The sequence below is a fragment of the Diplotaxodon limnothrissa genome, linkage group LG18 (assembly GCF_057381915.1).
Source record: "Diplotaxodon limnothrissa isolate DT_005_m linkage group LG18, D_limnothrissa_male_GT1.1, whole genome shotgun sequence".
Lineage (NCBI taxonomy): Eukaryota > Metazoa > Chordata > Actinopteri > Cichliformes > Cichlidae > Diplotaxodon > Diplotaxodon limnothrissa.
The window spans coordinates 13,363,276-13,470,558 of NC_140613.1; the positions used below are offsets into that span (position 1 = coordinate 13,363,276).

A 107,283-nucleotide genomic window follows, 5' to 3' on the forward strand; every position below is an offset into this window, starting at 1 on the left:
TTTGTGCATTTAATGAGTTAGTTAATTGTCTGATAAGGGAGATAAACATTAATGGGCTGCAACTAATGATTTCGTTTAATTGATTAACCTGCCACTTTATACATTAGTAAATTTACTCTTTAGTCAATAAAATGTTAAAGATTCAAATTGCAGTTCCCCATAGCTTAAAGTGACATTTCCAAACTGATTGTTTTGTTTGGTTCAAGAACCAAGTTGACACAAAATAATGTTTCACAATATCAAAACAAAGTCACAGTAAAACATTTTAGTCTGATGTCACAGCTAATGTATACTGAATCAAAACATAATACATGTTTTTTGTTGTTGCTGCTATTCTGAATTACTGTAAACTGAGCATCTTTTGATATTGGACTGATGGTCAGACAAATCTATTGGCTGCTGTGATCATGACAAATTAAAAAAGTAACCTTAGTGGATACTGAAATTATATATGAAATTATTATCGTGAACACTAGACTAGAGCGAGTCATGAGTGTTCTGATGCAGTTTAACCTTGACCACTGTTTGTGCCAAAACACGTATGGAGCCGTAAGACTTAGGATAAAACATTCAAAAAATTTTATCTTACAAGAGCTAAAATAAGAAAGAACCAGATGTTGCATGTGGGACAGGGTAAATCTTTAAAAAATGAAATATGAGGAGAAACATTGACTACAAAGAAGACATAACCTGCCCTGCCCATTAGTGCATTATAAGGTGAGAAGCATAATTCCATGCATCAACCTGGAGTAGAAACAACAGTCACTAGTGTATATAGGAATCTCTGTGCCACTGTCGAGCATCTCTGTCTCTATCTCTATCTCTACCTCGATCCCTATCCCTGTCCCTTTCCCTGTCCTTATGTCTTTCTCTATCCCTATCCCTGTCTCTATCTCTGTCTCTTTCTCTTTCCCTGTCTCTGTCCCTGTCTCTCTCCCGGTCTCTGCCTGGGTAGTGGTGGTAGCTGTGATGGTTGTGTGCAGTATAGTGATCCGTTGTGTGGTGTGTCCGTGGTGGAATATGCTGGTGATGTCTGTGCTGCCGGTTGCGCTCATTGTGCTCCTGTTCGTAGTCCTCCCCAACATATGGCTGGATGTTTCCACGATGATGTTGGTGGTGGTGGTGGTGATGGTGTTGGTGGTTACTGTTGTGATGATGGTGGTTATGAACCCGGAAGTTACAGTAAATCTCCTCCTCGTCCTCCTTTAGGACATCGTCCACCTCGCCATCCCTCTCCTCGGGCATGTACCTTCGAGGAGGCCTTGAGGCGTAATCCCTGCTCGACTGTATTTCCATGCCACCTGAAGTCTGGCTGTGCTGGACGTGGCTGTGGTGCTCCGTCCGCCGGTGGTGGTGGTGATGGTGATGGTGGTGGGTGTGCTGGGGTCTTTTTGGCTCAGTCTTCAGGAGCCGCTCTTCCTCCTCTCTCTGGCCCTCCTCAGCGGTCTGCTCCTGAGCCGGGACTGAAGGGGGCTCATGGTCTAGATGGTTCTCCCGTGAGCCTTTCCTCTTAGGGGCACCTGACTTCTTGCTTTTCTGCTCATCCTAGGAAAAAAAGAAAGAAAAAACATAGTGTTTTCTGACTAAATATAACCATTATATCACAGATTATACATCTTACAAATTTAGGCCAGGAAAAGCTTATGGACAGATCTTTATGAAAGTTCTTTTTGTATTATAAATTATAGAACTTGAAATGGTAATTGGGGCAAAAAAGTTAAAAATATGACTTTTAGACGAAATATTCTCATGAATTAAAAGATAATTGTGATTACATTAGTATAACTGGATCACTGGTTTAAAATGGTCATTCATGATGGAAACCATCATTTTATCTTAGAATAATATTTATCTTCTTATATCTAATGATCTGGTCAAAACTGTCGCTGTAATTGACAGATATCTTATTTTTGCATGTAGTGGAGGGTGGAGAGCTTAAATCCTCCATTACATTACAGGTCACGACTGTTTAATAAGTATTGCAAAGATCTGTGAGACATTTATTTTGATGTTTGACTTTTATTTTCTTTGTCAGTATTTTGTCCTCAAAAAACTATTTTCAGTTTGGTGAATAAAGACAAAGTTTCCACATTTACTGTAAAAACTACAACTTAGTATATGCACAAAGGTAGAAATGGTGCTGTTTTATTTAAAGCTCAATCGTTGAAACTGTATAGATGTGCGCAAGCATGAGCCTGATTTCCATAGTCAACACTCCTTTTTTAAATCATTTACATATTAAACTGTTTGCACCACAAATATTTATTTTAATCAGTTAGGACAATGGTAAAAAAGAAATGCAACTTCACCAAATGTTAAGAGATTCATCAAAGAAGAGAAGAAAAGTACATGTGTTTTAATTGATAGCCTTAGCTTGGGATAATTAACTTAATTAAATAAAAGTAGGTCAGCCTATCAATCCAACTATTGCCTTTTGTTTGTATCTACTACAGTATTAGTCTATCTTCATATAGTCTGTGTTATTTCTGTTTTCTGTCATTTTCCCAGGAAGTTTCACAGCACTATTAAGTTGTTTCTACATAGATTACACTATAGTCATGATAAACATGGTACTAACTACTCATCTCCACTGCTACACGGGAGTGACAATAGAGTCTGAAAATATCTCACTCACCAGAGGTAAGCCTATCTCATTTCTTCAACTTTCCAGTGAAGTACGATGAGAGGAAATGAAATGAAAGTGTTAGATGAATTCTGATGAGATTATTCACAGTTCAAACATTTATTTTCCACACTCAGCTGTCTTTCTAATACATGAGATGAATGGGATGAGATTAGATGAAAGGAAGACTTTACATCTGTTTTTTCTTTGTAGTTTTTCTCTGTACTTGTTTGTGTTTTAAGTACCGGTATTACTGTAGGACTGGCAGGCAGTGTATTCTCAGCCAGCTGGGCCACCACTGCGTTGGCAGGCTCCATCTCTGGCGGATGAGTGGCTCTCCAATAGGACTCCAGGTAATCAGCAATGTGCTCACAGGCATCCGATAGCTGGTTTTCATCTAAGATGACATCAAACATTTCCTACAGGAAATGGAAAAATTCAATTGAAAAGTGTGTAACAGTCAGGAGACAAGGGCAAATCTGTGGTTATTTTTGAGAATCACAAATAAGGTCTAAATGATGTTTCAACGGCACACCAAAATCGTCAGATATGTTGTTGTTGGGCCCTCAGCAGTGCCACTGGAAATAACACATGTAGTATATATTCATGCACTAAAGTAGTCACAATTCTGCCAACTTTTCTCATCTGCCACTAGATGGCACTCACTGGTGGACATTGAGCAAGCTTGTCTGCTGCCACAAGCTGAACATTGAGATGTTTGGTCTGAGACTTCCCCCTGGTCTTGATCAGTCTTGTCAACACCTGTTTGTCAGGAATCAAGAGAAGGAGGAGAATAAAAGAGGAAGTGAAAAAAGGGACTTGCATTTTAAAGTTTCTCTTTATTATTAGTTCAAAATATTAAACGAACTGAAATAGTCCAAAGTTCACGTTTAGAAAAATCATGTCTCATCGGATTCCACAGTCTTTTCCGGTGAAGCTTACTTTTGGTGAGGAGATCTTTACATAGACAAGAATTGGAGCTAGGGAGGTCTTGGACACCTGCATAGGGTGGTTGACGGTGTCTGCGTCTAAAATGACCAACTGCAGACTGCGGGCGAGCTCAAAGATACGCTCCACCTCCCCTTGGATCTGAGCTGCAACACCAGAAAGCAAAAGCAAGACTTTAACATCTAAAATCCAGGAAAGTTACTCTGTGCATGATTAAACATTTTAACATGTACAACAATAACGCATCTTAAATATAACTTGTTTTTAGGTTCCGGATGTGTATCAAGACATACCAGTGACTTATCAAGACTGTATCAAGACAATACTTTTATATATTTTATGGGGAGTCATTCAGGCTTGATAATGTACAAAAAATAAATGTCAATATTAGTTTTAAGCACATCTCACTGTCACGTGCAAAACCACAGACACTCTAGGATATGTGCTTATTTGTAATTATTGTCATCTTTTCTCTGCTATACCATTTCTAATATAGAAAACAAAAGGTACGCACACTCACTTCACAAAACACATCAGCAGATTAAAAACTGTGTTTATGAAAAACATGCCATGCTTAATAAAACTTCTTTTAAAGGTTATTTGTTTTCATTTCTGTGGCAGCACGGTGGTTAGCACTGTTGCCGCACAGCAAGAAGGTCCTGAGTTCAATTCCAACATCAGGCCGGGGTCTTTCTGTGTGGAGTTTGCATGTTCTCCCCGTGTTTGCGTGGGTTCCCTCCGGGTACTCCGGCTTCCTCCCACCGTCCAAAGACATGCAGCTTGTGGGGATAGGTTAATTGGAAAATCCAAATTGCCACTAGGTGTGAATGTGCGAGTGAATGTGAGTGTGAATGGTTGTCTGTCCCTGTGTGTTGGCCCTGCGACAGACTGGCGACCTGTCCAGGGTGTACCCTGCCTCTCGCCCTATGACAGCTGGGATAGGCTCCAGCGCCCCCCACGACCCTGAAAAGGATAAGCGGAAGCGAATGGATGGATGGATGTTTTCATTTTCTTGGTGAGCTAATCCACGCGGTGAGTAAGACTTGTTACACTCATGGGAGTGTATTTAAAGACTGGCCACGAGAGGGAGCGTGAAGCAGGGCATACAGAAAATGTGGCTGCTTCTGTCCTTAATGAGTTATAGTGTTCACAAATAACAGTGAAGCACATGCATATCTCTCAACCCAGCAAACTGAGAAACTTAATAACAGTCGATTTCAATTTTAATGACAGTGAAGTCCACAAGTCAATGGCTGTATACATACAGAGTGTTAAAAAAGTGGCAGCTGAGACAGATGTGATGAGGTAATGATAGGAGAAGGAAAGTGGAGCATTCAAAAACACAAGGACTACCAGTGCTTTCAGTCAATACATACCGGCAGCATCTGGGATGAGACAGCAATGGGAAAGACAAGAGTAGAGAAAACCAAACAAATTTTTATCACGCTTCTGTCTGATACCAAATATTTACTCTTCTAGGAAAAGGCGAGATTTGCACTATCCTAGTGCACAGTGTCACTGGGACAAAGACATCAAATCCACAGTAAGTTTCCAGTCAATATATAACCATAACTGACAGACAACAGACTGCTTTACGCAGATCTGATGTCAGTGTTCTCATCTGAGTCTCTGTCATATTTAACTATTCATTTCAAACTCTTTGTCTTCATGGCAATGGATAAATTATTCTCTCACATTATGAATTTGGAATAATCTTTGGACCATATATAAAAGCAAACTCTGTGAGCATGAGCCACACTGTGTTAATGGGGTAAAGCAAGCATCATATCAAACCTGGGTCAGACAGTATTGGTTTCCTATTTTATCCTAATTAGGTTTCCAAAAGTTTTTTGCCACCAGAGACCAAAAAAGTGAGTCCCAGAACGCTTAAACAATTAAAGAAGTGTAGTCAGACCACTGTCGTTTGAAATGATTGATTCATTACAGCAGCAGACAGTTAAAGGTTGATGTCCATGCTCTGAGCTCATAGGGATGCTTCTTTATCACTATGTGTTTCACATTAGAGTGATAAGTTAACATGCCCTGGAGCCAGAAGGTGGATGCTGGGGTGGTGGAGGGGTTGAACTTGCGTGCAGGGAAGCCATAACACTGACATGTCAGAGGAAGAGATGCTAAATTGGGACATTGTGTTTTCATATATGATGCATTTTGAGTGGCTGTCATGATTTTCTCCATCTGTTTTTGTAATTGATTTATTTTCTTATTGCTACTACTGCTTCAGTTGTCTTTATGCTGTGAATGTCAACCAGGGAAGCTGTTCTGGAGATGACAGACGGCATACCTAAATTGGAGCGGGTGTTGGAGCGATCCATTAAGGCCTTTTTGCCAGGGTTGTTGAGGATGGATCGTTTTGCCAGTGAGATATCTGCTGTTACCCGCGTAATAGTAATTCTGGAGCAGAGACAAAATAACAATCATGATTACACAGTTATGATTTTTGTTGTTTTATTTTATTTTGGGGTTGTTGTTTTTTTTTCAAATAAATTATGTGATAGATTATGTGAAGAATTAAATCAGAACTTACCTGCCTTCAAATCGATGTTTTAAAAAGTCAAATAGTGCTTTTTGCATCATATCTGTTACCTACAAGAGGGAAACAAATAAAGTTACTCCAAATTCAACAAATAATACTAGAGTTTTATATTTCTTCAAAAGTCAAATTAAGCTCACCTCTAAGCCCTTCAGTGATGGTCCCATTAGAACCACAGGGCGCATTGTAGGCACTACATCATACATAGCCACCTGCTCCCCCTGTAGCAAAAAAAAAAATTTTACAAAAATCCCCCAAGGTTAGATTTTTGCTTATGAAACAAGAGCTACATGAGGAACCACTATACCCATCATCTAAAGGCTAAAATTATCTTATTTTTATGAACAACCTCAAAGTTTGATAATGCATGATGATCACAAGCTCAATTTTGGCTGTACTCAAATGCTTAAACATATAAAGAAGAATAACTTATTAACATGTTATTAATACCACTTTGAGCATTAGATTTTGTTCTCACTTTTTAGCTGGTCATATGAGATAGCAACTTAGAAATTCATGAACTATTTTTTTAGCCCGTAATATACCAAGGTGATCTAAATGCAAGTCAAAAGTTCAGTTGGCCAGTGTCACGGTCCTGGATCGGTGACCCAGTGTTTTGAGTTTTGTACTTTTACTTTTGATTTTATCATGGATTATGACTGTTTGTGTTTTGGTTTCTGTCCTAGTATTTCTAGCTCCCTGGTTCTGTAGTACTTCCTGAGTTCTAATTCTTAGTTTTTGTTGTTTGGTTTCCTGGTGTTAACTCTGTGCCCTTCTGTCCTACATTTCAGGTCTCGATGTTCTGCCTCCCCAGTCTCTGTTAAGTTTACGTGTCTAGAGTTCAGTTTTACTTTGAAGGTCTGTGTCTCATGTCAGTGTTTCTAGTTTTGCTTCCCTTTGGTCTCGTCATGTCTCATTTCTCCCAGCTGTGCTCTCCTCCTGTGTCTCATTCCCCTCATTATTCCCCAGTGTATTTAAGCCCTGTGTTTCTCTGCGTCAGTGTCGTGTCGTCCCTCATGCTGTGTGTTTCCTTGTGTGCCTCTTGATGAAGTTTATATTTTCCAGCTTAGTTTAGTCCTGTATTATTTCCGTGTGTCAGCAATAAAGCTGAATTTTGAGTTATTCCCACGTGTTGGGAGTTCTGCATTTTGGGTCCTCTTCCTGCCTATACACAGCTGAATCATGACAGCCAGTTTTACTGACACTGTCAGTCCAATGGACAACACACATATCCTTGCTTTAGTCTGAAAGTTAGAACAACATTTGTAAAATGGTACACAAGACAAAACCAAAGCTTCTGCATTCAAGAATTCACTGTATGCAGTGAAAATATGAATAAGATAAAATCAGTTGTTGTGTTTCTAGAAAGCAGTGTTCTTTATAATGAGGATCGATGGGCTGAAACAGATGTAAACAGAGTGTAAACACTTTCGTCACTTACCGGCTTCTTTTTCACCTGCTGATTGGCTGCTTGTGCAGAATGACAAAATCGCACACGTTCCACAGTTATTATGAATAAAAAAGCAAACATATTTATTGTTACTCCCTTGTATGCACATACTGACCTTGTGATGGAGGAGTATATTTCTTCGAGTTCATATCTTGAGCTACCTGAGATGCAGCTTTGCTAAAATGAGAGGAAATCTCTGATTTAGTTTAAGTCTGCAACAACCAAACGCTGATTTTACCACACTCTGAATTTCAGTGCTTTAGTAATGATAAAAATAGACCACCATGTTTCTATGCAATGAAGGATTTTGGTGCTTAGAGACTGTGTGTCTATTTATAGCATAAGACACAAATATATGAAGCTTAGAGGGCAAATTCCTCAAAGTGGTTCAGCGCAGTTTCCACCAAAGCAGCATTTTTAAGATTCTTTAGATGTGTTACAGTCTAACTGTGTCAATCAATGAGCTTTTGCCTTCTGGTGAGGGGGGTGGGGGTGCAACCTTTTGAAGTAACAAAAGGAAAATATAGTCATCTCCGTTATAATTTACTACCACACATGATGACATGAAACAAACTTAAGTTAAACAACATAAAATACATAAAATAACTAATGTCATTCATACATGAACACACTAAATTACTAAAAAGTAAGCTGGGAAAGTGTATGATACAAGTTTTAAGTCAAAATGTTATTTGCATATCACTACAGCAAACTTGTTTACCAGTCTGGTTGATAATTTTTTTAAATTGAAAACTTATTATTCCACACCAGTAAAAAGACTTTAGAATTGTCTTTTTGTTTTTTAAAAAAGGTCCGCTACCGAGCCACCACCCGCAGACAGGCTGATATCACAACCTTTCCTGTTTTTTTTTCGTCTTTGTGCCAAAAGTATCAGTGTATACACATTCGAACCAACACTGTTTCCTCAAAGTCTCTCTGCTCCAGCAATTTTATTTATTTGTGGTCAATTTAAAACACAACTTTTGCATTGAAATTCCTGCATAAAAACCCTCATGAAGGAAATGAAAGAGCATCACGATGTACATACTTGGCTAATGCCTTGGCAGCTTTCCTCGCTTGGACTTCTCTTCGGATAAGAATGGTTTCCAGATTGACTGGACTGGGGACGAAGCCCACCACACCATCCTCCTTCACCGGCCGTCCGAGCCACCAGTCATTGTTAAACTTCTGCTCATTCAGAAGAAAAAAAGAAGAGCGGACATTTAAAGATTGATGTTCTCATGTGACATTATTTTTATCTGATGATGTTAATGGTCCAATTTAGCAACTGTAGCTTTGCATTTTATGTTATCTGTCTCTAAAGATTAACCCAAATCTTAATTAACAGGTGTCAAGCTTTGGTAAATGGCCTGTATTTGTATAGCGCTTTTCTAGTCCCTAAGGACCCCAAAGCGCTTTACACAACCTGTCATCCACCCATTCACACACACTGGTGATGGCAAGCTACAATGTAGCCACAGCCACCCTGGGGCGCACTGACAGAGGCGAGGCTGCCGGACACTGGCGCCACCGGGCCCTCTGACCACCACCAGTAGGCAACGGGTGAAGTGTCTTGCCCAAGGACACAATGACCGAGGCTGTCCAAGCCGGGGCTCGAACCGGCAACCTTCCGATTACAAGGCGAACTCCCAACTCTTGAGCCACGATCGCCCCATAGCTTTATCAGCTAAACCACAGCACATTTCAAAATGTGCGAAAAGAAGAAGAATGCACCAAAAGTACGCCACTATCTGGACAATTTGGGATGTTGTGTTGCTTCTCCTCTTTGGATTTCTTTTCCGTCTCTTGGGTTACATTCCATCAGTTTGTTGTCATTTTGCTTCTCATTTTAAAATCCGTCTGGTTCTGCCCTGTCAGTTAGGTCCTTTTAACAACCCCCATTTGTACTGTTTGTAATTTTGCATGATATGTGTATTTGTGTTTGTTTCAAACCTCTTTGATATGTAGGAAGTCCCTGGCCTCAAAAGTGACAGCCTGGCCTGGTACAGGGACGTTGTCATCGTCTGCTGGCGTGTAAGAGAAGTTGCATCGTACAGCAAATGCCACAGGCTTGTACTGGGAATACAAGGCAGGAGTTATGATTACTAATAAATCATATTATATACAATACAATCTACATCAGGGTAAGAGAGTAACCTTGTGTATTCCATTTTACAAAAGCTAAAAGCTAAACTTTTATAAATATGACATTTAATGAATTAGGTCAGTAATAATAGGTAAGTAAAAAAATAGTAGGTTAAAGTTAAAAATACAACCATTAGTCAAGAAAAGAGAGTTACTGTGATAATACCACAAGCTGTAACGTACGACCAAACAAGTCACTGATCTTTTATCCTTGTATTAATATTCAATCCTATTTTACTGTATGTGAAGTTGCAACTAACTATTAGAGAATTTCAGAATGTTGACTTCATTCCAGTGTTTTAACATCATTAGATCATAACATTTATCAATCTTTTCTCCCTTTTCTACATTTTTTTTAATTAAGGGGTGTGGCTAAACTGCATAACTGTGTCAAGTACAATTGGCTGTGTTGCCAGCATTTTGTGTACATACACAAATATGTGGCCTGATGCACATATAAATCAACCTTTTGACAGATGTTAGGAAAACAAGTATAAGTTTAATGTGAAGTGCTATATTTTAGAAATATAGCTTAGACACAAATTCTGGAAGATTCTGCATTTCAGCTGTATAAGACGAAGCTACTGATGATTAAATTCCTGTTGTCTGACTGTCATAGGACACGATAATGTTTTGTTTGATTTTTCTTCCACCAAAGGGATATGTTTAATTTATGCTTAGGAAAAATGACCTGTTGCTGTTTCTTCTTTGTTGCACTGTAACTACTGTATGGTTCCTCCTGACCGAAGGTTGGTGTTGTAATCCAATCAGAATCAAATGTCAGTGGCTTGTCATTCAAGCTGCTAATTACTCCACTTTGGAAAGATTAGAGACTGTGGGAGAGGCTGCAGGGTCAGCAGGTGACAGGTCGGGTGTCTTTGCCGCCTTAATTACAAAGCAACAGTGGGAGCACATTAAATCTGTGGGGGAGGATTTAATTTAATATACAACACATCAGCAGGGTCTGCTTAAAGGGCAAAAGAGAGGAAGTCTGCTATCAACTGGGGCTTTAAAAAAATCACATCTCTAATGACCTTAATTGTGATAATGCCCCAAAAGGAAAACCTCGCAGATTGTATGTATGTAAGCCAGACTTAAAAATGATAACCATATGATATTACATTCATAGTATAATACCAGCAGGTTCAATCGTTTTACCTCATCTTGACTATCTACATATTGTGTTTATTATATACACACTGCAGAAAAATGTTGTTCCACTTATGGAACGCCAGGACTGCCATAATGAATTAATTAAATACACCATTAAATAATTAATTAAATGTGTCAATAATTAATTAAAATTGGAATTAATTAATTAAATAAATAGTTATGACACATGTAATTAATTAATTATTGACACATTTAATTAATTATTTATGTATTTCACATTTTAATTAATTATTGACACATTTAATTAATTATTTATTGACACATTTAATTAATTATTTATGTATTTCACATTTTAATTAATTATTGCCACATTTAATTAATTATTTAATGGTGTATTTAATTAATTCATTATGGCAGTCCTGGCGTTCCATATCCACTGTTGTTCTGAGGGCAAAGTAATTAATCACATATCAAATTTAAATGTTGTTGCATTACAATATAGTTTGTGTCAGTTAAATTGGTTATTTTGCTATCTTGCTAGAAAGCATATGGCTGAAGATGAAAGTATTGTAATTTATGTGAAGCAATAATCAATATCCTTGGTCATCATCCTTCTCCTGGCAGTGAGCACATAAAGGAACGACAAGGATGAAGACTGTGATGACTCATTTCAGTAGAAGAATATTGCTTCGCTAATCCAATGTCCTGATGTGTGTGTTTCATGTCTGTGATGTAATCATGTCCTTGAGAGCAGCCTCTCTCAAAAATGAGTCTGTAAGAGCCACAGTGGGTCAGATCAGGTGATACATGATGCAACAGAGCAAAAGTACCTTTGCTTTCTCCAGCTGCACCTGGGCGTTTCTTTCCTCAACGACACCTGTGTCCTTATGCTCTCCCTGCAGGAGATACAAAGGAGGAGCAATTAGTTTGATCAATTCACTGTAAATAAGACAAGAGAGGAATGCTGCAGAAGGAGGACAAGAAATTACATATTTTCTGCTGCAGTCATTTCAAGGGTGGTTACATAGTGGAGGACATATGAGACATTTAAAATGTATTTAAATCAATGCAGCAGCAGCAGCAGCAGCAGCAGGGTTACAGTCCAAGCATGGTTCAAATTCCAAAAACACTGGATTCAAAATAAAGACCTTAGAATAATAGAGAGGAAAGCCCACCAATCAGATATGAGCAAACATGTTGCAGCAGTGGAAAGGAAAACATTCATATTTTAAAATTCAATCCAGTAATGCAACTCAGCAGCGTCATTAGTTAGCCATACTCTTTCTGACGAACAAACAGCATAATTGACATGTCGCACTTTATTTTTTAAAGTTTCTCTGTCCTAGTCAAAGTCGAATCTATTCAAGTCATGTAGGGTGTTCCAAAAAAACGAGAGCTGCAGTTGTTCAGCAAACGAGAGCCAAAAAGGAATCGTTAAACAGCAGAGTTTTAGCAAGAGAAAAAACTAATGTCATAATGAAAGTAACAGGAAAACCCTTATGGAATTTAACCAAACAAAAGAAAACTACAGTAAATAAAATATTGCCTCACAATAAACTGTCCCTTCCTATACTTTTGCCTTCTCAACTGCATGGACTCTATCAGTTACACGGGTAAACAACATAACATAAACGACATAATATGTTATATATTATTTTTACAGAATTTCAGCAACAGAAAAACATTCTCTTATTCTACCTTACTTGTCTTGTGTCCCAGTTGCTCTTGGGTCAGTCCTATCAATGCAAATATGGATTTATTACTAACGACTAACAGCTGATTCCCAGGAAACACAGATGCAAAAGAGAAACTGATCATGTGATCAATAATTGCAATAATTAAACAACTTATCAATTAGTTTTCAAGAAACTTTTGCATGTAATTCTGCAAAAATGTAGCAGCAAACTCCCCCAGGGACACCCAGGTTTATGCACCATGTGTCCCTAAGATTAGATTGTCCTCTCAAAGACATGGTAATTAACGCTCTCAGTGTCATAGCCAGGAGGTGGCAAAGCCCATCGCGTCAATCTGGCACTCATGATACGCACTCGCATCCCAGAGTCGCAAATCAGGTCTGTTGTTGAAGACAGTCTGCTCTGCCTGATGCATTTAGATCATGCGCCCTTGGTGGGTCAAAGTCAATATTCTCAAATCTAATCTGAAATTGGTGGTGCACAAAGTGATTTTTGTATTAGGTCCCTACCAATGATATAAAACATTAAAATTAGTTTGCAAATGTTTGCTCTGCTTCATTTAGATGCTCTTTGACTTGTTAACACATTGAAAATCATACACAGCTAAATGGTGAAGTAATAAATAAGCTCAATTATGGCAAGCCCAATTTTTACTCTTTAAGTGTGCGTGTGTGTGTGTGTGTATGTGTGTGTGTGTGGGGGGGGGGGGGGGGGGGGGAGAGATATGTGTGTATTCACATCATTTATGTTAATGAGAGTCTGGGGAGTGAGTTGGAGGGTGGGGTGGGCTGCTTTTAACTATGTAAAGCACTTTGTGCTACATTTTTTGTATGAAAAGTGCTTTATAGATAAAGATTGATTGATTGATTGATTGAATCCACACCCCACTCCTAGCTAAAGTGTTTTTTCTGCAAAAAACTGGAATTGCAACTCCTCGTCTTCCAAAGTGAAATGGAGAGTTGCTTTTGCTTGCCCGCTGCCCACCCTGAGCAATGCTCCCCACAGTGTTTCCACTTGATCACAGTAAAGGGAACAATTACATTCTCCAGCAAACATTGCAGTCAGCTGCAATACCTGCCTCCTCGAAAATCTAAGAAAATGTCGACATATTTTAAACATTTAACATGAAGACTTCTACAATCCACTAGTTTATGGCTGTTCATATGATTAAGACTTTTTTTTTAAGTAATTGAGAATATAGGCGGCTCACTGTGCAAACCCAAAGAACCTTTTTTTTCTGGCACACCTTTACTCTACCACCTGCTCCCCCTCTCCATGTTATTCTAAATGAGTGCACACTGACACTACTGAAACACTTATGATGATGGATTATGCACCATGTCATTACCATAGGCCAATTTTTACTTCTGACCTATCTTCAACTCCAAAATGGCTTAGCTTTAAAATGAAATTGAAAGAGAATAGCAGGGACTGCAACGAGGAAGGAAAGCATGAGGCGTGAGGGAAGCGACTGAGAGCGCTACAGTGCTACAAGAAGAAAACAAAGTAAAAGAAAAATATCTTCAGAGAGAAAACAAAAGCACATTCAGTGGTGGCACAAATGTGCACATATTTGCTCATTGGAAGGGGGGACACACACACGACTAATACTCGAGAAACAACAAAAGTATTGATCAAAGAATCACAAGGACATAACGTATCAACGTACTAGATTGCTGGTAATTACACATTACAGTTATGAAAAGCTGGTGGATGCAGTAGAGACAATGTCAAAACAGAAAATTGAAAATCAGAGAGAAGGAGGAAGTAAATCTCCCTGGGGCACAATTACGCCCAGGCAAGGATTTTTGTTTACCCATGCCTGGCAAAGACATCTGGTCGCACAGCACCCAGCTCTCCTGTGAGCCAGTGTCACCCAGCCAATAGTACAAAACGCCCCCGCTGAATTATTAAGCAACACTGAACTACTGCTGATGACTTTACGAGAATGAGTTGAGCTCTCCAAGAGAAAGGAAGCAAAAATCAATAATATATATATATATATATAATTTTGAAAGAGATTGTAATTAATATCGCAAGTTAAGTAACCTTTTACTTTACAGTTCTGATTCACATATTTATTTAAGAGTTTTACATATGTGGGGAAGATCTTAATGGACATGTCTGTGGTCTGGCATAACAGTTACAGTGTGTGATTCTAGACTCTATTGCAGATGAAGACTGTGCCTGGTTTACTTTATTCACTGTGTTGCTGCATTGAAGCCATGTAGATAACTGTACCTGCTTGAACTGAAACATTTTCTCATTGTGTCTCATAATTATTGGATTATTCTCTCAGATTTCCCAACCTGTGCATAATCTGGCCCCGGCCTCTGAAATGTGAAGATCTGATCTTTTTCTTTGAGATAAATTACATTTAACTAAATGTTTAAAAAAAAGGCTTTTGTTTCATTGTGTTATTGTGATTTTAAAGATGTGATCAATTCAGAAATCTTCACATTAATAGATAATCATTAGTTCATTAGTTGTTACAGTCCTTTCTCTTTTGATATTAAATTGAATCAGCTGAGTTAAAAGAAACTGCATCTTTGTTGACCAATAATACCCAGACTTCCCTGCACAGTATTTTCTCTCTATCACTAAACTTTTCTCTTATATAGGTACTCCAAGTTGATTTTTCATTCCACTCTTTCAAAGTCTTTACCCTTAACTGATCCCCTCATCATTTCATTAAACCCCCTTCTTTCTTCTCTTTTGTCCTTCTCTCTCTCCCTGTTGGAGAATCTTTTTAGACCATTACTGTGATTACGTGGCTTAGAAGGTGGGCAAAGGAAGGTAGAGGGCAAGGATGACGTGAAAAAAAGGAATAAAGGCACGCTCTCTCATGTGCTACCTGAAGGTGACTCCTATTCTGCTGAAAAGTGTTTACACAGCTCTTTCAGCACACGCCAGGAGAGTGCATTAGGAAAGGAGCATCTGATTGGGGAGATGGACTCCATCCCCAAACCTAAATAATCAGAACCATCGAGTCACCAGGAGCCAGCTGGCTGCCCTGGAGTTCAGATGCTAATCCAACATCAGTGTAAAACATCAGCATGAAAGACAGGAAGCAGAAGTTAGTTAAACTAAAGATGCTTTTTGGATGAAGATAACTTTTTTATAGTTATTTTAACTGCTGAAAGGATGAAAGAAGTATCACCCTTTTAATATATTTAAAGAGCAGCAAAAGATTTGAATTCTACCATTTAGAGCTCAGTTTTTAGGGTATCTTTTGGCTTCTTTTAGCATAAATATATAGTGTTTGGGCTAGACATTAATATGTTAATTGGACAAACATGAGTGCACTAACACTAGTAAAATTCTAGCCCCCTAAACAGCAGAAAAGGACACATCTTAAATGGATTTATGTGATGGAGTACCCATTGTCAGCTCTAATACCACTTCAGAAGACAAGCAATTTACAGGACAAAACCCAGAGAAGTAAAACATAGTTATTTAGGAAGGTAAGGATATAGTTAATCCTATAGTGATTTGTTCAAAGCATTCATATTCATATGGGGAAACTTTTTTTTGGTTGATCTCTGGTTGTGTGAGTATGGAGATTTGCTACTACCTCCTGTACCCTCCCATGCATTCTTGGATACTCCTCGGGTACTGCTGTGATCTCACTCGTCACAAAAAAGACATCTAAGGCTAGGAGTTTCCACTTCAATGAACAAGACCAAGGTGAACAAATCTGTGGTGCCTTCATCCCTGTGGCAGTTAACTACTATAATTAGAGCCTTAAGTTTGAGAAGAGAGCTCAAACACTTGGCAGTTTATTATAGGACTGTGACTCCAGCATCATTCACTGACATACCACACAATGCAAATGAAAATTATGACAGCAGGGCTGAAAAAATGACAGTATGGTAATGATAACAGAGTTTTAAAACCACCCTGTGTATCTCATGTGTGATGGTGAATTGGTTGTTGCTCTGTCCACAGCTGAATAATCACAGGAGAAAGGCATCAGTGCAAACTCTGCATAAAAGCCCCCAAGGACAATACTGAGAAGAGATTCAGCATGCCCACAACTCCCAGTTCCCTGAAACTGCATACAGCAAAAACCATCAGGACTTTTACATTCTCAGGCAGCGCCACAGTAATTCTTTTCACTCACAGCTCACTTAGACAGCAGGCTTTGATATATTACTTTAATCCAGCTTTTAAGAAAGTAATGATACAATTCTACTGTTGACATGAATCCAAATTTGAATTTAAGTCAGAACCACAAAAGACCATCTTGAGCTGGGCAAAAATCAGTGGTGATAGCAATGAGTCTACAGACCACATTTTGGGTACTTGTAAAGCTTCAAGCATGTTTTTTGAAAAATTGTGATGCTGCTGTGTCGGTAAAATCATACAGAAAACAAAATATAGATGAGTCACAAATAAAAACAAAAACTAAAAACTAAACAAAAAGCAATGTGTTGGACCTTTTAACCCGCCTCTGAGCCATTGCTTTTAGTTAAAGGATGGCTTTGCCCATCTTTCAGCTTTCACGAGATACTGAGCAAAGTGTAACTATTCATAGGAACCACAGACAGTTTTTATTTCATGCTACACTATAGTGTGGGCTTACATTAAGAAGTAAGCTGTTGCTCCTATATGCAGCCACAAGAGCTTCAGTGCGATTTGGCATTGGCTCTTCAAGTCTCTGGAATTCTGCTGGAGGGAGAAACACAATTCTCCATCCATCCATTCACTTCCGCTTATCCTTTTCAGGGTCGCGGGGGGCGCTGGAGCCTATCCCAGCTGTCATAGGGCGAGAGGCGGGGTACACCCTGGACAGGTCGCCAGTCTGTCGCAAGGCTAACACACAGGGACAAACAACCATTCGCACTCACATTCATACCTAGTGACAATTTGGGTTATCCAATTAACCTATCCCCACAAGCTGCATGTCTTTGGACGGTGGGAGGAAGCCGGAGTACCCGGAGGGAACCCACGCAGACACGGGGAGAACATGCAAACTCCACACAGAAAGACCCCGGCCGGATGTTGGAATTGAACTCAGGACCTTCTTGCTGTGCGGCAACAGTGCTAACCACCGTGCCACCGTGCTGCCCGAAACACAATTCTTCCTAAAGCTATTTCCTTTTTAATGTTTGTGGTGCAGACATGTCAGTCCAAACTCTTGCACGGGTTTTTAACTAGGTTGAGATTTGATGACTGTGATGGCATTAATACAATTTATTGTATTCCTACTCAATAAACTGTTCCACAGCTCCGCAGTGCAGTGGCTTACACATTTTCACACGAGGGAAGATCCCCAGGAAGAGATTGAATCCCTTGCGAGTTGCTTTAGGAAAGTAAAAATCAGCCCAATCATAAATGGTGGACCCCTGCCTGGTCGCTTGGATCTCCGACTACCTCACCGACAGACCACAGTACGTCAGGCTGAAGGACATCACGTCTGACACAGTGGTCAGCAGCACAGGAGCACCACAGGGAACTGTGCTGTCCCCTCTTCTCTTCACCCTGTACACCTCTGACTTCTGCTACAACTCTGAATTATGCCATATTCAGAAGTTTGCAGATGACACGGCCATCATGGGGTGTATCTGGGATGATCAGGAAGAGGAGTACAGAAGTCTGGTGAGGAACTTTGTCGCATGGAGTCACACAAACCACCTGCAACTCAACACCTCAAAGACTAAGGAACTGGTTGTGGACTTCGGGAGGTCCAGAGAAGGTCCACTGCCGGTTCAGATAGAGGGGGAGGAGGTGGAGGTGGTCAACAAGTACAAGTACCTCGGGCTGTGGGTGGACAATAAACTGGACTGGTCATGCAACACAGAGCACCTGTATAAAAAAGCCCAAAGCCGACTGTACTTCCTCAGGAGGCTGAGGTCTTTTAACATCTGCAGGAAGCTCCTGAGGATGTTTTACCAGTCGGTGGTTGCTGGAGTACTTTTCTATGCTGTGGTGTGCTGGGGGAGCAGCACAGCAAAGAGGGACTCATCCAGGCTGGAGAAACTGATCAGGAAGGCTAGCTCTGTGGTCGGCATGAAGCTGGACACTCTGGTGACAGTGGCAGAGAAAAGGACATTAAAGAAACTGATGGACATTATGAACAATGCTGGGCATCCTCTGCACACGGCCATAAACAATCAGAAGAGTCTGTTCAGTGACAGGTTGCTTCTCCCCAAGACAAGAACTAACAGACTTAAAAACTCCTTTGTCCCACACGCCATCAGACTGTTTAACTCCTCTCTGGAGGGGAGAGGGAGGGGAAACAGGAGGACAAAGGAGGGGGGAACAATTAAGCTGTAGTGCCTCTGCACCTCACTGTACAATACCTTGTGCAATACTTTTTGTAAATAGTCAACAGTGCAATAGACTCAATACTTGAAATGTGCAATTCACTTGTATTTTTATTTTTTATTCCTATTTATTCTATTTATCCCCTTTGTATATTTTATTTATATTTGTCTCTGTATTTATATATGTGTGTGTGTGTGTGTGTGTGTGTGTGTGTGTGTGTGTGTGTGTATATATATATAACAATTCTGTAACTGTAACTTCGGTCGTTGCTGTGCTTTTTTTGGAAATCGAATTTCCCAGAGGAACCCACCCGAGGGATTAATAAAGTTCTATCTTATCTTATCTTATCTTATCTTATCTTAAATGTGGGAGCTTCCTGCTATAGGTGACGCCTTGTAAATAAGAGAGAGGCTTAAAGTCACTTTATACAAACCACTCAGTGTGCTATGGATGACATCATCCAGGAAGAGACTATTCGACGTTCCAAATTATTATGCAAATTGTGTTTAAGTGTCATAAAGATTAAATAAGTTGTTTTTCAATTAAACTCATGGATGGAATTGTGTCTCAGGACTCTTTTTATCACTGAAATCAATCTCGGACACCTATGATCATTTGTTTGCCAGGTGAGCCCAATTAAAGGAAAAACTACTAAAGAAGGATGTTCCACATTGTTAAGCAGACCACCATTTTCAAGCAAAATAGGAAGGAAAAATGATCTTTCTGCTGCTGAAAAGCGTGAAATAGTTGAATACCTTGGACACCTAATGAAAACCTTAGATATTTCACCAAAATTTAGGCGTGATCACCATAATGTAAGAGATTTGTGGCCCATAAAGGCACAATGAGGAAGGTTTCTGCCAGACAAATACATCAGATTAAGCAGCAAACACATATTTGAAGCTGCTGGTGCCTCTGGAGACCTGCGAAAATCAAAGTGTAGGATCCTCCAGAGACTTGCAGTTGTGCATAAACCTTCTATTCGGCCACCCCTAACCAATGCTCACAAGCAGAAATGGCTGCAGTGGGCCCAGAACTACATGAAGACTAAGTTCCAAACAGTCTTGGTCACTGATGAGTGCAGTGCAACCCTGGATGGTCCAGATGGATGCAGTGGTGGATGGTTGGTGGACGGCCACCATGTTAGAACAAGGCTGCGTCGTCAGCAAGGAGGTGGTGGAGTCATGTTTTGGGTTGGAATCAGAGGGAGAGAGCTGGTCGGCCCCTTTAGGGTCCCTGAAGGTGTGAAAATGACCTCTGCAAAGTATGTGGAGTTTCTGACTGATCACTTTCTTCAATCCTGTTGAGAACCTTTGGAGCATCCTCAAGCAAAAAAATTTGAGGATGGGAGGCAGTTCACATCCAAACAGCAGCTCTGGGAGGCTATTCTGACATCCTGCAAGACATTCAAGTAGAAACTTTCCAAAAACTTACAAGTTCCATGGATGCAAGAATTGTAAAACTGCTATCAAATAAGGGGTCCTATGTTAATATGTAACTTGACCTGTTAAGATGTTTTTGATTGAAATAGCTTTTGGTGTCAGTGAAATTGATCTACTAATGCTGCAAATTCAACAAAGGATCATTTTCAATTCTCTACAGCCTATAAAATCTTTTGAAACTCTGTGTGCGTAACAATTTGGAACAGTGCATTTTAAGTTTTTTATTTTTGAAAAACATACTGTTTTCATTGGGAGTTTTGTTTAGTAACATTTGAATTATACCCTATTGGTCGATGACTCGAAAATTATGCCGACTGTCATTTGAATTGACTATTTAGGAAAAACAGAGAAAAATATCATTTGCATAATAATTTGGAACGCCGTGTATTGCAGATCAGACAGGATGAGGCTGATCTTACTTCAGTTCAGGATTTCAGGATTTATATAGTACGAATTCACAATAACAGTCATCTCAAGGTATTTGCAGCAATCCTTACATCTACAGAGACAAATGGATTAGAAGAAGGTATTGCTTCTACAGACAGCACCATCAGATACCCCAAAGAGGTCAATGGTTCTGTTTTTGATTTTGATTTGTCACCTGCCTAAAGCACCTGCCAAAATACATTAAAACATAGCGAAAGTAGAGTGAAAGTTGCCACCACAAACGATGTTGCACACACCCAACTGCTGACACACACAGATAAACATATTGCCATCCCACTTCTAGTACCCTTTACTCATTACTCAATGGAGGGACCTGCACTCATCTTCACATTTGGCCTTCATTTTGGCCTCAGCTATAAAAGTGCCATGGCTCTACGGGTGCAGTGTGGTTAGTTTGACAAAATCTGTCAGAGAGGCATATAAATACCTGACTGACATGCTCTAAACTGCCTATGTAGACACTGTTGCTGCAGAAGGTATCTCAAGGACCATATTTTTCCATGACAATAGCGGCCTTACTGTTGCAGCACTTGGAAATATCTTTCTACTGCAGCTGTTTAAAGTAGATGTGCTGGTTTTGGCTCAGAAAGCATGAGTGTAGAGTCTGTTGGTGAGTTTGACGTTTTTATCTTGTATGAGTCAATGATTTTTTTTTTCATGAACAAGATCAAAGATGTAATATCTTTACTCATATCACACTTTTGATCTGTGCATACATGCTGGGATGGTTATTAAAAGCTTGCTGCTGAATAGAGAGCCATGCATCAAAAAGGACCCAAACATAGGCCTCTTCCCCTTCATTACAGTTTATTGTTATCTGCAGAGCAGGTCAGTGATCTAATTGTGACTAATTTCCTGTCGGACCACCAATGAGGCGCTGGCAACAAGCCCAGGTGTGGTGAAACATTTGTCAATTTTTGCCAATAAATATTTCCTCATATTTTTTTCTGTAGGTGAGGAATAATGGAACTCAGCTCTCTTACACCCATCTTCTTCTGCTGTTCATTTTTTACTTTGACATCCTATTCTGTATATTGTGATGATTTCTTTGCTACTGTATCTCTTGGTCATTAACAGCCAGTTCATTTGCATGCAGTGAGTGTTCTGATCCTGTTTTCTCCAAGCCCTGTCTAATCAGCTGCTTTGCATCATCTGTCTGAAGGAGACTGGCTCCATGCCCTCTCCCTGATGCTACCATAGAGCAGATACGGCCGGGCTGGCACAGCTATCTTTACTTTGGCACGGATCTCCGTCTGTGGAGTTTAAGGCTGCATCACATCTCTTTAGATCTCAAATTATAGATCAAAAGAGGCAGTAAATCAGTACCACGGTAAATGTATTTTAATTCATATATAGTTTGTTAATGTGGGCTTTATCATTATTATGGCTGCTGATATTGCCAGTAAAAATAAAGGGTAAAAAAAGGTTGCTGTTGCTGCAGTGAAAAATGTAGAAACTGTAGAAATTAGATTATTAGTAACTTAATGGCTCCTCCAATTCAGACAGATGTAGACAAAATCTGATGGCTGATACATGATCACATATTTAAGGGCCCATACTGAGCAAAGAGGAATAACAACCAGCAACATTCCAGCTTGTCAGGAGCTGAAATGTCCTAACCACGTGGCCAATGGATCATCCATAGTTTGAATACTAATGCTATATTAGTTGTAAGTGGGTTTTGAGAGAGTAGGCTTAATTTTCATGTTACAAGAGAAATGAGTTTTACATACTGTAGCAGACCAGTCCCCATCCTTAGCACACAAGAGGATACAGCATATTTGTTAGAATGAGAGGGTGGTGCAGTGGTGGGGTGGGCATCCTCTGCCTGTCTCCCACTGTTCAAATGAAATTTTAAGCTGGCTGCAGACGTGGATGTGAGAGTGAATTGTTGTTTGTCTCTTTATTTGAGCCCTCTGACGGACTGGCGACCTGCGCCCCGCCTGTTGCCTATGAGAGCTGGGATAGCCTCCAGCCCCTGTGACTCTGAATTGGATAAATGGAGGGAAATGGATGGACATCTGTTAGATAAAGCTCTTCACCACCGTCATCTAAATTTCTGAAACTTTTAAAGGCACACTCAAGTTTCTGGCAACACGTGGTGGCAACAGCTTTTTTAATGCAAGCCCACAACTTAACCATACTTCTAGAAATTCTGTTAGGACATAATTTCTAGAAACCAGAAGAATAGGAGCATGATTTTTTAATTTCCTGGAGAATCTGTTAAAAGAGGGTAAAAAAAAAAAAGGATTCACACGCAAAAAATTTATAAATTAGATTCCAACTGACATTGGATTTTTTAAGATATCTGATGTGTGGAGAAAACCTAATATAGAATAGAATAGACATATTCTTTATTTTCCCTCACTGAAGGAAATTCAAGTGTTGCAGCAGCAAAGTGACAGGCAGATTGAGCGGGCGGATTCACACAAAAGTAAAGAATATAATAATAAAAAATTCTGAAATAACAAACAGTACAGTAAGTATGGGATATGTCATGCTTCTAATTTTTTGCGTAGTTATTCTTTGGTTCTGCTAAGATCAGCTGGTAGCTGTGAAGAGTCAAACACATTTCATGAACAACAAAGTTGCAGAGCGCCCTCTGGTGGACAATCTATGTAATGCCAACACTCACTGTTGAAGGGTGTTTCAAGATCATTTATCAGTCATTACTAATGATGACACAAATAGATCGATATGACCAATAGTATGAGCCCACTAACAAATTGTTCAGGCTCTAGTATAAAGTGCTGAAAGAGTCTTGAATCACTGGACAACAAATAAACATAGGGAACTTATAGTAGTAGTCAGTGCCATCAACATGTCATGCTGAGAGAAAGAAAAAGGCCAACAAAGAAGAAATATCACTGAACAGTTTAAGATGGGCTTGCAGTTTCGTATGGAAGATTTTGGGATTACCCCTAAACTCCCTGCTTTATTAGCAATGTTCCAAACTACATTTAATGGCAGGATTTCATTTCATTCATGTATTCTTTTTTTTCTGATTTCATCACCCTGCAGTGTCTAATTACAGTTTGTAATTGCAACTAAAGAAATTAACAAACATTATTTGATTAATTTTTTTTTTAAACGTATGAAGAAGAACAGGTCGCTGCTCTGCTATGCCTGGGCATGAAATTAGAAGTCATCCTGCAAGAAACACATTGTAGCTGCTTAAATCTGTGGGAAACATTAAAACATACTGCAGAAAAAATACTCTTGGAGTGATTTAGAAAAGGTGGCATTACAACAGTTCTGATTCCACTGCTTGCAATACTCTTAACTCTATCAGCACTGTGTGCAGCACATGTAGCAGAGCATGCATCACAGCTGGACCACAGTTGTGTCCTAATATTAAGCTGCTAACCGGTTTGTGAAGCTCCTCTACCACCAACACATCAATATCAAATTTCTTTTCCTCAAAAATCTGTGTCTGTATCATCCTCATAAATCCAATATTGGTTAGTCTTTAAAGAGTAACATCTCATCACTCCGTCTCATCACTTTGCAGTTAATGATTACTCATTCATCAAGAAGTACAAAAAGACAAAAAAGATATTTGCTCATATTGAGTGTGTGTGTGTGTGTGTGTGTGTGGGGGGGGGGGGGTTATAAGCATAAGACGCAATGTGTATTTGGATCCTTTTCTATCTCTGTCTCTCTCTCTCTTTGGGTCATGATTGTCTTTGAGTAAGGAGATTAAGATAGCATGCGTCAATCCAGGATTTAGAGGCAGAGAGACAAATGCAAACTCCTCACAGACAGCCAACACTGCAGCTTCGACTGGATGTGCTCAAGTGCTCCCTGACAGTCATCAGATATACATAAAATAGAAGCATTTGTCGTATCTATATCACTTAAATCCTGGCTTGCCGGGCCCCCGTAATAGATACATTTCATCTATAGTTCACAGAAATCTCTCTGCTCTTCTGCTCTGCACAACGCTGTGATGCAACGTGATTAGAACTGGCGTGCCGAGAGGTGTGCGCATGTGTGGGGATTATAAAATATCATTTTGCCAGCCACTGGTGTTCTGATCATTTCTCACTTAGTTATTGCACAAGTACTGAGCAACCACTATCACTGGAACGTCACTCTATGAGCACAAAAACCTGACATCAAGCTAAACACAAAATAAAATAAATATAGAGTCGTTTTTGTTTTATTTTTAAACTGCAAAAAGTTTGATGCAAACAATAACATTTTAAATTTGGAAACAGCCCCAATTTCACAGGAAACAGGTTTACTGATACTTCTGGAACTTTCCACACAGCTCCACATCTTATTACTCCCCTTCCTGCCTGGAAGGAGAGCAGGTATCAGCATGTAATGCCCCAGTAACAACTACTAAGAGGCTTTTCCTATTCTAAGTAACAAGCAGTGGGCCAGCACTAACTAGCACTGCAATCCAAGAGAGTAGGCCAGCCAAAGTCTTCCTGCGATGTGTTAGTATTACATCTCCAAAAAAGGAGAAAAATATCAGCTTTGTTAAACCAAGAAGCGTATGTCCAAACACTTCCTCCTGTTCTAAAGGTATCCATGAACCTTTGAAGGTATATTTCCAATTATTTTGGCCACTACAGCTAGCGTGTTAAACTATACTTCATTTTACATATTCTGCAGCTACAGAGGAACATTAGTATTTGAAGTAATGTTTCTAGCCACCATGCAAATGGTATTCACTTTCCTATAGCCATTTTTGTTTTCCGGCAACTACTGTCTCTCACACTCCCTGCCCACTCTGTTTCTCTAACTTTGTGTTTTGTTAGGTAGTAGCACAGTTTAAAACAAAAAGGAAAAGCTGTATGTCACAAAAACAATGAACCTAAAGACCAAAATATAGAAGAAATTCTTATAGTTGCTTCTGGAAATGTGACAGACAATACTGGCACTGTATTTTGTAATATGAGATATTAGAAAATAAATAAACAGAGACCAATATGGCTAATGATTAAACGTATATTAAACGAATACCCCCTAACATCGTTAATTAATGTTACATCACCCTCAAGCTGTTTAAAAGACTGAGAAGTGGGTGCCTCACTCTGTGAAGTTTACCTGAATACTGCAAACTGGAGCTTGGTTTCATAACTAAAACAAAACAATGCATGGACTGCACAGCATGTGCAAGAAACACAAAACCATGCTGCTGATGGCGTGCTCTACAGCTACAACACGTGAAGTGAAAAGAAAGCCAAACAGGTGCAGCACATAGTTTGGGGTTTAATACCACATGCCACAAAGTTCACCGCGAGTACAAGAGTCATAAATGAGAGGAAAAAGCTCGAGAAGAGATTTAATCCATTCGATTTTCACAGACTATTGGTTATGCAACCCTATCTGAAGTCTGTTTTTCAGCTGGACATATGACATGATACAAGCATGCGGATATGCATCTCTATCTGCCCTGCGCGCTGTTACATAGCGAGTGCAACGATGTGGAAAGGCCTCACACAAGGATTAACGCCCAGTGCAACAGATGGCGTATTCTCCAACCCTTCCTGTTCAGCACACGCGCACGCGCACAGATATGCACGAAAAAGAAATATCTGAAATGTTACCTTCTTTTTGGGCGGCATGGCAGTTAAAGGTGTCCTGTAGCGCTATTCCAAGGCTGTAACGACCACTTCAAATCACCATTCACCTGGCTCCAGTAAACAAATGGGCAAGGATGCCATGAGAGTGGTTCTCCCTCCACTCAGGTGGATAACTCCAAAGATGCTCTTCAGTGCAACAGATACGCGTGTTCCCTGCGCGCCAGTTTGAGCGTGAGGATGCAATTTCTTCTCAGAACCGCGACGCCGAGGACACCACCGGAGACTGCGAGAGTTGCGTGAAGGGTTTCACTTAAGTCGCTGATGTGAGTTGAATGTAGTTGCCCCTTCCCGAGTCCTGTGGGTATTAAAGGCTTATTTCTCCGTGCGGCATCTGTTACGCGGCACACCGCTCACTCTGACCTCGGGCACCAAACACACCAGGAAAGTCTCCAACCCACCCGAGCTTTCTATGAGTTCTAAATAACGGAAAGTGAGGAAAGTCTTACTTTCTTTTTCCCCCTTTTATTAAAGAACAGGATCCATCCTGTGTGCGTGCTGTCCCTGATTAGTGTGTGCGTGTGTTCCTAGGGTTTGTGTGCAAAAAAGAAAAAAAAGAAAAAAAAAAAACAAGAATTGGAGTGTTATAATGGCATGGCTCCAAAATAGAAAGATGGAAATTTAAAAAAAACACGCAGACCATAATTCCATTGTGCGCCCGATTTACAGCATGGAATTACAGACAAACAGAATTCATCATCCAGAGAGCGCAGAGAGACTCTTTCATCACATTGGTTCGGTGTCATTATGTCACCACTAAAACTCGATGCCAAGTATCAGCCACACACAGACGCTGCTTCTTTTGAAGCTAAATCGACAGAAGGTTTGCAAACCAGTTATTAACTATCTTGTATATTATCCATATTATTTCGTCATTTTAAATAGTGTAATAGCTGTTTATTAAAGATCATTGAACACAATGCCAATTTACTTTTATTGCTTAACTATTTTGCTGATAATACCTCTGATTTGAAAAGGTTTATAATTTAATTTTATCATTCTGTCTTTACGCATTGCATAGGACCTAAAAACAAACAAAAAAAATGTATACTTCCTCTTCCACTGTTTAAAGGTAAGTAACAGTGTTTGGCCCATTTGTCACCATGGCTTGCGACCTGGACAGCTGGACAGGGGACATGAGCAGATGGGCGTGTGGTACCAAAATCTCCAGGGAGAGCTTATAAGGAGAAGAGGGACAAAGATGGGAGTGTTACATAAAACTGAGAATAGAAAAGAAAATGCAGACCTGTAGTCAGCTGATCCAGGTTGTGACTCTATGGAGAGATGATAATAAATCCTGGGTCAGATGTACATCTGGGCTCTATACACACATAAACACACACAGCTCTTGTCCTTGTCAATATCTATGCTGCTGATCAGAGGTCAGACAGCTGCAGTCACCTGAGCTCTAACAGACTTTGGCCTTTACTAAACTCTGATCTGTGACACCTTAAATCTCCTCAAGCAAGAGGAGGTTCCCCTGCAGAGCCAATGAAACACTCCAACAAAGTGAAAATTTTGGCTGAAATCATCATCAGTACAGAGGGGGTCAGGAAAGCGATATGACAGTGAGTGTTGACAGACATCTGCAAAACACTTTGGAGGCTCCATCCTGGTTTGGTGCTGCATTTAAGCCAGTAGTTTGGGGGATCTTGCCAAAATAGATGGAATTTTAAATTCAGAAAACAACAGATGGATTTTGAGCCACCATGCAATAACATCTCGAAAGCGTCCGAATGGCAACAGTTTCAATTTTCAGCATCACAATGATTCAAATGTGCTGTTAATGCAATAAATTAGATAGAAAAAGACAATGTGCAGCACTTTTAGACATGGATTTGCCTCCCCAAAGTCCAGACTGTACACTAGTAAAGCAGAGTGGGAACAAAAGGCAGCCAACATCCCCAAAAAAGTTTTGAATGTCCTTCAAGAAGCATGGAGAACGATTCCTGCAGACTACTTCAAGAAATGACAAGAAAGTTGCCTAAGAGACTTCAAGCTGTGATGAAGAATAAAGCTAGTCACACCAAACATTGCCGTTCAATCTGCACCGATTTCCCATTTTCCTAGTAAAATATAAAGAAATGAGCTCAAGACTTGTGTACCATACTGTAGCTCTATATAAACACTACTTTCTGTCTGCACATTAATCGGGACCATAATTTACAAAATGAAAATCATGTTGTATTAAGTAAGAACTGAAAATAGAAACTGAACCCACAGCGGTCAAAGATCAAGTGACACGAGCTATTTTTCCCAGAACTTTTTATACAACCAGATTTCTTCAAAAGAATTGGCCAGAATTTTGGCCATTAGACAGATAACAGTCTCTACAGCATACACTGGTTTCACTTATCAGACACAAAAGCTACGTGCAACATGTCTATACTCTCTATAATACCGCAATATTTTTTGGACTTACAGACAAGGATAACATTAACCTTTTCTTGTTTTTTCCCTGAACTATCAAAGCCTTTAGAATAATGTTTGGCAGATTAAAAGAGATAAAAACTAGTTTATTCTGCTGCTGCCATATACCCAGTAAAAACATATATATATATATATACATATATATATATATATATATATATATATATATACACAGTATATATATATATATATATATATATATATACACAGTATATATATATATATATATATATATATATATATATACACAGTATATATATACACAGTATATATATATATATATATATATATATATATATATATATACACAGTATATATATATATATATATATATATATACTGTGTATATATATATATATATATATATATATATATATATATATATATATATATACTGTGTATATATATACTGTGTATATATATATATATATATATATATACACACCCTCCACATCCTCTCGAGCTCTTCTCTGAGCCCTTGGTATTTCTCCAGCTTCTCATGTTCCTTCTTCCTGATATTGCTGTCATTCGGAACCGCTACATCGATCACTACGGCCGTCTTCTTCTGTTTGTCTACCACCACTATGTCCGGTTGGTTAGCCACCACCATTTTGTCCGTCTGTATCTGGAAGTCCCACAGGATCTTAGCTCGGTCATTCTCCACCACCCTTGGGGGCATCTCCCATTTTGACCTCGGGACTTCCAGGTTGTACTCAGCACAGATGTTCCTGTACACTATGCCGGCCACTTGGTTATGGCGTTCCATGTATGCCTTGCCTGCTAGCATCTTGCACCCGGCTGTTATGTGCTGGATTGTCTCTGGGGCATCTTTACACAGCCTGCACCTGGGGTCTTGCCTGGTGTGATAGACCCCAGCCTCTATGGATCTTGTGCTCAGAGCTTGTTCTTGTGCTGCCATGATTAGTGCCTCTGCGCTGTCTTTCAGTCCAGCTTTGTCCAGCCACTGGTAGGATTTCTGGATATCAGCCACCTCCTCTATCTGCCGGTGGTACATACCGTGCAGGGGCCTGTCCTTCCATGATGGTTCCTCATCTCCATCCTCTTTCTTGGGTTTCTGCTGCCTGAGGTATTCACTGAGCACTCGGTCAGTTGGGGCCATCTTCCCAATGATCTTTTATTCTTGGATGTTCCTTGTCTCATCCTGGACTGTGGTGCTGACACTCACCAGTCCCCGGCCCCCTTCCTTCCGCTTAGCGTACAGCCTCAGGGTGCTGGACTTGGGGTGAAACCCTCCATGCATGGTAAGGAGCTTTCTTGTCTTTATGTCAGTGGCTTCTATCTTCTATCTATCATATATATATATATATATATATATATATATATATATATATATATAGTCACAGATTTTTTTAGTGTTAAAATGCAGAAATATAGAGCACACATCTTTCATCTCACTTGTCATCCACTCCTCCACACATAAGTTCATGTGCACATGTGCTTTTACACATACATAAACAAAGACCTGTCCATAAGCTTCTTTTAACCTTTGTGTGTGTGTGTTCTGTCAATCTGGAGCTGGTACTGTGGGACTGCTGAGCCAGAGATGGACAGCATGCATAATTTTCAGGCAAGACTAGACACTCCACCCTCCCCAATGTCCACAAACCCACACACCTCCCCTGAACTAAAATAATAAATAAATAGATAAGAAAAGACTGAAAATTTTATTTTTGGTAACAAGTGAACAGAACCAAAATTTTTAATCATCAATACTGGAAGCCTGGTGAACACAAGTTAGCCCAGAGTGAACTTTACAGTTATTTCCATTCATCGATTTCAGCCCAGTCAGTGTCTTTTCATACGTTGTTGTCAGTCTATGCTCTGACGGTGTACGACTGACACGGCAGGATGGTGCAAAGCAAGCTGAAGAAGAGCTGAGCCTTTTATCACCACACAGCTGTTGGACAAACCAAAGCAGATGTGCAGAAGAAGCATCACCGACAGTGAGTTTGTCTTTTGAATATACAAACCAAACTCTGATATACTGAAACTTCTACACGCATCATTCCTTAGAAAATGCAACCGTAGACGACAAATTTCAAAGCAGATAAGCCTGACAGAATTGAGAAGCATTAAACATTGAGCTGAAATAATCTGCCTCCCCCCATCACCCTACCAGACAGGCAGTACTCACCCAGGACACATTTTTGTTCTTGAGCAATTTTGACATGACTTGCAGGTGAAAAGGTCAAGAACCCGGCTCGTGATAAGCTTAGCATCCACAAAGACCCAGATCTCAGTCCACCTTCAAGCGCGATAGCCCGTTTGGAGATGGAGACAGGATTTTCATTTGACATCCTCTGTTTCCCCCTGTGCCAACAACCCTCACCAGATTTACATCTGCCTGGAGCGTTGCCCTCCAATCACACCCGGCAGAACATGCTCCAAAACTCAGTCAAGAAGGAGGAGGAGGCGTGGGAGTGAGACAGAAACAAAGATAGGATGACTCCAAAAGTGCCCGTCAGAGGCAGAAATAGCACATGGAGAACGTTCTTTCATTCGTCCACCTGAATCTCACTGCTCCTTCTCTTTATCAGTGGCTTCATCTTCATGAAACCTGTATGAATAACTTAGGAGGGACTGATGCCCCCATCCTTGCGATGCTGGTGGTTGGATGCTGGTGCCAATCCCACCCTTCTTACAACTGGGAAAGAAGAGACTGACAATGGAATACGAGGGATAGGGCAGTGAGTGTTTTAAGATGGAGGGAGAGTGAGTTAGGAAGGAGAAGGTTATGAAGTGGAGGAAGCAGTACAAAGAACTGCAAAGACACAGATGTGAGAGTCGGTTACTGATCCCTCGTGTGAGATTAAAGAGGAAACATTAAATTGGCTGCTGTGAAATATCTCATTTTTCTTCATAACCTGCTAAAGCAGGCAGCAGTGAGAGTACTATAAGAAAGTAAAGTTCATCGGGAGTCTTGAAATCTTGAGATGAAAATTCCACTGCTCACACTGCACTGAACACCTAATGCAGAGAGAGGACTACAGGCAGCGCGCACTGATGCTCACTGTCAGACCATTAACCTGCTGACTGCTGCTTATTTTGAGACTCTGCAGTTCATTTGCACTGCTGTATTGAATCATGCATTGTGTGACTAATCTGGCTACATTTACTGGATACACACAGCACAATATGATCCACAGCACATGCTGAACTCAGTCAAGTGCAGTAAAAATACATGTAATACATGTGCAGGTAAGCACTCAACTGTAGTCTAAGTAAGAGTCAGCAAACCCATATGTTTAAGGCGAGCAGTTTGGATTTTAAACATTTGTTTTTCTGCTCCCTGGAATTACAACAACTTAAGAATGTTGAAAACATTCGTAATTCCAGGATACTATGGGGATAGTAGTGGATACTACTAAACATTCACAGGATTTTTAGTAGTATCCACAATTATTAGTGATAACAGTGATATGCAGCCTCCCCTTGTGTTTGCTTCTTCTGTCCTTCTTTCTTCTCTTCTGTTTCCCTCGCTCCTCCCTCGCTCATCTCCTCTGTCTTTCTTAGGGTGGTGGTGTAACCCCACATTTAAAGGAGGCTATCTCCAGCAACCTCAGATCCCTGCTCTTTCCCTTTTGGAATGCTGATCCTGGTGTTTTTGTTGCTTTATTTGTTAGTTCATCTTTGCCAGACCTCCAGACCTTTTATTTATTTTACTTTATATTTTAAAAAGAACTCTTTCTGGTAAACTGAAACTCAGTTTAAACTCTCTTTGTATGCTGGGGAATCTGTGATAAGTAGAAAACATCGTTTTTTTCTGACTGTGGCTGAAAAGATCATTTAAAAATCCCGCATGCAAGGATACCGCGACCCATGACCCTCAGAGTACAGCTCAGATAATAGGCATGAAGAGGTTTAACAGGTAGTATCACTGAAAGCAATACAGCTGCTGCAGACAAAGCAGCAGTGTGAGTATGCATGTGAAAGGAAAAGCACTACACAGTAGTTTAATATTAAAAGTGGGCACTTTAAGTGCTTCAGTCAGTAGAGCTGGAAAAGAGTTACTATATTAGTAAAGTTTATCCTATTTGAAGCCAGGGAAGAAAGAGGACAAATATGCTGACCGTGTAAGTTAATAGATTTATCAATATCACAGCTCTGTCAATTAAGACACAGGAGAACCTGATGGATAATATTTGAGTATTTCATTAAGTTAATGTGTAAAAAACAGTTGTAGTTTTTATGCTTTCAGCTGCAGACTTGTTTGAGAGAAAAGAAAGAAAGAATATAAAAGCTGAGGTCAAACTTCGGCCACTATGTGCAAATCTGAAACGAGATCAGCAAGTACAAATAGATGCCCAGAATTTGGGTCATATATTAATAGCTGAAAATACAACTGTGGTCAAATTTTAAAAAGAATTATATTTCTCATTGATAGTCCAACATTTGATGGTATTAAAAAGCTTAAGAACCTCCTACTCTAACCTGCTCTGGAGCAGGTCATGTTCACAGTATGGGTCCGTGTGTGACGCACCATCATGCTTGGCCACATTATGTGATTTAATTTTGTATATTGTCTAAGTTTTCATACGTAATTTTGTTAAAGAAAGACTGTAATTTTATGATTTTTGTTGAAGAGCCAACATATAGCGCGATCCTAAGTTACGCCACAAGGGGGCACTTCCACTCTAACGAGACAGCGAAGTGTGTCGCCCATCTTTTTTCAGGTTAGTAAGTAATAAAATCACACATTTGATCCATATAATTAAAATACCAAGTAAAGGTTTGTTTGTTTTGCTTTTTGGAATGTAATGTGTTGCTGCTAGGACAGTAGCAGCAACACATTACAGCAACACAGGACACCCTGTTCTTCACACAGGGTTTGACAGGACAAACATTCCCGCTCCGGGAATGTTTGTCCTGTCAAACCCTGTGTGAAGAACACATATGATTGTTTGGTTTTTGATTATATTATTTGAGTTCATTCTGATTTTGAGACGAAGAGATTAAGAAGTGCTGGTAACACAGGAAAACACACTACCTGTCGTCACTATCATTTAACTGGTCTGTTCAGGACCAAATATAATCTGTCAGTCGATCTGCCACTAGGGGGCGTGTTACATAAATTACTGTGGTGATATTCCCTGTAACAACAGAACTAACTTCATGCTGCAGACAACTTCAGCGTTAAATCTGAAATTACCCAGGTAACAGGAAGTCATAGTGGTATCCAAGGGCCTTTACTGAGGACACCACCTAACAACATCAAATAGCATTTTTAGCATTCTAGCCTGTGTACATCAGAGATGCATGTTTGGGAGAAAACTGCTTCCTTCTGTCTTTAGTAATTTATGGTCCACTAAGCTATTAGATTCTTGTGTAAGACTCTGTGTGTAACACCCATTCTTAAAAAAAAAAAACAATCGTCAAAAATAATTTCATATTTTTATTTAAAAAAAAAATATTGTATTGATTTGACCAAATGACCTCGAATAATTTATTCATTATAACTTTCCTTCAGTGAACAGTGCATCTATGTTTAAATACATAAAAAAAGAACTATATTTGAGCTGAAGGGTTTTTTTGGCCTGAAGAGATACTCGAGTATGAATCACAATGCCATCGCCTCCAGTGAAGGAGGATATAGCAGCATGAGTGAAGAAACAAGTCAATACCAACCACGGCTTGCAGCGTGTTCACCGAATCCAAAAGGTTTTGATTGAACGTTATAATCAATGCCCACCCTAGCACAGTATAGATCTGTGGTCCTTATAGAGTCACTTCTGCAATATAAAAAAGGAGCCAAGAGTTCATGTTTAATGTTGGATTCTGTGCAGAAAATAAACCTAAAGGTAAAAATATAATTTGAAATGTTCAGAAATGCTGTTGGACTAAAAAAGGGGAAACATGCTGTACCAAAACCATATCTTGGCATGTGTGAGAGCCGGTAAATATGCACTGTTATTGTGATCTGTTTTGATTATATTAGCATGAGGAAGAGTCCCACTGAAGAACTTGTGAACAAGAAGAAATAAAAACAGAAACTTCTGTGTCACAGATAAAAAAGTGACTTTATCTGTTTGTTCAAACAGATCTCATAAAGTGAAAAAAGCGAGCCCCAAACATGTGAGTGTTCAAGTTTACAGCAGGAGTATCCAGGCAAAAAGCACGGCTGCTACATCTATCATTTAAAGCTTTGATTCTCTGCCAGAGCTGGTTTTAAATTCCCCTTGTTTTGAATATCAAAACCCACACGAGTCAGCTCAAATGTAAAAATGACTTTAACATGCATTCGTTTTGCCTGTTCCACAACCCTCAGTTTAAAATTTCACCAATGTGATAATGAATGAATGATGATGTGTCCTTGCATTAAACAAGCCCTAGTGGAATTATTATTTAAATGTGTTTTTATTTACATTTACTTTCAAGGTTTCATTTGTTAATGGGTTCCTTTTTTTGGTAAATGACATTTGGTTGGTTAAAGCAGCCAAACAACAAAATATTATGCTCATGTCGTGCTAACATTCAGATAATGTACAGTAATGAAAAAAGTAATGTCAATGTAAGTGAATGGGCACGATACTGGGCTGTGAGCACAGGTCTCATTAAAGGACATCGGGAGTTGGTTTCTAACAGTTTGGGCAGGAACATGCATGAGTACCCTCCTGCAAGTAATTCTCTAGGTCTAGCAGTGTGCCTCCTGTGTAACAGCCAATTTCCTGGTATCTCCCCCACAGTTGCAGTGCTTTACTGATAGAAAGTGTGGTTGGTTTGTCTGAAAGAACTAACTGTGGAAACTGTTGTACCAAGTGTGAAATAAATAAATAAATGAAATGAAAGTTATAAGACTCTGCTGGGAGACACAGAAATCCTTGGAAATGGACGTGTGGTTCTGCCAACCTGGAGTAGCTACCATATCTGTGCAACCTGAATGGGATACAGCTACCGTCTCATGCTACCAGTGTTGACAAGAACCCGAGCAAAACACAAAACTAGAGAAAAATCAGTCAGGAGGGATGAGGAAATAAGGAAAAAAAACAGAAACCATTCCTTTGTGGGGGATTGTCTTTTTGTTGCCTCTGCTGTGCACCTGTTGTCACTTCCATTTGCACCAAAGCAGCTGTGGATTGAAGTGGTTCCTAGACAGAAATACCTGAAGTTTAACTGACGTTATGTTACACTGATGATCAAATGTTCCCTTCATTTCTTTGTATGTATCGTTGTTTTGATTATATATACTTTTAAATTAATGCTTTTATTTCTAAAAAAAACCAACTTTAAGTGGAGAGGGAAGAATAGGGAATTTTAGGTAACATACAAACCGATTCCTGAAATTTATTTTGTGTTTTTAAGGTTTTATCACATTTGCGTAATGGGGATAAGCATGCCTTGCCCTTCACCTATTGGCTAAGCTGTTGTGACTCTCAGTGTAAAAAATGGCAGCCACTACAGAGAGAATTGTTTGATATCTAAAGATGCCCATAACCTCCTTCTTAGAGCCAGATGAGCACTTAAAACAATCCAGCTTTATTCTACAACACAGTGAAAATAAGAATTTAAATTGACTAATGATTCAGTTTCTTTGCTATATATATTTATTTAAAACGGTGACTGCAAAGACAAAATATAAAAAATCGACCACTTAATATTTCCAAAGCCTTGTTAGTAGAATTTGGATGTTTCATCTTAACTTAGCTTTTAAAACAGTTTACAACAGTTCAAATTTCTTAAAAATAATGCAAGATATTGCATTATCTTGCTAAAATAAGTAAGGCCTTCCCTGAAACATGCATTTGGGGATAGCAACATATAACGCTCAGAATCCTTTGGGTCAGAATGTATATTCTGTGTTAAATCAGAAATCTATGCTACTGTATGTATACTATGACAAATGTAATAACAAAGAACATTCGATTATGGAAATTGTATATTAGAACATGTTTATTTGGTTATTTATCGATCTGATTATTGAGGTGGTGACTTCTGTGATTTATTCTCCAACCTTTATTGGCCCAGCAGCCTCCGGCCTGTTTATTTATTATAAAAGTATTTATATCTCACTCACTCAAGTGTAATTAGCACCCTGACACATAATGTATCATAGCAACATGAGTAAAGATAATGCATGAGTAATGTAGTTTCTGCACAGAAATTAGAAAGAGTGAGTGCATCTACAGAAGAGATTTTGTAGAACTGTGTCTTAGTTCGTTATATTTGCACGCACTTATTTAACACTAGGTGCTAAACTAAGCCTGCAAACACACACACATGTCAATGAAACTACGCTGAATGTCGGGAGGATGTGTCACTGCTTTTACCCAGCCATGCCTTTCGAGTCTGTAAGCTCCTTTCCTGGCTCGTTGCTGAGGTGGGCACACATTACATGCAGCACTACAGTACGTGGTAATCTGCGCGGCTCTGCGCTGACAGCCTATTGAGTGCTGAGGGCTGACAGTAAGCCTGTTTCATGTAGGAATGTGGTTAGGGTGCTCTGCAGTCAGCGCCATCGCACAATGCACAACTCTCACTCCATCGACTACAACACAACTAAACAGAGGATACACAGAGACTGGATAGAAGGAGATAGGAGGGCAAGTGAAGAGAGAGTTAGATGACAGGCAAAAGCACGAGAAAGAAAAACAGGTGGATTAGAGCGCTGTAGAGGCTGGAAACTGTCCTCCCTTCTCATCTCTGTCATTGAGAGGACAGTAAAATTGACTTGCAATTAGATAACAGCACCTCTCTGTCCTCCTCCGCTTCTCAGCCAGGACATACGATGTGAGGAAGACGGGAACTGTCATGTTGTATCACTTAATCATCTTAATTTTGAAGACAATTTTCACACATTGTTTACTTTACTTGCTCAGTGACCAAACTGTTGCCTGGGTGGGAAAAAAAGGAAACTCTCCATTACCTGATATTCCATCTTTTGGTACGGTGCTATTAAGTCCTGTACTGGAGTCAATACGCTGAGCTGTTTGACATTTTCACCATCTGGTAAAATGCAGCCCAGGTGAAAACTTATTGTTACTGAGAAATGAACAGCTTAGCAAATAAAAGGTTGCAAGACTCATGCTCACAGCTGCTTGCAGGCAGTAATTCTGTCATGCTTATTCGTTGCATATGAATGACAACCCTGGATATAAATATGAATGCATCATCGGCATTTCTTTTTGCAAAAGTATACGATAAATCCACACACCACCAAACAACTCCAATGTTGCTATGAGATCAAAAAGATGGGATGGATGCTGTAATGGTCACTTACATAGGTGGACTGCACTCTCCGCCAGTGTCCCAGCCCACAGCAATACATCAAGACATCTAGTTGGGGGGAGAAAAGGGGACAGGCTGATGAAGCCTCCGGGATGGGTCGTTTCAGGACAGGATCTTCATGAGACAGGTGATCCACCTAATTGCAAGCTCATCAGGGAGTTTTTTTGTTTTGCTTCTTTTTTTTTTCTTAGGGGGAGGGATCCCACAAAAGAAAAAAAAAAGCCGAGCTTCTGTGTCCACAGGTTGTCGCAGGAGAGAGTCACCTGGGAGTTTAGTGGCTGGTTCTATTCACAAGTTCAGTCCTCAGATGAATCCAGGGGATCCCGACGGCAGACGTCTTGAAGCATTTTCAAAGTCACGCACTTTGCGAGGAGCAAGGATCCAATCTATCGTGAATCCTGCGAAACTGTCCTGAAGACTCGGTGTGATGTGCAGAGTGTGTGCGAGGTTTCTGTGTGTGCTTCTGTTAATGTGCGCTCACCTCATCTTAAGAAGGACAGGTGGTTCTTTTCCCATCCTGTGTGTGTTTACCAAACCTCACCCATTTTTTTGTCCCAGCTCACCCTGTCCAAAAAAATTAAAAACCTCCCATTCAGCCTCCCCCCGGCTTAAGCCCTCCGAATGGTCTTGCTATAAAAACTAAATATCATTTTCTGCTGTGTCCCTTAGTGCTTTGCAGCCTCACAAAATTGTCCAATAAGAGCACTTGCATCGCTCCACATCCATCTTTCTTTTTTTTCCTGTCTATCCTTCAATGTAAGCCCACCCTGGGAGTGCAGATTCAGAGATTTTTAGCTTCAGCGTGATTCCTCTTTTCTCCCTCCTCAAAGAAATGCCAGCTCTATGGCTCCTCCTTCAGTATCTCTCCCTCTCACTGCACACGCTGCTTTGCTCTCTCGAGGGTCGTCTTCCATCAGGGGCGTTCCTGCTTACCTGAGTCACTCTTCGCACTCCTGTTGTTGCTGTGCATGCACGTGTGTGTGTGTGTGTGTGTGTGTGTGTGTGTTTGTGTGTGTGCGTGTGTGTGTGGAGGCTGCAGCTGAAGCTCACCACTCTCCCTCTCTCTGTTGCCATGCTAGAGCAGGTAACATTCGGCTAGCGCAGGAGACACACAGCCTGAATTCAAATGCGCTTCCAGCCTCTCCGATTTACAAAACCTCACCCCTCCCTAAACACCACCCCCCAACTTTCCTCCTCCCCGCCATCTCTCTCTGTTATCTGTTTTTTTCCTCTCACTCTATCGTATTATCCTCTTTTCTTTCCACAATATCCTCTCTCTGTCTCTCTTTCTTTGCCATTGCTTCCTTTTGTGTCATTTTCCCTCCGATGTCAGGGTTTTTCCATGTTATCTTGAGACTGGGCTTAGAAGGTACAGGAAATTACTCTGTTTCCATTTGTGACAAAATATGAAGACTTTACAATTAAGTTTAAAAAAAACTCACTGAAATCAAGAGAGGAAAATCTGTGTATTTATCCGTACTATTACCATCCATTTCCACTTTAGACAAGATTTTAGCAAGTGTCAAGTGCTCAAGTGACATCAGCATGCAAAAACAAGTGTGGAAGATCCTTGATGGGAACTGCAACATTTGCATAAACTCATAAATAAAACTTACTGCTGATGGTACAGTCCAAATATAGACAAAACCCCCCCAAACTTAAAAGATTTAAATCTTTTATGATTTACTAATGAATGTGAGTTAAGCCAGTAAAAATGCAAAACAGTGTACCATGCTAATATAAATACATCTTTATACAGGTATTTATCCATGTTTTCTAACAACCCATTGCATTGTGGGAGCAAAAAACCCAAAAGGCAGAAAAAACACTGCACACTGACATGTTTCATTTTGATCTTGGACTCTACCTGATGAAATATCAAGACTTATATTTTTAATTAAAATCACAACGACAAAAAACAAAAACAGAATAATCATATTTAGAACATTTTGTTTTGAAAGAGTCGGTTTAGTCAGAAGTATTTTTGAGTCTGAGCTTTATATTTAACATGTGAACAGTCAGGCACAGTTTGATCAGTTTGTTCCTGCCAGTTTTTAACCTCAGGCAGTCTAACAGTGGGTGATATGACTAAATACTAAGGTTAGCTGCTTGCGTCTCTCAAGACTGTTGGTTTGTTGGTTGGTTATATACTGCAAATAATTTTGACTGCTTACAGATATAAGCAGGAATAGTTTGGGGTACTATCACAAGTTTTGTAATGTGTTAATTAAACTACAGCTAAGAATCACAAGATAACCCAGCCCTCATGACTGGGAATTACTCCATATGAGTAAGCAAGTGCAATTTTATTTGTATAGTACCTTTCAAGAAAAAAATCACAAAGTGCTTCACAGAAGCTAAAACATTAAACAATAAAAACAAAAAAATAACCAAAAGCAAGTTTAAAAGGATGAGACCAGTCCAGAGATCTCAAACTCAAAGGGGAGTCTGGGGGCCTCTGTCACCTTTCGTTTTCAGCCTCATATGATGGACAGCCAGCAAGCCCTGATCACATGACCTCAGGGACCTGTTGGGGATTAACGGATGTAAAAGATCTCTGATGTATGGTGGTGCTTTACCATGCAGAGCACTGAATGTCAAAGTCATGATCTTAAAGTGGACTCTGAATTTAATAGGGAGCCAGTGCAGCTTGATCAGCAGAGGTGTGATATGCGAGTACTTGGAAGACTTGGTCAGAAGCCCAGCACCAGCATTCTGGACAACCTGCAGACATTCCAAGGAGGCCTTACATAAACAAGAAAACAAAGAATTACAATAGTCCAAATGAGATGAAACAAATGCATGTAACAATTTCCAGTTCAAAGCGTGACACAATGGGACTCAGCAATATTTCTCAATGAGCAAACCAGAGATTTAACGTGAGTGTCCAAAGTCAGAGCTTATTAGACATTTACCAGGCTTCACGCAAAAGCCAGGCTAAAGTCCAAAGTTTTCATTCATTCTTTGAGATTAAAATGCAAAGAGCAGATTCATCGCTCTTAGTTTACAGTCTTAATTGTTAACTTGAAAATGACAAACTGTGTTGATCCATTCTTTGAATTATTTTGGTTTAGCAGCAGTGGAAATTGATAAAGAATCAACCTGACATTGTACGATACATGGGAGATACACCAAGATACACCAATTCAGGGCTGGTCTTACCTAAATTCAGGGCAGATGGGGGACACAAAACTAATCCATTTATTCCATATTTTGTAGAATTTGTCTTTCCGAATTTTTAAAAAGAATGTCAATTTTTCCATTTTAAATATTTCGAAAACCACATTAAACCAATCCTCAAGTGTTGGCGGAGTTGGATTTAACCACTTTATATGTACCTAATGTAGTTTTTGTAAATAAGTTAAACATGCTGCATTATGTAACACATTGTCAAGCCAATGAGTTAATTTTATTTTTTTGCTATCAGAATGTAAAACAAAAGGACTAAGAAAAAGGGTTTTGTTTTTTTTTTGTTTTTTTTTATTTTCCTTTTCTCTTTTTTTGACTAAATAATGTCAATGCACTCTATTGTAACAAGTCCCTTTTTTTTCTTCAATAAAAATATAATTTAAAAAAAAGGAAATTGATAAATACTCACTCATAGCACATTTAACAATGGTAAAATTAATGCAGTTTAACACAATCCACACAGTGTAATCGCCACGGGCTAAAGATGGAAAAGTGGTCAGCATCAGAAAGGGAGGAAATATAACTGGCTATGCAGCTAGCTTACGCCCTTGTTGTGTAGCTGCGCTGAGCAGGATTTTTCTTTCCACAGCTTCAACAAAGATTTAGGGTAAAATAGGAACTTCTTTATTTGCAGTTTGTGCATCAGAAACTAGTCAATAAAGGAAAGTCTTTGGATATAGTTTTGAGAGACATTTGCAGATAGTAAAGTAAGATATGAATGGAACTATTTGAAATTCCAGTTTTTCTTGATTGCTTCATTGCTTGGCTGTTTTGGCACAGCGAGGATTCTCTGAATCTTTGTGTCCATTTTCTTAGCGACTTATTCAGTTCAGGGTTTCAGAGGGATGGCACCTATACTAGCTGGAGCCTATATTACTGGGTAAGAGGCAGGGTACAAACTGGACACGTCACCAGTCTATCACACCCTCACATTAACATCTTTTGATACTTTAGGCTCACCAGTTAACCTGATATGTATGTTTCTGGACACTGGATTAAGAACCCACAGGCACAGAGAAACTGTATAGACCTGTGGCGTCAAAGTAACTGTGATTCATCCTCTAAATGCATCTATAAAATTAAATTAAACATAATTAAAAATCATAAATGAATATGTCTTTACATTGTACAACCAAAAAAATCACCATTTTAGAGGCAGTATGAAAAAAAACTTTCCATGTATACTATCTGGACCACATATTTCTTCGAGCAGAAGATTATTTCCTCCTGTTATAAGGAAATTGGACTTTCAAGCCAGACAAAACTACTTAACAAAAACTATTTTCACTGTGCTGAATATGAATTTTAAAATGCCAGAATTATTGCAAAGCCTCTCTCTCAGCAGACTTGATGGGTTAATTTGATGGCAGATAAATAAATAAATAAATGAAAGCCTGCCTCAGAGAACTCTCCATCCATGAATGTGGATCTTAGGGCCTGTTCTTCGTACCTCGCTAAGTAAGTTAGCTGGATTAGATTGTTGACGATTTCGCGTGATCCTGGATCGTTCGGTTCCCCGAAGCTCATCCGGGACTTGCTGTCATAGCAACAGAGCCGTAAGCGTAAACCTGCTCGGGAGCAGGTTTACTTTATGTAAACAGGATTAGATCGCGGCCACGCAGGTATGTCCGCTTCATTTATACGAAAGCAACAGCGATATTCCACCACTGTTTCACCATAAATAAATAACATCAATGTAACTAAAGATAATGCAGCACTTGATCCTTTTATTGATGTCACACAGATACATACAGGTCATTTCCTAAAAAAGGGAAATGTACTATTAACATTCTATTACATGTATGTGATTATTACAGATGTAATTCATATTTCAGAGTAGTAATTGCAAATTACTTCGTGTAATCAAGATGAGAGACCACGGCTATAAAAGCGAAGGTGGATTTGGGAAGCCTGTCGCAGCCATGTCCTGTCCGTTTACGCGAGCCACCCATTGAGGAAGGTGCAAGATTGATAAGGAGAGTCCTCAGAATTCAGCGCATATTGCGGGACAGACAGGATCCTTTAGCTCAGCGCGACAGTGTGCTCATAGAGAGATATCGATTTTCCCGTGAGGGTATTATTCACTTAACCAACTTGTTGACGAGGGGGTGCAGGACCACCACCTGTCTTTTTTTGCTCTGCCCTTTTCTTGGTTGCTGTTATGAACAAACAAACAGATTATTTCAGGGTCTCTTTCCAAGAGACGAAAAGCAATATAAGTGATAGATATTACCATTCTGTAGAATACTCTTATATTCCACTTTTACTTGTTCCCATGTTCTAGTGGGTCCTGTTGTGGCTCTAATGTGAAAGAGGATAAAATATAACATATTATAATATAATGTAATATAATATTGGATAATATAGTGTAATATAATAAATCTACCCTACCGCCTACTGGTGTTGGCCAGAGGGGCCGATGGCGCGATATGGCAGCCTGGCTTCTGTCAGTCTGCCCCAGGGCAGCTGTGGCTACAACCGTAGCTGCCTCCACCAGTGTGTGAATGTGAGAGTGACTGAATAGTGGCATTGTAAAGCGCTTTGGGTGCCTTGAAAAGCGCTATATAAATCCAATATATTATTATTATTATTATTAAATTACTTACGAGTTTAATTTGTCAGCAACTTTCTGCCAGCCCTCGCTCCTTGCTTTTGCAGCCTTTGCAGTGTTCCCTTGCGTTCTGATTTAACTCTGAAACTCCTGAAATCCCTCACTCAGGAGTTCTTGCTCTGCTGCCGAAAAATACCGAGCCGAGCGCGCTCCTTCGACATTTTCGCCGACCAATCAGAGGGTTGCCGATCACTGTTTCTGCTATCGATGCGTATCCCCTTTTACGGCACCCAGTGATCGCACATTACTTCATCCAGCTGTACTAATCGTCAACAGCAGGTGTGTTCGGGGAACCGGATTAGCGCGCTCACGGTTAGCGCGATGGTTTGGTCTTGGATGTTTCATTTGATCTTGGATGTAGTAAGCGACGTACGAAGCACAGGGCCTTAGTCTCTTATTGCAAGGCTGTTGTGTTTTTGCTTTGATCATTTCGAGCATTTAACCAATGTCACAAGGGAAAGAAAAAGTGCTCTCCATCCTGCCAACATGACGTATTGCAACATGGTCATAATCACTCGAGCTGCACTAATGCCTTCTTGCAGATTATAATATGAATCATTAAAGAGTAGGCTGATGGTGGCTATGGGGAAATTAAGGGAAGATAATTTTAGTTTCCATACCGGTAAATGAAAGCAGGCCAGCTATGGTCCCTCACTGTGAATCCAAGCTGCTTGTCTATTGCCCTGTCATTTGTACATCATTAATAACACCTTCAACAAATCTTCTCTCTTAGTGTGGCAACAGATTTACAGCTCAGATTTATCAGCAGCAATTCAGCTGAATCCATTCATTTCTTCCTTTCTTCACTCGAGAATAGTTGCTGGTTTGAAAATTCCCTTAAACAATTAGTCCTGCAGCCCCGGCTCATGCATCAGAGGAACAAAGACCAAATGCACCATGGGTATAATTCTGTCAGGTTTGTCCGGTTGGAGGACTGCCGATTACAGTAAACACCAACAACAGCTCTCTGTTGTGTCACAACAACAGATACACACAGAAACATGCACACATGCATATCAAGGTTCCAGTCCACTGAGTTATACAGCCATAGAACCATATAAACTACCGCTATGCCTTCATGCTATAAACAAAAGAAGAGGGGAAATGCTAATTTGTGACATCCAAGGACAGAAGAGGCAGCACATAAAATCCAAGACTTTTCGACTTCTTAGTTTTTTTGCATTTTTTTCCACACTTAATTGTTTCAGATCATCAAATACATTTATGTTATCCAAAGATAACTTGAGTAAATACAAAATGCATTTTTTAAAATCAGAATTTTATTTATTAATGGAAAAAGCTATCCCCACCTCCACTGTTAAATGTACTAGCCACACCCAGGCCTGATAGCTGCCAGATCACTTAAATAGGCCCAGAAGGACGGCCTTGCCTGCCTTGCCTCAGTTAAGGTCAGAGTTCATGATTCAATATATAAAAAGGCTGAACAAAAATGGGATCCATAGACAGAGGTGGGAAGTAACAAAGTGCAAATACTTCCTTACCGTACTTAAGCATAATTTCCAGGTATCTGTACTCAACTTGAGTACTTTTTTACTTTTACTTCCTACATTTTTAAACAAATATCTGTATTTTTAAAACAGGCTTGTTTCTTTTGCTTTAACGCATTTGGGTCGAGCCTCCAAACATCAAACCAAGCCTAAACAGAAACACATGAAAGGCAATCCTGTTCATTTCTTTATCACCAGAGGATGGTGCATAGTCGGAGGCTAAAAGAGGAATGGGGGGGGTTGTTGTTTTTGCCACAACACCCGAATTATTGCAGGTGTCTGTACGTTGCGGTAATTCAGCATCTAGCTAGTCCTGACTTTTTTAAAGGGAGTGACTTTTTTAAGTGGCCGGTAATTTCAAATGTAACGTTTCTATCAGCTCAACAACCATCAGCAAACACACAAACTGTTTGTGTGTAGCTTGTTACACAGTGTGTTGCTAGCTAAAGGTCCAGCTGCTGTATTTCACAGGGAGAGAAAAGAAAGAGCTTCACTCAGAGATGGAGAAAGATAAGAAAGAGGACAGAAGAGGAAGAAGAAAGGCTAGATTTAAAGGTAAGGATGCTCAGTGAGATTTGATAAACTTGGAAATTTAAAGCTTATGTGTAAGTCCTCATGCTTTTAAATGTTTAAATGTCATTTTTTCATATTGTGAAACATGCTGCAAATCAAACTGAAGTAGACTAACTGCTACTTAAAGGTTGCATTAAAATCCTCTGTAGGTTAGTGCAGGATAAACACATTAGTTTGCTCAGCTGTGATAAATTTAAAGTAAAGAATAGTGTGTGAGTTGTGCACAGTGGCTGTGGTTTCATTGTCAGAGTTAGGTAAGTGTAGCAGAGATTCATTTGAATTTTAGCCCATGATGCTAAGATCCACTCCAATACAATTAGTATGGATGCTGATTAAACATCCACAGTATTGTTCTTCTACTTCTCATCTTCAGTACATTTCTTGTACGCTATCTCCTTTAACACTGTTCAACTTAGAAAAAACATTCAACCACCATTAGATTCCTCTTCTTTTAGACATGTGTGCTTGTATTTTTCTCATTTTTAACTTTTATATATTTTTTAAATTATTCAACTTTATTCAACAAAAATTTACAGTGTATTTTCAATGGGAGAATTCAAATTCTCATTCAACTTACTCCTCTTTCAACTCTAACTACTTCCACATACATTGACCGACAGACACCATTCAAACTGTAAAATGAAGCCACGACATTGAACTATTCAGGTTGTATTTATCTTTTTAATATCTTTTATACTTTTTCTTCAGTTCCAGTCACCGTTTCTGAGTTTATAATGGGTGTGTATGGGACGCAATGTTGGAGGTTAGAGTGAGACAGCTCAACTGCTTGAGTGGGAGCAGGGGAAAAATTGATCTTAAAAGTTTAAACTGCTGCTGCTGTGTCCACAGTGTGTGGTGTACAGCCATCATTTTACTCTCAAAAGGTAGCCATCGTTGTTCCCTTTCATCCAATGTTATTGTTATTGTAATGGATGTTATGGTTCTTTCATAAATGCCACCAATGCACAGCCTCCTCCATGGAACTCTTCCACAGAGTCCAGTGATATTATTTTCTCATTATGCTAATATAGCAACTAGGTTCACAGTTAGCTTTGCACAAAAATAGAAACATCCTCGAAAGAGCTCATTTTTACTTTCTTACTCTGAGTACATTTTAGTACTTTTTTACTTGAGTAAATAAGTTGAATCAGTACTTTAACTTTTACTGGAGTGTTTTTTAACAGCAGTATTTATACTTCTATTTAAGTACTTTGCCAACTCTCCAATAGGAGAGTTCCAAGGAGAAAACTGTTGCTGACTAAAAAGAACACAAAGGCTTGTGTAACATTTGCCAAGAACCATATTGATGATTCCCAAAACTTATGGTAAAATATTCTTTGGCCCTTTTTGAATTCAAAGCTGTTTTAGATAACGCTTCAAATAAGTGTGCAAATAATTACCCACAGGCATATTGAAATGGCTGCCAAGTGGCAAGACGTTCTTCAGGAGGAAGTTAATCTGTGTGGTCTGTGTGGATATTTCTGCCAGATGAGGATAATAGCTGTAGCCTAGAAGGACTCATCAAAGATTTTGTGGACCATGAAAATGATTATCACATGCTGTGATCTCCACGATTATTAAATCCCAACAAAATCAAACGTTCAAACAATGTTTAGAAGCACAGCATATCTTTTGGAAGAATGGTGTTTATCTTTTTGGAAGCTCTTGATAGCCCAGATACTTGTTAAGATGTTTTACTTTTTGCCTTTAACAAACTAACCATCTGTTTATGAGAATTCTTGATTGGATGCCCTGTGGCACTAATTATCTGACCATTACTGCCACACAATTTCTTGAGACAAATTCCCAAAGATTGAGCAGTAAGCCACTCCATCTGAACAAACAAGATATTTTATAAAGGATGTCCAGGTGAGTATGCTGTATAATAAAACTGTACTTATCGAGCAAAGACAAAGCATCAGCTCTTAAATCACAAGTTTAATTACCTTGTCTGAAATCATCATGCTTATCACCTACTTGACACACCCAGAAAGTTTACCGAACAGTTATTTATTTCTAAGTTAACTTACCTTCATTTGTTTATTTGTTGCATTTTTGAGTGGGTTGTCCATCCATGTTCTTGCACTAATCTAATTCTGGGTTGTGAGGGGAGCTGAAGAATATCTCACTTGTAGCAGGGCCAAATACACCTGGACAAGTCACCAATCTGTCGCAGGGCTAACACCATACAGACAGTCAGTCATGCCCATGTTCACACCAGTAGTCACTTTAGGATCACCAATTAAGCAGCTATAAAACCAGCTCCTAGTTTACATTTGGGAGATAAACACTCTCTTAAGCTTATGCTTAAAAATGTCATTATAGTTAGAGCTGGACTGAACCAATAGGCTTGGGCAGCTTGGGGGCTTCCCATGATGAACTTCTTTACTTGTCTATTTTAACTCTATTTTCACTTTTATATACCACTACTGTATTTAATGATTAGCAGTTATTACACTCTGGTGCTCTCTCCATAGTTTGCTTTTTGTCCTGTTTCACTTTGCTCTCTTCTCTTTCTCCTCACCTCCAACCAGGCAGATGGCCGCCCCGCCCTGAGCCTGGTTCTGCTGGAGGTTTCTTCCTGTTAAAAGGGAGTTTTATCTTCCCACTGTCGCCAAGTCCTTGTTCATAAGGGGTCATATATTTGTTGGGGTTTTTTCTATAATATTGGTCTTTACTTTACAATATAAAGTACCTTGGGTTGACTGTTTTGGGAATTGGGACTATATAAGTAAATTTGAATTGAAATGAATCTCTTTGGGCCTCACAATGAAAATTACACTTTGAATTCACTTCAGAATCATGTGTTCTTCATCTGATATAGCGCATCAAACCACTGTCAATCCACCTAACTTTGTCTCCTTTAACAAATAAATAAAATCAGATTAGCTTTGAAGTATTTACAGAATATACACCAGTGTCAACATAAAGGATTGTTTTTCAAGGTTTTATTCAAAAGAAATGTAAACAAATTTAGAGTTAAAATACAAAACTAAGCAGATAAACATTTGCACCAATAAATATATTTTAATCAAGATGAGAGTTGGCTTACTTTATACTTCCATCTGTACACCTGTTTTTTAAACAAAATTCGGAATGATTTTTGCACTTTGGTTTGAATGTCCTTTTAATGCATTAGAAGCCAGAAAAATTCAAACATGCTGCTCGCCATCATCAGCACCAGCATCTTGTTGATTTGATGCTGCTCTCCACACATGAAGACCAACTGTCGAAATACTCACAGTCCAAGTGGCTTTTTCATCAACAACAGAATGTGCCACTCCTCCTCAAAACAGGCTGTGATGTCTAAAAATTTTCAGCCTGGTCAGAAATGTGAAATAGATAAAAGCTAGGCTTACCAGGACATTTTTCAATGGGTATAAGAAGGGTGTTACAAAGCCAAACACAGCAATCAGAGCAACCCGCAAAACAAAGAAAGGGAAGTCCTGAAGAGCAAATCCAGCAGAAGACAACAAGGGGTTGTGAGGTGTGATAATCATACGAAGAGTAGAGAGGAAGGCGAGGATGTAGACTGGGAACACCCAGCCTGAGTAGAACACTGAGGGCAGTCCTGCCACTCTCACCATCTCCACAGTGTCAAACCAGAAAAGGAAACTATCCACAAATATTTCTGACCTTCCGTCCCTTTTCCACAGGATGCTCGGGCGACCCGAGTACGACAGAGGGCGTGAGGTTGAGGAGTACAAGTAGGCAGTGCTGGTGATTCGTGTTCTTGGTGGTGAGTTGGCAACATCGTGGAATCTGTTAGAGGGACTGCCATTTTTGGCCTCTGGTTGGCCTTGGGTCACACCGTTCTGGCCTTCTTCAGGATTCATCTGGCTTGATACGGTGGTCACTGGTTCCATGTGGGTGAGGACAGGGCCGGATATGTCAAAGTCTGAATCTAAGCTGTCTGCTATAAATGACAAAACCAAATTTTTCTGTATAAGTTAGGTTATCCGAAAGACTAGCTAATAACAAGAGAACTTGTCTTTTTTTAAATCATTTTTTAAAAATAAGAGAAGAAAAATCATCTTTAGCATAGGTAACGACAATCATGTGACGGGGTAAGGTGGTTAGTGTTAGGGTTTACTGTAGACTGTAAGGTCCAGCTTCCATGAATCAGGCTTCTTACTGTACATTTAGCAGATACATGATTTGAATTTGGAGAATTTGTCATCTTGGTCAATGTTTTGTGCTCTTGTGTTCTCCAGCTGTTTAGGTGGGTTGTATTCACTGGTTAGAAAATGCACAGGAAGTCTATGACCAAAGTCCCAAAAACTTGACTCTGTTCATCTGGATGTAGAGTTTTCAGTGGTAGAAACATTTTCAAGTATCACTCATTCAAGTGTTTCTTCTGTCTCAGCTGACTGCAGGTTTCCCCAACCTTATAAATCGAGTCAAGTCACTTGGTGACGAAACATTTCTCCCACTGAAAATGCTATGTCTAGATAAACAGAATCAGGCACTGACGCAATGTAGCAGTGGTACAGGGATGTATTAGGGAGAGCTGGAAAATTTTGCAGCTGACTAAACAGCTAAATTAGGAAGGGTGTGTTTATTATCATCCTCTTTGGCTCTTGGCCAAGGCGGTTGGACTTTTTCTCCTCTCCTCTCCCCCTTATCTTCCCTGCTTAGCCTCTTGTATCCTTGTCTAGTCTTGTGTATTTTTGTATTACTTTTCCCTGGAACACTCTCTCACAGTCTGTTCTCAAAAACCTAAAGAGGAATTATGGATTTGATCATCTGGTCCCTGAATGCAATTGACACCCTTCTCTCAACGAGAAGTCTGGGCTCGGGTGAGCCTGAGTGCTGAAGATATCTACCTATTCGGAACCATGATAACAGGGTTCTTGCTGATCGGAGCTGGCTTGGCCCTGACTTATCGAAGATTAAAGCAAGTGGAATCGGCTGTTCAAAACCCCACAAGGCTGCCCGCTGGGATTGAATCAATGGGACTAATGGTGAGTTCTCAAAATTGGCTCATTGAGCGCAGCACGGATAAGATCTTGGAGAAGCTTACGGCTGCCGTGAACACTCAGAATAAGACCTCTGAGCGAAAATTGGATTACATCTTGGAGAAGTTCTCAGAATCTGCTCTTTGAGCACAAGAATGACAACATCACGGAGCGCAAGTTTGATAACATCATGGAGAAGCTCACGGCTCTCCAACAGGAGATTGAGAGACCAGTGTCGGACTGTTAGAACTGCTTTGAAATTCACATGAGTTGTTCGCACTAAAGTAAAAACCACCATCACTTCATGCGGCTACCACTTCGGCGCCAGCTGTGATCTCAAGGCTGGAGCTGAACAAAAACACCCTGATAACAGACTGTGCTTAGACTGTTCTTCCTATCCTACACAAGGCCACCTGGGTTGGCTGGAAGACTGTTTACTTAGCCTAGCAGGGCGAAGGACACTGTCTCAGCTGAACTCTGGACACACACACACACACACACCCATACACACTGATACACACTCATTCCCCCTCCCTTTCCAAACGCCTTCGATGCTTGTCCCCTCCCGGGGAAGATGGCGGTCGACTGGACCAGCGCAGACATGCTGCAGGACCGGATGCGCTGTCTACACTGGCTCTCTCTTACCCTTTACCCGCCCCTGTTGCTTGTCTTGTGTTTCTATGGTGTATTGATAGTCATGTGCTTTTGTGCTGAGGTGTTTTTTTCTGTTATCAAACTGTTCTCCCACTAGGAGCTCAGTCTGAGTGGAGTTTTTTTTCTCCTCCTCTCACCTCATGTTATGTATTTTTGTTGTTTTTTTTCCTATCAGCCTACCTCTCTGACATGTCTTCCCAATGTGATGTTTGTGTAAAGTTTGGTCAGAAGGTTCCTTTGTAAGTGCGCATGCGCCATTAGCGTGCTGCCTGCTGTAACCCTAATTTCCTTCGGGATTAATAAAGTATTCTGATTCTGATTCTGATTTGAAATCTGATGTGAGTGAAGTGACTGATATTTCTCTGAACTAGCTTGCAGTCTGTGCTGCTTTAATGAAATAACAAACCAATAAAATAAAGTGTTACAAATAAGCGCAAAAGGTCTATGGATTCAGTTAAATAACCACTCCCGCAGAAGATGAAATGTGACGCAAAAATATTCAATAATCATAAAAGATTTGGAAGAATTCAAGCCTTACATTTTCCCATGAGTTTGCAGGGTCGAATCCTCTCAATGATATCCACCCAGATGAGGAAGAAAAGCACCAGGGAAACTGGCAACTCAGAGAAACTGTCCAGTGTCTGTCCTCTGTCCACCTGCACCTGTGTTTTCACAATAATAGAAAATACTCATAAGTGGAACAATGAATGTATTCATTCATTGTTCCACTGGTAAAGGATGGTAAAGGATAAAGTGAGGGAAAAAAATGAAACTGAGAGTCTTTGTAACATTTGTCTCCAATGAGAAAGAAGCGCCTACATTCCAAGTTTTATGAACCCATTAGGATTTACTTCCCTATCCTTGCAGATTTACATCTTTACGCCCGTAAAATAAGAAACACTGGGTGAATAAATATGAGAAACATCTTTGTGCTTATTTATGTTCTTGTTGGAACAGCAATAAAATACTAAGTGACACAGTGTAATGTAGGAATAAAAAATCTTTTCTTTTTAGGGTCGGGGATAGCATCAAACCTTAAGTTAATGGACAACCTGTTGTTTTCACTATAGGTTACTGAATAGCTCAGAGGGAGGGCAGTCTTGTGACTGGGGACCTATTTTCCCTGCCAAAGTCCTTTTCACAAATTCTTTGACAATATGGCAAAAACAATAGGTGTACAAACATGTAGTATTTACTTCATTACTATATTATTACCTAATAAAGAATACAATACAACTGTACAAGAGTACAACTTCTTGCTACCTGTAGATTGACATTGAATAAGTAAACCTCAAGAGATCATGGTGAGTCCGTGAGAAGGGATGCTTTTCTTTCTCTGTGGTGCAGTGTAGCATGTCGCTGTTCACTCAGTGAATAATTATAGTGTCTTAATACTGTGGCCTCTAATGGACTGTTTACAACAAATTCTGTATGCCTCTTCAAGGACCCTGTCAGAGCATGACTGAACAAAACATCAACAAGTGCTCCTCAGTGACAAGATCAATCAGTCTTGGTGACATTACCTTGGAGCTGGCTATTAGGATAGCAAAGCACGGTAATGTGCACAGGATGAGATATGCCATTGCTGTTGGTCTCCTGAAAAAAACACAGCTTACATTTACATAATGATCATCCCATAATGAAGAGTAACTGTTCTTTTTTTAACAAGTGCATGAGTTTATATTTAGATTTTTAATTTGTGTTTGAAAAGACTTTGAAGCAGTCTTTCAGTTTTATGCAGTTTAATAATTCTAATCTATAACACAGCAGCTACACTCAATTACAGTTGTTATCTATGCTCACTTGGTTTATATTCCCTTTTGAGAGTAAGGGAAGACTTCATTTCTAAGGCATAAATATACTTACATGATCTAAAAGGTTGTATTATTAGGGGTAGCACTTAGTAGAGAAGAGTCATTAAACTAATAATTAATAGTTAAAATAGTTGATCTGTAATTTCAGTTGCAATAAATACTACCAAATGATGAGCTGTAATACCAGACAATTTAAGACTGTAGCAGCAAATCACAGAACTGAACTAAAGTTTACTCAGTAAACTCGACTTTTCACATTTAAGATGTGATTTATTCTTTTTTTTTTAAGGTTACACAGACTCTGTTTATGTTTATACACACAAAACGATAAGCTTGTCACTTATCACGTTCCAAAAGCCTCAACTCACCACTGCGTGACCTCTCTGATGAATCCCCGCTGCTTAATAGTCATATATCTGACAGGAGCCCACACCAGCAAGGTCACAGAGGTCACATAGGCGATAGAAGCCGCCACAACGAGCCAGTATGCTGTCTGATCCCGTCCTTTCACGTTGTATATGAGGCTGGCAAATCTCTCCATGATTACAAAGATGGGTACAATCAGTGCTGCAAACTGCAGCACCTCATACAGGATGAGCTTGACTTTCTTCCCCGAGGGCATGGTGCTGGATTACCAGTCGCTGATCTGAACTCAGAGCTTAAGACTTTAACAATCATCTCCTAAAAACGAGCCAGTGGAGACGCTGGACTCTGCACACTGACATTGCTTACACTGCACTGGAGGCTGTATTATTTTATTGCTGAGGTAATGAGGTGATCATGCTTGTCTTTTTTTTTTTATGGGGGGTGACAAAGAAGAGATCTCCCATCCTATAATATCACAGGGGCAGATTACACCGAGCTATAATTGTACACACCTTCCAAAAAGGAATAGTGACATTTGTTTTTAAATGCCCATCGCAGGTGAATATGGAGGATTTTTAGGAATGTGTCATCCTGGATACTTGTGTAGTTTTGGAGAACCTCACTGCATTCCCTTATGCGAAGAGGAGATGTAGGTGGGATCCTAAAAGTGTTATCTTAAGATATTTGGTTGTTTGACCCATGTGTTGTTGTTTTTTTACAGTAATACACACATTGTTTGCAGATATAATTTTACAGTGAGTTGATGTTAAAATTTCAACCAGATAAACCTTTATAGTGAGCATAAACTATTCTTAATAGTTTCCTACTGCAGTTACAATCACAGTGACATGCTGAAAGGCTACATGCAGCAAGGCTACATGCAGCAAGGCTACATGCAGCTTTGCTCAGACATGCTCAGATCTCCACCTGGTGGCAAGAAGAAGGATTCTCTAGGTTCTTGCTTTTCTCTAAAGAAAAATTACTTAGTTATGAAATACATTCTTGATATATAAAGCATTAACATTTGGAAAACCATGGATGGATTTGTGTGTGTGTGTGTGTGTGTGTGTGTGTGTGTGTGTGTGTGTGTGTGTAGCTGAAACGGAGGTATACCTTTCCATCGCTAAATTCCCAACCAGATAAAACTTAATTACTTCCTACTGCATTTAAAGAAGCCAGTTGTTGTGATTTGGCGCTGTATAAATAAAACTGAATTCAATTTAAAATCACAGTGACACGCTTACAGCCTTGCTTACACATACACCAAACTCCACCTAGTGGCAGGGAAGAGGACAATTTTCTAGTTTCTTACTGAAAGGAAATCAAACTATATAATCATTTAGTTTTTCCAAGTTTCTCAATCATGTAGGGATGATTGTAGGAGGGGTTTGGGGGGAGCTTAAGGAGTTTAAGTTTGGCTGGCCTGTCTTTGACTGGTGAGTATGATATGAATATAATATCCTGGGTGCTTGTGTAATTTTGGGAGAACTTCCTTGCATTGTGTTATGTTAAAGGCAGAGGGCATGTAGGACAGAGACTGTAAAATATTGTCTTACCTGTTGTAACAGATATGTCCATTATGTCTAATTTATATCAACCAAATAGGTATTTCTGCATGAGGAAAACTTAAGTCTCACAAACAGTAAACAATTAAACAAAATTGCTCAAAAACTTAACCATTAAAGCATCAATCATCACAGTATAAAAGTTAAACGTCAGTGACATCTTCTGTCCAGTTAGAAAGCATAACGTGTTGTTTCTTTTTCAGATCTGGCACATCTGCTTAGCATGAACCTGCTCTCATCTGTGAAGAGAACAGGGTGTCAGTGGTAAACACCAGTCAAGCTGCATGATGCTGAGCTGTGAGCATTGACCTATATGACACCCTGATGGAGTCTCTTTCATAAACCTGTTTGAGGTCATTTTCTAGAACTCTGGCAGCGCTCTTTTTCACACAAACAAATACCGGTCCTGCTGCTGGGTTTACACCCCCTCTCCTTCCCTGTTAAGCTCTCTTTGCAGTTGCAGGCCCATTTCCTGGTTTGTCCTCCACACTCTGGGAATTGCGCTGGGAGACACAGCAGTGCGCTGGGAGACTACCTGTGCAACCTGAACCAGCTGCAGCAAAACCAGAGAAAAATCAGTCAGCAGGGAGAGAGCAACAGTCTGCATTGACCACCTGCACAGTCTTTGCTGTTTTGGAGGGGTTATTTGGTCGTTGCCTAATCACTGCACCTGTTGTCACACTGAGTCACACCAAAGCAGGTGAAACTGATTCATGGTGGTTTATACTTCTTAACATGACGGACGGATCATCCTATAAATAACGCAGACTGTGTGTGTCATACTGTGATAATCAGGACTACTCTTACTTGCATAAATATATGAACACAATATCAAGCCAAGTGAAGTCATTAGTATTCTGTACATTTGGCCTGGTTTTATTGTGAATACCAATTAATAAGTATGGTTAAAAGAATACATACAAACAGCAGGGTACACCTTTAGACGGAACCTTTACAATAATGTTGCTTTAAAACTAAAAAAAAAAATATGGCAGCATCTCAGTCCTGTACAAAACAAAAAAAACCACATCAGGTTACAGTCCAACTCTGGGGGTGCAACAAGATGTGACATTTGGATGATACGTGACAATAAACTGGCTCCTATGGTCCCAGAACAGCTGCTACTTTGATATTTTTAACCCTCTTTGAACAAACAGATTAATTTTCCATTTCGCTCCTGATTTTAGTTGAAGGCAACAAAACAAAGAAACAAAAAATATTCCTCATCTTTCTAGCGCTCAATTAAGGAACTGGAGGTACAGAGCTTAAAACAAGTCGGTTTGTAATCTCACAGTGGTGTCGAGAAGTAGGAAGTTTGAAACATAGTACCTCCTGAAAAACTTAAACGACACCAATTTGTTAGATCAACACACTAATTTCACCAGAAATTGAACAATTCTTAATAATTCCTTCATGTAACATCATTTGATGTCAAATACAACAGATAAATTAGTTTCCTTTTTTATAGTCCAGTCAGTTTTTGTAAACATGAACTCTTTCCCAAAGGCTTTGTCCGAGTAGAAGCAATATAAATTAGATAAATATGAAGAATAAGGTGAATACGGTAGGATATGAGGAGCAGACCTGTACATTTGATCTTGAATGACTTACATAGCGCTAACTGTTTAGCTTAGGGAGACTTTGGTAAAGAGCCGTTTACAAATCCTGACTCTGAATATTCAGAATCAGAGACACCTTCAGGTAGAATCTGTATTAGTGTTAACGGACAGGTTTGAAAAGCATGGAGGGGTTCAGTCAGCTTTTACATTATCATTTGAGCCTACAGTACATCAAGCATGTATCAAACACAGAGAGAAATGTCCATGTTCTTGTGTAAGCAATTAAATATACAACTAAGTTAGACAGAATATTACATATCCTGATCTATTCTCTGAATACATACATCCTTCACTGCTTCTCCATTTAAAATATCTTAACAATAATCAAAACATGAATTAAAACGTACTACAAAAAGAAAAAAAATAAGCATTTATTTTTCCAACACTAACTAAAGAAATGCTTTAAAGACACTGGGGAGACACTGGGGCTCTCCCACTTAGTAGCCAAGTCTGTGGTGCGGGTTTGCTAACACAGCCCCTGATGGGTACAAAGCAAAGCCATCAAAAAAGATGCGTAACCGCCCGATTTAAAAGGAAAACTCTGCAGTATGAATTAAGCAGTCAGTCTTGTTTCTTTGAGAGGAAAAAAAACAATGCAAAAAGAATAGAAATAAAGAAATATACCATTTTGTTTTCAGACACTTTTTCCCTGCAACCACTTTGTGCTCTTTGGCTCGACACCTTTCAACACATCTGGAAAATCCCGACTGCAGAGTTCGCCTTTAAGGCTGAGAGAAACAGCCGGAGCTGTGCTAGCATACAGCTCCACCCATGAGGTCATCATGTGGCTTCACTACTAGTTCAGTACAGTATATACAAGAGTTATGTGCATGCTTCAGTTCCTCTACTTTCTTTTCTCTCCAAAAACAAAGTGGCTTCAGTTTTCAGTACTTCTAAAATTTGACAACATATACAGAATGTAAGAGTATCCTGATGTTTTCAGCAGACCAAAAGTCCTTTAATTTAAAAAAAAGAAGAAGAAGAAGAAAAAAAGTTGACACCCCTTTCTGAGACATGATTAGAACTATAGTTTGTTTAAGTGGGTGAGAAAGCTGTGGGACACTGTCATTTTATTTCTATGTCAGTGTGTGAATGAAGGAAAATGATCACACACTACTACAGGATACGTGAACCAAGTAGTGCAGCTGTGTCTGTATGTGCATTCGCTGCTGTATGCCAGCCTGTAGTGTGCATCGTGTGTGTGCAGTCTCAGTGTGTGTACTGAGGGTGGTGTGAAGCTGTGTGTTTGTGTGTGTGTGCATATATTTCACACTTGATCAAATAGTAATTGCATTTTTTTTAAATAGCTAGCTAGAAGTGGGAAACTGACATTTCTTCTTATTATTTTTAAGTTGTTGTGTAAGAACTATTAAATTTAATAATACAGGAAAAAAAACAAAACTAATGGCATATTCTGAAGTCAAGCTTCAGCATTAAATATTGGAAGAGAGAATCTAATATTTAAAGAGTATTTGTTTTGCTGAAAAACAACCCTTTTATGCATGCAAATTTAACTCCATATGTACTAAAAAACAACTTCTTAGCACCAAAGTTTTAGTTTTTCTTCTAGGAACTAATTGGAAAAAAATGTTTTGTAACTCAGTGTTGCCATAATTGTTCAATAGTCTGAAATAAATACAAAGCAATTAATGCCATAATGGTTTTGCATGTGACAAGAAAAAATTTGAATGCATGTATTGCTATCAAATCTAGATTTGAAGTGATCGGGCTTGAGAGATGGAAACTGAAAGCCGCTCCATACTTTTATATCTGTGACTCAGTGTAGTGTGAGCTCTTTAAATAAATCCCCATGATCACTTCTTTACTGGTAAGAGAAGCAGAACTGTGTATTTAAAGCTGGAGTGTGGGACCTTTGCATAAAAATGAATGTCTGCTATAGTCAAGGCTATTAGCACCTGATAAAACTCTCTAAACTTTGCAGTTTATTGAAGTTTGAAATGTGAGATGTGTGGCGAAATAGCCAGAGCTAAACTTTGGGAGCTATGCAGTTGGAGTTGGGCTAGACGTATGGCAGATAGAAACTGAATCCTTAGTAGATTTACGCTTCTAATTTCTTTGAATACTCTGGATGAAAAAAAGAAAAGAGTTCACCAGTCAGATGAGAGACTAAGATCTAAAAAAGAAAGATGCGATCTTTCTGGCTATCTGAATAGTTGTTTAAAAAGAAAAGAAAGTTTATCCAACTATTTCTTTTCCTAAAATACATTGTTCCCTTATTTTACTAGCACCTGGTAGGATGTAGTGTCTACTACCACCAGAAGATGATGGGACTGCACCTAGAAACTGTTTGCAAGCCAAAAATCACATAACCAACAAAATCAAACAAAAACAGAAGAATAAAGACTCGCATCTAGTTGGCATCAGGCTTGTAGAGCGTTTCGGATTGTGAGATTTGATGCTTGTATAAACAAGAGAAACACGGAAAGCCAACAACAATGAACACTCTCCAACTCCTTCAAAAAATAAATGGAAGTCCAGTGTAAACTCCGCCATATAAAAGTAGTATGTCAAACGTCTGCTAGACATATGCGCAGTCATTTGACAGCAGCATGAATCTTCAAATAACAGGTTAATGCTTTCCAGTGAAAATCAAATAATATTTTTGTTTAATTACTCTGACTGCCAGAGGAAGGAAATTAAAGTTCTGCACTGCAGCTTTGACTGTATATCGGCTGAATACAACAGAAAACATGCCAATGTTAGTTTACTCTGTTTAAATTGTGTTTTAATTGATCTGGTGTCAACTTATGCAATAAAAACACATTTTCAACTATAACTATTTGATCAGGTCTGTTTTTTTGTGAGTGTGTGGTTGTGTCTGTATGTAAGAGTGCATATGTGCCTGTGAGGATATCAGTGAGCTCCGGTGGCCCTATAACAATGCTTTCTCTGAGAAGGGGGCCTGTGGGACATCTGTGGAGGGTGCTATGCTCACGCCAGAGGCAGCGCTGTAGTTTGCGGTCTGCGTCATGCCTGCGGGAGTTGTGCATGGTGCTGGGCCAGGGTTGCTGGCTGGATTCTGGTAGGACTGAACATCTGCTGGTGCCATGCCGCCTGGAGCTGCAGTGTACACAGGCGGCTGGCCCATGTACATATGAACGTCACTGTGAAAAGAATGATGGGGAAAAAGTGAATATTATACTACATCAAGTTATTTTAACACTAGTAAACCTCTGTCTGTTTAAGAGTAGAACTGTTGTGGTGTGTAAGGAATTGCTCAATGGTGAGAAATTACTGCTTTCAATTTCAAGTACAGCAAATACTTTGATTTAAAATGTGGAAACCAAGATTCAATTTCAATGAGGAAAAACCAGAAGTTGTTCAGGTATTTAAGAAGGCTTCATCTATAACGCTGGAACAAGTGAAAGCCTGGTTCTGCAGCTGAGTAACAGCCTCTGATACCAGCGGAAAATTTACCATATGTAAAAATAACTTAAAGAATAAGTGAAACGTGAATTTAATTAAGCATTTAAATGTATTTGCCATTTTTCATCTCACATAAAAGAGAGGAGAACAACAGCGGAAACTGATAATCTTAGTATTTGTACTGTGTGCTGTAGCAGGACCGTGGGTAACCTCAAACTCACCTGGGAACTGGTTGACCAGGAAGGGGAGTTCCAGGAGGAAGTTGCTCCATAGGAACGGTATAGCCTTGCACCCCAGCACTGCTCATGGCATATGAACCTGATGCAGGCTGACCAGGGTAGACCTGTGGTGACAAATATAAACATAAAGTAAATATTAATATTCAATCAGCTTTAAAGTCCTTGAAAAAATGACAACACCTAATGTTGTCTGTGTAGATTCTCAATCATTCAGGTTCATGGTAATCTATCTTTTCTTTCCAAGCGTCTTAGACTTCCCAGTGTTGGTACTTCCCTTTCAGAATGTAGCTGCTTCTCAAATTTAAAAAAAAAAAAAAAAAAAAGAAGTTTGTATTGACTTCACCTGTTGTGCGGCGCTGGCAGGCTGCTGCATGTAATACTGTTGGCTCTGCAGCTTGGCATACATGGCATAGACGGGATCTTCATTCATCAGCTTGGCATATAAAGACAGCGCTTCCATCACCTTCACGTTCAGCTCTGACAGTTCCGAGTGCTTCCTGGTGATACAAACAATCAGCAATCCATATCTTGTCAAACACCTTCTGCATGTTATTCGCTTCTGCTGAGCTTACAATGTTCTGAATTTCTATGAATAAAGCACGCCACATCAACACAATGTACCTGTCAATATCCTCCAACTTCTGATCAATGAGGGGCCCCATTTGATTGCAGGCACCTGATGAAAAAATTTTTAAATCTCTTTCTTTGGCTGACAGAAATCCACCTTTTCCAAAATGCAGCATGTGTACAATGTTATTAAATAGTTTTCTTTCACTTCCATATACTCATATTTTGCATAAGAAATTAATAAATAAGTGAATGAAAATGACCTTCAAGCTGTAATAATTCAACACTGTCAGACTGGTTGTCTGTTGGATCCGCACTTTGAATCATTTGCAGTAACTGGTCCATTTTGTCCTGAGAAGATGTGATAAGTATCGGATAGATGTGAGATCATTTCACAACTTAATCCAGAAGTAATAAAGTTTTTTATCTTATACTGGAAGAGATTTTTTTATTTACTGTAGAAACTTGTGACCTTAATAAATCTGAATGATCTGAGTAAGAAAGCGCACACAGCAGAGCACTCACCTCGTCTATGTACACTGGCTCCTGTTCGGGCTCTATGGTCTCTACCTGAATGTCCTCACTGAACTGTACTGTCTTTTTCTCCGTCTTCACTGTGGGTTTTCAAGTAGCCGTAGATGCAGCAGGAGAAAAACAACACAACAGTGGCAGTGGTCAGCAACGCAAACGTAAGAGATAAGAACAAACTAACTTGATCGCCTGTAATGCTCTGATAGAAGCATGCAGCACAGGAACAGATATCAGATAAAAATAGAAGTTACGAGCTGATAAAAGTTTTTCTTTAACTCGAATTACAAGAAACGGTGGCACACAGCATGAAGGCAGTAGAAGTGCAACAGCATGATGTACATACCCAGTATGCAAACCCACAGAATCAACAATATGACAAAGCCATACAATTAGCAAGCAATAACAACAAAGGTTATCTTAACCAACAAAAAGTGGATGTGATGAAAAAGCCAGAAAACTCCCAAGAATAAATTTTTAAGACTACACATTTCTGTGGAAACAATGAATTAGATAGAACAGAGCATCAAGATACCAACATATGAATATGAATGTTGCATTTCAGAGGGCTCTGTAATTATACCAGAAAAAGATTTGGTACATAAGAAAAGATTATCAGCAGGAGAAAGTGCTGATCACACACTGCTTGAACTCCTTCCCAGAAATTTAGGCAGTGTTATTTTTTCAGTACCTATTTTGTGTCTCTTACTGCACTCTGCTCTCTGGATATCACACTCCCAGATCTATAAAGCAATGCTGCTAATGGACTAAATGGGCTCCCAAAGAAACAGCAATGATTCAAGTGTGTGTACTCACTCATCTCAGGCTCTGCAGTGAGATCAGCAGTGACAAAGTTGGAGGGAAACAGCCCCACCCCCTGATATGTTTCCCCTTTCCACCAGTTTGGGTCACTGGGAGAAAGAAAACAAAAAGCCCATTCAATTATGAGAAAAATGTTGCCTTTAGTAATTGAATTTAATCCTTAATAATTTCATTGGCATTTTACAAAGTCATTTCCAGACCTCTTTAAAGCATGAATACATAGATGTGATGTTTAAAACGTATTTTTCTTTTGAGTTCATGGATTCTGTGCTTTTCTAAAGAGCATTTCAAAAAGGCTTCAAAGAGAACAGCCATCCAAATTAGAACGCAACATAGGCCCGGGAAATCTGCTCACTATTATATACTGAAAGTCCTGGTTTGTTGTGTGCTCTTGATTATATTTGTGTAAATGTTCACCTATCGTCCAGGATAGTGATGATTTCTCCCGACTTAAAGGTGAGCTCATTGTCCTCTGCAGCCTCAAAATCGTAGATGGCACGGACTTTTCTGCCGTCAGACTTGTGTGAGGAGAGCAGGGTGGAGGTGTTTGGGTAAAGACTCGACATTGAGGTCTGCGGTTGCTGACGCTGCTCCTTCAGAGACAACTCGATAGCTGCACACAAGAGAGATAATAAGATAATCACAAGAGTGTGATTGTGTGTTTGCCCTTGAAAACCTTGTGGAACATCTGCAATTCATTAATCCACAATAACAGGGGGAGTTTTTCAAAGCCAATAAACAACAGTTAAAATGTGTTTAATGAACATGCTTCTAATGCACTTCTATGTGTGTCTGAATACTAAAAAGAGTCTTTATACAAGAGTCCTTTACAAAAACTGTGCACTGCTCTGATTATCTGATAGAGTCCTCTTTACCTTTGGCCAAATCCTCCTCTTCTTTTTTGTTTGTTGATGTGGAGGGATCCTTTGCCACTAAAGCTGGGCTTGCTTTTGCTTGCTCAGCAGCCTGTGAAGACAATAATCATGTGCTTCACATAAATAATGACTTACACTCATGACTCAAAAGAATAAAAGAACGGGGATGGATTTTGAGCAAACCAAGAGAGATACTAGCATTACAAATAGAATGAGCCAGAACTTAAAATTCTGATCTTAACCACTAGCGCTGCAACGATTCGTCGGCATAATTGATGACAGACTATAAAAACACGTCGACGTGGAATTTTAAAGGATTTCCCAGAAAACAAAGTTGAATGCAGACTGTCAAAGCAGAGCTTTTCCTTCCACAGCAGCACGACTGCAGTGCACCAGAATGTAAAACGTCAGCAATCTGGAGCTGTGACGTCAACTCTGAGTGGGTCAGTTTTAGAGAGTTAAGTTAGTGTGTCGCTTTGATACCTTGTTTATATTAATGTTTTTACAGGAATGTTTATGTTAGCTTACCTGTCGTAAGGTAAAGATGATGCTTGTTGAGCGAACATCATTTCAGTTTTGTTAGCTAATGAGTGAAATGCGATAGTAAAGCATTAAACAGGAGTCGCTACACTGTTTCCTAGTTTTTGTTTTTCTCACATTAATATTAGCGTTTATTCTGAACAGTAAACATTTTCCAACTTACGTCAGGTATGTATCCACTGCAATTGTGGGGGTGGGGTATAAACCACCATACTCATATACCAACCTGGGAGCCCACAGCAGGGAACGTGACACCCTGTTCCCGTAAATTCTTGATCATTGCTGAGATCAGGCTGAGCTGCGGATCATTGCGGAAGTCTTCCGCCCACTCCACCATCAGGGCCTTCAGCTTCTCGCAGACTTTGGGGTGGCCCTGGAGAACACGCATTAAAGCATTTTATGCCAACACGGATCAAAAGTGAACCTTTTTGAAGAAATCCCACATAGTTAATGTGGCTTATTTGGACAACACACAAGAAAGTGAAATTTACCACACACCTTGTTTAAGACATTACTGACTTCACTGGCAAACTCTCTGGAGCACACCTCCAAGTGGAAAATTTTCCCACAGTTTGAGACACAGGCACCGAGAAGCTGCGAAGACAAAGTGTACATCCTCTTCATGAACCTCATGAAGTAAGTAAACACCTGAAATACTTTTGACATACGTAATTTATCACTTATAAAAGAGTAAATGTGGTTACTTTATTAGCTTATAGCTTAGTGTCATTTAAGAAATAAGTTATCAAACATAAACAAAACATGGCTGTTTGTTAAGAGTCTGCTTACAGTCAGTGCCTGCATGGCTACGTGAGGGTCCTTGTGGTTCACTCTTCTCATTATAGAGCGGAGGCATTCTTTGGGCCTGGAACAGAACAGCACAACTCAAAGGTTTGAGAAGGTTAAGCTATATTAAGCTCTTCTTTTAAACTTCTTTAGACTTCCTTGAATATATATTCTAATGATCCAAAACTCAAAAATATAAAAGAAATGTGTTGGTATGCCTCAGAATGAGGAAAGTTAACTGACCCAGTGCGTGACTGCCCTATCTTGTCACATATGTCCAGAATGAGGCCCCAGTCCTCAGCAGTGTTCATCTCACTGGTTGCTTTCTCTGCAGGAAAGAAGAACACCAACCGGCGTGAGAAGAAGTCTTTACAGCAAAAGCATATTTTTTCTGCATGACTGTATTTAGAGATGGGAAAGAAGAGACATGGGAATTCTGTAGAGGAGTAATAAAGCTACTGTAATCCTACAAAAAAAAAAAAAAAGAATCACTGTTGTAAACGGTCCGTGAGAATCCTCTTTTCATGATCATGTTTGGTATTGAGAAATCAAAACAACAAGATTACTATGTTCCTCTACACATAAGCATAAACATGATGAGATACAAAGGGCTGACAATATATGAGAAGTGCCCCATCAACACTACCGCACTACAGTGAACACAATCTAACAGCTCATGATCTGCGAAGACTTCACCTGAAGTTTATCTAAGGATCAGTGCATTTCAATCAGCAGTGGGTTCTATTTGCCACTTAAGAATTGTGTTTTTGGGGTTTTCCTTCCAAATGAAATGGTTAGTCTTGCATCTACTCTGTGTGTTTGACTCCTCTGGTCTTGGAAGCAGCTTCATGTTTTACCAAGTACCACTTGTGCAATTTTGAGCAGATAAGGTGTTTAACAAGAACATTTTAGATTTAGATTAAACAGATGTTAAAATGCTTTGTCTGACAACATTTTAACATCTTCTTGAATGTTGTGCCAATAATATTTAGCCAATAATAAACATCAGTCAGTGGCATCACATAGCAATCAACAGCGCTGATTTTTCAGGGTTGCAGTTGGGCTGGAGTCTATCCCAGCTGTCATAGAGCAAGAGTCTAAGTTAGCCCTGGACAGGGTCCCAGTCTATTACAGAGCTAAGTGTATTCCAAGTATAAACATAGGAATGGAAATAAGATGTGTAAATAGCTGACATTGCTTTCTAACATGAGTCATCAGTTGCTGTTACTGGGAAGTAGAAGAAATAATTGGGAAGTAATAAGTACATTAAAAAGTGTTTTGTTTTTTTTTTGCTTCTTTTGCTCTTGACAAAAGAAGCATTAGAAAAATATACCCTAAATATACCCTAAACAAGATTGGAAGTATTAGAGATGGACAGAAAGCCAAAATTCATTATCCTTGTTATGTGGCACCCAGTTTTATCTACCTGCCACACCTGACTGTGTTCAAACCATAAAGAACCTCTTTGAATGTTTGGAAGATCTGGAATCACAGATGTAAAAAACAAAAACAAACCCTTAAACTAAAGAAAGAAACTAAGAAAAACTGAAGTTATTTTATTCAGACCCCCAAGCTACACAACCATCCTCAGTGAGGCAGATAGTCCTTTAACCAGACAATCTTTGTGTTTTTATGAGACATTCCGTGAATTTTAGCAATCAAAGGAATGTTGTGAAGGAGAGCTTTTACCAAGTGAAAACCACTGCTAGAGCCAGTTCTGTTATCCAAGCCTTTACCAAATCTCACCTGGTCTAATGCAATTCTCTGTATATAGGATTGCCCAATTCCACGCTTTCCAGTTGGTTCAAAACGCAGCTGATTGACTCTTGTACAAAGAAAAGATAGCTCATCGCTCCTGTTTTAGTTGAACTGCATTGGCTGTCTGTGAAGTTTCCAATAAATGAGTTTCACAACAGATATTTTTTTTGTCTGTAGGTCACCAACTCATTATCCCAACAACTTCTCTCAGTGCCCCTTACTTGACTGAAAGCTAAAGGCAACCAGGCAAATGTGGTTACTGCCACTGGCTCTGGAATAATCTGCTTCCCCAAATAAGAATCTGATCAACAGCTGATGATTTAAATCAGCTCTAAAGATTTATTTACACTTGCTTTAATTAAGTCTGAGGTCCCTCATGGTTTGATCACACTCACTGCAAATGTCTTTTTTCCACCCGTTTTAGTTGACTAGTAATGTTTTTTATTCTTATTTCTGACGTTTTTTTCCACTTATTATTTTTCATTATGTTGACTGACTATGTGAGCCTGTAAAGCACTTTGGCTGCTGTCATGTCATACAAAACAGTATAGTGAAGTAACAGATGCTCACAACAGTAGTAAAAGCCAGGAACAGAAGAGCACGATCAGTTAAAGGCTGGTTTGTTTTATCAAAACAGCATTTACTGCTGGGTTTGGGCTTGAGGCTGTGTATGGGGCTGTGCAAGTGAACGGTGTTGTGTATTTTTCATCTATATGAAAACTACACGCTCTACATGAAAATTAGGTGGCTAACCACTCGACAAAGATCAAAGAGACGACAGGAAATACAGCGATACTCTGTGGTTTCCCATAGCTCCGCATCCTCTTTCACTTCCACTCACTGTGAGAGGTCAAGCACATAATTGTGGTTAGTTAACAGAAGATGGGATACATAAAGGTAGCCAGTGATATGGCTTGCTAACTCAATTCAGTGATCCGATGACAAGCCTGTGTCTCCGCCTTCATTAAGAGTTGGCCTGACTTAAATAATACACGTAATACATCTCGAGAATAACATCACCAGTTTAGGATGCTTTCGCCAAACGGTCACTTGCTGTTTGCTAGCTAAATATACACATAGGATAGGGGAGCAAGCTAGCCATCTATGCTCCTCAAAAACAAGCAAAACAGACATCAAAATTAATATCATGGGCTTCAGGTTGTCAGTTTACACAACCTACAGTATGTACCAAACGTTACCCATATACCAATAATATATATCCAGTGGCTAAGTGAAATGTTGCCCACAGCTGGAGAACACAAACAAAGCTGTTTGGTCACAGCTACTTAGCTAGCCTGCTAATAACAGCCTCCAGTTGTGATTACTCACCAACATCTTGGTCAAAGGGGTTAGTCGTGAAGAGAGGCATCGCTTGGTGTATAGACGACAACAGATTTCGCCTTTCCCAGATATTTTCTTTCCCTCTTTTTTCTTATTTCATACAATACAAATGCATAGTAACGACAACCTAATGGGTATCAAAGGCAGCTAACTGATTCTTTTCACACAGTCACTCCTTCGCCAGACGGCAACAAGCAGGGCATTCTGGGTAATCGAAGGAGCCCTCACTGTATTTAATAAACGGTTATACGCTTCTACAGTTTAACACTCCCTGTCGGACTACTGTTCATCCCTGTGTGCTGTCTGCAAACTAGAGAGAATGAATCATAAGTCACCAATTGTCCTTGGCATAGAAAAAAATAACATGTCATCGTCAGGTGATGTCGATCACGTGACAAAATGTGACTGTGAGGCTGCAGCGCGTGAAAATGAGTAACACATAAAGACTTTAATCTTGTAGTTAAGAGGATTTGTGTGGCGTAAGTGAAGCAATAAATGAGTAATTACTAATTTAAGTAATTAACAGTGGTCTAAACTAAACTACATTAACCAATATGTAATTCTAGCACAGATGACATTAACTGCTTGATGTCTACAAACCTTTTAAAATTGAACAGAGACAAGAAAGAAATATTTGAGATATTTATCCAGTTATATTACTGGATATATTATCAGTTTAAAGCAGCGGCATCCAGAATCCCTACACAGAAACAGAAACTTTATCAAATTACCCCAATATTGAAGTCTTCACTGGGTCCTGGTTCCACCCAGGATTACGTTTAAAATCTCTGTTAGTTCATACAACTCTCAGTGGTTTGCTCTTCAAGTACATCTCTGACTTGCTCAGTAAGACCAAGTGGACCTCTCTAGAGAGGTGCAAATCTTTTAACTATTCCCTGAGTTGGACCTAAATGCGCTGAGGGTGCTTTGCATCACTGTTGTCTTGTCCTTTGGACCAAGATGCCTAAAGTCAAGACACAACTGTGTCTATGTTAAAGTTCTGTTTAGTTGATAATTAGTTGTTAATTGCTTTAGGACATTACCGAGATACAGTTTAAAAATGTTTTTATAATGTATGGAAAGCAAAGTTTAATTAAAAGTGTATATATGTGTATATATATATGTATATATATATAAATAAAACTGGCACCAATATTAGCATATATATAATTCAAGTATATTTTTGAAAAAATTATACATTTTAAGAATTTTGTTAGTGCTTAGAACAAGTATATAATCTTAAAAAAGGTATTATTGTCAGTATTTATTATTTTATGCATTTTTCACTTTTTAGACAAAGCATACATATCAAAAAACAAACAAACAAACAAACCCCAAAACATACAAATCTACTTTAGTACATCTGAAATTTTCTATCTGAATATAGACTGAATATTACATTATATAAATCCATTATTTAGTCAATGTGTTGTAATTGTCAATTTATAATATTAGCATGTTATTATTATATTATTAATACAATAGTATGTAGGTTTAGGCAGCATCAGTGATGTTCACACACTCTGTCTAGAGTGTGTGAAATATGTAAGTTTAGCTGTAGTTTAGATTTTTTGTAATATTTTGCTACTTTTTCTCAAAGTACTGATGCTATACTGTTATACACTCGTTTTATTGAAGACAAAATAAAAATGCAAATAAGACATAAATAGCAGATTAGCAGTAATATTTGAAATTTAAAGTCTCTATTTTCCTTCAGTTTTTATGTGTAAACACTTGGCATTTCATGCTAACCAGTCTGCACACATTTACTGAAATATTTTATGGACAACAGTCAGTGATTCCACACAAATTTTTTCCCAATTTTATTGTGTTAAGCATTCTGACCCGATCCATCGGAATGTGGTGATTGAATGAACTCACAGATGAACCTTAAACTGGATTAAACATTGCTATTCAGTCCATAAGATCAACAAAAAAAATTGATTATACAAATTATAATGTTTCGCATATTGCATTTGGCATAATGAAGAAATCATCTGATAATGGATACATTACAAACCATGTGCATATGGATCATGTATATATCAGATTAAGATAATACTGGCAGGTCAAAGTCCAAGAAATACAGTCCTTTGTAAGGCAGCAACACTGCTCACATCAGCAATCAATTCTCCCCCAACCTCCAAAAAAGCACTGAAAAAATTTACTCTACTTTTCTTTCTTTTTGTTAGGTTACAGGTATTTATTGGGGAATGATGACAAGTGGTTGCTCACCATGTTTGTGGGAACTTGTAAACAAATGATAATTCTATGATTCTGTGGAGTATTTTATCGGATACAAAGATTTGAAGTATACTCTGACAGTTTAAATGTGTAAAGACTGAGTAACTGAACAAATCAAACAATATCAAATTCAGTTCCAACCAACTAATTGTCATTTGTAAAATATTATTTACAGATACACATGTACAACTGTGGCTGCATCAGCCTAAATAAATGAAGATACTCATGTTTTTTCAGTACAAAATCGAAATTAATACAACAGTGGAATGGCTCTGTGTTTGCTCTGCCTTTTGCATGGTACTATGTTGTAAAGTGCCTTTAAAGACAAATAAAAGTCCAAGTGTCAGTGATGCTCCACTGGGCTGGCTTTATCAGAGTCTTCTAGTCACGTAGTGCTTCTCCGCATGGCCCTCGTTATAGTGACATCTTCAACCTCTTCACCTTTCTCCTGAAAGGAGACTGATCACTACTTCTTAGATGGATGCTATAAAACTGGAACTTTCACTGTGAAGAGAACAAAAAAATACAACACATTTTGTATCTGTATCTCTGTGTGTGCGCCCAAGATGTTGCATTTACAGTTATAGCTCTCCCAGCGACATTTTGAGGTGTTATTGTATGAAAAAACAGCTATTAATGATGACTAAGCTCCACTTAGCAGGGGATGTTCACTGTTACAGTGCATCCAGAGAGTATTCACAGTGCTTTACTTGCTCCACATTTTGTTACAGCCTTATTATGGGGCGACCGTGGTTCAGGGGGTTGGGGAGCGTATCTGTAACCGGAAGGTCGCCGGTTCGATCCCCAGGCTCTCTGTCCTGGTTGTTGGTCCTTGGGCAAGACACTTTACCCTACTGGTGTTGGCCAGAGGGGCCGATGGCGCAATATGGCAGCCTCGCTTCTGTCAGTCTGCCCCAGGGCAGCTGTGGCTACAACCGTAGCTTGCCTCCACCAGTGTATGAATGCGAGAGTGAATGAATAGTGGCATTGTAAAGCGCTTTGGGTGCCTTGAAAAGCGCTATATAAATCCAATCCATTATTATTATTCTAAAATAGATTAAATTCTTTCTTTGTGTGTGTATATGTCTCTGTGTGTATATCTATATAACTATAAAATAAACTAGACTGTTTATTTTTCTTTTGAAAAACTTAATAAAATATATTAAGGTGATCTTGAATCAGTCCAATTTGAACAGGGGATCATAATTACTGGATCTGTTTAGATAAACAAAACTGCATCAGTCTACAAAAGAACAGCGTAAATGAATGTAGTATAATTTTTTAAGACATTACACATTTGTGACACATTTTAAAAATATACATTTGGAGTTGAATAAACAAACTTGGTCGTCATATGGGCTTTGTTTCCAAAAACACAAATTAAGCAACTATGGAAATACACACAAATAGGAAATTTAAAAGTCCAATATGAAGAAGGTACTAACTGTCAAAGGCATGTTCACAGATGAAACCAATGCGGTCAGTGCAGTAAAAGTCATTCCAGTTGGCCTCATGGATAAGGCCAGCACAGTCCTCGCCGTCTTCGTGACCATGCTTCCAGTTATCAGGTTGGCCAGGCTTCCACTTCCTAAAAACAACCACAAAGACACTTGGTTACACTTTGTTAAAATTGTCCTGTACAGTTAAAATACATACACAAATTTGCAACTCACGTGAAAACTGGTATGGTTCCATCTACCCACTTCCAGACATTTTCCTCCTCTCTGTCACTCAGTCCAAGCCAGAAATATCCTTTTCCTGTGATGGCTTTTTTTACAAATTGCTAGAGGTAGAATAGAAAAGAAGATGTAACAAGAAAAAATGTTTATAATAATGTTTTATGTCAATTTGTGCAATTGTTTAAAATTAGCAATAGCTTTATATGGAATATATGGATGTAATTTAATTTACCTGTTCTTCACTGTTATTGATAATGAGCATATGAGCTGAACGATTAGTACAAAACCGGTTGGCCTCATCAAAGTTGAGCCTCTGTGAACCAGAAGAAAAGTAATAGCAGCTGTCTCCAAAGTTTCTGAATTCACGTGGACAACCTGGAAGAATGAATTACCACATACATGTTATCCAAGAAAACAAAATCACTAGAGATGCTGTTTAGATGGTACAAGGTATCAACATTTACAAAAATGTCCTGGTCTAATTTATCTAATCACTTGATTCTATCCATCCATCCATTCGCTTCCGCTTGTCCTTTTCAGGGTCGCGGGGGGTGCTGGAGCCTATCCCAGCTACCATAGGGTGAGAGGCGGGGTACACCCTGGACAGGTCGCCAGTCTGTCGCAGGGCTAACACACAGGGACAGACAACCATTCGCGCTCACATTCACACCAAAAAATCTAAATTGCCCTGAAGCAATTTAGATTTTTCAGTTAACCTATCCCCACAAAGTGCATGTCTTTGGACTGGGGGAGGAAGCCGGAGTACCCGGGAGAACATGCAAACTCCACACAGAAAGGCTGGAGTGATGCTCAGGCTGGAGTGAACTCAGGACCTTCTTGCTGTGAGGCAACAGTGCTAACCACTGTGCCACCGTGCAAGATTCTATTTTATTTTATTTATTTAGCACCAAATCACAACAACAGTCACCTTAAGGCACTTTATATTGTAAGATAAAGGCCCTACAATACCCTAATACAGAGAAAACCACAACAAATAGACAACCTCCATCAATAAGCACTTGGTGACAGAGGGAAGGAAATACACCCTTCTAATAGGAAGAAACCTCAGAGCGCAGGCTCAGAGAGGGGCAGCCAACTGCCGTGAACGGTTGGGTTTGATGAGAGTGAGACAGGACAAAACTCACCAGGCTTTGGACTTGTGGCAACAGGAGGCTGGACCGACACAGAGCCCTGTGGTTCCTGTACTTGTTTAGAAGGTTGAGATGGTTTGGGAGGTTGAGTGACCGGACGGGGCTGAGTGGGCTGAGGTGGCTTTACAAATATGGGAGTTCCAGGAAGTCCTGGGAGACCGGGAGGACCTGGAGGGCCCATGGGTCCAACAGGCCCACGGGGTCCTTCCATACCTGAAGGTCCTGCTGCTCCTCTGGGCCCTTGTGGCCCGGGCGGTCCTGACATTCCGGAAGGTCCATCCCTCCCAGGAGGCCCTGGAACCCCAGGGTCACCTTTCTCACCAGGGTTTCCAGGTCGACCACTAGGCCCTCTTGGTCCTTTAGGTCCTACAAGACCTTGAGCCCCAACTGAACCTTTTGGACCTGCTGCGCCTGGTGGTCCGGCTGCACCTTGCTGTCCTTTAAGTCCGACGAATCCTGGCATTCCTTTGTCTCCTTTATCACCCTTTTGTCCCGTTTGGCCCATTGGCCCCTGAGGACCCCTATCACCTCTGGGCCCTCTTGGACCTGGTGGGCCTGAAATACGAGCAGATAAGTGAACTATAACTGATAGAACAATGTGTAACAATTAATGTTTACATGCACTGTCACACAAAACATCACACAAATGATTTCTTGTAATCTTATATTTCTTTTCTGGTACAAATGCATACTACAAATCAGAAGAGGTACAATCCTAGTCACTGTCAGAAGTCACAAATAATTCATAAATATGATTCTTCTTAAGACCAGAAGGTTGTAGACGATGTAACTTACCCCAAGAAACTGAAAACTGTTGTACTTATTTATTTAACAAAATGGAAGTGGAAGAAATCTATATATATATTCTTATACTTTTCTATATTAATTAAAAATGTACGAGTTCCATACCTAGAATAATTAAATATACTTGTCATAATTTTCACAAATAATTGGAAAAGGTGCTTTATTTACATATGATGATGAAAAGCTCTAAATCAGGCACGCCAGGTATTCCTCACCTTGTAGGATGGTAAAGTTGGTGATAAGCTGTGTGTGCTTGCTGTCCACTAGCTTCATCTCCTCCATCACCATGGACAAGTTGTTGACTTCTCTGTCCAACCGGGCTGTTAGTTCATCCTGCTGGGCGCGCAGCTCTCTGTTGTCTGCGTTGGCCTGTGTCACACTTCCATTCAGTCCCACTAACAGGTCAGAGTGCTGCATTACTGTCTCAGCACAGGACCTCAGGCCATTCAGCTCGGAACTGATGACACCAAGAATCTGTGCGGCAAAGCTAATGTTTCCAGTCACGCGGTTCATGTCATTCTCGTGTCTGTCTAATCGTGCTTCCATTTTGTCAAACTTAAGCGAGGTGGCATTATCATGGTCTCTCTGGTGGTCCATCATCTCATGCAAGCTCTGGTCATGTCCCTCTGTGAGAGCTGAGGTATTCTGGATTTGGCTGGCTAAAGTGCTGAGCTGAGCTCCCAAGTCATTTAGAGCTTCTTCATTGTTTCTGGCCAAGGCGGAGTTGTTGGCTGCCAAAACCTGAAGGTTCTGAACTTTTTCCTTCAGCCACTCTGTGTCAGCCCGTGTTTGTCTGGCTGTTTGCTGCAGAATCTGATAGTCATTTTTCAGTTTCTGAACTTCCTGTCCTGCATTTTCAATTGTCTTCTGTAGTGTGCTGAGGAGATTGCGCTGCTGGGCCTGCGTGATGTTCAGCGCACTGACATCAACCTGAGTCTGGCTCTGTACTTTGACCTGGCTCTGTATCTCAGACTGGAGCCGTGCAGTGTCCGCCTCAAGGCTGTCAATCATTCCACTGTAAGAGGTCAAGGTCTGCTTGATGCCACGCAGTGAAGCATCATTGTTTTCCATAAAACTCTGCAGTGAGACATGTGCACTTTCCGTATCACCTCCTGTTATCCTAAGTTCATCCAGCCTGTCGCTGTTACTTGTTGCCCTGTTTGCAATGCGCTGTAGTTGATTCTGTAACGCTTCCAGATCTGACTTGAAAGTCTTCATCTCACTAGTGGCATTAACTGACATCACTCCAGCCTGATCATCTGAAAAACAGTCACACACTGTTAATAGGACATACAAATATAGTATAGTGTCAAAGCCAAAACCTACTTTCTTGTACACGTCACTGAAATCTCTGCAGCTTTCGGCATCTATGATATAATCTTGTGTTACTGGAACTTACCTAGTTTCTTTAAGTCTGTCTCCACAGCAATGATCTTGCCTCCATAATTCTGCATGCCCTCTGTCATGTTGTCCATTTTCTCAACCACTAAGAAAAAATGAAAGCGACTGTCTTAAAGTTGAAGATAGATATAGTATATTCTGCAGAAGGGCTTCTTAACAGCAGAGGGCATTGTTACACTCATACTGCTGCAATGAAAAACTGGAAAAGTTAAACGCCACTGATGGGAACATGGGATTGAATGGAGTGAAAAACTTTCCTAACATTTTTCCTCACAAATTCCACTTCATCAGTGTAAATAATGTCAAACACATAATCAATACCACGCCAGCGCTTTACGACTCTGGTTCCACTTTCTCTCTCCTTACATCTGCAGGAAGAGTCTCCTCTCTTCCATGCTTTGTTTTTCTCTCAGCATGTGGGCGTCTAAATACTGAACTGGAAAACACCCTAAGCGTTCACTGTTATCATTCCAGGAGTGACAAAAACATGAAACAATAACATGCACTTGGGACAAACAAAAACAGCTTCAAAGAGCTGTTGGGTAACTGCTGAGAACTGAAGTTTGAAGGTAATCTCCTTTAAATCTGTCTTAGTTTCTCTGAAATGGTCACATGCTTTTCTTTTGGGTGAATCAGAAACACTCTATAAATTTATTCCATTGATAACAGTGAGAAAAATCTAGAATAAACTAGAAACACCTGCAAAACTCCCCACTAATCTTGAACATACCTTCTCATTCACCCCTGTTAATCTTTCCATCCTTTTCACATCCTTATATTGGAAAGGCACTGCGAGTTATATAAGGCTGCTAATTTAAGTAAGTCTTTTAGTAAGTCTGGCTGTCTATTGGGACATGTTATGAGCAAAAGCTAGGCAGTTACCCAAACTGAGATTAACACTGATGAAAGCTGCTGGAGCAAACATTTAAATAAACAATTCTTTAACAGGAATTAAAGCATTAACTTGAAAAATAGCAGCATATCTATAACAAAGTGCATAGAAAAAAAATCATAGAATGCAGAGCTCAGATTGGTTTCTTGCACACTCAAAGTATTTTGGACACTCGCAGCAATTTGTGAGTTAGTCTGTAGTTCACGAGATAACAAATTGCAACCAAGCCATAAAATCTGCTTTGGGCTGTTAAGCCTGGGTAGTCGCTGCACAGTCATCTGGTAGACATTAGAGCCAAGACATCAAACTCACTTGGGCTTGACACTAACACAGATGCAAAGCTGGAAGCCTAAAACAAACCTGACAGCACCTAATTCTGATTTAAATCTAAACTTGTGCAGTAGTTTGGATTAAGTCTTTCCCCATTAGGCAAATATGCCATCCGTTGCCTGTGGAGCAGGTAGGACTGTAGCAGTGTTTCACTCGAGGATACTTTCGGCATATTTTTCTGTGACTGCTTTGGACCACAAATGTGTAAGGCACAGAAAGCATTCCCCGATGATAACGCCTGAAATATGTGGAATTCCTGTCTGTTTCTATTTAATATTATTTCCATTGTTCAAACAGGGAGTAACAGCAGCATGCGTGCAGTAAGGACAGCGCCACACAATCTGTTTCCCATTTAGAGCTGTGGCTAAAGATGTCAAATATGGTGGACAGTAAACAACGGTTTCTGTCAACAGAGTGGTTAATCTTAGGCCAAAGCCTCTGGCTTGACTGTTAGTGATACAACCATTTAATTTTTTATCAAACATCAAAGAAAAAGACGAAGGCAGAGAGAAGCTGTGGGACCATGGGAGTCAGAAGGCAGGGCAGGAGTAAACAAAGGGAAAAAAAACTATAATTGTGCCAAAGTCAGACATCTTAATTCTCTGTCTGTCCAAAGTCTTTCCTGAAGTTGGCCTTATCATCCTTTCTGGACTTTCTAGCAAGATTTTGTGTACTGTATTTTCTGTTTGTTATCGTTCAATCTATTAGACAAAAAAAGGAAAAAAATCAACCAAGTTTATGTGAAGAGAAAGAACTTCATAATAAAATTATACAGAATTTCATTCATACTGATCCCCTCTCACTTTCTGTGAATCACGTCATACTAAACCAGCAAACACACCTACAGGAGTACAATACAGGATTATACATCCAAGGGCAACGGGGCCAGTTGCTATGCCTTTTGACAGTCCAGGGGCTTGTACAAGTAATATCACCACAGCACAGAGGACAGGAACTTAATTCACATGTAAATATAAGGAAATGGCAAGAATATGTTTTTTACATTTACATAATTGGGTGATCTAATATGCCAGTCCGTGGAGGGGTAGTGAAGTAGTGAAGAATTAAATAAGTGTTCCATCATCTGTAGTTAAAGGAAAGTCTATGTATTTGGCTTAGAGCATCAATATTTCTTGGCTTGTAAGAAAGGGTCTAACTGAGCCACTCTGGAAAAACTGAGGTCACCATCTGCCATTCCACTTCAACCCGTTATGCACACATTGTGGGTTCAGTGTTGTCAGGTAAGTTGTTGTGGATGTCAGAAGCTGCAATCCAGCTGAAAACTAGAGTATTTGTTTAAGCAGGCATTTTAACTTCAGTTACGGCTTACCTTTGTATCCGAGGACAGCCACCGCTATAGCGAGCAGGGCACAGAGCACATAGAGGAGTGCGATGGCTGCCCTTAATGCCCAGTCATTTTTGCACTTGGTGCACTCTGTACCCTCCTGAATTCCTGTAACACACAACAGGGTCTGTGTCACAAACCAGTGAACAGTGTACAGCACTGTCTATTTATAGTTTATATATTTTATTCCGGGACAGTTGGCATGGGACACCCATAATGTCGTTGTACATTTACAATAATAATAAAGTGCTATTCTATTCTATTCTATTCTAGGTTGGCTGCAAGCAAGAAGAATAAAATTGCAGTAGTAACCCATACACGCTCCAGCTGAAGAAGGAAGTTCATAAAAACATCCCAAATGTTTTCATATAAAAAGTGAAACCACATGGATTCTTTCTTTTTTACGTCATCACTAAGTTTAGACCTGCGTGTCTGTGGTGGCACACGCTGTGCTTTTCTCAAGTTGAGTATCAATTGAAAACATTTGGCCCCATTAACTGGCAAGAAAACTCACTATGAAACTTTGAAAACACTGCACATGTGTTATCCATATGACTGAGGAACCAATACAAAACACTACTATTCCCCTTCTGTGTCATTGGCAACTAACCTAGAACACTGGGACAGTGAGATTTTTGGTCATTCGTGTCGCAGACGTTTACTTCTGCTTCCTAAAAATCCCCAACACTAAGTGATTTAATGCTAAACATTGTAGGCAGGTTGGTTGCTTGACTTTACTCGAATTGACAAAGTAGCATTTAGTAAGCAGAGATACAAGACAGCTGCCGTGAATTCACAACAGGCCAAAAAGCTCTTAATGGAAGAGGTCAGGTTATCAGGTTATCAGGTTATTTAGGAAAGGAGAATTTATGGAAAATTGTCACACATTCCCGATTTGGATGTTTGCAAACAAAATGTGAAAATCGTGCAATATCACCATCTGCCGTTACAAACAAATCACAGCAGCAGTGTGGATGCAGGGCTTACAGTTCAAACTTTAGTTATAACTAACATCAGGGTTTCTCTAGTTTAATATCATACCATTATCATAACTCATCAATACAACTTAAGCTGCAACAAACTATTATTTAAAAGATGTTGTTAAAAGGTGTCCTGTACATAAGATTCATAAAATGTCATATTGCTATAGATAATCATAAAACAAAGTGGGTCTTCCATTTACTTTCAACATTGGTTCTATTATTTATAAAAACCGTGCACTCACTTAAGCAACTGCTGTGATCACTGAACACAGTGACACTGCTGAAAGATAAGACTGACTGGGGAAGAAAGTGCAGCTATCATACAGACTGTAAGCAAGCTAAATGTTTGGAGAGACTGGCTACCACTTCATTTGAAGGACAAAGGAAGCAGCGGTATGGATAAAGGTCTTAGAGTTCAAACTTCAGGTAGCCAACATCAGGGTTTGTTTACAACCACTCTAATGTCCTGGCTGCTCATCTTTCTTTAGTTATCATTATCGGAACTCATTACTAAAACGCAAACTGTAATAAATTGTTTTATTTTATTTAAATCTGAAATACATTGAAATGGGTCAAAGAACCTCACAGAGCACAACAGCAGTCTTCAAGGCTGTTGACCATGAATAATAACAATAATAAGGACAGAATTGTTTATAGAAACATGTTATACCCACCATGGTCACAGAATACAGTCAGAAAATTTAATCCAAAAGATAACTTGTACAGTTGAGTATATCTATGCTTTAAAGTCAGGGGTAGGCCGGGACCACCAAAAGGGCAGCGAGGGTTTGTCCTTTCTGCTTTGGACCCAGACATCTGTACAAACATCATGTCTGACAAACTAAAGGGGGGGGGGGACCACCATGGAGCTAGACATGGATATGCCGGCCACTGTTGTCCTTATGTGTACCGACAGCCCCATGTGAGTGAATGTGGAGAGCTCCATCAGAGAATCCCCCACTGTCCCTGAAAACACGCTGTTTAAAGTACAGCATCACACCATGTAAACATGCAGCTGTACATCTGCAGGTTCTGGGTTGAAAGCAAGGTAAGTGTAAGGTGATGAATTTCACATACGTTTTTGCATCAATAACTTTTCTCCTGGCTGGATTTCTCCCACAGAAATAGAAAAAAAATGTGTCTGTGACTTTAAAATCTTAAACAAAGACAACAAAAGAGTGTTTTAATTGTTGTGGCAGAAAAATAATTGTGGGGTTTTTTTTTGCAGACTTTTTAGTATCTACACTTAGCATAACAAGAATTTAGCACATACTGTGTATAACCTGGGTTAAAAACCATAACAGCCATGTTCTTCCCCACAGCGACGCTTAGACTGAACTAACATGGAAATTCATTCTGGGCAGAGCAGCTGATGACTTGTTCCAGGGCTGTAACATTTTCCCACTGCTTGTCACTGCCGGGTTTTTTTTTCTAACCTCCAAGAGATTTTGCATAAACAACAATTTTGTGTGATGTGGTCCACACTAACACTTCCAAGGTAGCTAAAAGATTCTTTTACAGAGAATCAAGAAGTAAAATAAACCTACGTTGTTTCTATAACCATTCATCAGACATTTTTGATTGTTTTGACACAGTTTTGTTTTGACCTTGAAATGTGCTAAGGTGAACAAGTGAAAGGTAGTCAGAATCTCTGACATTACACTTATACTGTTTGATGTCAATCAAAGTACATTACAACAAAGTTTGATAATTTAATTTACCATATGGAGTATTTTAAGAAAAAAAAAGCTCACTCAAGTCCTCTCTTTATGTACATGCAGACAGCAAATCTACTTCTGTACCTCATTAGTCAGCACATGCATTTTGTTTTATATTCATAGGACCACTGTGACTGAAACATAAATATGATGACATATGTCATGAGTTGACTTAAAAGGGACTGTTACACCAAAGGCCTGGTGCAGAATGCCGAGAACCGTTGAGGCATGGTGAGAGCTGAGAAGCAGGAGAGCAGCCAGATTCCTCATCAGCAACCTGGACTTGAGCCAAATAATCCCCACAAGGCAAATAAATGTCATAAAATGCTACAAAGAGCAGAGGTATAGTGGAGGATACTGCAACTTACATTTTATTGATGTCAAATGAAAACCTTGTGCTTCCAGTCTGTTTTTTGTGGTTTGTCCTTTTGAATGAAGACAAAAAGAAATATATTTCTAGAAAAATGCAAGACTACTTGTGTCTTATCTGGAGAACCAGAGCTAGCAGTGTTGCTCTACAAGGATGGCACTCCTTTGTGTCTCTAGCTCAGGAAACAAGGACTAGCAGGGAACGTGCTGCAGATATTGAAAAATTCAGCATTTTAGAATTGCAGCTGCTGGTATAAACATTGCTAACATGAGTATTAAGCTCTACACTTCCCCATGGAGTATTTCTCTGCAGGATTGACTGCAGTTTTTTATATTGAATACTAAAATGAATGCTAAGCCATCAGATTATTTAGGCAGATCCTGTGGGTCCTGTAGTATGCAGGATGGCGTCTCTATGCATCGAGCTTTTTCTAGTGTATTTTGTTCCCTTTTGGAGATCTGGGATATGGAGAGTATGGAGCCTGGGTCATTGTTCCGAACTGTTGTCTCCCCTGTTGTGGGATACTGCTGCCATTTCAGAGTCCTATCGCTGTCAGCGTGGATGAGAGGCTTGGTCAAAGTAGCATCTGCATGGATGCCAGAATCCAAGGTTTCCCAGCATATCGTGTCATTGTAATGATAAGATCAGTGATGTTAAATTGACCTGTGAGTGCTTTTAAAGTTGCCGGTGATACTTAGGAGAAGTTATGCTCTGTTATGAGTCAGTTTTATCTTTGGCAAATCCTTTATTGTTGCCATCAAAGTAGAAGAAAGACAGAGGATGCGGATTAGGAGACAGAGGGAAAAACAGACTGAAAGATGAAGCATTCCACTGTGGTGTCTCTAAAACAGCTGTACTTCATCTGGACTCTAAGCCAGTCAAAGAAAAAAATTCCCCAGTTCCTTATACCTGACATTAGACTTGCTTGCAAGCCCTCCCTCCCTCCTGCGTAGCAGTGGAAATTTCCATAGCAACACAAAGAAAGCCTGTGCAGGTCAGAGCCTTTTATACAGTAGCTGTGGATGGCTATCACATTAATTCTTTGATTTTGCCTTGTGTTTTGTATATAAGTGGAAAATGATGATAAGCCAAAACCCAGATTAGTCACACAGAACTTTTCTTCCCCACCTGAATGGAGTCTGACACTTTCTAATCCTGTCAATACAGCATGTTCACATTTCCTAAGGAAACGCAAATATTATTCTTTTAAATGGTAAACCCCCATGATATCTGTCTGTCTACAGCTGTAAACTGTAGATCTATAAACCGTCATAACTTTACTTAGATATATTTGTGGATCGAGTTCAAGTTTGTGATTTCCATAATCATTCTTGGACTTGTCTTTTTACAATCTGGTTTGGAAATTCAACAAACTGAGTAGATAAACAAAAAACACGCAGTTTATCAAACAAACATGTACCACAGTGGGCCAAGGAGGATGAAGCAATCCATTTAATAACTGCCGAGTTATTTCAGCACAGCGAGAAGAGGTGGATTGAATACATCAAAGCAAACGACACTTTTATCTTGCCGGTGGAGTTTGGGTTTAAAGAACTTGATTATGTTTCTCCTGATGCCATTTTTAGGACCATGTTAAACAGTTAAACCCTGAGCAGGTTTTGCAAGTTGAACCGATGTCCTTACATCTCACTCCGGCTCCTGCAGCTAACAGTCGCCAACAGGAATGTTAAAAAGTAAGCAGCACTACGCCACAGGGGAAGCTACCACTGAGACAAATTACCTAGACATTAGGCACCTTGAACTACCGAGCTAGCTTAGCCAGCCTGCTGGGCTCTCTCTCTCTCTCTCATGTTAGAGATGGCACGTTACCACTTTTTTATGTCCGATACCGATATCATAAATTTGTATATCTGCCGATACCGATATAAATCCGATATAGCGTATTTTATAATCAATAAAATGTTTTTTTTAAATATCTTGCTACATTTTGTATAAGTTCATAATCAAGTTTAAAAAAACAAAACAAATCTAAAGCTATTCTGTTATACTTGTATGCAAAAAATACACTGCACCCAAAATATTTCATAGTTCAGCAATACTTATCAATCTAATAAACTTAAACCTACACCATCCTTCCTATTCTGGTATTTTAAAGAGTACTTCGCGGAAATATTAAGCAACCTAACTAGTAGGGTTGCCAACTCCCAGCAAAAAAAACCAAACAAAAAAACATAGGGAACCACCCTCCACCTCATAATGCTTAATTGACGTAATCAACTTTAATTTAATACACGTGTAAAAAAAAAAATGCACAGAAATCAATAATTTTTCCACAATAATTAAATAGATTCAACATCTTCAACAGAATTGCAGACTGCACACATGGTATCTTCCCAAAGGAAAAAGTACTATAGCTTACTAGGTTATAAATTATAAAGTTCCTATACTGTATACAATAATGGATTTCTATACATTTTACATCAGATGAAAACTTGTTTAAAAATCAGATATTTATTTATTAAAAGCTAGACATGAGAATAAGAAAGGAAAGTATGTCTTTGTGCCCCCCTTTCCCTGTTAATGCCCTACCTGGCCCCCTGGCAAAACTTTGCTAGACCCGCCCCTGCACAGTTACCAGCTGTCAGCTACGCAGTGGCGTGTCCAGCAGGGTGGCCCTGGGGGGGCCCCAACCAGACTGGCCACCCCGGGTGCCACCCCGAAGCTAAAACAATAAAATTAAATCAAATATCAAATGTACGATTATGTTTTCACAGTGAAGCTCAGATATTCGAATGTAAGTGAATGCAGCCTCGGCTTCTGCACTATGAGCATCACGTTAGCAAAGGAAGGAGAAAGACAGAAAACAATTTTTCGATGAAAGAAAATGAGGAGAGAATAAATGTCCCGGTAAGTAATATTAAGTTTGTTGAGTTTTGTAAACTTCTGTGACATTAGAATACCAAGGAAAAAATAACACTTAGAGAATTATTGCAACCGTCTAATATTTCAGACAGTAGGCTACTGGGGGGAGCTAGCATAAGTCGTAGCCTATTTTAGCTAAATGTTTGCTAGCATAGCATGAGTCATAAGATATAATCCAAGTCTAACATTGCTTTATGGAGCTGCAGATTTGGTTGCAGGTTAACATAGCTGGACTGGCTATCGGGCATACCGGGCATTTGCCCAGTGGCTGATGACTTATTTATAAATTTTTTTTGTAACGGCATGAACAATGAGAGGTGGTGGATTGGCCAGATGCTGGCCGATGTGAAAAAATAACTCAGTTGTTTGGTGGTGGCTATGGCGGAGCTTCCACAGAGGCCAGCAGGTGGATGAGGGAAGGGGAGGCAGGAGGAGGAGAGACCCGAGGCGGCCGCCAGTCCGAGTGTCAGGTGAACTGAACTTCAGGTAAGAACTTATGACCTGCAGTCTATCTGGGTCAGATATAAAACAAATTTAGGTGGAGTTTATTTTCGTTGTGCTGACTTTTTACAGTCAGTTACAATAACTCGTACTGCGTACTGGCTAGCATGACAGAGTTTCTATACAGCTGAGTGGGTGCTATGATGTTACTGATAGTGAACTTTGTTTTATTCATAAGGTTAGTTAGTAGACTTGTCAACCACTCCTTAAAAAATGGAATGGTCCCTCATTCAGAGAAAATATTACACGTTTCATATTGAGCTGTAAGGAACACAGTTTATTCCAGGCTTAAGCTAAAATGGAAAAAGACACAAAGCTGGATTTATTCTGCGTCTTCACGCTGTCAGCTGCCTCTTCTTCTCTCATTCTCTCTCCTCCCTTTCCTGTTGCTACTTCAATCATGAAACTGATCGATGATCAGCTGATCGGCTTTTCCCTCTTGTTTATTTATCGTCCACTTTGCGCCAGAAAAAGGAAACCAGCGGATGTCGTGCTAAACAACAGCAGCACATTTAAGCTTGATCAGCTGTTGTTAGAATTTATTTAATATTAATTTCTATCAGCTGATGTTTGCTGGAGCCACAGCTGTAAAGCTGCTGGTCATGATGTCGGTTTGGATATGTGGTGAGAGGGAAACATGAAGATGAAACCAGGAGATGTCCTTACTGAATCATCAGAGCTGAACAGGTGATGGAGAAACAGGTTTACCTTTTAGGTGACATGAATGAGTTGAAGGGAAGTTATGAACTGTTTCTGAGAGACAAACAACACCAGGATCCTTTTCTAAGTAGCTGACAACTGGTAACTGTGCAGGGGCGGGTCTAGGAAAGTTTTGTCAGGGGGCCAGGTAGGGCATTAACAGGGAGAGGGGGGCACAAATAAATACTTTCCTTTCTTATTCTCATTTAAAATATCTAGCTTTTGTTAAATAATTATCTGAATCTTGCGAACAAAGTTTTTATCTGACGTAAAATGTATAGAAATCATACATATACCAACAAGACAGTGTACATCACTGTCACAACAGCATTTGTTTTCATTCAAAGGCTTCATGGCTTTAATACCTGGTGGGCCGGTCTTTAATCAAAATGCCCGGGCCGATTTTTTGTCCCAGTCCAGCCCAGCAGGTTAATACTGGCAGTGTCACCATGCCAGCTGACTGTATTTCATCATCAGCCAGTGTTCTTTATACATCAGTATTACCAAAGTTTATCATAAGGCAGCATAGAAAGTATTTACTTGCTTCCAGGTTTTATTCAAATGTTAGTCTTTTCATTTGTTTCCCCACTTTTTTCCTGTTTCAAAATCAAACACCAGTTTGTGAGAAGATTATCTTCTTTTTTAATAGGCAGATAAAGTTTTGCATTGGCTAATTTGACAATTGTATGTTAAAAATGTTCGTATTTTAATATTAAAAAATGTTTTTGCCCATAACATATGTGCACTATATGTCAGTAAAAATACTATGCAAATATTGCTGTCCTTGAATGCTGAATAAACACTGACAAAGCACTGATTGTATCTCTTGTACTTTATCAACGCAGTACCTAAAAAGTTTGCACCGTAGTGGATAAAATCTCATTCTAATAAGAGTTAAAAGTGCATTCGGTTATTAGGTTTATAGGGTTATTGAATTATGGTTGGTAGATTTTTGTTTTTTTAACATTATCTGTGCCCCTACCTGGCCCCCCCAACAAAAACTTTCTAGACACGCCACTGCAGCTACGTAGAAAAGGATCCTGGTGTAGAAAGTAATATTAAATAAATTCTAACAACTGCTTATCAAGCTTAACCATTCTGCTGTTGTTTATCCGCTGCTTTCTTCTTTCTGGCGCAAAGTGAGTGATTTTATTTAACTTTACAGTGTCATAAATCCACTTTAAATTGAGCCCCAGGTTCTCTCTAGCACATCTGGGCCTTGTTACAGTGGAGCCAAATCAAAGGATGCATGCAAACATTTGATACATCATTCCTTCGTGCCAAGCAAGTAGCTAAGTTCTAAACTTTGCTTTCAGTGGACTATGTGGAGTGTTTTTATAAGAAACCTTCCCACTGGTATTCACTTCCTTTTCATGATGAGTAAGGAGTTAAGAGTGTTACAGTTAGGAGAGATCTGTATGTTGTTAAATAACATATAGAGCAGCGGTCCCCAACCCCCGGGCCTCGGACCGGTACCGGTCCGTGAGTCGTTTGGTACCGGGCCACGAGAGTTGAGGCTCAGGTGTGAAATGTATAGTTTTCAGGGTTTTTATCAGTTTTCAGCGTTATTTTGTTATCGTTTTTATCGTTTACTCGGTTTTCCTGGGTCTTTTCACGTGTGTTATGAATAAATCTTCTTTTTTTCGGTACCGGTACTAGTTTTATTTTGTTGTATTTATCCGCGACACATTAAAGGCCGGTCCGTGAAAATATTGTCGGGCATAAACCGGTCCGTGGCGCAAAAAAGGTTAGGGACCGCTGGGGTAGAGGACTGCATGTCTGAACAGGATAACATGCACATGTTTTACACACACACACACACACACACACACACACACACACACACACACACACACACACACACACACTAGTTAAAGCTGAAAAAACTGTATATTGTACTCATAAGGCTTTGGCCAAAGACAATAATACAAACACTCCACTGGGATATACAATGTGGACGGGTGACTCAAACACATCCTCTCTTCAGAATGCCATCAACCTTTGTCTTACACAACAGAGGCCTCCTCATTCTAGTTTCAATTTTAGCTAGTGAGATTTAATGGTGAAAATATAACAAATCCAAGTATTACTTACAGATGTTTAATATCATGTTTTCATATCTTGAACGTGTAATCGGGGGTATTTCATTTGACAAAAAAGAATAAACAAAACATTAATGACCATCAATCCATCAATTACTATTATGACTAATTTTTCAGACTCTCTTGCTTGCTTGACTTATGCAACAACAACAAAAGAACAACACAATTTCATGCAAAATTATCTCCTTAATGAGTCTTTCCTAATGCCACCAGCTGCTTTATAAAAACAAACATTAATTTCTGCCTGCAACATTTGTTTACCTAAAAGCCCTTTGAGTACTTAGTTCCAGTAAGATTTCATAACAACACAGAGCGAGTAAAACAAAAAATTGGAGCTACTGAAGGAATTGTGCAAACTGTGAAAAGGAATAGAACTGAGCTTGTTTTTTAGGGGAAACTTTATGATGCATTTCTCATTTTGAGCACTCCTCTGTGTTTTTATTTCCAACTGGTAGAGGGGAAAAAAGAAAAAAAAAAAACGGTTAGCTGGCCTATCAAAGACAATCGCAGATCCAAGATGGAGTTGATTAACCCCCAGTTTTGTCATTCCATCTGTGCTTGGTTAAAGAAAGACAGACTATGACAAATGGGTCATATATTGTAATCCTAAGACATACATTTAAGTGTGCATGTGTGCCTCGTAAACAAAGCTGGGCCACTGTATTGTTCATACTTTGTGTGGCTGTGACCAAAAAGCCTTTCTGTTCTAGTCAGCAGTTTCCATTTAAATCCAGGCCAATAGTGTATGATGGGATGAGGAGATATGTAGGTAGAGTCACATCTGCTGCCACAATATACAGTGGAAGAAATGCCAACTGCTGGCTGTGTTATAAAATACAGGGTATGAGGTAGGTCCACTACGAGCTGGCAAGCAGAGGCAGTGCTCACAGGCAGGGCTTTTTAACATAACTGGGAGTTAATATTACCGGGGACTGCTGTAAAGTGCAACTCAAACAGCACCTGCAACCACAGGCGCATGCAAGTATGTATTTTCATACACATTAAGTGCTTATAAACGTTTGATATCCCAGTTCCCCAGAACTGGCATAAAACCATTAATTACAATGAGAAAGATTTGCTGTTTTCTTGTGCAGAGGGGCACAAGAAAACATATATTTAGTACAGCCAGATAAAGTATTATTACACAAATAAACACAGACATTTTTGAAACTACATCACGAGTAAAGCTCTAAAGAGAGACACGTTAAATTCCAGGCAGTAGTCTATTAATGTATAAAACACAAACTTTTCATCCTTTTAAGCTTCTTCTTATTTTAAAACAGATATCCATCCATCCATTTTCTTACGTTTATCCAATTCAGAGTTACAGTTGGGTTGTCATAAGGGGAAAAAAAGGCAGGGTATACCTTCACAGGGATAACATAGGGAGAAAGACAACCATTCACACTCACATTCACACCTACAGCCACATTAGTGTCACCAATTCACCTAATGTGCGTATTTTTGGACTGTGGGAGGAAGCTGAAGTACAGAGAGAACATGAAACATGAAAATCCCACAAAGAAAGGCCCCAGCCAGCCGGTAAAACAGGCATGCATGAATTTGAAAAACAAAACAAAACAAAAAAACAGAACAAAAACCCAAAAAGCAAAACATAGAGAACCCATAAACAATTTTTATTGGCCTGTGAGCAGTACAACAGACCCCCTGGTCTCTCCTGATCATGTTCCAGTGTTGGCATGTTGGAATGAGTTAATGTCAAGTTAAACAGTACCCTGGAAAAGTTAGACCACTTAGTATCAGTTCTTGATGAAAGTCAATGGAATTCAACCAATTATAATGGTCAATAATTTTATTATAGTTGTTTTAAATTTAAACAGCAAATGATAGTGTATTAAACACACTAGTGGTGCATAAAGTCAAACCAACCTTTTAGCAGGTATAATTATCTCCAACAAATGAAGGTAAGTAGTGTGAAACACTTGTGGAAACATTTAGCTAAAATAGGCTATGACAAAAGCTTTGCATTTAACCTACATATATATAATTAAATCAAACAGGAACTTCTAGCGAATCATTTCAATCATCACACTCCATGTTTTTTCTGCAGCTTAATAATATACTAAAAATCTGAACAGTTTCAGGCAGGAACACAAAACTGAGCTAGGAAGCGATGTGTGAATTGGCAGGTTACCCATCTGCATCGTGTCGCCAGAACAGCAAATCAGTCAGAGTGAAATCGAAACACAAGGCTTTCATGTGTTTTTATAGAGTGGAGGCTTGCGCCTTAGCTTCTGCTTTTGCAACAGAGTCAAAACATATTTGAGCAGCAGATAAAAGCAAAACACCATTCAGACACATAGCTGTTTATATATAATGAGCCAAATTTTGTCTCTCTAAGAAGTATTTCCGCTTCTGACAGATTCCTTTGGCACTCTTGAGATAAAACAATGGTTTTTAGGTTGAAAAACAATTTCTTCAAGCATAATAAAAGGACCAATATTAGCTAATCACATCATACGTGGGGTTAATGCTATTTTCAAATTCTTGCCAATTATATTACTCTATCTGCCAGAAAAGAAATAACATAAACAGCCACTCACTTTCAGCATCCCTGATGCAAACAATACATTATGAAGGAACATTGAAAATTAGTTTTAATCACTTTGTCCCACAATAAAAATCCTTGCAAAAGCAAGAACAGCTTGTATGCATGAACATAAAGTAATGTAAGATTCAAGTGCATACATTTGGCCTGTAGTCAATGGTTTTGGTATAATTGAGCCCTCTAGCCCACAGAAATCAGTTAGTGTTGAGTTGTTCTGTGTACTTTGAGGTGACAGTCCTTCATATATTCTGCCAATACATGAAACAAACAAACAAAAAAAACAACAAGAATAAAAGAATTGACCATATCAGTGAGCCCCTCAACCTTTAATGTTCAAAGTGCTTCATTCACTAGATGCTACTAAAGAAAGCACCTTTTTTTAAACTTTGGAAACCTCCATGTACGAATGTGCCATATCTATAATCTCATTATGCCTCAAGAACCACGCAATTTTCCTATTACCAGGAAAGCATGCTGTGCTCGTTGGTAAAATGTGGATTGCATAAGTGTGATCAATATCAAACATTTCTTTAATTGTAACCATGTTATTCAGAGAAAATTGTTTTTATGATGGCTCCCATAGTGGAGCCTCACGGAGAACTGTCTGTGTCTTGGATGACATTCATGGAGTTCACTCACAAAGCCCCACGGATCTCAAATTCACCACAAGAACATGACCTCAATTAAACTGAGACATATTTTGTCAAGAAGGTTACGAATCTTTCATTGCGTTCTCGTTTCAGTCCAAACCTGCTATACTCGCATTTTGACTTGAGCGCTGGAGTTAACTCCACACACCATCTGTGCAGCTGGATTTTTGTGTGGTCATGCCGGCTGGGTGGCCCAGCGTGGAAGCACTTACTGAATCAGCTACAATCATCACCCAGCCTGATGGTCATAACCCTAAGTCTGTCTGAGGTGGTGCTACACTCTATCCCATCGCCACAAAGCACTTTCTTTCAAGCTTCATCGCCAAGTAGAGCCAATAAAACCACACAGCGTGGACTGAGCAGGCTGTCCAGCCAAGTCTGGCTTTACTTGTGGGGAAAGATGCTGACCACAGAGACGATGGTATCTAACTATTTGTTAAGCAGCTGCAGTTTTAATGTGATCCATATCAAAGTAGTTATTTAATGCAATATAGCTTTTAATCTGAAGATGCCAATACATTTCATTTCTCACTAGTCTGATCATTCAGACAGCTTTTACTGTATCTAATAAGATGTGGTATGTCACCACAAAGACACAGAATAAAGAGCTCTCAATCATTCACATATGTCGTGGACTCTTTGATGGCTGATTAGGCAATTTGAAACTACAAAAACTAAACATCAGATTTTTTGATGTTTTTGTCACTGATGCAAAATAGCGCCATGAATTAATGAAGAAAATTTAAGATCTGATTTCACTGCATTCCTTCCCAGAAACAGTGCACCTATTACTCTGGTCCACATTTCTCAGAAGTAAATTAGCAGCTGCTATTTGTTTTATGTCAAATGCATCGAATTAAAAAAATGCATGCAGTGTGTCACAGGGCCACAAAATTATTTCAGCTTTAATCACAAACATGACATGATTCCCACAATTAAATAAACATGATCTACTGATTTAAAAAACACTGCTCGAACGCAAAGCTAATCTAACGCTATTGCTCCCTAAGCCACTACCTGACCACATACCTGCATCTGCCAATCTAAGCTGTTCCCTGTGCTGCAAAGTTTCTTGGATAAAGTTTGAATCAGTATCATTATCTTAAAAGACAACAGATAACAGACCGTCAAAACAAAAATCAAATGTCTGGCACAGTTGAAGGCAAAGAGCTTGTTCCTAAAGGTTGCTTATCTATTGTTTGGAAATATTTCAAATTTAGGGAAAGTGATGTTAACCCAGAACGAATCATATGCAAAGATTGTTGTATAGTGGCGCCTGCATTGCAAAGCTGCACAATTAACTTATTCAAATGCCTGCAAAATCACCATTAGCTGCAGTAGAATATACTGTAGGTCAAGAAATGGTTGCTAATGTGAGTCACCCAACATTAAGTCAGTCTCAAAGGTGAGCCTGTACTGCACATTGGATACATCTATCCATTTTACAAAGACAAAATACTATCACATTCTATTTGGCCAAAAATATGTGTCCAATAAACATGGTGAGTAATGAAAGCTTTATTTTTCCACAGTGCCAACACCTACACTGTGTGCGAAACACACTGCAGTGGAGACAGAGAGGGATCTCACAGCAGTGAGGACCTGTTTTGTTTACATCAATCATGGAGGCAGAATAAATGGTCTGAAGTATATTCTGTTTCTTGGCGCTTGGGTAATGTGAACAAACACCTTGTTTTTACTTATAGTACTTACACTATTACTTAACATCTTACTACTTTTTCTTCAAGATGCACTGAATTTCGGTGTAAAGGGAAGACCAGTATTTTTTGGATGCAAAGATGTGTACATTAGGGGAAATATAGCACAGGCCAGATGTAAAAATTATGTTGAGTTGATGTGACAAAGCAATAAAAACATCTTTGTCACTGATATCAGTGAATAATCATGATAAAATATCCTGATCTCAGTCTTTTAAATCTTTCAAGTATTTGCATGCTTTGAAAGTTTCTTTTACACTTTAAGCCCCAGAAAGGAAATTAATTCAGTGAGTCAGTGTCTCCAAACTCCAAACTTGACTAATGCTAAACTATTCACTGACTCTGACTATTTGTAAGAAAATCTGATTTACAGGAGTGTGGGTGAAAAACACTGAAGTATTGTACTGAACTACGTGTATTCAGTCCTGCATAGTAATGCTCAGGGTGACTGGGCAGTTCTGATTTTCCTTTGCAGCAGATGCACCGATGTGAATACACAAATGCATACTTGACACAGTCATTTAAAAGACATGAGAGCTGAGTAACTGGAAAAATTACATAACCTACTTTTCTGGATAAAATGCAGACATTTTAAGCCATCAAAATGAAAGTATTAAGGCATAAACAAGAAAAACACTTAGCTCTGTGCTGGACTGGGGCCAATGTAAGCATAGCCAGAGCAACAAGAGTCCCTGAGCCAGGTCTGCGAGTCAGACAGCGAGCAGCGAGGTGATTCACGGCAACGCAATGACAAACGCACAGTTTCAGTGAAGCTTTCTGCTGTTTTTCAAAGAGAGGAAGCAGATAAGTTTATGTTGGCCATCACTGGGGCCAGAAGACTTTCATTAAGTGTAACGCTGATGCTGAGACATATACACAAGTTCTTCATCCAGCCCGTCTGAGACTGTAGAGAGAAAATACAGTCAGATGCTTCCAATATTGTCCATGTTATTCTTAAGCCAGAACCTGCCATGAATGCAGAGCTTGACAAGCATCCATTATGTGAGAGAAGGTGACAGTCAGTTCCAGGGATCTCGTTAAAATTGACCAACATATCCCTTGGGGACGAAGGATGAGGTGGTTAGGCCAATTTCAGTCAAAAACAACTGTGGCTATATATAAAACTACTTACTGACAGAAACTCTGCTGCAACTCTAGAAGTATCATGTTTTAAATTGGAGATCCTTTTTCATTGACATTTTGAGTTATTGTGTTATTGAGTTTATATCTATGTGGCAATGTCTGTACTAAAGGAAGTCTGATATACTGTGAATAAGATGTAACTGGAGGCAGCTGGAATGTACTGTGATCTCTAAATTGCCTTAGTGGAATTCAGACAGAATCCCAACTCAATACAAATTCATATACACCATAAAACATCCAGCTGTGCATGGCTAAGACCTATTTTGGATACAAAGCAGTTTATATTAAGTTTGCACTCCTACTATCTGCGTACAAATGCTGGTTCTGGAAAATTCTATTCACTCTATTCTCCTATATTTATGTACAAGTGTATTCACAATCGTGCTCTGCATGAGGGTTCAACTGGGGACAGAAACAAAAGAATGGTTGAGATATGCTTAAGGTTTGGTTAGGCTAGTGGTTCAGGCTAGACAACTAAAATTATGGCAGGGCTAAAAAAAAAAAAATCTGTTGGTCTGTAAGAAATGACTAACTCTGCTACTGCAAGAAAGCCAGACGCACTGCAGTTCCACCCCACCTGGCTTTCACATCTGAACACCCTTTTCCACAAATTTGGAGTCAAACATTGAAGATGGAACAATTTATGGTCAGCTGAAGCTACTACTGCTTATACACGCAAGAGGCCCTCAGTTGGAAGCAGGGTGAAGTCAAGAAAGGTTTATCTTTATGCAGAATGTGGAAAAAACAACGTGGCAACAACTTACGTGTACTATTCCTTAATGAATACAACATGCATGGGGACAGTGGCCTCTGACGCACATAATGACACACTAAAGTCACTCACAACCCAGAAAAAAGAATAAATAGATAAAGGTTTTTTTTAGAGGAACCCTGTAGATTGAGACAAATGATGTGTGAATAACTACTGCACTGATAATGTGAGCATCAAAGACCAACATTAGCGGATGTACCACAAACAACTTTGCATTTAATGTCTGGTTTTCAGTAAATGATAACACAAATATCTAATCAGCCAATCACATGGCAGCCACTCAATGCATTTAGCCATGCAGACATGGTCAAGATGACCTGCTGAAGTTCAAACTGAGCATGGGGAACAAAGGTGAATTTACGTGACTCTGAACATGTCATGGCTGTTGGTGCCAGACGGGCTGTTTTGAGTATTTCAGAAACTGTTAATCTACTGCGAATTTTCCTCACAACAATCTTGAGGGTTTAGAAGGAATTGTTAAAAACAGGAGAAAATATCCAGTTCTTGAAGGAAATCAGCGTATAGGAATCTTACCGAAGTCAGTTATTTCCTGTTTTTGCTTTTAAATTGTGTTACTGCTCCAGCATGTACCCCTTTAAAACACAGCTGGATCCTTAACTTCCTGTCTGACAGACGCCAAGTGGTCAGACCAGGCAGCATCACCTCATCCCCCATCACACTGAACACTGGTGCTCCACAGGGGTGTGTACTGAGCCCTCTCTTGTACTCACTCTACACCTATGACTGCACGGCCACTAGCAACTCCAACATCACTGTGAAGTTTGCGGATGACACTACAGTGGTGGGTCTTATCACCAAAGGTGATGAGACGGCCTACAGGGAGGAGGTCAGCGCCCTGACCCACTGGTGTCAAGACAACCATCTCACCCTCAACGTCGCAAAGACAAAGGAGTTGATAGTGGACTTCCGGAGGTGCAGAGAAGTACACACCCCCATCACCATCAATGGCGCTGCTGTGGAGAGAGTGAGCAGCTTCCGCTTCCTTGGTGTACATCTGGCTGAGGATCTTACGTGGTCAGTACACATAAACAAAACAGTGAACAGGAAACTGAGACTACAGTTCCCATTCCCAATTTGTGCTCACCAAAACTGCATAATTAACTGGTCTAAAGAGCCTAAATTTTTCTTGCAACATTTTAAATAAAGAACAAGAGAGCATGGATCCATCCTTCCTTGTATTTATGGTTTAACCCCCCTGGAGATAGTATAATCCTGGAGATGGTGTAATACTGCCACAGATTTTTTTGGCACACTTTGGGGCAATGCTTACATGCAACAGTCTAACTCTATCCCTTTATGACCACAGTGTACCCATCCTCTCTTGGCTGCTTCAAGCAGAATTACGTGCTATGTCAAAAAGCTCAAATCATCTCAAATTGGCTTCTTGAACATGTCAATGAGTTCATTGTACTCAAATGGCCTCCCTACTCACCACATCTGAATCCAATAGAGCATCTTTGAGATGTGGTGGAATGTGAGATTTGACTCATGTAAATCTGCAGCAACTGTGTGATGCTATCATATCATCGCGGATCAAAATCTCTGAGGAATGTTTCCAGCACCTTGTTAAATCTAATCTCCTTGGGTCTGTTCAGCTGCCCTGCGACTGTCCCTCTTTGATGCTCTGAACAGAAGCTCTTGTGGCATGCTTTACCATTTACCGTAAGTCCATTCCTGCCAGACTATCACTGGTCAATCCAGGATTAACTTATCTTCTCTGTGTGTGAGAAAGAGTTTTTTTTTTGTTTTTTGTTTTGTTTTGTTTTGTTTTTTTTTGGGGGGGGGGGGGGGGGGGGGGGGTTGTCCTTCATTGTTTCTATTTTAGTTACCTAGTTTCTTAAGTTTGTTTTTTTCTGTTTGCAGTCATATTCATATTTTCACTCTGTTTCCTCCCAAGACTCCTGCTCTTTATTGAAAACACCAGAAAGTGTTTTTTCATTACGACAACGGAACATAAAGTGCATGCATGCGTGTTCTGGAAGTGGGGTGCAAGTAACAAGGAGGCATTTAGAAAGCATTCTTTTCTTGTAATAAACTCTGCATAAATTAAAACCACTTGTTCCCAAAAATAAGTCAAGCAAAGAACGTGACTCATCAGCTCCAAAAAGAAAAAAGAAAAAAAAAGAAACAAAAAACAAAAAAACCAATAACCCAAAAACAAAACAATGGAAAAATGTTTCCCTGTGGAATTAGTCAAAAATAAATGCAGATTACAAACTGCAAAAACAACCACTGGGCACTGAGTGATGCTAAGATAAAGGAAGCATTTTAAAATAAAATAAAAAATAGATTTTTCCACTTCCCTCTTCCCTCTCTCTCCTTTGGCATTTTGCTGACACAGCACAGGCCAGACCTGAAACCCACACTCCACCTCTGTCTCATTTTCTTTTTTGGAGTACGGGCCGGCAATGAATAAACCTCCAGTATGGACACAGGAAGCAGCTCAGCAACTTCTCAGGTTTGGACGTACTCTTAGTGGGAAAACAGACCACTTGTGAAAAGTAAATGTCAGAATGAGTCAACACCATCTTTCCTGTCATTAAAAGAAGACATAGGAGACGCAGGGCAACATACCATTTTTTGCTAATGTATAAGTGTAGGAGACAAGTTAAAGGTACAGTTTAACATTTTTTGTTGGAGAAAATCCCTGAAATGCAGGGTGGATGTATAAACTATGCAGGCTACATGTTTTTCTAAGCTTCCCGTCTTCATGGCTTCTAGCTCCCTGTTTTATGCAAAGACGTGAGCACAATATCAATCTGCTCATAGTATGTGACTGTTTATATCGAAACATCAAACTACATCTTGAGTGGACAAACAAGAAATGCTGATGCTTCCCTATAAGACTGAGGACCTAAATGACTAGTTTTAGTATGAAAAATATAGAAATGACGTGCCAAGTGAATATGTTTTGAAGGTCTGAGAGCAACATGAAACAAATTTCTCCCTGCCAATCAAAAACTAATATTGCTGGGGAGGGAGGGATTGTGTTTCTTGTACAGAATCTGTGCCAAAGAGCAGTTTTGATAGGTTTCAAGTCCAGCAACTACTTGAAAAAATACAATTTAGGTATACAACTTCCCTTATCGCTTATGTGATCTGTTTAGAAACCAGAGGTCAAACAGCTCAGTAAAAAGTGCAGATGGTCTGAATAAATAATAGGCAACATATATATTGTCTGAATGACACAAAAACACATTCATAGCAACAACGATGTTTGGTTTGGAAGCAAAGAAATGCAAACTGCCCTATTCTTGTAAGAAGAGTTGGATCAGCACATGCATTCATGTTTAACGCACATACAGTAATAGACAGCCTAGAAAATAAACAAAAGCTACTTGTAAAAATAAACAACATTTGGAACGTCTTGTACATGAGATACATTGTTATCCAAAATGCTGCAACAAGAGTACAAACAGGAACCAGGAAGAGAGAACATATTTCTCCTACATTAGCTTCTCTTCCTGATTAAAACCAGAACTAAATTTAAAATGATTCTTTCCATATAAAAAGTCCTGAATAATCAAGCTTCATCATATCTTAGAGACCTCATATTCTCCCAATACATCACTTCATTCTCAGACTGCAGGCTTACTTGTGGTTCTTAGAGCTTCCAAGAGAAGAACAGGAGGCAGAGCCTTCAGCTTTAAGGGCCCTTCCCCCATCGAACAAGCTCTCAGTTTGGATTCAGGACAAAGACACCCTCTCTAGTTTTAAGACTGGACTTAAGCCTTTCCTTTTTGATTAAACTTATAGTTGAGGCTGGATCAGGTGGTCCTGAACCATCACCTAACTATGCTGTTATAGGCTCAGGCTGCTGGGGGACTTCCTATAATTAACTGAGCTCTTCCTCTTCACTCACCTATTTTCACCAATAATGCAATTACAAGCTAATATTGTGTGTCACTGACTTGTCTTCTTTCTCCAAAAGTTCTCCCTATGCTGTCCTTTTTCTCTTCTCCTTCCAAACTGTCATGTTAGACAGCTTCCCCCACACAGAAGTCTAGCTGTGCTGTAGGTCTCTTCCTGTTAAAAGGGAGTTCTTTCTTCCCACTGTCACTAAATGCTTGCTTATAGAGTTGTTTCTTTCTAATTGTAGGTTCTTTACCTAAAATTAGAAGACTGTTGCTGCAAATTGGATCTCTACACATAAAATTTAAACTGACTTTAACTTATTTAAGGTAGGTATTTCACCTACTGCATTTAGGCTGCATAAACACTAAGGACTCTGTAACACTCAAATATTAAAGGGATAAAATTTGATCTGTTTTTATTGGGCATTTATGGGAATTGCAGGAAGCTGCATTCCATTTAAGCACCACACATGGTGTCTGAAAATTAAAGCCAGTACAGAAATGTCTGAAATGTACATTTTTCACCCAACAATGGGTACCTCCTCTGTAAAAGAAAATCTTATGTAGTGTTTGTGGACTCTCAGATCCACTTTACATATCAGAAATCTTTCCTGTTGCCTACAGATTCTGCATATGTCACAAGCCAATGGCTGATATCAATATAGCCATACATCTAGGATGTTAACAACATCTGTTTTGAGTTATATATATATATATTACCTGATGAGTGGGTAAGTCAACAAACCTGTCTGCATAAGACCCAAATACATACCAAGAACAGATCCAGTGGGAGGCAGTTTTTATGTTTTATATAGCCCAGGGTTTAACAGAAGTACACATGTGCTGATAAAACTGCAAAGTTATCAGCTAGTCAGGAACACCCAGGATATTGTGGTTTCTCGTTCCACTGTAATCCTTTTCTGTTATAACAAAGAAATAAAATAAAAATGAAAGCTACAGCCAAAAATAAGTACCTTTCTCGGAAATGAGTTGCAGTCTGCATTTAACCTCAAGGATTATTGCAGATGGGCTACAGCCAAGACACACACAAAAAAGTGTGCAAAATCACTGATGTGTCATAAGAAATATGAACCAGTTAAGGTGGTCACAGCAGATGGTTCCAGAAGTCACTTTATACTTACCAAACCTTTTATAACCAAAGGACTGCACCTCCTCCTCATCAGCAAAGTCGTCTGGAAGGAGAACAGTAAAAGGGATAAAATTTAATGGAAAGTAAACAAAAAGAAACCAAAAACCAATAGAATGTTAAATTCAGTCAGACAGAAATAAAGAGATGTGAGCTTGAATATACTGTAAACTGTGCCTGTTGATGAAGAGATTGAAACATTACTGAAACCCTAAGATTAGCTTTTGTTTTCTACACAAATTACAGTTTAATAAAGAACAGACTTCTCCAGTCAATTTAAATCAAAATTTTCCTTTGTAGAGGATATTTAAAACCATGTCTCTCTCAATGAGTACTGTAAGAAAATCATATAGGAAATGTTATTTGTTGCCCACTGAATCTGCCTTAAACATTTTAAAAACATGTCCAAAATTTGTCCAACTGAGATCGTCTAAATCAGACTATCAACATGTCCAACCTTGACAGGATTGAACCCCAAAACCACTGTGTGGGATTATTCTCCCATGTCTGTGGGAACAACTCTAACCCATGAAAATAAAGAAACAAAACATGTCCCAATAATCTTATGACAAAAACCCCCTTTTTCATCTATATAACCTTAAAAGGGGCAATAAATGTCTGAAGACTAGAGCAGTGACTCTTTTCTATCAGTGCTTCTTCAGCTGGAAACGGGAGAAGTAAGAAATGTGTGATGGGAAGCTGCCTCTTTCCAAGGTCTAGTACTGAAATAAATGACTCTGACCTTTTAGCAGACCCCATGGACAGAGAGCAGATGGAGCTAAGAGGTGACCAGAACAATCTAAAGTGTTGTAAAACATACTAAACCAATCTTACAATTTGTGTTTCCCTATCCCTACACCCCCAACAACCTCTTTCCTGTTTATGTTTCCAAGTAACATGAAAACATCCCATTACAATAGTTGTATCAGTGTAAGTCTGGAGCTGCTGAAAAGTCATTTTTGGGAAATGGAATTTTACCCGAAGGGCTGACCTGAAAAAAGCGCAAGTCAAAGTGAGTGTTATTTGGATTTGGCGATGCGTACTGCTGCATGGGGCCAGGATACTTAAGAAAGATTGTTTAACATTCCAGAAGCAGATACTAGTGAGACTAATAGTTACATAATACTGAGAGGACACAATTTGTCCATTTTGGAAGGTTAGGCCATCTGTCTCTCTGATATAAACAAAGTCCTGCATGGAAAAGAAAGTTTAAAATATATAACAATGATAATAATAATAATAATATAAGATTTTTCACACCGTTACTGATATTTACTGATTTAAAACTCTGACATATATGTTGGCTGATATTTTTTTTCTACCAGACAGATGAAACATTGCCAGATTTCAATAACATTTGTTATATATAGATATTTATGAGTCCTTACTAAGATAATACAAAGAAAAATAATGTGCTTTATTGTCACAGCAAGTGGTGGATTACTTGTTTCTGCACCGCCTGACTTTGCTTGGATCAGCTAGCATTCCAAAAGTGTTGACAACAGAGAAGTTGCATTAACAATCATAACACAATTGAAGGGTGTTTCTTCGATCTCTTCTTTAAATGCTGATACCAGTATATTGAAAAACAGCTAATATCGCCCAATATATTGGCCCCATCAACATCAGTATTTTAAAACTTGAATCCTACAGCAGTCCAGTGCCTCTTTGTGTTTGCCTTCTATAAGTATCTATTTGCCTTTAATTATCTTCTGAATTAAGACGTCCCTTCACATTTATATTCAAATTTTAAATGAAAGCAGTAACAATACATACAGATAAACAGTGTAAAAATACTGATATTTATCCTGTTAAAATCTCTGCTTGTATTAGCAATGTGCAGTATCTGTAAGATTAGAAAAAAAAATACACTTCCATGTCTCTATATCTATATAAAAATAAGCAGTAGGATTCAGTAGAGTGGAGTTCCTTAAGGCTCTGTGGGGCCTATTCTGTTTTTGATGTAGATCCTTCCTTTAGGCCAGATAACACAGCAGTTTCTTGATGTTTCTTATCATCTTTTGCTGGTGATATTCTGCTATACTGCTCATTTAAGCCTTCTGAAGGTCACAAACTCTCCAAGGTCTCCAAATTTAGGTTTTATTCTTGGTCAAGCTTTTTCCTTGGAGTGACACTTAAAATGGATAGTAAGAACCTGTTTTTGTGATTTGAGAAACATCTCAAAACTTAGATTAATTGAGTCAACAAGTGAACCTGAGATGATAATTCATGCTTTTCTTTCTACAAGACTGGACTACTGTAATCGTCTGTTTACTTGTCTAAACAAGAAAGGGCCAAGAATCAAAACCTTCTAGTGGTCCCCCACACCCGTTTCAGAACTCGAGAGGAGCCTTCCAAGCTGTTGCGCCCAGATTGCAGAATGCACTTCCTCTATTTCTACAGAGTATGGACTCTGTAGAGTCTGATCCTAGCAAGTATTTACCTGCCTTAATGGATTTTATATGATTTGCGGTTTTTTTTGTTTTTGCATTGAGGTTATGCAGTGCCATAATTTCTGAATTCTTTAATTTGATGGTCAGGCCATAAATCATTCCCTTTCATTACTATTATTATTATTATTATTATTATTATTATTATATTTGTTTTTCTAAAATCAGGAATATCAGAAATTGAAAGTATAAGGGCAATGTCTGTCATTCTGCTGGGCGGAAATAATGTGAAATCCCAGAGATGATCAAAAATGTGGTCAAAATGTGAAGCTCTCTAAGAGAGACCACAAGATGGCAGTAACCAGTGTTTTTTATTTGTAAGAGGGAAACAGCTTACTGACCTATAAAGCTTGGACCTCAGAGACTGACATGGAGGAGCTTAATTTAGTCCAAAACACCAGGGCAATACATGAGAATCGCATCTGGGAAATCTTTATCTAAACCTTGATTTAAAACAACACGTTCTCCCTCCCGAGGCAGTCACACACTGCACCATGATTCATTTTTTTCCTAAGTTTTGAAAAGTTCTCCTAACACGGGTTAGTGTTTGATGTGCAGCAGTGGACAGATGCAAAACAATCCCAAACAGAGTGCCTTAATTGATTCCAGATGTTAGACGCCAGTTGTAGCCTACGCATTCCTCATGCCCCAGACTGAGAGAGAGAGAGAGCGCGCGCAGAAAAGTGTGACAAAAAAGCGCGAGAGGAATGTGGGGTAAACAGAAAGTAGACCGAAGTTTGCTATTTAGATATTTTCCATCATTTTAAAACTTTTGTCCCCAGACTGAGCTTACCTTTCATTGTGGTTTACAGGACTCTACCGTTGTGAAGCTGCTGTTTGAAGTCACATCCACAGCATCGCAGTGGCATTTGCCCGAAACCTCCCGTTATGCGCCAAGGCACCTTGAATCCGTGGGCTTTCCCGGTTTCCTTAGCGTGTTGATAGGTTATTAAAAAGAATAATAATAACAATAATAAGATTTCAAAGCTCCATCCGCAGCTCTTTAAGCTAGACCTCCTTCAGCGCAGGTAACTTTAGTGCTGCATAAAAAGGACGCACTTTGCTAAAAATAAGAAATGGAAGAAGAAGTTCTAAAAAAGTAGGGAGGAAAAATGTAAAATAGTTATGTGGTTGTTGGAAGGGATGCTGAGTTTGAGGGTGTATCCGAGTCATGAGCGCTCCAGTCACACCCGCAAGAGTAACAGGAGAAACTCCAAAGTGAAGGAATCCATACGTGAGAGGAAGTGGCTGCTTGGAGAAACCACGTGTTCCTCACATCTGTGCGCACCGTCTGCAGAGGGTGTTTGCACATACACACACAGCGCACAGCTGCCATTGTGCGGTTCATTTTGATTTCCCCAGTCTTAATATGGGAGAATGATTCTGAATTATAGTGATTCCAAATGTTGTGTTCCCCGTTATTGGTTCAGTTTTTATGTCCGAAAACACAAAACCGAAGAAGAACTCAGAGTGGACTGAAATGTTTGTCTCATGGCAAACTAACTAAATAAATACATAAATAAATAAAATAAAAGGTAGAAGACTTCTATTTTATTTTCAGATTTTCCATATTATAGTTTTATTTTTACGTCATCATTCTTATTATTATTACTTTTTTAAGAGGAGCTCCAGTTGTTTAAATATGCGCAGTTAAAAATGTGAAGAAATTGGAGAAGATTTTTTTTCTCTTTTGGTCGCTTGGGGAGCTAATTATCACGAGGTGTTAGGGCGTCCAGAATACATGAGGAGCTCTGGTATTCATTTGAGGATCTGAGTACAATAGTGCCCCACACTTCTTTTGATTCTCTTTTGGTCTGTATAAATAACTGCTCAATAAAATGGAAAAAGATGCAAATATTGAATAAAGGGGTTATCAGATGAATAAATACAGTCACACACATTTTATTAGGTGCATGCTGCTAATGCAGGTGTCATGCCAAAAAGTCACTTCCAATGTTTGTATCTGTTTTCATGTCTAATATCCCTGCTCCTCTTTGTAAACAGGCTGTAATCAAGAGAATTTATCAATGGGTTTTACCTGTTTTGCAAGGATCCTTATGAGTTCCTAGTGTGAATTGTAGCCTCAGTTTTCTGTTCTTAGCTGACAGGAGTGGCACAGTTTTTAACAGTTTTTAACAGTTTCATTCATTATAATTCAGTTCTCTGCTTATGTCTTCAACCCAGGACTTCAGACTTTGATCAGTGCCACAATATTAAACATGACACACACACCCAGCACTATTTGTGTAATTGATTATTATCAGGATGTCCAAAAACCTCCCAGAAAAGCCTTCAGTTAATCCAAAATGCTGCAGCAAGAATACTGACAGGAACTAGAAAGAAAGAGCATATTTCTCCTGTTTTGGCTTCCCTTCATTGGCTCCCTGTTAAATCCAAAATTGAATTCAAAATCCTGCTCCTCACATACAAGGTCTTAAATAATCAGGTCCCATCTTACCTTAATGACCTTGTAGTACCATATTACCCTATTAAAGCACTTCACTTTCACACTACAGGCTTACTTGTTGTTCCTAGAGTATTTAAAAAATAGAGTGGGAAGCAGAGCCTTCAGTTTTCAGGCCTTCTTCTTCTGTGGAACCAGCTTCCAGTTTGGATTCGGGAGACAGACATTATCTCTACTTTTAAGATTAGGCTTAAAACTTTCCTTTTTGCTAAAGCATATAGTTAGGGCTGGACCAGGTGACCCTGAATCCTCCCTTAGTTATGCTGCAATAGGTGTAGGTTGCTACGTGATTCCCATGATGCATTAAGTATTTCTTCTTCAGCCACCTTTCTCACTCACTATGTGTTAATAGACCTCTCTGCATTGAATCATACCTGTTATTAATCTCTGTCTGTCTTCCACAGCATGTCTTCCTTCTCCCACCCCTCCCTGAGCCTGGTTCTGCCGGAGGTTTCTTCCTGTTAAAAGGGAGTTTTTCCTTCCCACTGTCGCCACAGTGCTTGCTCATAGGGGGTCATATGATTGTTGGGTTTTTATCTGTATGTATTATTGTAAAGTCTACCTTACAATATAAAGAGCCTTGAGGCAACTGTTGTTGTGATTTGGCGCTATATAAATAAAATTGACCTGAATTTCTCAATGAGTAATTGTGTGCTTGAAATCTTACACAGCCAAGTGCCATTTTATACATTCAACTGTTTTATGTTGAGCTGAGCCATGGAAGGACATGGGAGGAACGGGTTTGCCCTGCAGTGTTATAGGAACCAGGTGCAGAAGGTGTCAGTGAGGCTGAAGCACTGGCTGTTTTTGATTATTATCCATAAGGACTCTATTATCTGGGTCACACCATGCAAAGAGGGCACATTTTTGAGAATGATGGGAGCAGCAGTGAGAGAGTCCCTCGCATTTGACCAAGAATGAAAACTTTTAATGGAAACAGCTTTCTGCTGAGAGGAATGTGTCCCTTTACTAAAAAATAGGCTGGACTGGCTTCTATTCATATAATATATAACAGAGTGTACTATTCACCTCTTTCACCTGTGCCAGTATAGGTTATGAGATCAGTCCGGCTCAGGTTAAAAAAAACCCAAAACAAGCTTAACAACAGAAAGAATAACGTGTAAAGCTCAGCTCACTGTGTGTGTGTGTGTGTGTGTGTGTGTGTGTGTGTGTGTGTGTGTGTGTGTGTGTGTGTGTGAGTGAACAGGACTGAGACAACCATGTGTGCTTGGTTGACTGGTTAATGGTTAATTTAACATTAATATTTGTGTGTGCAGCAAACATTTCCAAAAGCCTTTACACAGATGTACAGCTGCTGGCAGATGTAATCAGAATTTGCTGTTGATTCTGAGACATTTTGACTCTTTTGTGGTTATTTAACTTGAATCCCTTCAGGGACATCTTCTCTACACCTCATATAAAAGCCAGCCACAGAGTAAACCTCGCTCAAACCTTTCAGCCTCTAATGTGCACGTACAAGACTTCTGGCCTCTGATGTCTTGTCTGACATGTGCCGATACCCCATTACAACATTTGAAATAAATACATTTTTCTGGTTGTCAACAGTACGTTTGATGTGACTAAGCAGTCTCTTGTCCAAAACAAACCACTCAGTCAGTGTGACGACTGCTGGATTAACGGGCATCAACCTCAAGCAAGGACAGTAATAGGATAAAGCTGAAGTGGAAAGATTACCAACAGATCTCGTCAGGTCAAGATATCCTGACGAGATCTGTCCACACCGAGCACTTTGTTTATTTCGGTCGACAGAGAAGCACCTTCAGTCTGCTGCTGGTGAGTTGTGCCTCATGTAATCGCTCTGTTGTTGTTATGTTTGTCTTTTAGTTAATCAACACTTCTTCAGCTAACTTTTATCATTAACGCTTTTTCTAAGTGAAGTCGGAAATTTTCCATGAGCTGTGATAGCACAGCAACAGTTGTAGATAGATAGATACTTTAATTATTGCCATAAATAAAATTCAAATATTCAGCAGCTGTATTTAAAAATTAACCTAAATTCATAACCATAACCATAAATAATGAAATCATGTTAAAAAAAATTACACCATTCTTCCCCCTTTTTTTACCCACTCATCCTGGATGTCAGCTGGCAAAGGGCAAAAAGTGAGATACGCCAAGGAAAAGACAGGAGTCTGTTATTGAGTTATAGTTGAATCAGTTTAAACATATTTTAATAAAAACTGGAGACAGTAAAATAGAATAGAGAAGCTGTTTTTAGCACATCCCTAAAAAGTTCATCCCTGTTTACTGTAAATCCCTGCTGCATGCCAAATTGTAACTCACGAGGCTTATAATTGAGGCACAGGCTCTAGAAAATTCAGGCAGATGATTTAATTGTTACCAAACTGGCAACCCAACTCAAAACAATTCAAAAATGTATTTTTAAAGTTTCCTCTTTTGTGTATCCTTGTGATTTTATGGAGCTTAACCTCCTGACACAACAGATGTCCCTGTCGGAAACACAGCTTGCAAAATTTTTGAGCTGAATTTGACCCTACGGTGCCTTTTGCTTGGTGATCACCGCCTGCTGCTGACCTCACACTGGTGCTGCTTAAAGTAAAAACTAAACTCAGTCAGCCAAATGAATAAAAAGATAAGAAAAGAAAAAGGGCAAAGCCTCCTCATAGAGTCATAACAGGCTACACCATTGCTCTAAACAATATAAGTTAAATTTGTTTAAATGCAGTAAAGTATAGTGATCACTATTCTGTGCAGGAAACTATTGGTGAAATGTAAACAAATATGGTAACTGAGAAGTAAGTATGAGAGAGGTGGGATTTTTCGCACGATCTGACCCTGACCCTAACCCTAACCCTTTAATAAACGCTAAGCAGAATTGATATTGTCCTTGCAACACTGGAATTTCATAAATGCACGAATGGCTTGGTGCGCCAAAGAATAAAGTCAGAAGAATGTGATTGGTCACTTGCAATGTTGATCCTGGAACAACATTTACTATGTTGTTCCAGGATCAACACCAACACGACGATATAAGATCATCCGGATTTTTCAGCGCCTAGTGGCTGTGTAGCGCCACCAAGTGGGAGACTTCTATATGACCACGTTAAATCAGGCTCACGCTCACCCTTAAATCCTGTCGCCTTTGTGGCTGACTAGATAGCACTTATTGTTTTCTTGAAAATGGATAAAGATGGATTTGTGTATGCAAGCACAAATAAGTCAAATTGTTAGATTTGAAAGCAAAGAAAAGAAAGCCTAAGAAAAAAACTCCAGAGAGCACAAACCTCCGCCTCGGCAGCTCACTCTCTGGGGAGTAGTTACATTTAAAGGGAAATAAGTATATTCTTTATATATTCATGTTATTTTCATCGTCCTTTTTAGAAGTTTGTAGTGCAGTAAAGCCAAGTGCAAAGTGCAGGTGTTCACCATCTTAATATACTTGACATAATTTTGAGTATAATTGTTATTTTGAGTATTTTTTATTTTTGTGCATATAGTTCACATGTGGCATTCATTTCATTGACTATTAAAACAATGGAATGTTTAAATGTTTAGGGATAAATATCAAGTTAAAAAGGTTTTAAAATACTCATGAACATGCTATATGTATTAAAGTTGTTATCAATTTAAAGTATTATAACTTGTAATTGTAATGTACATAAAAAATAAGATTTAGCTGTACTCAAAAAGTTCTTGTCAGTCTCAAAACTGACATTTGAAGTAACTATGTGTAGCATTATTTGCATATTAATCTAGTGACC

The 107,283-nt window shown here is 39.3% G+C and overlaps 4 protein-coding genes across 5 annotated transcripts; all 4 read right to left on the reverse strand.

The window, feature by feature from the left end:
* Nucleotides 1–765: 765 nt before the first annotated feature.
* On the reverse strand, nucleotides 766–37,990 carry cacnb2b (calcium channel, voltage-dependent, beta 2b). 2 transcript variants are annotated; one of them, XM_085376907.1, is made up of 14 exons: nucleotides 37,943–37,990; nucleotides 11,661–11,726; nucleotides 9,526–9,648; nucleotides 8,621–8,760; nucleotides 7,688–7,749; nucleotides 7,564–7,589; nucleotides 6,263–6,343; nucleotides 6,117–6,175; nucleotides 5,874–5,983; nucleotides 4,948–4,956; nucleotides 3,566–3,717; nucleotides 3,290–3,385; nucleotides 2,869–3,042; nucleotides 766–1,545 (listed from the first exon to the last, which is right to left on the reverse strand). In XM_085376907.1, the coding sequence occupies exons 1-14, from the start codon at nucleotides 37,988–37,990 to the stop codon at nucleotides 766–768; spliced, it is 1,926 nt and encodes a 641-aa protein (XP_085233033.1). The 2 variants fall into 2 exon arrangements, with proteins under 2 accessions (XP_085233033.1, XP_085233031.1); XM_085376905.1 differs by lacking the exon at nucleotides 4,948–4,956.
* An 11,128-nt stretch (nucleotides 37,991–49,118) lies between these two features.
* Nucleotides 49,119–53,879, reverse strand: tmem236 (transmembrane protein 236). Its single transcript, XM_085378690.1, has 4 exons — nucleotides 53,626–53,879; nucleotides 52,967–53,039; nucleotides 51,982–52,105; nucleotides 49,119–49,747 (listed from the first exon to the last, which is right to left on the reverse strand). Exons 1-4 carry the CDS (start codon nucleotides 53,877–53,879, stop codon nucleotides 49,119–49,121), a joined length of 1,080 nt encoding a protein of 359 aa, XP_085234816.1.
* A 4,541-nt stretch (nucleotides 53,880–58,420) lies between these two features.
* On the reverse strand, nucleotides 58,421–67,892 carry stam (signal transducing adaptor molecule (SH3 domain and ITAM motif) 1). Its single transcript, XM_085377812.1, has 14 exons — nucleotides 67,639–67,892; nucleotides 64,795–64,879; nucleotides 64,555–64,630; nucleotides 64,264–64,359; nucleotides 63,992–64,138; nucleotides 63,226–63,316; nucleotides 62,768–62,963; nucleotides 62,345–62,439; nucleotides 61,526–61,614; nucleotides 61,264–61,351; nucleotides 61,055–61,109; nucleotides 60,777–60,930; nucleotides 60,416–60,537; nucleotides 58,421–59,932 (listed from the first exon to the last, which is right to left on the reverse strand). The coding sequence occupies exons 1-14, from the start codon at nucleotides 67,676–67,678 to the stop codon at nucleotides 59,701–59,703; spliced, it is 1,566 nt and encodes a 521-aa protein (XP_085233938.1). The 5' UTR covers nucleotides 67,679–67,892; the 3' UTR covers nucleotides 58,421–59,700.
* A 2,244-nt stretch (nucleotides 67,893–70,136) lies between these two features.
* colec12 (collectin sub-family member 12) lies at nucleotides 70,137–102,145 on the reverse strand. The gene is made up of 10 exons (XM_085377811.1): nucleotides 101,870–102,145; nucleotides 98,622–98,672; nucleotides 77,482–77,604; nucleotides 74,928–75,014; nucleotides 73,744–74,787; nucleotides 72,719–73,279; nucleotides 71,806–71,948; nucleotides 71,568–71,677; nucleotides 71,340–71,482; nucleotides 70,137–70,398 (listed from the first exon to the last, which is right to left on the reverse strand). The coding sequence occupies exons 1-10, from the start codon at nucleotides 101,874–101,876 to the stop codon at nucleotides 70,379–70,381; spliced, it is 2,289 nt and encodes a 762-aa protein (XP_085233937.1). The 5' UTR covers nucleotides 101,877–102,145; the 3' UTR covers nucleotides 70,137–70,378.
* Between the last annotated feature and the right edge of the window lie 5,138 nt (nucleotides 102,146–107,283).

What these genes read in the sequence shown, in the direction of transcription:
- cacnb2b (XM_085376907.1), bottom strand. Translation starts at nt 37,990, where the DNA reads ATGTATTGCTGTGGGCTGGGACACTGGCGGAGAGTGCAGTCCACCTAT. An exon ending in ACTTCCTACATATCAAAGAG is followed by an intron (nt 8,761 to 9,525) that starts GTTTGAAACAAA and finishes CTGAATGAGCAG; the next exon opens with AAGTTTAACAATGACTGGTG. An exon ending in AAACATCGATTTGAAGGCAG is followed by an intron (nt 5,984 to 6,116) that starts GTAAGTTCTGAT and finishes TCTCTGCTCCAG; the next exon opens with AATTACTATTACGCGGGTAA.
- stam (XM_085377812.1), bottom strand. Translation starts at nt 67,678, where the DNA reads ATGCCTCTCTTCACGACTAACCCCTTTGACCAAGATGTTG. An exon ending in AGCCAGTGTACATAGACGAG is followed by an intron (nt 61,352 to 61,525) that starts GTGAGTGCTCTG and finishes ACATCTTCTCAG; the next exon opens with GACAAAATGGACCAGTTACT. An exon ending in CTGCCAGCGCCGCACAACAG is followed by an intron (nt 60,538 to 60,776) that starts GTGAAGTCAATA and finishes TTGTCACCACAG; the next exon opens with GTCTACCCTGGTCAGCCTGC.
- colec12 (XM_085377811.1), bottom strand. An exon ending in GACAGACTTAAAGAAACTAG is followed by an intron (nt 74,788 to 74,927) that starts GTAAGTTCCAGT and finishes ACTGTTTTTCAG; the next exon opens with ATGATCAGGCTGGAGTGATG. An exon ending in CTGTGAACATGCCTTTGACA is followed by an intron (nt 70,399 to 71,339) that starts GTTAGTACCTTC and finishes TTCTCTTCACAG; the next exon opens with TGAAAGTTCCAGTTTTATAG.
- tmem236 (XM_085378690.1), bottom strand. Translation starts at nt 53,879, where the DNA reads ATGCCCTCGGGGAAGAAAGTCAAGCTCATCCTGTATGAGGTGCTGCAG. An exon ending in TCCTAATAGCCAGCTCCAAG is followed by an intron (nt 52,106 to 52,966) that starts GTAATGTCACCA and finishes GTGAAAACACAG; the next exon opens with GTGCAGGTGGACAGAGGACA. An exon ending in CTGCAAACTCATGGGAAAAT is followed by an intron (nt 49,748 to 51,981) that starts GTAAGGCTTGAA and finishes TGTCATTTATAG; the next exon opens with CAGACAGCTTAGATTCAGAC.